Below are 119,608 nucleotides of genomic sequence, written 5' to 3' on the forward strand. Positions count from 1 at the left end.
TATGTGAAGAGCACTCGTTCGTAAGAGGCGGCACTGAAGATAAATTATCGGTGCTGGTGCTGCTTATTATATCGGAGTATTATTTAATAAACTCAAAGTCAAGCAGTTTGTTCCTGTAGAGTTTTCTATTAAATTAATTATGCTACGAAATAAGTGAAGTTATTTACTTTTTGATCAGTCCTCTGAATTTTATTTTTAGGAGCTTTTACGCGAATCAAGCCATGTTTATCTTACATTTGAGCGGCATAACTTCTTTCCAACGCTAGCGCAACGTCTATTAAAGTAAATCACAGCGGTTGCAGCAAAGTTAAGTAAATTTAACAGCAATTAGGTGTAGGTATGTTAACTGTCTGTAGCGCATATTGCCACTCAGCCTCCGTTACGCTCTCAGACCGGATGATATTGCTAATTGGGTTTTCTAGCTGCCGGAAATCGTATAAAGTTTAATACGACAAGCCCTGCCAAGCAACAGAATGTAACATAATTGTTAGTTAGTTACTCGTATGTGACTAACAATGGACTGGACGTGATCTTGTTCGGGCTAATGTGTTTTCAAGACGCTCCTAGGGCTGGACAGAGGTATTTGTAGCATTTTAAGTACAAATGAAATGGTGTTTATTAGATCTTTATTCTTGAGATCCCATTTGTCTTGTAATGGCAAGATCTATTAAATGACTCAAAATGTTCAATAAATTTGGAAGCAAATTCCATTCTAAATGTATGGAAGAGTCACGTAGATGTTGAAAGTTAAACAAAAAGACATTCCAAAATTCTGCGCCAGACAAAATTTTAGATGTGAGCACGTGCGTCACTTAATGTCACTTGACGAAGAATCAAATGTTTTATTGGAGATGTGAATTTTCTGATTTTCAACGTAGGTATATAGGTACCGAATGCAACAACTTTTCTATCTAGTAAGAATACTATAGTATTAATAAATACTTTAGATCTTTGACACTTATAATAACGATCTAATAACGTTCTATTCGAAACGTCTTTGTTTTCCTTTGCAAAAACATTTCTCCGAAGCATCAGAGAAAAAAAGTTTCACAGAAATGTTTATGCTGTGTCAGTCAAAAATGTGTGATTAGACTAATAATTTTATTAAATTCGCTCAACTTTGAAAAATATTTTGTGCAATATTTTTGTTTACCGATAATTGAAAATTAATATAAATAATCGCTATACAAAACCTCGTTGTATGATTTGCCTACGGAACCTTAAAAGTCGAAGAGTGAATTGTTAAAACCCTGATGCGGCGCAGTATTTGAATGTTTAGCTCCACAGTCGGCTGACACTGCAACTGTACAAATTGAATAAATATTGTTCCTTTTATCTCACCAGTCTACTTGTTTTGGTGTAACATCACTTTGTTTTATGCTTATTCGTTAGCAAACAAGAAAATGGCAAAAACCTCTTAACGTCGCGACTCGCTAATATTTACCTAATAAATAACAGTCTTAATGTTAATAACTTTCCAGTTCCACGAGTTGTACTAAAGTTTCATTTCATACATTACATTACATTTTTGGAGGAACTTCCAACTAAAATTCATATAAGTTTCGTCGTATCTACAGCGGTAACACATAAGAACAAGTTTCCCCAGCAAGACATGCAACCTAAATAAGTTACCTACGTAGTCATAAAGTGTAATTTGTTAGGATTTTGATATACGTCAACAGAGCGAAGTCGGTAGCCGCAAATTGCAGACTCATTGTTTGCGCCAAACAAACACTCGCAGGGCTCGTTTCCTTCCTCTCACAAAGGAACTCCATTTACGGCAACGAAATTATTTTCATTTATGTTACTTTGTTACCATTCGTAGGTATAATTCGAACGCTTAAAAAAATATTTTCAAATCGCTTCGTGCGTGGGATTTATTCAAATATACACTTAGTGGTTCAATGTTTAGATACATTTTGTGATAAGATAATTACATGTTAAGCTGACGAAATAATTATTTACTCCGAATTGTTAGGTATTTCAGGGACCAATGACAATACATTATTTTTATATTTTTTATAACATGCTCTATCACCTAAGAGAACCTCTGTTAGTGTTGATAAAGAAAGTGAGAAAGCAGTGCAGTTAGATATTATGGCTTAACATGTATAGCAAACTATAGCTGCATACTATATAATTAATAATTAACAGAAAATCAACAGAGCAGAGCATCCATTTGAACAATGTACGAATACTTATTCAAGATTAAAGGCACAGAAAATAAACATATCATCGTCACTCGAATAAACCCGTGGATTTTTCATGGGCTATCATCTTTCGCTTCAGTTGGTTCGTCAAAAGGGCTACATAGAAGTCGATTGTGCTCACTTGGCGGCTAAATTTGTTCACACAAGCCGAAATGTCAAAGGATTTTTCAAAACCTGACTTTCCAACAAATCTTTTGTATTTGCGAAGTTTATGTGCGAAGCAATAAAGTGTGTATCAAACGGAGTAGACCAAAGCCCGAGAACTGTATCTAGCAACATTAAAGACGATAAATTGCTAAGAAGTTTATAACTTAGAAATATATTTTTTCACATAGCCATAGTTAGTTTTATTAAATCCTAATCAAAGAAGACAAATACCACAATAGCATCATTTACCTATACATACTCATTCAAATATATTACATGAATAAGTAGGTATTCTAAAAGTTACCACCTGCTTATTTTCTGGGAGAAACAAAAGCATAATTTACCTAAGTAACTATTAAGAAATCCCTAAAAGCAATATCACATTCTAAAGTATGCTTAAAACTAATGGATTTTAGTTTCCTTAATGGTCTTCACAATTCAGCCACCTAAAGCTATTAAGCTTTCTATTTAACAACTTAACTGTCCCCATACAATACAAAATAACACTACCCCACGTCCATCAGTTTTTTTTTTATATTAGGGTAAAAAACATTCACATTGTCTTAATAAATTATATTTTATGAAAATAGTTATTGTTTTTATTTATTTTATTCAATTTATATTTATGCCTCATATATGAGCATGAGCGTGGGATAAAAGACTTTTTTTTCCAAGTTCAATGAGTCATATGTGTACACATCAAGTATAGACAATAAAACTTGATTGATGACCCGACGAACCGAATTTGATGAACCCGACGTTATAATACACTATAATGAAGCAAAAGGTATAGATATTTCGTACCAACTAGCATCCTTTCACTCTCCTTTACGCAAAAGCCTAACTTGGTACAAAAAAATCGCTGTTGATATTTTATTTCAAGTTTCTGTAATAAATGCTAGGTGCATTTACAATGATTTGGCATCAGGATGTCCTAAATTGTCTGTTTTGCAAGTACAAGAACATTTAGTTCGACATTTTCTAGGGCCAGCAGCGAGAACTACAGAAAATAACGTGCCTCAAAGACTTTCGCTTTCTCTGACTCCCAGATCTCCAGTTTCTAGTTCATCTCCTGGCCATAGTCTTCAAGAAATTCCGCGTAATACTACAAACAATAAGTTAGTTCGAAAGAGATGTACCGGTTGCTATGAAAAATTAAAAATTCAAGGGTAGTTGGCTCGAAAAGCTAAACAAGTGCACACAGAGTGCAAAACATGTAAAAAAGCATTTTGTTTATATTGCTACAACGAAAAACATAATATTATATGTTGATTGGTTCGCCTAATAATACTTACAAACATATTTTCCATAATAAAACGTTTTCCTTTTCACTGTATTTTTTGTTTTATTTCGAACAAATAGGATACACACACCTACCTACCTTAGTACCTACCACAGATAATGTATAAAACTTTTGCGAAAATTTATTTCAATTTCTTGAAGGTTAGGGTTTTCGCCACACGTTCACGTAATTATATTTAGAATATCACTCCACGTTCATAACAAAAATATACCCCAAAGATTCTTGAAAAAAGAGTCACCTGTGACTCACGAACTTCTTCCAAAAGTTCACTATGAGTCATATGTGACTCATTGGACAGTTAAGTTGTTAAGATCCAGTCGAGCTAGATTGAACTCTTTTTCTGTCAGACTCGCGTTTCTCTATGAAAATCCGACCACGAAACGGAGACCAATATTTATGGGACAGAATAATGAAACCGCAAAAAATTCATTTCATTATCAATTACGGTATTAAAACATACTTTTATTGAAAGATATTGGGTGCTTCAGCAATTTGAATCGAATAACGTTTACAATTAATTGAAAGTGTACTTGCTGGTATTATTATGTAAATTGCTACGAAAATACGCAATAAGCTATGTTAAATACGTTGTGAGACTTTATCAACACGAAGCAGGCATGTACCAACACCGTCTCCGCAAAAGGGTTAAGAACAGACCCTTTGGATGACTGTCGTTTATAACGACACTTGGGGTACACCGCAATTCGCTTGTCTGCTTCTAAAGGGCATTTGTAAGGGTAAAAGGGTGTGGACGAAAATGAATAAAGGTATTGACATAAATATTTTATTTATCGCAGAATGGATATATGTATATTTTATTGAGTAATCTAAATATTCTCAATTATGTAAAATATTCACAAAGCGAAACTAACACACAACAATTAAGGCCGAATCGTGTGTATTGTTTGATTATTGAAATAAATACAATTAAATAAACTTATTATCTTTTTTTTTCTAAAAATTACAAGTATCTACCAGATTAAAAGAATATGAAAATTGTTGTCCGAAATCTATACGTTAATATTTGAAGCACTTACAATACTTAAAAGTACTTGGGTCTGTAGTCCTAAGTAATCAAACTTTATCTATGTAAGGATCGTAATGGAATTCATTAGACTTAAGATCTGTTATTAAACAAAACTCTTAAACCCTGCGTATTAAAAGCTACGTTACAATGTCGTTTACTCTGTAAACGCTTCAAGTGCACTTTAAAAGCCATCGTCAAAATAATTGGATTCTCTAAATTATATTTATTTTCGCTTTGAGGTTGCTTGGTTGGAGACACCTTCATTATTTGTTGCTTTCAAGTGATATTCTGCAAAGTGCTGCTAGTGGCAAGTCTTGTCAATTTTATTAACAGACTATAAGTATGATTCTTCAGCAATGAAAACCGTGACACAATACTGATTTTAAAGTCACCGTAGCGAAAACAACTGACACAGCGAAGCTACCCGCAATTATAAATTTTCTAAAAAAATGGTTTGGTCAGAATTTACAGAAATTATCCTACATAACCATCTTGTAGGTATACTGTTAACAAAACTTTATAATCTAGTAATAATAACTTAAGACTCTTCGTTAAACAACTTTAATGAAGTTCTCGATGAACAAACGAGTTACCAAAACTAGTTAGCCAGTTAACTACGAGTATAATAAAACTAATATAGAAATATTACGAACATATGTGGTGTATTTATTTTTACACAAAGCATAAACAAAATAATATATGGGTAAGTAAGATTAAGCTCTCGAAACTTCTTCATTAATATCACTGACTATTAAAATTTAAACATATCTTATCTCATCATAATACTTTTAAATTTAAATTAGCATTTAAATTTTATATCAGAATACTTTTAAACTTACGAGCTATTTAATATATTTATTTGTTTGTAGCAATGTTAGAGTTAGAAAACCATTGAGCACAGCAAACAGAACGTTATACTTCCTGATTTCCATAGGCTATTTCAGCCTATCTGAGTTATAAAATAGAGATCACTATGGGTATCATAATGGATCCCGAATCACGAACCGTACATCATAATATGGCTAAGTACTCATAACCACATATCATTTGATAACGAATAACACATGCCAATACATTCCGAGCCCCAAGAGACACGTTCGGTTAATAACTCCGACGTTCAAATCACTCGCTACATTTATGTTTGTATTCCAATCAAAATGTTATTCGAAATGTCGAAGTTAATCAAACTATAACCAAACTATGATTCAAATCTTTGAACCTACTATTAGATTTAATATTTAACGATTCAATGGGTGAGTTATAGACACATACGTTTATTCAAAAATTAACGTCATCGGTACCTAAATAATATTATCTTTGAAACCGTGTGGTTGAAATCTACAAAAAGCTGACTAGATCGATATAATTAGTGAGGAATTGGGAATTGAGTAAAGTCTCTAGTGATATATTTTTATAACAAAAGGAATTGTTTTATACCTTTCTATTGTTCCTCTTAATTTGCTAAGACTTCTTCTTCAACGTCAGAAGACACATTACTATAATATTTAGCACTATTATTCTACAAACAAAAGTTGATGGATATATGCGCAGGTGCGTTATACATTTGTCTCGGACATTACACTAGAATTATAAGCAAGTGAATACAATGCCCCGAAACGTTATTGTTACCACCCACAGTAAATTTCAGAAGGGGTAACAACTAACAGCGTACTGAATAAAATATATGACAACGTCCCTTAATGAATTTAGTTCTAACTACTCTCTAACATAGTTGCTCGTTTCAAGATACATAATAGTACGGCGAAAGACGTTACTAATTATTATTATGTTTAACAATTTTGGATTAGTGCTCCTTATTATATGTTAGGTTAAGAAGATAAGCTTTTACACCACAATGAAAGACAATTTGAAGATATAAAACGTTATTTTAATTCCAGCATTACGTTAAATTAATTAAAAATATTGTAATGAAAGTTGAAACAATATGAAAAGACAAATTAATTCCTTATAATTAGCTAATTAATATACATTAATGGCTCGTGCTTTAAAATTAATAATAGGAGGTTGTTAACAATTTTGTTCGAAGTTTTATTCTGAAGGATTACTGAAGCTGCACAAAGTTGAATATTTTAAAATGAGACGTCTGATTATTACGACTTTGTTGTCAAGATTTATCAAGATTTAAAGTAGATAAGAAGATTAACTTAACTGGAAATACTTCTCGTTGCAAGGAAATGCAATTTCACGTATATACACTTGTACTATTTTCATTTCAATGTATTGTAATGTAGCTTAGTCGTAGATTTCAGGGATTATTTATAAAAGCATTCCTATATATTTTAAAGTTTAATTTAAATCGAATCTCACCTCTCACATCTTTCTAATAAACATGCAAATGTACGTGATTCGTCATTAAGCTTCAAATTATCAAAACGTAAGGTGACAAAACCAATTAAGTTAAGTACACATGAGAACCGTAGTCGAGGAATTCTGCATATTAAATCAAGCGAGCGTGGCGCGGGTAAAGCACCCAGGGACTTGTGACAGGCCAGTTTGTCCTACAGTGTTTGCTGTAAAACCACATTTCAGCTCCATTGAAAACTTAATTATGACTGTTCCGTCCCTCGCTAACTCTCGCCTAACTCCGCACGACATTGTAGCTACATCGTTTTCTTAATGTCATTATGGGATATTAAATGGACTTAGCCGTCTATAACTTAAATAATTACTGCAGTAATGCGAGATGTAATGAGGAGCGACTATATCTTGTCGCCTAATGGTTTAATGAACATAATTAAATTTAAAAAGCTATGGTCTCTAGAATGTCAGATTATTTATGATTAATTTAAAAGAAGATAACCTTGCAATCCTCATTCTGTGCGAAATTTATCATGGACGTAAAAGTAAAAAAAAAAAATTGGTTGTCTGTAAAGTCGGTTTACTGACGATAGTTGAACGTGACAACGGCCGATTGTCGCTCGTTCCGCGCTCTCGCTTGCACTTCAAGCTTTACGGAACGCCTCAGAGCGCGAGGTAACGCCGCATGAGTCATGTTTTTTCGTGCGTGCAGCCGGCTATCGAATTATAAGACGTTGTCACGTCAATAGATAAATAACGTCTATTTATTAAAACCATTAAATAATAATCATGCATGCATATTGGGATTTAATGTATTGTATTCAAATAGAGCACCTGTAGATATTTTATTAGAAATAGAAATCGTAACAATATAATATTAAAATGAGTAAACCAAACTAGAACGCCATATGAATTGCGCCACATTTAAAATGATCTAGCGAGTTTGTATTAAATGTTGACTTGTAATAACTCCAGAAATTGTTAACTAGTTTAGCACGTATCACGATTTGAAAATTATTTGGCAGAGTGCAAAGTTAGTGAGTTTGCAAACAAGGAATTGCATGTAACCTTCGTTAATTCAACAATTGCGCTGAACCTCACCGCTCACACCCCACACTTGCAAACGTGCGAAACTGTAAACTTCCTAGTTCTCACTGGCCGGGGCCGCACCGCGCCGAATTAAAACTTTCCTATTTAGAAGGAACACGGCGTGTTGAAGCCGACAGAGAAGAAATAACTGTCCCAGTTGAAATCATACTTTGTTTGTTGAAAGAGTTGCGTTCAAGTTTATCCTATAATAGCTGTACTGGATCGCTGTTTTAAAAGTTTATTTTGTTTACGGGATTTCCAATTTCGTTGGACAAAAAGCAAGCTTTAATTTACGAAAACCAGTATCCGTGCCATGTAAATTCAATGGCCCATGTAGAGTTATACTCGTGTGTCTACACCGTAAATCTTTATGAACTATTGAAAAAGCACTAAAAGATAAAACATCCATACACGCATAACAATAAAACCATTTAACAGATAGTTTAGAACGTAATGGATTTTATACGATGGTAAAATAATAACGACTGAAAATATTTTTTTACTTGCTTGAATAGAGAAAAAAATTTGTTCAATTCTATACAAATAGTACATTCTAACATTAGACTGGTTAACATAATACATGCGACTATTTCTCTATTAGGTACTGTGCTATTATGTTTAGTTTATAAACTATTATTATATTAACAGAAAAATCCTAGTATATAACACAATAAAACGGATAAGATTCCATTGATGAGTTTTAAATTAAGATCGACTTGACGTCTTATACAATTTTTCAAAAATAAGCAATATAAAAACGACAGTTGACTTGATAACAAAACGATACCATTCATGTCTATAAAAGGTGTCCTAAGTCGATACTCCTAGTGTATTTATTTTATATCCAACTAAGGCTGAAGTAAAGCAAGTTGGGGTGCTAAGTGAGATAAATTACAGTTTTAATTAATGCCCGCGACGCCCGCTTGACCGTCGAACGTCGCTTCTGCGGGAAAATTTTCAAAGCCTTCTATGCAAATTGCTGTCTCGATATTGGTTTTACTAATCACTTATTCTTATACGCCGGAGTACGGTTTTTAATTATCATTTCAAATGCATGGAGTGATTTCGTTTTATGATTGGATTAAATTTACATTAAACTTTAATAACGGTAATGTTTTCAGTGGAAAAATTAAGTTTGTAGATGATCGTTTTCTTTCATTGAACTTTTCAGACAATGAATTCATAGACGCAGAAAAGTTTAATGTAGTGATTCAAATCGTAAAACAATAATTATTATTGGAAAATTTCCTTAATGTCTTTAAGACTGTGCTATAATAAATAGCATCAGAAAATCGAATGACAGTGTATTTGATTGATAATAAATCCTTAACCCAATTTTAATTTGTTCGTTAACATATTCGCGATCAATTTTCCAACTTAAAACAACGTTTGCTTTTAAACTAGGTCAGTCTATCCGTAACGAAATTTATTACTCATGTTACATAAGTACAATGGGAAATATAAAAGAGCGTTCTAATTTTGCTTCTAATTTAAGAGGATCGGAAAGTATGAGAAGCTAGTTGCCAAGCCGTAAGATTAAAGTCTTAGCTTGATCCATGAACAAATTGGCCGGCTAATGAGATAGTTGGGGGAGAGCGGTTTGGATTACCCCTAAATGAATCAAATTTACCCAAGACCTCACTTTCGTCTATCAATTACGACCCTACATTATATAAACATGTCTAACGTTAAATACATTTAGGTAGGTACAAACAATTTATATTCCTGTGAGTGGATGAAAAATGACTATGGATATAGGAATTGTTACTGTGTGTATTCAATAAATTGCAGTAGTTCATAAACTCATGCACTCTTGAATCTTGACGATAATTAGATAATTATTATGAAATTTAAAATTATGACGTTTAACATATAGATACAATAGTTTTATATACCTTTTATTGAATTTAAATAAAATGCGGCAACTGAACGAGTTTAAACCTTTTAACTACTGCAAGGGAGAGATAAAACTTTGATAATTCCCTCTTCTTCAGTCTAGTTAAACTTTTGATCGTTCAACAAAATAAAATTACAAGCGATTCTATTTATTATGGCTTTTTATTCATAGAGAGATGGAACAAAAACATATCTTTGCTAAAATTTAACAAAATTGATGTAGAGACACAGATAAAATATGTTACTGTAGAGATTACATTTTTATAAATACTTAATATATTTACGTACTTTTACAAGGAATTGTAGAAATCTATAAATCCTTGACATAAAGTTTTCTCTTCACTTGAAAATAGAACAGCAATTGTATGATATTTCAGGCTCTAGCGACAGCTAAACACAGTACCTCCCAATAGCAGTCTACAAAAATTACGCAATTTTTGAAACTTGTAGTGGCTGTTATTTATGTTTGAATTCCTTCTTTTTGACGTGACAACGTCTTATAATTCGATAACCGGCTGCACGCACGAAAAAACATGACTCATGCGGCGTTACCTCGCGCTCTGAGGCGTTCCGTAAGGCTTGAAGTGCAAGCGAGAGCGCTGAACGAGCGACATAGAAGCACAATCGGCCGTTGTCACGTTCAACTATCGTCAGTAAACCGACTTTACAGACAACCAATTTTTTTCTATATAAAAAAGGTTATAAATAAAATATCACAACGGTACAAAAACGACAAATAATTTTCTTTAAAGTTAGTATATTTTTCTTTCCAATAACTCTATTACATAAATTGCAAAGCAGTAAACCTGAATTTTAACTCAAACAATATTAATGCGGATTTAAATTTAACATTTTCACGTTTAAAACCTAATTGCTGTCGTTGGCCATGACCGTATTTTTAACTCAAAATAAAACGACCGCAAAGTTGTTTCAAAGTTTATAATGCTTGTTTTATAATTATTGTTGGCCAGGTAAGCATTTGGTGAGCCCAGCGCCGGCTGAAATCTGTAACGTGTTGAATTCATAATAGGAAGTGGTTTCTGCTTGAACACACACCAAATAACCTTTTGTTATATAAGCTTGAATATACATTATGCTATAAATACATATATGTTTTGTTTTTGAACATGGTTTCTTACAGATGCGTATGGATTAACTCACCACATCAAATAACATGACATATTAATAATTTGTAGACTTACATAATATATTTTCGGTGAAAAGTTTTATTAATTAAAATGTTGTATTGGTTACATGTGTTTGTTGTGTATATCTTCTTCATAATTTGGCCTTGAATTTTTAAAAACGGACTCAACTTCACAATGAGTTAATTTAGCTCTACCATATTAAAATAATAACACTGAATTAATAATGTGTAATATTTTTTTAATGGACCAAACCAATAAAGAAAAAGCCATCCAAGGCTACGTATTTCTAAGATGACTTTTACGAGCAGCCTTACCGCAAAAGTATAACTTTTTTACAGCCCGCTGATCATCACAGTTATATCCACAAAGATATTGCTTACAACGTCCTAATATTATATTCCTTACTATTATTTAATGTTATTTTTGTCGACATTATATTTTATTATGGCATGCTAATGTGCTTACAAATTAAGGATTTTACACACAAATTCACAACTTTTCTACTTTTTGTTTAAAAAAAATTTCTTTTGAGCGGTAAAAATATAAGAAAGAATATAGGGCAGGCGAAGATCTCCGGATAATTTTCTTCTACTGCTTTAGGTATACAGAAATAATATTTGCATATCTAGAAAACGCTTCAATGCCAGCTCTAATTTATTATTTCTTGTATCCATCGTTAGAAATTCAAATCATTTATATACAATCAAATGCGAAATTGTCAAGAAAGACGCTCTCGGTGACTTGAAAACACTTTACTGAATATTACTATCTATATTAAAGTTTGAAAGTTATAGCTCTAGCGAACAATAAATGAAAGTTTAAATTAATAACATCTCAGATGGTTTGGATTAATGAAAGTTAATTGTAAGTTGAACACGTTCCCCACCTTAACAAACTTCAAACCATTTCAAGTTTATACACTTCCGAAATTGCCAAAGTACAGGCAACAGTAAATTAAATTTAAGCAGACAGGATCAAAGTTAACAGTCACATATCCGAAATGTAGTATGTAACAAAACCGCGTGTAATTATCCAAAGAGAAAGGGGTACTGAGGCAGTGGCTTTTACCATGTTAAAGTATTTGTCAAACAGAGGTTATTTCTCGCACTTTACTTTGACATACTCTTTTCTTTGTCCCCCACATGGTGGGTTGTTGTTGTGATGTAAGTTAAAAGTTAGGATTTAAATGTCGTAGGGGAGAGAAAAAATTAAAGCCTGTATTTTCTCCCCTAGCCAAGTGTGCCTGTGTGTTTAAGCTTAGCAACTCCGTGTTCTTGTTAAAAATAGCAAACGAGACCTATTTGTAAAGGGTTAGTTATGGTAGTTGTATATTATGTTTGAATAAAAACTTCATCAACATTTTATATGGTTTCTTCATATAAGAATGCAGACAATGTGCAGTTTGAGTTGGGAAGGTACTTACCATCAATTGAAATTTATGCAGTTTTTATAAGACTAGGTATATAATATGGCCTACGTTGTTTACTTACCATACATAGAATTCAAACGAATGGCGAAGAGAAATTCTAAATTCCAAAACAGAACATTTATTGTATCTTTCAGCTAGAAATCTTTCTTTAATTTAAAAGATTTTATCGTCATCTTAACTTCCCCTGAAATAATTTATATTAAATTAGGAGCAGTATTAATTTCCTCATCAGTTACGCATCGCTTAAATAAATTATTAAATCTTTTTATATCTAGTGGAGAGCAACACTTAAAATTCTTTACCCGTTTCGAAAGGCTCTGACGTAACTGTATCAAATTAACGTCGGATCTTTCATTTCAGCATTTGCTAAAGTGGTTTTTGCAATGAAAAAGATAATTAAGTTAAGGTCATTTTAGCGGGAAATTCTAATAGATACATAATTCTCATCGTCGATTCATTATTTAAATTAATTGATAATATCTATCTTAATTCAGCTTTTTCTTTACTCGTTTGTGAATGCTTAAACAAGTTTTACACTTTTTCGGATAAAGAGTAAACCAACAACATAAAGCCTGATTCTCGCTTATATTCTATAGAAAGGCGAAAGAGACTAGATGAACACCATCCCTGTGGGATCTGGCTCATTCCAAGTACAGTGTTGCTAGACTATTATCTTTAACATCATGTTTGACACGGTTAATTTATTATTCAATAAACTATATTATAGTTAACAAGCGATATTTGAGAAATTTCTGTATGTTACTTTTAAAACGTAGTCTTTGATCTCTTAAAGATTTTATTACAGTTCTGCTTATTCTCTCATCTTCAATCAACATTTTTCCAAGTATAAACTTATTGATTGCTTTCAGTGTAAAAATATCATTTCTGTGGGTGTATTTCAACTCCTACATATATTTATTTTCGTATTTAATTGAACTGCATTTGTGCAGCTTGCACCGCATCGTTCATGCACGTTTCAATGCGGCAGTTTATCCCACATTATTTCTTAGCCCCCGGTTGGTATTACAGGAAGTTCGCGAACAAGCACACGGGGAATACAAATTGTCTTCAAATTGTATACAACGCCCAACGCCAAACGATTGCCAGATATTTCCAGCTCCTTTAAAATTTATTCGTACCAACTTTCTGTCGAGCAACATTTTTAAATTTTGCTGCATAGACGAAGTGAATAAAACCAAGATAAAAACGAAATACATACATACTTTATTACAGTGTAATAAATCTTACTATCTATACCTATAATAAATTACATAGCTCTAAAATAATTTATTGCATACTTAACTAATTTAAATTACTTACAATTACTTACATCACAATAAATAGAATATTACAATAATAATTGAGCGTCTGGTTATTTCTACAATTTAAGTGCTGATGAAGGTTTAATCATCTAAATGAAAGCAGGCCACGTAAATTATTAAGTCGACCCGCGACCCATTTGCTGTCGCTACAGAATAAAAAATTTTAGCCTTGAATATAGTAGATGAAAATTTTATTTACAGTCAAAGTTGGCAATGGGATGAATTAATACTTTACGATTTTCACGGGATTGGTCGTATTGCGTAGGGGTGTTCTGCGTTCGTTTTGAGGTAGTAAATTCCATCTTTTCTGTAATAAATAAAAAAAAAGTTTAAATTGCAACATGTATAACTAATTAACTAGAGTATTTTTATTCATAACTTTTACTGATGACAAATTATTATCACTGGAAAAAACTAAACTAAACTCACTTTAATTCAGTGCCGTCTTTAGGATCAACGAGGCTATGGGCCAAGGTACTGGCTGGGGCCTATGTAAGGGATGGAAAATCCTTAAATTTTAACTTTATCATTTTTCAGTTTACAATAACGCAATAGGCTAAATCGTAACCCCGTCTCTTAACACCCCACATATGAGAGTTCAATATCAGTTTCTATTTTACCAAGTGTGTGATTTGATATTTTTCTTATTATGTTATAAAATTTGTTGTTGTATATCGAAAATTTTCAGAATTGTGGGGCCCCTGCCTACCTCGGGGCCTCGGGCCAGGGCCCTGCGGGCCCTGCCTTAAAGACGGCACTGCTTTAATTACCAAGTTTTGTTATAAATAATATACAAGATAGGTATCGCTAAGAATGTAGGATTCCACAGTCCTGATATAACATATCCAAACACGAAAATTTGGCCTTCACGACATTACCTAGTATGATTTTCACAATGATGGAAATCTTAAAGTTTAATAGAGATCCAACGTCCTTGGCTTTAAGATTTAAACAGTAGTTGTTAGCACCGTACAAACGGGTGTTCGTTGTATAATTAAACCTTATAGCAACGAAAGTTAACTGTTTATGAATAGTTAAAATTACTTCGACTGTTATTTGTGGCTGTTAAATGGAAATGTTGGGGTGTAAGTTTTGTGATCGCTTAGTATTTGGGCCAGTTTGTCGGTGTTTACTTCAAGTTTCGTGTTTCATATTACATTGGTAGGTCTTTTAATAAGGTAAATTTTGAAATGGTAATTAAAGTTTTTGATTAAAATTAAGATATAAACGACTACGGACGAATCGTTGCAACTGCCTGTGATTTATCACAGGTTCTATTTAACATAAACAAAAAAGATAAATATCTGACCAAATTCACCCCAAAATTAAATTATGCGCCACTGATGTTTAAAACATCTAATCAGTAATTACCATAAATACGCAACGTACCTGGCGACCGTGCACTCCAATCATAAATCACAAGAGGTGATTTTGACGTTACACTCAAACGAACACGTAACGTTAATGTAATTACTTTCACTCACCCGTAATGAATGTCGAAGCCGCCCATTATCAGAGTCTCGCCCGTGCCCTCACAGGAGCCTTGGTAATACAGCTCGTCGTAGTCCCGGCACCGCACCGCGGTAAACGGCACATCCGATATGATCGATTCCGCGAAGAACATATGAGCCCTGTTGTGGGCGCACAGTCCTGGGAATTTAGAGATCTGATAATGTTTTCGTACGGCCACTGAACTGTACCTACTCAATGAAGACTTTTCGGAGCGGTTGGGAATACTGATCAATTACTTTTTAATGTTAAGGTCTGTTTGAATTTTAAAAGAATCGTACACAGATGACGATAGTAGAATATGTTCTAAAAAATTATCAACAGGTTTTAATGCCCCAAAAGAGTTAGGATTTTGATACTTATACTTTATAGCATGGTTAATATTCTATCAACATTAAATAAACTTTGCGTAGATATATTTATCATACTTCATACTAAAATTTTATTCCAAATCCCAACATTTTGCATTGCGACGGCATTTGACAATAATCGTGAAGAATGCTCGCTGCTTATAGTCTACATGCAATAAGAAATTATTTATGACCACAAAGCATATATTATAACATTATCCTGGCAAGCTTTGTATCTGTACACAAAGGACACCCACATAATAGAGGGACATCGAATACTCTTATAAGTTATAACCCTTGCAACAATAATTCACGATTTATCTTAGTTGGATAAAACGATTGCCGATTCTCAATAAACTGGGCAGAGTAAAATACTATGATTTATGAAATAGAATTCAGTCTGGGAATATTTATGTTTATTTAGCTAAGTATATAATTTATTTGCTACTATTGCATGCTACATCTCTCGAATTTTCTTCACAAAGTTGACGCAGTTATTTTGGGTGTAAGTACCTACCTTGTCATATCCTTACATTTCAAAACTACATATTTTTATTTAAATAAATTTTTATTACAAAAAACATACCTATTGTGTAAAAAACACATCTCATAACAGCAATACAGAAAATATTACATTACAAAAGGAACAAACATTTATCTCTGCCACGCTTCGTGTAATTCAGTAAAAATATTTCAAAGGCATAGTTTAAATATCTTAATGTGTAAATAGCAGCCATTTTCGTTTTTATTTCCCGGCTCGTAAGACTTGAAAATGAAAGCAACAAGAATGCTTATAACGGCTATATTAAATGTTGAATACAGAATAACTTCCATTAAAATGTAGGTACATCTTGTTCTTAGTTGTGGAATGTAGTTTCCTATTTTATTTTCAGTAAGATAGACAGTCATAATTACGCAAATATTCGCAACAAATTTTCATCATTATCGATTATGTAAAAGTTTTCGACGAAGAAAATTTTAAAATGTTTTGCTCCCTGTCTTACAAAATATAGTTGGGGATGATTAGGTAATAAAATCCAAGTAATAAAGTACAAGGTAATGTTTATTATTTCCTGGCTTTCATTAAATAAGCAGCAAAGGGTAATAGCGGATAAATAAAAAAGATAAATAAAAATTTTATTAAGCTGTCAAATTAGTTCACTCTTATTTTCGTTCCTCTATTTGCCGTTTGGGAAAGATAAGTAGGATTTAATTTCCGTTCAAAATTCTATTAAAAGATATTCAGTAAATGGGACTTCCGGCACACTCGCTTGCCAAACAAAACACGTTTGTCTGTCTTTTTTTGGGCGCTTTCACTCATCTACATAAGTGATCGATTTCAGATTTCGACAAAAGATAGCTTATCGATAAAAAAGGCAAGACACAAGCGGCAAGATAGCAAAAAGTATACGACTTCTATAAAAAGTCGCAAGTTTTATAATATTTTTTTAAATATCTACCTATACAGCAGAAGTCTATCAATAGATATGTACTCGAATGTGCAATTTGTTGTATTTTAATTATTTTCTTTAAAACTAAATTAAGCTACTAAGTATTTGACTTTTCACAATTATTGTTGACTGTCAAAAATATTATCGACTTTTTATATTTTTTGGACCGTAATCTTTAGGTCTCGTCTGCGGTCTGACTAAATAAAAATTACCTACACATATCATTGGATTAAAAAAGACGGGTTGCACTCCGGGAGTGCCGGCAGAAGTGAAAACTTGATTATTAACGTTGAGCATGTTTGATATTTTGGAATGGTATCCGTCTTACGCTTTTTCGATCAGGTCACGTGTCCTGACGCGAGTTTAAGATTTTATACCCATTACAGAAAAAGTGCTCAACGCCGCTAAAGAAGTTTTCACTTCAAAAATAATTATTCTTTAATCACTCACCGCGGTAATCAATTCCGCAGCCGGGCTGGCGAGTGCCACCATTGGGGTAGAAGTCGATATGTCCGAGGGGGGACGCAAAGCCCAGATACCCGCCGCAAGTATGGATCACCTCCACGTGCCGCGCATCGTGCTTGTCGAGACGGGCGTCTTTATTACCCACCGTGAAGAGCGGTAAAGCTGGATCTAATCCTGAAATAAACATCGGAAAAGGATAGTGCCCACTGCGCTCGACTTTACCATTAGAAATACTACTAATTATTCATGAAATTATAAGCTTTTTTTATAATTCTTATACTTTCAAAATATGTACATTAGCTTTTATTTTGTATAAACTTAACCATAAAAAGCTTAAGATCGGTTATGTATCTATGGTATTGGTAATTATAATAAAAATAATCAATCTTATATTATTATCAAGCAAGCTCTACATTTTCTAGAAGTAGTAAAAATTATCCTGTAATAAAAATTATCAATTACCTGTAATTGTATCTATAGGGCCTTTACTGACATACGCGCCAGCAATTCCAACAACATGAGCACCCAGACTATGTCCTATAAGGTGTACGTCATCCATGGACACACCTTCGGTTATTAAAAAATTTAGGAACTGTGTGAGTACACGCCCGACCATGGCGACATTGTAACTCGCTAATATATAATTCACGTTCGCGGCATTGCCCCAATCCACAACAATTATGTTAATATCACTTACGTTAAGATAGGCTGAAAGCAATAAGAAAACGACTTAAAATAAGTAGCGCTCAAAATGAACTTTCTGCAATGTTATTTAGAGCTGAATGAAATAGTACCTTACTTTATATTTTAAAATGTTACTCTTTAAATTGCATTATCGTGTTTATGAAATTAATAAAGTTAATTAAATATCCACTAATTATTATCATGATCAACACAAACCAATCAATGACAAAAAGGAAAAGCGCCGATTTCCTATTTGTATATTCCGTTCATTGAATGCAAAATGTTACCTTCTTTGATAGATTCAGGCATAGGGCTGTCGCCGTGATTCAACCAACCGTGTGTCAATACTTTCACCTTGTTTTCGAAATTAAAATTCGAATTGCGTAATGAAGCCGAATCATTTGTTTTCAGAAGTTGATAATCAAAAGGATTCCGTCTGTGAACAAAAAGTAATTAATTAATTCCTATACGACTTAAATTTCTTGCTCCTAGCGCTGCCCAGGTTTATATTATACCTAATGTAAGATAAAACATTTTTTATCTTCTATTTTAGTAAAATTATAAATAGTCAAAAAGGATTATTCTCACCTAGTGAAGAGTCTGAACATAACATCCTGCTCATTCACCCACCCCCACCAAGTTCTTGTTTCGTTCACAGAAGGCACAGGAGCAAATGTTTGTAAGCTTGCATACCATACAGGATCGTACGGCACAGGGGCTTCCCATTGAATCGCCGTCGCTGAAAATTATACCATATTTTAAACATTAATAAATATATGAATGAAGACAAATTATAGAGTTAAAATCCTAATTAAAGCATTCAAGATAAATTGCCTACTCCTAAATTTTTATTCATGGATTTACTGTTCAATTTTTGTACGCACATAAATTACATTTTTGAAAGCATCAGTTTCCCGGGGAACGAGAGTACCTAAACAAATTTACAATTCCTAAAAACAAAACATAATTAACAAAACGTAGCAAATGTAGTTATAACTTCTAATTAAATGTTCAAATTATTTAAAGCGTTCACTAAACTTCCGAATTACAACTCATAACAAAGTTAACGGAACAAAGTATTCCAACTCAGTTACTAATAACGTTTTAAATTGCTTTTTGATATGATTATTTAAATGAAATAGCCGTGTAGATTTCTACGATGTGTCTTTTAAGGATTGATGTTTTTCATATAGGTAGGTAAATGCTGGCCGCGCGGTTTCACCCGCGGACGAACCCACGTGCAAAATCAAGTATGTCTATAGCTGATGTAAGTATTGTTCTGATGTAACCTATATTCCTGTAAAGTTTAATCTGAACCCATCCAGTAGTTTTTACGTGAAAGATTAACAAACATCCATCCATCGATACCTACTTACTATCAATAAACTGAAATTCGATTGTGTAATAAAATATTGAAAATTGTTTTCAAAGTTAACCAGATAAGAGACATGTATATTGTCTATAGTATATACAATATAGCTGAGTATACGTTGTGCATTGTTAATTTGAATTTGCTTAATGAAATCAATTTGAAAGTTGAATTCTGTAGGTGTATGTGGATGGAAATCACACTGAGTAACTGCATTTAACCAAACTAAGGTATAATACCTGCGTATAATAATAATTTTATATGAAGTTACCTAAGTACTGATTTATTGAATCTTTTATTATTTGCTCCGTATATTTAACTTGCAGTTTAATTTAACATAAACAGGAAAAAAAAAACATTAATTCAAAAAGTTTATAAAGTTTATTCGAGTGACCTGTACTTATGGAAAGTAAGAAAAACTTGAAAGTTGAACATCAAGTTAGTAACTAGAAGTAGCATGACGAGCAAGATTGTTTGCAGTTTGCACCCAGCAGGCTGCAGGATAAAACATGTTTGTTGATGAATATTAATTGAAGCCGATAATCCAATCGGCTATATGCAATCAGCGAAAGATAGAATTCCACGACTCTACGTGTTATAGAGCCGTATTTATAAGCTTTATAAATCACTATTGTACTGAATATTACTTTGCCTGTTTGTTGAATGTTCAAATATCAAGTAAAAAATTTTTTAATATTTGTATATCTTCTAAAATTTTCGAAGTTAATTTTGAGATTAATCTATACGTGGAAAGTCGAAACCATCCAACAATTCAACAAATATTTCTGTGGTTTTAATTTTTCTGTGTTTTATCAAAAAGTTCATTAATCATAACATATGCATATTTAGAAGTAGGTATGTAAGCAAAATATATTTTTATTGCACTCGTTAAAGAGGCTAGAAGGTCTCACAGCAATTTCCGGAACGGAAATTATTGCTTCAACTTTTAATCGTACGTATAGGTAGTATAACGAGAGCATAAGCGCACAATGCTTTAGAACTAAGGGTACTTATAGGGTACTTTGAAAAAAACTCGATCACACCTATGTCCTATATATGATGGGTACTTGCATTTAAAGATAATAAACGTGTAGAATTTATAGTAACTATTGTAAATAAGGTATTAGCTACATTGTTATCGTTCCTAATATCGAAAAGAATCGCAATAATAAAAAAATGTGTGCGTGTAATAGTGTACCTACGTCCTACACACGTAAGAAGTGAAACTTCTTTATGACCTTATTTTTCAAAAAATAATTTGCTATAAGTATGCAACTTTACAGAAATACGTCGAATCACGCGTGGTGGGGATAAGAAAAAGATGGCGCGTAACGGAAAAATGTCACGCGTAACAAAAAAATGTTACACTAAATTTTTTTCCAACCCCGATGAAGAAGTTTCACTTCAAAAATCGGCGTAAGTCCGAGTCGTAGTACAGCACCTATATGATAAAACTTTTGAAATATAACCATATAGAAATAAATATTGGATTTTCCAAATTCGTGATATCTAAGTACCTATCACCCGCGGATATATTCCGATATGCATACGTTACGTTATACGTAGTTAAGAGCCCCTTGTACTGAAAGTTTAGGCATTTTAGGCACTGAGATGGCTCGCGCCCGCGTTGCGCAGGAGCCGGCGCGGCATGAACTCCGGTGACCTATGAAGGCGGGCGATTATGCCACAGTATAAATAAATCAGTAGTTCGATTTTATTTGCTATCGTAGGAATGTTGTTGATAAATAAATTTACTACTTATCCTATACCATTAAACGAGCAATATTTGCATATTTATATATTTGTTTGTATATATACAGTGTGGAAATTTTCGATGTGCCCTGAATGGAAAGTACTTGAAATACTAGGGATAGCAAATTTTTCTGAAAGGAAACATTCCTTTTTCAAATTTTATTTTATTATTCAAATCGATAGAAACAATATAAAAGATAATTTATTGTTAATTTCTCGTAAAAATTTTTTGGTCTATTTTATACATACATTTAAAGTTTAAAATGAAACTTTCGTTCTGGATACATTAATTTATTTTCTTCTGAAAATATTGGTAATAATAATTAAAAGTAAAACAAATAAAAAAGGCAAAATAATAATTGAATATAAGTATGTAATAAGTAAGTTAGTGTATTCAACCAACTTAAAAAAGTGTGACTATTTTACAACAATTTGAATAATAATCAATTAATGATTTGTATTATTGTATACAATATCGAAGCTTTTTAAGAAATGTATAAAATACTTTTTTATGAATTATTAATTATTATCATACATCATAATATTATGTTACCGGCAATATATTAAACCCTTCTTAGTAAATGTATGTTATTCCGAGAAACGGTCGGAATGAAATAAATTATATTCGTCACATTACCTATGATATCTTTAAATCTGAACTTTTCCTAAGTAGCAAATGTGGGTGGTTTTTGGGCTAGCGATTAACCAATATGAGGTCAAAACTAAAATCCAAGATGGCGCCGACGAAAATTTGAAATGTTTTCGTCATGGGTGTCATTTTCAAAGAGTTGGAGTAGCTATTAATCAATATGAGGTCAAATCTAAAATCCAAAATGGCGCCGACGAAAATTTGACAAAATTTCGTCACGGGTGTCATTTTCAAAGAGTTGGAGTAGCTATTAATCAATATGAGGTCAAATCTAAAATCCAAAATGGCGCCGACGAAAATTTGACAAAATTTCGTCACAGGTGTCATTTTCATGGTTTTTGGGGTAGCTATAATTAACCAATATGAGGTCAAAACTAAAATCCAAGATGGTGTCGACGAAAATTTTACATCTTTACGGCATGAGTTTCATTTTCAAGGTTTTTGAGACAGCTATGTACAAATCCCCAATGTTACCGTCGATAATTTGGTAAGTATATTTTTCTTACAACCGTTTACATATTTTTCGAGCAGAATTCAGAAACCTTGAAAATGACACCCGTGACGAAAAGATGTAAAGTTTTCGTCCGCGCCATCTTGAATTTTAGTTTTGACCTCATATTGGTTAATAGCTACCCCAATAACCATGAAAATGACACCCATGACGAAAAGATGTAAAATTTTCGTCGGCGCCATCTTGGATTATAGTTTTGACTAGGGCATGCAGAACCGAGTCCGGTTCCAAGTTTCTGAAACCCGGTTCCAAATCGAGCTCAGAACCGGGTAGAACCGGGTTACCCGGTTCTTCGGAAAAAAATACGAAATTAAACAAAAGTAACTGTAAAAGTACCTGATGGGCCTTTTATTTTACGCGGCTTGTGTCTTATTTTATTAAATTAGTAAAGAAACAAAATTTCAATACTTCTCTTTATTTATCAGTCTTATAAAAGTACCTTGTTATCATAATATCACATATAAACTTAAACCTTATTTATTAATTGCAAACTGTAAAGCAAAAAACCGGCCAAGTGCGAGTCGGACTCGCGCTCCGAGGTCTCCGAACAAACCTATTTTTTATAATGTTGTAACTTAAAAATTTATGTTTCTAGCAATTTTTCGTTTACCTGTGTTATAAGACGTCACTTTTGCCAAATTTAAAGGCTCTGTGTTCATGAAAAGTACCCAGCTGTAGGTTTTGAGTCCCATGCGAACGTCGAAATTTGCGAAAATTTTCAGCATTTACGGCTGTATCTTTTGATGCGTTGGCTTTTGAGTTTGACTTTTTCACATAAAAGGGACCGAAGACTTGAGTATGTATTCGATATAAATTTCAGCTTGATACCAAAAACAAAAACATGACTGGATCATTAAATGAAACAGTAAAATCAACAGCTTTTCAAATTCACGACAAATATAATAAAAATATTTCTCTAGTCTAATTTTTGTCATTTTCGAAGCCTAATTTTTTTTTTTTTTTGGTAATACAACCGTAGGAAACTTATAGCATCTAAGGTTAGACAACCAATCAGAGCCACGCTTGAGGCATGGCACGAAAATTCGCGATGCACGTGAGTCTGACGTTGCCAGATACAATAAATTTGTTAAAATAATGCAGCAAAATATAAATAATACTTTATATTTTAATATTTTGTTCGGAACCGGGAGAACCGGGTTTCATACTATTCAGACCCGGTTCTCAAGATCATCAAAAAACCCGGGTTTACCCGGGTTTTTCGGAACCGGGTAAACCCGGGAGCATGCCCTAGTTTTGACCTCATATTCGTTAATTGCTACCCCAAGAACCATGAAAATGACACCCATGACGAAAAGATGTAAAATTTTCGTCGGCGCCATCTTGGATTTTAGTTTTGACCTCATATTGGTTAATAGCTACCCCAAAAACCATGAAAATGACACCCATGACGAAAAGATGTAAGATTTTCGTCGGCGCCATCTTGGATTATAGTTTTGACCTCATATTCGTTAATTGCTACCCCAAAAACCATGAAAATGACACCCATCACGAAAAAAGTCAAATTTTCGTCGGCGCCATCTTGGATTGTTGTTTCATAAAAATAATATTTGTCATACTCATTGAATACAGATCAACCAACATCATAATAGTCTTTCTACTAGTACTTCAAAACTTTGCCGCTATTCCTATTCAATAACCCATAAAAAAGAGGATCTCAGGCAAGGTAATTTTTAAAACATAATTTTAAATCACTACATAGTATAAAACAAAGTCGCTTTCACTGTCCCTATGTCCCTTTGTACGCTTAAATCTTTGAAACTACGCAACGGATTTTGATGCGGTTTTAATAGTTCTTTCGATTCCCGGTCGAAGAAAATGAATTTTTGAAAATCTTTGAATGCAGTTCTATTTCTTTTTAAAAATAAAGGATATTTGCTATCTCCAGTATTTCTAGTACTTTCACCCAGGGCCCATCGAAAATTTCCACACTGTATTTACAAACAAATATATTAATATGCAAATATTGTTCGTTTAATAGTATAGAATAAGAAGTTAATTTATATTTACAACAATAATCCTAGGATAACTAACAAAATCAAACTACTGATTTATTTATACCGTGACATGCTCGCCGTTTTACTCGCCGCTCGGTTCTAATACGCGAGCGGCGACTGCAACGTGGTCGGGAGCAAAACTAGCATAGGTCCTCCTTCGATGACGTCCGGCTGGACTCTGGCGGCACTGACGTGGTGCGCGCGAGTCGCATTTTACGTATTATATTTTATATAGAAAAAAATAAGGGCTAAATTAAAAATCTATCCAAAAATTTCCCTGTAAAACCTGATTAGTAAATGAAATGTCAAATTTTCATAAACATAGCGTTCCCCTAATTCTCATAAAACTGATTATGCTTTTAAAATCGATGTTACTTCTGATTTTTTTTTGATCGAGTCAAATGTTTAATATTGTGTTTTTATCCAAAAAAGTCACTAGATCAAACGTTTATCTGTGCTATATATTTTTTTAGGATTTTAAATATGATGATTTCTATCCAAAAACCATGATTTAGAAACATACATTTCGGAGCAGGGCCCCTTAATAAAAGTCCATCTACAGACATATTATTTTTTAACTTTTACTGTCTAAATTAACTCCTCAAAAATTTAAACTTTATTAAAAGGATCTATATGATATTATGATGTTATTATTGCATCAGTAAGACGCAATAATTATCGTTAGATCATACATTACAGAACAAATTAGGAATAAAAACCATTACCTCCTTATTTATAAAATGTAACGGACTTGATCTTCTGTCATAACTGATTAATAGATATCGAGTATAGTTACTTGAAATCATTCGAACGATTCATTATTAATTAAGACAAATATTAGTATCTCTATTTAAACTACTTTTTATGCGTTAACTATATATACATTTCAATAAACATAAAAAAATGACAAACCTGTGCAAATGAAACACATAAACAAAATCATCCCAGCTGTTATTCAACAACATAACATCACAAAATTCTTAGAGCTGACTTTCCACAAATAAATTAAGGTTTTCGAACTGAATAAAACGGTCATTTTGGAGGTAAATCTAATTCGTAGACCGACAGCCAGGCCTCCCACATTTTCACTGACTGGACGAGGTGGAGAATATAAATTTGCTTAGCGGTACATCGTGGATCATTACGATTCATAGAACGCACTGTTAACTTCTCCATCGATCATAATAATAATGCAGACTTGATTAAGTAGACCACGTATTGGAAAAATACGATGTCTGACGCTCAAGAGTGTGTTATACACAGATTAGGGCTTAGTTGGTGACTGGTGTTATACTGTATACATAATATTTCAATCATTTATTATGTAATTAATATGTGAAAGTAATGTAATTATGTAGTATTCAAAATAATGAGTACAAAATAGTTTTTCATATAGGTAATAGAAATCGTATCAATCGTGCAAAAATAAAAGACAATTATTTTGAGAAAATGTAATTTGTACCTACCTACTAGGTACACATATATTGAAATAATGTACTTACCTATCTCATACTCATACTGATTATTAGAAAATCTGCAAATATAAAAAAATTTGCGATAGAATACGTAATGTTTTAATATATACATATGTACCTAGTAGGTAATAATTCTCTTGCTCGGACTTCTTTCACAGATATATAGATTTGTACCTATTTACTGTATACATTTTTTTAAAACTTAAATGTGTTAAATTGAGCTTAAGTCCATAACTTTCGTTGTTGTTTTACTCGTCATCAACGATCGGTTAATAAGGTCCATTATTCTTAGAATTATTAAGTATGTACGCAAATGTCAAATCACCGTCTTTGTTATGATAATTTTTGTAACTTTGTGAACGCTTGTATTATTGTGAATAATTAGTTTATATTACATACCTAGTGGGAAGATATTATCGTCTAAGATACAGGCTCGGCCTAGTTTAGACGATAATGTCCATAGTTTTAAGTATTGTGTTTATATACATTGAGTGGAATACACAGTGTAATTGAAGGTATGGATAAATAAAGATTTTTATTATTTTATTATGTTTCTCATCTCCATAATACTCGGGTACCACCAGAAGGACAGTACCCGGATCTTTGGAAGGCTTACGTGGGAACACGGATCCAACACGCAGAGGCCCTTTCGAGAATTTTAATGTGTTGTGGGACACCAGCCGCAGCCTGCCCATGACTGCACTATAGAGATACAGCCCTAGGCAGTCCGCGGCCAATGTAGGACTATTGCAGGGTATGGAAATCTAATAACTGGGCTATGGATTGGGATGCTAGATGGACTGGTATTGGGGACTATGGGAAACTATGGCACCTGCCTTTCTACTAAAAGAAAGTAAAAATATGTTGGCAGGTGGTGACTCGCCCTCTCACTGTATGGGCCCCCGAAATAAGTCGCTGCAATAGTGCGACAAGGGGGCAACATATTGTGAGCAGCTAAGGGTGGAGAGGCGTCCCTGGACTTTAAACTACGATCACGCGCTCCCTGAGGGTCCAGCATCACGTGCCCACTCGCCACTTACGCTTCGCATCCACCTTTCGAGCTAAAAGCTCTCGCGACTCCACTCTGGCCGGCCGGTTAAGGCAAGCCAGAGGGGGTCCTGTCCTCGTCAGGCTTCACTCTGACCGGCCGGTGAAGGCAAGCCGGAGATGAAGACAGGGGCCTCCCCCGGGAGCACTCGGTTCCCGCGGGGTCGCTACTCCCCGACATTCCGCCACAAGGTGTCCTGCGGGTTGACTGATTGCACGGGTGGAATATCTGTTGTCACGTAGACAACAGACATTCCAACCGTGGGCGATGGGGTCGTCACATCCCTACGCCCTTTTATTTTATTTATTATTATTATTTAGTATTTACACAAAATATATACCTACTTACGCGCCAACACGAAGTTAATTCCAAATTCCAAGCCGAAATTTGAATCCGCAGTCGAACATGCCTATGCAGACTATCAGTAGCCCAGTAGGTGATTGCAAGCAATCGGTGCGTTAGGGAAACAAACATACCAGTTACGTACATGGGGTACCGGGTACGTATTATATAAACTATACCTATTCATGAAATAGCTTATAGGCCTTCTAGTCACTTTAACCAGATGCAAATCTATGATATATAAAAAAGCTAGATACGTTACCCGCTCTCTATTTTGGCAAGAAAAAACTCAGTTAAGTGCCCGAGTTTCACTAGTCACGCACCATTCAGCGTCGTGGCTGGACGTTCTTTTTTATATTTTAATCGGCAGTTGTTATTACGAAGTACATGAGTGAGACATGTATTATGTCTCGTGCGTGAGAGTGAAAGAGAGAACAACTGTATTGGTGATAATGCGTTAGTAAGTAGGTGTCTGTGGTAGGTATGTATTAATTACGCTGTTTTTTAGTGCAATGATGTTGGCGTATGCCGCGTCTACTAGTATAATAGAGTCATTGGATGCAAATTGCAATCCTTTCTCAATGTGTCAATATCCTTTCCTCTTTTTTTTTTTTTTTATTCAAAAACTGTTCAGGCATTTGACCGCGATCTCGCCTGATGTTAAGCGCAGATGCGGTCCATTTGGTTAGCATGCCTGATCAGAGAGGTATAGCCTATTCACTTCTTCTTTCACTTCATCTTAGTTGATGTTTGATATTCTTTCACGCAAATACTACTGAACCAATTAGTTACAATGAAATTTAGCAAATATAGAGGGTAACTTGGATTAATACATAAGATAGGTTTTATCCCGGAAATCCCACGGGAATGGGAACTATACGGGTTTTTCTTTGAAAACGCGGGCGAAGCCGCGGGCGGAAAGCTAGTTAATTGTAATACAAAAAAGCTATTGCATAGCTTCTATCGCGGGCCTTGAGCACGGGGACCGAATCCAGAAATTCCGTAACGAAAAAACCTCACGCTCCCCACTCCGACGGGCACGGAGGTGTGGCTTGAAGGCATGCTATGCAATAGCTTTACCGCGGCAGTCCCCGAGTGCCATACGTCTTTTTTGTTTGTGTTTCTTTCACTTCGAAGCCGGAAAATTAATCATAGGTTTTTTGTGTCTGAAAATAGGCAAGATATAAAGAGTGATTTAAATGCTACTTTTTATGCCACAGCATAAAATCGTATACGCTTCGAAGATCCAGAATTTTCCTAATACAATGATCTATATTACATACACTTAACTTGTGAGAACTGATAATTACTGTTAGTAGGTATGAAGGACAAAGAGAAGTACAATAGAACAGATTACTATAGTAGAGCCTTAGTAGAGCCATTTTAATAGGCAACATTTGACAGTTCAACAAAATTAAAAAACGTAACCTAGCAACGACGACATAGAGAGCTAGCGCGCACGAGCAACTTTGTCTCCGCAACTATTTTGTCTCTCCCACCTATGGGCTAGTATGAAAGTGCGCCCACGTAGCGACGCAACTTCCCATACAAATTGATGGGAGAGACAAGATTATTTTAGTCTGTTAGAGCTAGAAACAGACTAAAATAATCAATCAGTCTTGCCATATAATATACCTAAACCTCAAAAAACAATGCCAAATTATTCAACTGTCAAGTGTCAAGCGACTTCTTTTATATGTCAATGTCATCTAATGTCATCGATGCCCATACGTCATCAGTGATCAGACATCATCTATTGAGAAATGAGAAATCAGAAATGGTTTTTCAGTGGTTGGTTATTATCTAGATTATTTGTTATAAATTGAATGACATCAATAATATACAATACCTATTTTTTTAATTCAGTAGTTCATAATATACAAACTTTCATTAAAGCGAACTTCGATTAGATTAAAGTACATAATTGGGGAGGCCCAATTACGAAGCAATGGCATTAGTTGAACATGGAAAAATTCTTGAATTTCTTGAATTAGTTGGTCGTCTGAAGGTAAATAAAATATAAAATTCTTATTAAACTGCTTAATAGTAATATTATGTAGTACTTAGTTAGATTTTTTGGAAAACAATTTGAATATCCTTTTACAAGTAGAAAGCTATGTGACTATTTTTATATTTAGTTTACTAAATCATTCAGTTAAACTATTATCATTCCAGCATATTAAAAGAACAGGCTGGGTTCTGTGTGATATAAATGATTGCGAAACCATTGCTGGCCACATGTATAGAATGGGCCTTATGACATTCCTACTAACTGAAGAAAATAATCCAACAAAATTAGACAGATTTAAGTGCCTGCAAATAGGTAAGTTTTCACTTTTATTGCTGCCATTTTTCATCATTTTATTTTGTAGTAAGACATAAGTTTTTAAATAACTAAGTATGATAACTTCATTTCAGCTCTTATCCACGATTTAGCAGAATGTATTGTGGGAGACCTTACACCTCACTGTGGAGTTGCACCTGAAGAGAAACACAGAAGGGAGGAAGAAGCTATGAAACAGATTGCTGAACTCACTGGTATAGCTGGTGATAGGATGTATAATCTCTTTATGGTAAGATCAAAAGTACTGCTGTTTTAATAATTAGGATGTGACAGGTCTCATAACGAGAGGCTAGTGATACCAAAACCAATATACTGATGAATGTCCCAAAAGGTATTTAAGAATTGAGTAAGTAATTAAAGAAAATATATAAAGTTCAAAACAAAAAAGATTGAAACAAGCTAAACTGCTTTTAAATGAACAACTTGGAACTGGAAAAATTTGAATGGAACCAACGAGAGTAGAGAGGGCACTTATTCTGGAATAAAAAAAAGAATCATCAAAAACAGTTCAACCAATTGAAAGTCTGTGAATTGAGAACCTGCTCCTTTTTTGAAGTCAGTTGAAAACAAAATTGAATAATTTGTCTCAACTTCCATTACATGTTTAAAGTTTAAACTACCATACCTTGGCATCACATAGTTGCCTAATTGATTATAAAATATAAATGTGATAACTGATTTTTATCAATGTCCTTTAATTTTTTTATCTTGCCCTTGTATGTCTTTGTATATAAATATAAATTATAAATGTAATTTTAACCTTCAAGAGAACATTGATCAGTTTTAAATGTCAAATTACTAATGTTAAGGTGATTGCAACGATCTGTTCCCAGCCAATATCCCGCTAGATGGCGCTGAATTCTACATTTCTAGTTTATTTGAGTTTTTGCGTAATTGGAATAGTCATCAAACCTAGGAATAGTCATGGCGGTTACTGAATATTATATTTTATTGAAATATGTTATATCATTGCCTTAAAATCCACCCAATTCGGTAAAATTATGCGTTTTAACATCTGTCATTGCATACAGGATCGTTTACACACACAGACGTATACAAAAATGATAAAGATTTAACTCTAGATGGCGTGAATGTAAAGCGCGTCACACACGGTGAAGATACTACCTATAATATTTTATCTAATCTAGTAATATTTTATATTACAGTATCTTAAGGTATCCGGTATCAGCGTTCTGACCATCATTTTTCTTTTTTCGCTGTAGAACCGCCATCCTGTTACAAATGACCCACAAAGGAGAATGACCACGGGTGGTATCGGTAAAATTTTAGTTGTGCCACGTATTCGTTATATTGTTAATTCCTATTTGTATTTATAATGATCATATGTATCAATATTAAGTCTTAATTAAACCGGATAAATTGAAATAATAGTAAAAGTAAAAGTTTTTCTTTTGAAACATGTATGAACTTTCGCATTAGTAGGAAGTAGGATTGTTATAAAAATAAAAGTTATATTTGTTGGCGTAAACTATTTTATTGTAATTTTGGGAAATAAATAATGTCAAAATTGATTACCTACAATAAAACGCAGTTTTATTTTATTACCTACATTACACTATTGTTTTTTTTTTAATCAAAACATGTATTTGAAGTAGCAAATATGATATTATGCTGATCCAAGCATTTTCACTCAAAACTAATATCAGTAATGATTTGTAAAAGTAAATTATTTCAAAATACATTTCATAACCAACAAGTAAGAATAATTATTCATACAACAACAAATCAAAAACACTATTTACTATGGAAAAAAAACCAGGAAGGTGAAAAACATATTTACGATTTCGATGCACTCGACTTTTAGTAAAATAATAGGTAAAAATATTATTATGGTTTTGATCACAGACATATCTGTGGTTTTGATTTTAGCTACTAGTATCAGAAAGCTGCGTGTTCAATGCACGTCGGGGTCCCACAACTGTGGAGGAAGGAAGGTAGAATACCTCCATCGAATAAGTGAAGTTTCTCGACATACTCGATTTGCCGGCCGGCCTCAATGAAGATTGTCCGAAAGTTGTATATGTGCTCTGTAACGAAAAAATTTCGCTAGCGCGATTCAGAGTGAGGTGTCGTACAATATACCTAATGAAGTTTTTCATCTTTTTATTTTACTGCAAATACAAAATAAAAATTAAACAATGGTAATGTAAATTCTAAACAAACTACTACCAAAATACAATTAGAACAAAAATCATTTGACTTGTTTATTTCACCCAGAGGCCAGAGGCGGCTCGTGACAAAATTGTATACCTAGGTGTTCACTTGAAATAAAACAACGAAAATACAATAGCGTTCGGGATGATTTATTACAAAAAAATGAGCACCACATTTTATAAATGTCTATAACACTAAAAATTACAAAGTACAGGCTATTTCAAAACGAATTCAATGACTAGGTATCAATAATTAGTAAATCACCGAATTTGCATTCGCGAGCGTAGGTATCCATAGTGTTTGTCACTGACGGTCACTGTGTGTTTGTTGTGTAAACATGTATGTATTTGAGTAGTTAGTAGCATATTATATTCTGAATTTCTGATCCATGCCTATTCACTCAAAACTAATAACACTAATGATTTGTAACAGTAAATTATTTCAATAGGTAGGTATTTGAACATTTCCCAACAAGACGTAAGAATAATTATTCGTAGGTATACAAGATACAATAACAAATCTAATACACTATTTATTATTTTATTATTTACTAGCGGTCCGCCCCGGCTTCGCCCGTGGTACATGTTTACGTTTTCTCTCCATAAGAAGTAATAGCTAGAGAGCTAGCGCAAAGCTACCTGTATGTATTTGACCAGACCTGGATTTTTGTGTGTTGATTCCCCTATACCTACTATACATGAGATGAGGAGTCACTAAGCCCAGAGTGGTGGACGGGGCGCGCGCTTAGGTAAGACAGGTGGAAATTTTTGGCGAACTTTGAAACCATTTGACCACGTCTGCCATTTTGATATTTGAAAATAGATTATTATTACTATCGGAAAATAACAATGGCAGACCATTATCACGCGGATAACATTCTGGCAGACACTTATGAAAGTGCTGAAAAAAATACAATTTTGAAAGTATTTGACCAGATCTGCCATTATATATACATATATTTTATTTATTAGGGTCTTAAAAACTTATTTTCGAAACGGCAGACATTTTCATTGCGTACAGACTTCAGCAGACAACAAAACTTTACAGACTTCAGCAGTCAACAAGACTTAGCTTCTACATGGTCAGATGTATATATGTATTACGTTCCCTGACCTTACATCAATGATTTACTTTATTAATGTTTTTATGGTCATTTACATTTAATTTTGAAAACTATGGAATAAAATTTATAAATTTGATGATACAAAACTAAATATACATTTGTAAAGAATCTCAAATATAAAGTTGTGTTGCAAATAACAAATCATCATTTAAATATTTAGTTTATTTCTTTATTTAAGAAACAATTAACAATTACAAAACAACATAAAAAAACACGCATGCATTTATTGAAATGTTCATTCATCATCACTATCGTATGGCGTTGTGTGACTCGTCTTCATAATCCATTGAATCGGATTCTGTAAAAGTAAAACGTAAATTATATAATAAAAGAAATGAGTCATTCCTAGTAAGGCAATGCCTTTGATGTGGCACGATGCCGCCGCGCCGCCAGTGTAGGTACTTCTGCTGCTACATGAAGATATGCTAGGGTTGCAACAAATGGGAAATAAAACAATTGTAATTATTACTATTATGATGTAATCATTTATTCATATTATGTACATTCAAAACAATTGCTATTATTAAATCTGATGTAATTATTTTTTCATAAATATATAATTATTATTAATTATATAATATATTGCACTGTGAAATATTTACGTATCACTTTATTTTTGATGTTCTTAATTGTCTTTTATAAAATTTAAGTGACGCATTCGCATTGGGATCAACAATCCGATAAGAAAAGAATGGAGACAACATATACATAGCTTTGATTTCAATTCTACAGATACAAAATATACAATCTATCTAAAATGATACAACGGATGTTTCCTGCGTTTTCTCGTCAAAATACCGAAACAACGTAATTATTGTATAGTAGTTGGGCGTGAAAGTAAAAAAACAAATGAAAAGTGTTTTCCATATGATTATTTATTAAATTTACGCGATTAAGAATAATTTCAACGATACAATTTAGTAACCGAGAATTCAGAGGATTAAAGAAAATACCTGCCTGATCATTTTATCAAACTCTAAAAGAATTATGGTTATTTCGCATCACTCGGTTTATTAGTTTGGTAATAATTATTAAAGGTAGTTACAACCCTAGCCATTGAGTCGAACGGTAGGCAACACAATATCGACTTTGTGCGGGTACATATGGTACATTTCTTCTTGCTGTGAAGCGTAATTATTATTATTAAGATTTTTTAGGCTATTTTGAATCAGCTGTTCTAATTTAATTCTAGAAATTTATTAAAACGTGATTTTTTTAAAAGTATATTATGAGTTTATAAATACCTCAACCAATAGTTATTGTGTCCTATCCTCATTTCTTTATATCTTGGTAGTTAACTAAAGTGTTAAATTTACATAACCTCAACAACAACATTTACACTGCCACTGCACTAAAACTAAACTAACTAGCTCTCTAGCTATAAGAACCATCCTCGTACTTCAAGGGATATAATAAAAAAAGAATTATCGAAATCGGTTCAGCCGTTCTCGAGTTATGCGCTTACCAACACATTTTGCGATTCATTTTTATATATAAGAAGACTAGCGGTCCGCCCCGGCTTCGCCCGTGGTACATGTTTACGTTTTCTCTACATAAGAACCATCCTCGTACTTCAAGGAATATAATAAAAAAAGAATTATCGAAATCGGTTCAGCCGTTCTCGAGTTATGCGCTTACCAACACATTTTGCGATTCATTTATATATATATATACTAGCGGTCCGCCCCGGCTTCGCCCGTGGTACATAATATTTACGTTTTCTCTACATAAAAACCATCCTCGTACTTCAAGGAATATAATAAAAAAAGAATGATCGAAATCGGTTCAGCCGTTCTCGAGTTATGCGCTTACCAACACATTTTGCGATTCATTTTTATATATAAGAAGACTAGCGGTCCGCCCCGGCTTCGCCCGTGGTACATAATATTTACGTTTTCTCTACATAAAAACCATCCTCGTACTTCAAGGAATATAATAAAAAAAGAATGATCGAAATCGGTTCAGCCGTTCTCGAGTTATGCGCTTACCAACACATTTTGCGATTCATTTTTATATATAAGATAAGATTATGTGAAAATAACCAGGAAGGTGAAAAACATATTTACGAAAACATAGTAACATAATATGGCTGTCGCTACAATAATTATATTTCAATTTTATCTTTTTATACCTAGTAGAACTGGCCGACGAATAAAAAAAATCGTATTAGAATAAATACAATAAATTACGGAACAAAAAAAGGATTGTAACTGAATTAGGTATGTTTGTTTCTGGGCGCACCGTTTTCGACGACGCGACGCGCGACGTAAGCGTATAGGTTACCTACTTTGCTAAAACAAACTAATAAAATTGTGTGTCTGTCTGAAAATTCGGAAAAGCATATTTTGCAAGTTTGTAATTACTTTGATAGTTTACCGATTTATAATAATTGTAATTGTAATTGTATAATATATAATTTGCAATGTGGTGAAATTTCATAAAAATCACGGGCCAATTTTTTGTTTTGAATCCCACCGAAAATATAATTGCGTTATTAGAATAATTAATTACTATACCTACCCACGATCAATTATTACAATATAGTCTCAAATGCATACTAGAGAAATATTGCAATTTGATTCAATTAAAATGCATAGCATACAAAAATAAATTCACAACACAAGAAATTCCGCGCGCAAATCATAGCGCGTGTCAATGAAATCAAGAATGTTTTATATCAAGCCGACGCGGACGACGACGCGGACGCGACGCCGAACAAAAGTACCTACGACGGACGACCACGCTTCGAGTTGCCAAACAACATGAGTAATAAATTGTTTACAAAAAAAACAAGTTTTCCATTTTTCTGTATGAGTAGACAGAACTTCAAAACGCCACCTGCTACGGTTTATATTATGAACGATTGTTATAAAAATAAAAGTTATATTTGTTGGTGTAAACTATTTTATTGATCAATAATTTTGGAATTTAAAATTGTCAACATTGATTACAATAAAACGCAGTTTTATTTTATTACACTATTGTTTTTTTTATCAAAACATGTATTTGAAGTACCATATAATATTATGCTGATCCAAGCATTTTCACTCAAAACTTATATCACTAATGATTTGTAAAAGTAAATTATTTCAATATACATTTCATAACCAACATGTAAGAATAATTATTATTATTCCTACCTACAACAACAAACCTAAAACACTATTTACTATGGGAAAATAACCAGGAAGGTGAAAAACATATTATTATTTACGATTTCGACGCACTCGACTTTTAGTAAAATATAGTAGGGAAACATAATATTATGGTTTTGATTTTTGCTACTAGTATAAGAAAACTGCGTGTTCAAACTACTTGTTTCGGAAGTACTTTGGTAGTTTACCGATTTATAATAATATTGTATACCTATATCGTTGTTTAAAAAATATTCAAACACAATAAAATATGATATATGTACTGATTTATCACTGGTTTCAGTGATGAACTGATGAGTCAATTATAGCCACTATACTTTCGTCATACGTGTGTATGATTGATGTGATTTGCAACGTGGTGATATTTCAGAAAAATCACGGGTCAAATTGTCCCACCGAAAATATAACTGCGTTATAAGAATAACTATACCTACGATAAATTATACATAATACAATATAGTCTCAAATGCATACTAGTGAAATATTTTATTTGAATCAATAAAATAAAAAAATAAATAAAAAATAATAATAATACAAAAATAAATTCACAACACAAGAAAATCCGCGCGCAAATCATAGCGCGTGACAATGAAATCAAGAACTTTCGAGCCGACGCGGACGACGAAGGAGCCTAACAAAAGTACCTACAATCATAGGCGGCTCGTGACAAAATTGTATGGCCGTGTTCACTTGAAATAAAACAACGAAAATAGGTACCTACAATAGCGTTAGCAGTACAAAAAAAATGAGCACCACATTATAAATGTCTATTTATACACTAAAAATTATAGAGTATTTCAAAACGAATTCAATTATTATTTAGCAATAATTAGAAAATCCCCGAATTTGCATTAGTGATCGTATTCATAGTGTTTGTCTACACTAATATTATAAAGAGGAAAACTTTGTTTGTTTGTTTGATTGTAAATTGTAATGAATAGGCTCATAAACTACTGGACATTTTACCAATGTTTGCAAGTTTGTGATTACTTTGATAGTTTACCGATTTATAATAATTGTATACTTATATCATTGTTTAAAAATATTCAAACACAATATGATATAGGTACTGATTTATCACTGGTTTCAGTGATGAACTGATGAGTCAATGTTAGCCACAATACTAATCACTTTCGTCATACATGTGTATGAACTATGATTGATGTGATTTGCAATGTGGTGAAATTTCATAAAAATCACGGGCCAATTTTTTGTTTTGAATCCCACCGAAAATACATATATTACTAATTGCGTTATTAGAATAATTAATTACTATACCCACGATCAATTATTACAATTTACAATATAGTCTCAAATGCATACTAGAGAAACATTGCAATTTGAATCAATTAAAATGCATAGCATACAAAAATAAATTCACAACACAAGAAATTCCGCGCGCAAATCATAGCGCGTGTCAATGAAATCAAGAATGTAATTTTATATCAAGCCGACGAGCGACGACGCCGAACTAAAGTACCTACAGTACCATTTACCTTCAGTGTACAATACAGTTTACAGACCTACGACGGACGAACAATAATGAGTAATAAATAAAAAAAAACATAGTTTCTAAGGTCATTAGTTTTATTTTATTTTATTGTTATTTTCTTTGAACGATTGGAAATGAAATTACTCAATTTTTACACAGAACTTTGATTTATTAGAATTATGCTCATTATGCATAAGATAACGAACGCGAATGCACGACATCTAGCGCGTCAATGTCTAAACATCGCCTTTCGTTTAGACATTGACGCGCTAGATCTGTAATAAGTTTAAAGTCTATGCGCTAGATGTCGTGCTTTATGTCGTGTTTCGCTTGGCAAAAGTCACGCACACTACTGTAGAAGTGTCAAATTTTTCCGGTATTTTACTGTTGTTTTTCTAAGTAAATATTGTAAATTATTGATTAAAAAGGTCGAACGCGCACACATTTCATTATAGAGAAGTGATAAAATGATTAGTTTTAAAGAAATAGTGTCTGTGTTAAGTGTTTAGAGGTAATCAAAAATGTATGGAGGGACGGTCGGAACATCAACCTTAAACCTTTGGTAATACAATCATTTTTACATTCTATGATTGGTGATATGAAATTGTGTTAAAACTAGATTCTTTGTCTTATATTTCATATAAAACCTTATTTTTACAGGAATATGAAACTCAAAGTTCTCCAGAAGCAAAGTTTGCAAAAGATTTGGACAGATATGATATGATTTTGCAAGCTTTTGAATACGAGAAGAGAGAAAATTCTCCAAAAATATTAGAAGAGTTTTTCACTGCAACATACGGGAAGTTTAACCATCCATTTATTCAAGATTTGGCTAAGGAGCTCTATAAGCAACGTGATGAATTTGCAAAGAATCATTTGGCTAAAGAAACAACATCTTAATTATTTTTATCATCACTGGGTTAAAAAGTTACCTAGGCCTACTTTATTATAAATAATGTAGGTAATGCATTATAATATATTCATTTCATATATTAATCTAAGAAAAGAAATGAAAATGCAGTGATATATTTTCCAAATACATAATATTGTACTTATACATATAAATAGGAATTAAAGTATGAATTTTAAGTAGTACAAAGCTTTGAAAGCTCAATATGGTATTATTTATCTTTGCAATTTAAATAGCAATATTTCTCAGGAACTTTTATGAGGCCTACTTTTTTATTATAACTTATTTCTTGTGGTAGTTTTAAATTTACCTACTTTAAATTTAATTCATACAAATGATCTGTAGCTCTTAATTAATTTAATCTAAATAACTAACATCACAATCTGTTAAGCACAATATATTGTCTATATCTACCATCATAATATGTTTTTTAATTCAAACCTACAGTATGTGGCCAAATTATTGTTAGCAGTATGTTGTACATAATTATTAACTCAATGTTACCAGTTAACTTTTTTATTACATTAATTTTAGATTTTTTACTAAGTTATAGTTACTACTTCTTACTACTATTACTTTTTCCAATAACTAATTTATACTTCACATTTAGTATTGTACAGTACCATCTAATTACTTCCGAAATAGATGGGAAATAATCTAATAAAATAGTGGAAAATATTTGAAAGTGGAGATTGTTTTAAAAAACGGTTAAAAATACGCAGTAGGATATTTCTGTAATTTCTGTAATTATGTAACCTAAATATGTACATATTGAATAATCTGGCCATACTTAATAACATATTTTCAGTAAGTGCAATGTTTTAAATTAGCTATAAGAATATAGATGTATCTTTGCAATTTCGTACCTAACTATTGTTTGACTATAGTGAAAATTGTCAATATTTATGTGCATAATTGAGAAATTTTTTTCAAGAGTTCAGTTTCTCCACTTACTGATATCCTCTTTTTTGGGAAACCAGTCCTTAGGCCAGTAGGCATCTGCCAAGAGGGTGTTAAGAAATTTTTAAATCAACATTATCTCAAGATAAGAGCCTCTACAAAAACATTGATAGATATAATAGTATTTTGCAAGACATCTTAAAATCTCAAGGGTTTCACAACTCAAACGTGCAAGTATGACATAAGTGCTAATAGAACCACAGATAGAACAGTATTGAATAAAACTATTATTTGGTGTTTTATTTTTTATTGTACAAAAATGGATGTTAATTATACATACAAATTTATTTAGTATTCAGTCAACTTAAGACTTTAAATGCTAAAATTTTACACATGCATTCTATATTCACTGTTTTTTTTTTTTTATTATCTATCCTTTTTCTCCCAATACTGTTTCATATTCCCTGCATTAGTGAGATTGAAAATGCGAAAGTTTGGTGTTGTTCATAGCAGGCACAATATCTTAAACATTAATTTGAGATTTATAAGACCTCATTGCTTATTTATCACTTGATTGATTTAAGTTTCAGATAACACTGAAAATCTTTTCAACCATCATTCACATAAATATAGCAGTCAAATATAATTATTATTAGGGAAATAACTTTAATTAACCGGTTGTTTTTGAGAATTTAATTGTTCCTCTTTTCTTCGTTGTTTTTCTCTCATTAGTTCCGCATCTCTGAAATATAAATGCATTTTAATTTTTTCTTAATCTGACCCTCCCTAATGTTGATAATGCAACATTATTATATTTAAATTTAAGTATAAGGGGATGTTTAAAATAAAGGGAAAACTCATGTCCCTTGGTTAGCATAGGGCAGATGTGTTATACATATGTTTCACTGATTCTATATAGACAAAGAGTTTTTGTTCAGTATTGTGTGTCCTACTATGTAAACTGAGACTGAACTGATGTCAAATTACATAGAGTGACAGTCTGAAATGCGTATGCTTCAACCTACTAGGGAGGCATTATGCATATAACATAGTAGTTCAATGTAATTGAATGCATATAATATTATATAAGTATATAATTTAAATGCTATATCTAAATTAACATATTCTATATTTTTTCAAATTTATACTACCTACATGCTTTTGTATTTTAAATACATATTCCAACATGATGGTTTAAAAATTAAGATCATATTGTAATGGTGTGATAGGTTAGTATCTTTATCATTATTACATATTATTACATAATAATGATATGACGAATTTTACAAAATAAATTCTTACACAAAGAAACATTTTTTTTTAAATTATACCTGTGTTTTCTTTCACTTAAAGACATTCCAGTCTTTTCATTAGCATTTTTCTTCTTTTGCATTTCCTGCTGTTTTTTCTGGTTTTTAGCACGAGCCAAATCTCTTTGATTACCTCCTGGAAAGAAAATGTAAAGCATAAATTGTACCTTTGTATAGATACTTGCCTAATAGTACGAGATCCCACTGCGGATTGTGCAATTAGTGCGCTCATAGGCTACTGACCAAAAAACTAATTTGGAGAATAATATATTTAGACCACATTGACAGTGAAAATTTGAACGCAAATATTTTTATTCGATTTTTCGAAAAAAAATCATTCACTTGTTATTTATTATTTAGAATGCAGTCTACATCAGGGCAATTTTTTTTTTCACGATTCTAAAAAATCATGGTTGGTGTATTTCACCTGACTGAAACCTCTGCACAGCCTGTTATATGTCCATTTATACATTCATAACATACATTAATTATGAATCATAATATATCAAACTTAGGCGAATTATTTAAGTGAACCTTCTGTAGGCATGTTGAGAGTAACATTAATTCAAGGTCTCATCATGGCGATACTATCACGTCATGGAGTAAGGCTGCGATTTTGATACTTATATTCTCAAATAAACATACAAATGTGGTTTTTAGTAAATAACCTATGAGCGCACTAATCCTGCAGTGGGTCTGCAGGATCCTAGACTATAAGCTCGACTGAATATAATTTATTGAATTGAATAACTTATCAATAAAGCTATAACGGGTTCTGACATAAAATGATAAACAAAAAACATAAACAACATGCTATTAAATAAAAAAACGCTTTACATAATAATGCGTCGTGGGTAATTTTGTCCGAATCGTGTTGTCATAAACGTGACCGAGTGTCGCCTACTCAGAAAGAACTACATTCTAGAACAATCGATGAAATTTGACCATGACTAACAATATCATAAGAAATAAAAGCTGTATTTAAACACCAAGTATACCTGATACGTAAATTAGAGATAGTTCACTTAATGTATCGGATGTTTTATTTTATACTCACGGGTCATCGTGGCTTTTTGTTCCCTGCCCACTCAATATTATAGTAAAAATATGCAAAATTATAAACTTAATACGGACGATACGCTAGTCCGGCCGAAACCTAGGACAACGCACCGCCCTCCTTTATCCAATATAAAAGGAAATTTCAAAACAACTAAAGAGAATAACGTCGCTATGATAAAGCGCACCCCCTCGGTCAACTACACCAGCTGGCCATATTACTTGGCCATAAACAATTACACAGATAATTATAAAAACCATATAGATAAAAAATTAAACGAATAGTTTATTTTAACATTATTATTTTTATAAACAATATTTTATCAATAAATTCATTTAATAATTGTAATAAGAGTTTAATTTATTTATTATCTAGTGAATTCTTCCTCTTTCTTATTTTCATAGAACATTCGCATATAAATAGCAAGAATCCAACCTTTAAAAAAAACAGCTGTGGTTTACTTTAGATATGTTATTAAATTACAACAATATTTCTTTAGATAGGATCAAAATAATTTTCGGTAGTTATTCCTTGCCATCTATAAGCCGCGTTTCCATCTGCAAGAAAAGTCCGACAGTCTGTCTGACAGCAGCTTGCAAGTCTACTTGCAGGTGGAAACGCGGAATAAATTAGACTTGCAAGCTACTGTCAGACAGACTGTCGGACATTTTTTGCAGAAGTTTTCTTGCAAATGGACAGGCGGCCTTAGTCCTTACCACATCATTACACTTTTTTGAATATTTGGTACCTACTCTAAAGGATAAATATATTAGACAGTTAAGTTTACTTAATGATCTAAGAGCATAATGGATTATGGAGCTGACAACACTTTTAAACTTAGCTTTCAAAAGCGTTAGAGCGTTTTCACATTATCCGATCCGATATCGGATATCGGACGCCGATAGCCGATATCCGATATCGGATACAATTTGCCCTTTCACATTGTCCGATAAAATCGTTCCGATATCATCATGAGTGTTGCCAGAAATTTTAAGAGAAAACTAAACTAAATTGCCAGTTGATAAAAAAAGGTATAATTAAAAAAAAATCAAATGATAGATCATAGTTGTACATACATTAATAATAACTAGTTACGTTAAAAAAAACAACTTCAAAAAAAGAAAAGTAAAATGTAAAAAATATTTGATATCATTAATTACTGCATATTATTTAGATGTGCTATTTTTACTAAATAGTTTTGATATCGATCATTTGTATAGTATAATATGTTAACACATTATAAATTAAATAAGTTTATATCAATACCTACTACAACCTAGTATTAGTTAATAGTTTTAGTAATACACATTAGTAAAATACCTTTCAAAATCTATTAAATCTATTTTTAGCAAGACATACCTAGTCATTTAGTCATTTTTTCACTATATACATTTAGAAAATATTAAAAGTTCATGTAGTACCTATGATAAATTTATTAAGTGATACAATCTTTGTTCACACTTTCTTTTCTTTTTCTTATTACACTGTAATATCCAAAAATAATATTGTCACCCGTTCAAATATATTTGTAATATGATTGTTGTACTTAATTTCCTGTAAGTAATTTATTATTTTATTGTCATAAGCAATTATTTTACAATTAAGAGTTTTCAAACTTTGTATTCTTTGTTGTAAATTCAAAATAAAAATAAAATCGGTGTGAAATATCCTTCTTTTTTTGAAGTCGGTTAAAAACAAAGCACTCATTGACAACAATACAATAAACAGCACAACCAACATCCGAGTAGGAGGAGGAGCGAGGAAGAATGAGTTAAAATAAAGATGATAGGCACGTTTTCGAAGATAGATATTTGAATTTAAGAACGCAATATATTTTTGTTTACTTCAGCCAATTGCCGTATATTTTTATACGGTAATTAAAATAGCTGCCGTATAAATTGTATTTTTAATGCCTATAAATACTTTAATGTGTGTTTTCTTAAATAAAAACGGTTTCTTTTAATAGAAAGGGTTTTAGGTTAAAGCAAAGGATTTTTTAAAGATTTAGCGCCCTATAAATGACTGAAAAACACAAACTAGTGCTTTTTTTTCTGTTGGTATACTGCCTTTTCGAAAATTGAGTTGGTAACACTGAACATTATCGTCCGATAGCTCACGGGCATATCGGTGTCGGCTCCGATATCCGATATCGGACCGGACAATGTGAAAGACAGGTACATATTTCATACATTTTACTTCCCTCCGATATCGGATATCGGCTATCGGCTTCCGATATCCGATATCGGATCGGATAATGTGAAAACGCTCTAAGAGTCTCTGTCTACGTTCAAAAGTCAAATAAAAATGTCTATGCTTGCAGATGCAAATTAAAAAAGCAACAAGAAACATTACAAATCTGTCAAAATGTCGGTCAACCAAATGCATCTCGCTAATATTGATACGAAAAAAAATGATAAAAATTTAAAACCTTTATTTCCTAAACAAGCGGAGTGCTCTTATGTGTCCTGCTATTGGTATGTATTTTTTTTATTCAATACTTCCGATGTTTAAACATAAAAAAAAAATATTTTATTTGTTATTGCGGCATTGCAGTGAAGAAAATGTTTGGAAGCTTTGTCAAGATGTATCAGTAAGAGTCCCTGAAGAATTGGATAGATGCTTTGTTGTTTTTATTTCCAACCCTTGCCGCACCGTCCCCTTGTGGAAACAAAGGGCTGGGCGCGAAGAGGATCGTCTCGTCATATGGGTGTGCACAAAGCTATTTTACTAATTAACAACTCCTTGAATTACATATTCAATTTGCCTTCAAAATAATAGTTAACTTTTTATATTTTATTATTAACAATATTTTATTATTTATGAACGATTTGAAATATTGTTACTAACTCCAAAATTTTAATTACAGGATTATCATGTTATATTCTTATATTCCATTGATTCAAAAACATGCCTTGTGTATGATTTAGATTCAGAGCTTCCATTCCCAACATTCTTCCACAAATATGTCACAGAAACCTTCCGTACTGACCAAGTACTTAAATCTGATTTTCACAGGTAATTATAGTACAAAATTCAATTACATAAATTCTTTGTAATTTTTCACTTATTACTGAGTTAATAATTGTTCCTTTAGCCTGTTTTTTTATATAGTCATATAAGTATGTAACAGGTTTTTTATATTAATTATGTTACAAAAATAATTTAAATATTTGATAAAAGAAGTTTTTTAATGAGCTAAAACAATTCCAATTTACTAGGTTCTTTAGAGTGGTGGGAGCAAAAAGCTTTTTGCAACATTTCTCTTCGGACAGACGTCACATGAAGCGACCGGATGGATCTTGGATTAAACCTCCACCACCATATCCTGCTATAAGTACCTCAGGTAATAAAGTTTTATTTCTTTGTTCATATTGCATACAAGAATAATTTTATTCTTTTATTGTATTTTGTGTAGCTTTAATACTTAAGTACAGTAAAAGTTCCTTATTCGCGGGTAATAGGTTCCGTAAATGTGCCGCGAATAGAGAAACCGTGAATAAGGAATGGTAATTTGTATGGGGTTATAGGGAATACGTTCTTAGGTGACGAAATAAAAAAGCAAATACATAAAGAAACCAGTTTAATTTAAGTTTTTGACCAAACATATTTATTAATTACCATTTAATTAGGTACTATCTTCAGGTTTAGGCAATGGCTTGTCACTTTTTACTCGTTTTTTAGTCGACATTATAAATTCGTAGTTGTAGTTCAAGCGTTTACTAAGGATAACGAATGGTTTTTATTTAGGTAAATACATATATTATGTATATACCGATGTACCGATTCGATCCGCGAATAAAGAATTTTAGGCAGCGAATACAGGATTTAGGTCGCATATTTTCCATCCGCGAATAGTGAAACCGCGAATGAAAGAAGCGCGAATAAGGAACTTTTACTGTACCTGTTATACTGTTAAAATAAAGTTTTTTAAACTTACAAAACAATTTTAAAATTTACGTTTTTTCATTTGATATATTGCAATAACAATAAAGTATTTATCCATAATTCTATATCAGTTATTTTTTTTAAATAGGCATTTATTTAATTTTTCTTTTTTATCAGTTTTTTAATAAGACTTACAGTTATAATATTTCTAGCTGTGCTCTGCGGTTTCACCCGCATTGCTCTGCTCCTGTTGGTCTTAGCGTGATGATATATAGCCTATAGCCTTCCTCAATATATGGGTTATCTAACACCGAAATAATTTTTCAAACCGACCAGTAGTTTTAGACTGAGATTAGCGAGTTCAGCACTAACTCTTCAGCTTTAAAATATTAGTATAGATAGCTTCATCACAATTTCATATACAATTTTTTTGTATTGCACAAATATATCTTCACTTGAATACTATTTTCAGCATCCACACACAATTTAGATGAATACATTAACATGGACGCAGACACTGGCCCAGGACAGGTTTTCAATCTCACAGATTTTGTACAACGATTCTATAAGATAGACAAGTGAATGTCCAAATAATATGTTAGATAGATAAATATTATTTATAAGCAAATATTTTGTTGCTTGTTTCATTGATTATGTTTTAATAATCCTTAATTTTTTATATTTCCTATAATGTTAACATATTTATGTTGAAGTATTAATGGATGTTTGAACTTAGTTGGGCTTAAAGTGCTTTGATAATATTGAATGTTGAATTTGATACTACATAATATATCAAATATAAATCTAATATAATATTTTGGATGTTTTAACATATAAAAATTCAAACATTTATTGATAATTTCAATCTGTTAATTTTTTCTTTACTTTTTATTGTTAGTTTATTCTACGAATATATATTATAGACTAAATTTACAAAACTCCAAAATGTATATTTTGATTTCATTGAATAATTAAGTGATTTTTACAAGTAATAGCACCGATACTTAAATATTTTACTATTCACACCCTCAATATGTGATTTTACGCACAATCACTTATTTTTACAATAAAATATGTACTTGTATAAGGCCAGTCAAATTTATATATGTAGAAGTCTTATTACGACTTAAGTTAGCGTTATTAAAAAATCTTCCAAAAGTTAAAAAAAATATTTGTTATTGCATTTTTCATGCGAGTTATAAGCAAAATATCCTACATAGATATTAAAATGTTATATGTATTAAATCATTTAATATGCTCTGTTGTTAACTTTGAAAACAAATCGCAATTTCTCTTTAATAATAGTACAAGATAAATATGAATCATTCAAAAGCCTGAGCCTTATGTTGGACGGCTCTGGTAGCCCATTTATATACTAACATTAGAAGTACTAATTCGATAAATATGTAAAATATAAGCTACGTTAATATAATTGATGCATTTTCCCGTGCCTGTGGAAAAAAAGTGGATAAGATTAAGAAACAGAGAGACCTCTAATTTGAATCGACATCTGATTTTCTAAGGACACATAGTATGTTAAATGTTTATATATTCACAAACTAAAGAAAGTTTGTGTTCTGTCAAGGAAGAGTCAACTAAAATGCTTATTTAAAATAAAAATACTGTATACATGTGGTATACAATAATCCAAGGTTCATAAACCTTAAAATTTGTGTCGCATTTTACTCGTTAATTTGTTGGTAATTGCTATATTAGTATATAAGATTCAAACTTTATTATAATTCAATATTTATGATACTTTTTAATAATAATAGACTATATTATAATATGTTATCAACCAAATGTATTGCGTTAATTGCTATATTAGAAAAAAAATCCATATATAACTTGCCTATAAAGTACTGGACTATATTCCTGAGCAGAAAATTCGGGATGGATCTGTGGGATGGATGATATAGTTTCTTCTGCTCATAGACAAAAATAAGTTTTTTTTTTTATTATATGTTTGGCATTTTTGCCAAGTTTTTAGTAGGTACCTAACTATTGCTTTTTTTTCTTTAATATGGGCAAGTTGTAAAAATTATTTAAAATAAAATTAAAAACCATTAAACACAATATTCTTGTGCTTTAAATACATAATAAAATTATTCTAAAACAAAATATTACAAATATCGTTAAAAGTTATATCTAGAGTGGTTTGCTTTGCATGCTTTTGCAAGTTTTATATACTTAACGATATATTATATTAAAGCCTTAGTAAGTAAAAATGATAACAAAATATAATTAAATAATTTATAAAATACGGATATTGAGTTTTTTGGTTAAATTGTAATTGTAATACACGTCTAAATTTTTACTCGGTTCATGTTCGTGTCGTTGGTAATTTTCGATACTTATCACTTTGCGTGTGAATAATAGGTAAGCGAGCAATGGCTGTTTAACTCTAATTAAATAATTACGCTTTAAAAGTAAAGATTGGTAGATTTTTATATCGATCGCCCCAATTCTTTTACACCATTGTATTGTTTAATGTTTAATAACACGTTTGTTGCGGTTTACTAAAATAATAATTATATTCTATAACGTTAATTATATTGTGTAACCGTTTTAAACTTATTTGATTTATGTTTTGAGTGATAAAATTAAATGTTAAATAACTTGTAGTGTATAATAATATTATTATGATCGCGTGGTAGCTTTTGTATGTTGTTCAGATTCGAACTGCAAGTATACGATATCTGAAAGGTTCATAGGGATGCAATTATATTTATTGTATTATAATGTTATCACTTCGGGCTTCAGGGGAGTTCTGCATGCAGAAGCTAAAAAAAGTGGCAACATTGACCTAAATAAAATTGCAAATAAAACATGAATAAAACAGGCCTTTTGGAATTCGGATGCTTGTAGCTCGTATTTAAATCTATTTAATAATTTTGTATCGACTTTTATACACTCTTTTTATCCTTCCCTAGCACCCTTAGCGTTATAAATATCTTGAAATTATATTATATACCTACGTTTATCGCCATAAGTTATTAACTTGATACATATAAATTTAATATTATGTAAGAGCTTAATGATCTGATGTATTTCAATTCTAAAGCTTTTGAATTTTAAATAATAGCCAAAATTTAATAACTTTAATGTACAAATTTATTTACATTTTATCCAAATAAACAAGGTTTATTGTAGTTAGTTAAGTATTATTAAATATAGTACGATTTTTTAAAATTCTTAAGCAGTTTTATAATAATGGTTATAAGATATTATTATTCTTACACATTTATAACACATTTTCAATAGTAACGATACAATAATACTGTTAAAAACATAGATTTTCTAATAAAGTACGTATAATAATTTCCTTTTTAAAGCACCAATATTGATAATTTTACGAATAGCATTGAGTCTGCATTTATCTTATTTATTATAAAGTATTTCTACACGTGATTAGCGTTATATTTTCGAATTTATGTACTAGTCATTATACTGAAAGTTAAGTTTAAGCCATACACATGACCATAAACAAGTGTAGTCCTAAGATCTAGTCATCGATTCTTCTATTTCTACTCTTATGACGACTATCGTAGTGGAATTCTTTATTCGGGCGTGGCTGGATTCGAAATGGGACCAAGAATTGAGCATGTATGAACACAGTATCGAGATCGATGATAATAATTGAGGGGCTGTGTCGTCCCACTGGTTACGCCTTTGTATAATCACCTTACTATTAGTATTACACACTCAATCGATACCTTCCTTCTACGCCTTTAAAGTTTTATCTATCGACTGACAAGCCTGAGTGATAATGTGCTTGTGCTTTTAATGTACGAAGTTACATGTTTTGTTTTTTTAAGAATTATAATGCTAAAATAAAAAACGATTATAATGCAACAGGTTTTTTATTTACACCTTTCTACTTAATTATAATTTTTAGGACTAGATATTAAAGTTAAAAGCTTTTTTAACATCCTTGACCTTTTATTAAATTTTGCTACGACACCTATCTGAAGCTGTTGCATATTGCAGGTCTGGTTATCTAGTTAAAATTTCAGCTCCATCTTCAGTGATTAATATTGTGTGTTCGCATTGGGCTGTTCTGGAACCATCTTCAGTTATAATGGTCCAACCGTCGTCCAATATATATGTATTTTCCCGACCGTGCGATAAAACGGGTTCAATCGTGAAGGTCATGCCAGGTTGCATGAGACCGGGATATCTGTTCACTGCAAAGTTCAATAATTAGTAAATTAAAATATAATGTTTTGCTTCCGTTCACCATGACAACAAATGTATTGCTTTAATTTGCTTAGTCATTCTTACAGATATTACATGCCGTTAATGGAAGTAGGTCAACCTTTAACTAGGTAAATACTTTTCAAATTCCTGATGTACGTATTGTGTTCATGGTCATGCAACACTTGGTAAATAGTTCTGTAACTGATTATTACTATTTGTGTGGAATGCCATAATAAAGAAAATTTTAAACTGAAAAGTTCGTTAAAATTATGCCATTAGTTCTGTGCCTCCAGTGAATAAGGGAGTAAGACGAGTTATTCCCTTTGGTTTTTATTGCACCATTGGATTCAGCTCGTCAAAATACACAACATATCAAAAGGTCATATCTCTAGCTGCGTCCTAACCCATTTTTTCGAATGACCCAAACGGTATAAGTAGGGTGTGATTAACGGTATAAGTTACCTTATCCATCATTTTAGGCTATCGCAAAGGAACTATTCGTCTCGAGTCAAAAGTACCCACGAACACAAAGACGTATGTGTAGTTATACTTTTTGAATAAAGACTTAATTCATTTTGTTCCATCAGTCCTAACACTATCTTAGTATAAACGCATTTGTGTCATTTTTCTAACATGAGCATAAAGGAACAACTCTTTAAGTGTCATTGGTTCAAGTGACGACATGAGACAGTTTGGCATTAATGCCGTGTTGCTATTGGTGTATTTGAATACTGCACGGAAACAACACACACTATTCCTTATTATCTTTTTCAATAAATCTGCAACAACAAATCTTTATATTTTTTAAAAAAGGTATTTATCAGTTAACTTGGGATACTAATATATTTCTATGGAAATTAACTATTTTTTGCTAGATCTTAAAGATATTAAAAATACAGTTAACACGTTAACTAAGTGCATTTAATGATATTATACTCTTTGTTTATATAAATACAGAACGATAATTGAATCATCTAAAAAAAGCCAACAAAAATGTTAAACTTATATTTTCTTCTTATAATTGGGTAAGTTTTTAAAAAATAACTCGTTTTTAATATTTAAAAAAAAATTATCTAACTACAATAATCAAGACAATAATACTATAAAACTATAATAGTCGCATAAAAAAAAGTATTTATAACCAGTCTTGACAATTATGAATATTGTTTTCTCCGCATATAGCGTTTTAGCCACTGTGCTTTGGTAATTTGCCTTTTTTATAGGAAAAAAATCCGCAATATCGATACTTCTTTGGTCCTGCATTTTCGTAAACATTTTATGGATACTCTGGTACCTCATATTTTGAAAAAATTGGGCTATTGTCACGTAGAGTCTCTTCAAAGTGCGTGCCACAAGTCGTATTTGCATCCAAGGCACCTTCAAATCTGTGCTTAATTTTTTCATAAAATCTTTGCGGCTCATTGTTTTTTCTTTAGTTATCTACATTATTTTGATATTATATGATATAGAAATTGTTAAAATTCTATATCATACCGTAAAATATCGCCACTGACCACCTATAACTTTTCCTGTATTAACTGAACATACAGGGATATGGTTTTCGGGCTTCTCTTATCTCTTTATAGTGCTTGTATCCTCAATGTATACCAACCATGACATTGTGGCGTTGCCACTTTTATTATCTATATTTTATTATCTGTGGCGTTCCGAAACGGAACGCACTTGATCGAATTTTAAATTGATTCGACGATTAATTTTCACTAGGACAATAGTTAATACGCAAAACGCAATACGCAGTTGATACGTATTTAATACCAATACTCAATGATTGTCTCCTGCTAACCTGTACAGACTAGACTCATTGTGGTGACTGGTGAAACATTGTATAGCATTAACAACATAGTACTGTAGGTATTATTGAAAGATCGATTAAAGGTTTATTTAACAATCTACGACTTTCATTATACATGGGTAACAAAACCCCATAACATATTCGGTTTTACTCCGGACAACATCTTCAGCCACCCAATCCCCTTGCTTGAAGTCCAAATCCAGCGGAGGACAATAATCGTCATTTACTAAAATTGAAGGTTCTTCGTCCTAGTATAAAAGTTGTCTGGATCCCATTTTATACTCAATCTATAGAATAATACTATAGATATCATGTGAAACGTGACTTGGAAAAAAATTATTCCAATAAATCACAAAATAAAAATTTGAAACAATCTTAAAATTTACGAAAAGCCCAATTATACGTCAAAATGACGCACAACATCCTCTTTACAACCAAATGGCAGAATTTACCTGGATGAGCCAACTATGTACTGCTAGGTCTCGACGGCTAATAAGTTGGTTCTGGATTTTGCAGCGATTCGATGGTAAATATAGAAGAGTTCATACGTCAAATTTACGTAGATGGGACTTCTAGGGTTAAAAGCATAAATACCTAAATGTTGTTTTGTTTTTATTATCTAATAACGATAAAAAAAACCGTTGATTTCATTCGTTTTTCAAGCTACGTGCATAGTTTTTCCACTAAAATGGCTCAATTGAGTCATAAAGTACACAAATTTCAAGCATAATAAGTCACATCATTTCTATAAAACCAAAACTGGCAATAATATAAGTCGTGTTGTGCGATTATGAACATAGTGCATAAGGGCATAAGTCGTTATATTGCAAAGAGTAAAAAAAAAAAATATGTGAATACATTGAGTTATTCCATGAAGTACTCGTTCATAAGGCCACAACTACAAAAAAACACGAAAAAAGTATATTTATGGGGTTGTTACAATATGTGTTCATATGTAAAAATATAGTCTAACATCATATCTTACACATACAAGCTTAAAATTTTGAATTAATAAAGATTTAGTATTGATATATAGTTTTTTGTCTCTCCTGAAAAGTGCTGTTTTTGAGTTATTCCCTTATTCACTGGAGGCACAGAGTTATAAAGTTAGGAATAAAAATAAATATTCTACTACTTATTCAACAAAAATCAAACATATATGTACTTACAAATATGAAAGATATCTGGCGGACCGTGGAAGTATTTACCAATCCCATGGCCAGCGAAAGCTGGTAACACTGTCAGGCCCTTTCTTTTTGCATGTCTAAATATCCTTGACCCTATGTCGCAGAACGGCACGTCAGGCCCGCATAACTTTATTGCCTGTAGACATAAGATATTACATATTTAAATTTTTTAGGGTAGTTATACGACTTTAGTCACGATACTTTAAAACATATTATGTTCTATCTGTGCCAATTTTTACAGAAATTTCAATTCATACATCTGCCATCGTCCATCGAAACTTACGTGGTTATGAAAATTTAATAGGATGATGGATGAATTGATAAATTTTTACGTGTGTTTTAATAGCGTGAGGATTTAATCACGCCCGCAGGATTACCCTGTTGCGGAAAACTATTGTTGCTTTTCCTGTTATCCAGGATATCGCCCTACATCCCGCGAGCGTATTTATTTGTTTATTTAACATTTTATTGTGCAAAAAAAACAAAATATACATAAAGGTTACAAAAATAAGATTAAAAAAAAATTATTATATAGTATTCTAGGCATTGATGTACTCGCACGAAAAGAGCACTTGCGGATGCTATGCGTGCGGGGCAATCCCGCGTGTCATTATTTCTGCAAAATATATATAAAATGCCCTAATTCACGATTCAAAATTATGCATTAGCATAATATTATAATAGATTAGTAGTGCCCTGCGGTTTTACCCGCAGTACTCCAATCCTGTTGGCCTTAGTCGTGATGATATATAGCCTATAGCCTTCCTTGATAACTAAATGGGCTATCTAACACTGAAAGAATTTTTCAAATCGGACCAGTAGTTCCAGAGATTAGCGCGTTCAAACAAACAAACTTTCCAGCTTTATAATATTAGTACATATAGATTAAAGTTATTCATTCTTGTGATTGTGATTTATACACAACATTACAAACAATTAAGCATACTCATTGATTGAGAAACTTACTTCAAAAAGACATTCTTCAGTTACTGCAACTAATTCTTGGCCTTTATCATCAACATCACCAACTAAAAATGTTTTAGAGCAATCACCATGGTAGCCTTCAAAGAATACCTGCAATTGTACATTACTACTATAATAATTGAATATGTTTATGAAGTCAGGTAATTGTCTGGCTCACATAGGCAAGGTAATCCGTTTTATGCGAAAGTGAATTCTTGATATGGCTGATTATTCTACTTTGTTGTAATATATAACTTTATAAGGACTCTTTCAAGGAAGGTAATGCAAGGCAACCTTACAAACAATATTATTCTCAAAATTACTTGTCTGCAATTACAGTAGTAGATAAGCCAGTTATTAGTACACAAACATATATGAAGCTTTTATAATATTTAAATATTTTTGTACTTAATGGTTCTGTTTTTCTGCTTTTAACCTTCCGAGGCATGTAAATAGCAATAGGAACTTAGATAAAAATCTCAACAGTACTTTTCAATGATACTCACTGTAATATCAACATTTATAATATCACCATTCTGAAGAGGTCTCAAGTCTGGGATACCATGTACGGCAACATTGTTCACAGATGTACAAACACTTTTGGGGAACCCTTTATAATGTAACGGTGAAGGATATGCCTCTGCGTTTATTATAAAGTTATGAATTAAGTCATCAACATCATCAGTTGTCACTCCTGGCTGAAAATATAAATGTATTTTTATATTTTCTGTTTAAAAAAAATCACCAAATGTTTAGCAACACATTTTGAGATTTTTTAGAACTTAAGAACAGTTTGACCAATTCTTTTTTCAGTTTTTTTTTTAAAGAACAAGGAAGGTACTTATGGAGAAAAAAACACAGAAATGGGACTGTTGGGCAGAATGGAGTTAGTAAATAGTATTTATTTTTAAACAAACATGTTATCAATATACCAACCTGGATAAATGAATGGGCTTTATTTAATATACTTGCTGCTAATTGACAACTCTTCCTCATACCATTTATTTGTTCCTCATCTTTTATTTCCGGTCGTTTAGGTATTGATTTGGGTAGACCGCTCACATAGTCTGGTTTGACAATATGCTGGGGTACAAATCTACTAGGTGTTGTTTCCACAGGTAAAACTTTTTCATATACACCAAATCTCTTTCTAAGTCATGAAAAAAGGAAAACATGAAAGTAAATAACAAATTTTTAATTCAATTTATTATAAGCCAGATGTTAATCTCAGTGAAATACATATATTGAGTGCAATAAACTTACAATAATTTCTTCTGATATAATGGATTTAATACTCTAGGTACTCTCATCTTTGGGTTTTGACTAAAAGGGTCCAAGTCTGGGATATAATAAAGCGAAATATTTATGGAAATCAATACTATGGAATTGATCACACTTCTTCTAAATGTAGGAGCTAAAATTATAAATTTATCTCTAATTATGCATCAATCATCAAAGCAATAATTATTATAATACTGTACTTCAATTTGTTAGTTTATTGATATCGTTATGTATCTTACACATGAGTTCTCCAAAATCGTCCCACTGGTTTAATCATCTCGGCTAAACTGTACATTATAGGGCGTGGAGTTGAGAGTCGTAATTTTTTTTGTGGTTAGCTATTGTCCTATGGAACCTAAATCTGAAATTTCACAGCGCGAAAACTTTTTGTTTTTGAGTCACGAATTTTTGAAAATCGGAAAATTTTACTCCATTTTATCTTTGAAACGCGAACTTACTGTTATGACAGTGTCAAATTGACCTACAGCGATTGTCAAACGCGTTTCATTTCAGGTAAAACATTTCTATCTAACAAAAAAAATATTATGTATAATTTTTTTTTATGTATGAAATTTGTATATTTTTTAACAACAACATTAAAAATAATTATTATTAAGTATAGTTTTTGTAAAATAGATTAAATAAAATAAAATTATTAATATTCGCAATTTATAATTTAACAAAAATATTAATCGAAGTGTCTAGTAGTCCGCTAAACGGATGAATAAAATAAATTAGTCGTCCGATGGTTGGACTAAAGCAAAGGGGGCGCAGGACTTTTGATGGAGTTGGTGTCATTTTAACACCTATTTATTATTGTTTTATCGTAAAGATAACGCTAATATAAGCATGTTTTATAGGAACAACTTTTCTCTAAAATCAAAAATGGCGGAGATATTCACCCTCAATTTGTTAGGTTAGGTTTAGGTTAGGTTAGCCTTTAGGTTAGGTTAGGTTAGGTTAGGTTAGGTTAGGTTTCTTAAAAAAAAACTACACAGAAATAGGAGCCCCGCGAAGCGGGGCTCCGTCGATGCACAAAAAAAAAATCAAGTTAGGTTAGGTTAGCCGTTAGGTTAGGTTAGGTTAGGTTTCTTAAAAAAAAAAAACTACACAGAAATAGGAGCCCCGCTAAGCGGGGCTCCGTCGACGCGCAAAAAAAAAATCTAGTTTAGGTTAGGTTAGCCGTTAGGTTAGGTTAGGTTAGGTTTCTTTAAAAAAAAACTACACAGAAATAGGAGCCCCGCGAAGCGGGGCTCCGTCGACGCGCAAAAAAAAATCAAATACCTACCTATAATACGTGCGTCAGTTCTCTAAAGAAACCCCGATAACCTAACTATATAGATAAATAGATGTTATCGGACGATTAAATTATTTTATTCATCCGGTAATCGGACGACTAATTTATTTTATTCATCCGTTTAGCGGACGACTAGCGCTGTCCAATATTAATTGTACGCTTTGTACCGTGGAACAAAACAATAACGACGTCATTTTCAGTTACCGTTCGTTTGCCACCTTTCAGTCGAGATCGTTTCGTGCGTACTCCTGTTAAGCCCTAAAACTGTACAAAACTATTAAACTTTTACTTTTAGCATACAAATAGGTAGCGAGGAGCGAAGCGACGAGCGTGTTAGGTTAACATTTGAACTGCTGCACGAGCCGAGCGAGCGAAGCGAGCGTGCCGCGGCAGCGGCCGGCGAGTGCCAGAAGCGACTTTAGGGCGATTCCCACTCAAACAAAAAAAAAAACTACAGGTCATACTAATGTCTATTACATTAAATCTGTCATATTTCAAATCAAAGAGCTAATGCAATATTACTAGTATTGAAAACTATTATTGTAAAGTAATAATTAATATTAATTGCTTCAGATCAATGTGGAACTGGAAAAAAATACCTAAAGCAAAGGGGGCGCAGGACTTAGAAAATTTTTGATGGAGTTGGTATCATTATAACACCTATTTATTATTGTTTTATCGTAAAGATTACGCTAATAAAAGCATGTTTTGTTGGGGCAACTTTTCTCTAAACTTGATAATTACCAAGATACATGACGGATTGTAAAATGTAAATTTTTTCAATGATGGAATATTATGTATTCAATATTAAGCTGCGAAAGTCCGAATCTAGCTAAAAAACGTTACGCTAAAATAAGCATTGCATTATCATAAGACTTGCCACAGAACCGAAGCTGTCAACCCCGAATTCCACGTGGTCTTGTTTGCCCTACCCCTAGAGTGTATGTAAAAAGCCGGAGGCGCGGAGGGAGAGCAGCCCTCGCCCGCCGTGACAAAGCTCGGGAGCCGTGCGGAGCGGAGCGGCTGAGGCTGGTCGCCGAAGGCGACCAATAAGCTGAAGCTGCGAAGTGGAGTACGGGCGACCGTGCTTTGTCACGCAAGGGCGGAAGGGCTGCACTTCCCGTAGCGCCGGAGCTAAGGCAGTGTCTGAGACAATATAAAAAAGACATGAGGAGATAGGGAAAGGGTTAGGTTAGGTTTTATCATCAATCTTTGAGGGCGAATATCTCGGCCATTTTTTATTTTAGAGAAAAAGTTTTTTTTATAAAACATGCTTATTTTAGCGTTTTGAATAAAAATTATGTATTTTATGATTCCTATACAATTTTCACTTTAGATCAAAAATTTTCTAAGTCCTTACTTTGCGCCCCCTTTGCTTTAGGCGGACCAAAACTTAATTTGTAAATATCTCGAAAACTATAAATTTTCGCGCCCCCCCCTTTACAGGGGAAGTTCCTAGTACCCACCCCCCTCTCTCCACCCCCCACTACCCCCAAATTCCACGCCCTATAATGTACAGTTTTACCATCATCTCCGAAAGTGGCATTATTATGAATTGAAATATATTATTTCGTAGTATGTAATTTTTTATTCAGCATTGTTTATCTGCAATTTTAATAGTATTGAAAATAAAAGCTTTCCACGCGGAATATTTAATACATAGTAGTTAATACTTTGCATATTAGTGTATACCCAATAAAATTGTGCAGGGTCTGCAGAATATGTAGTTTTATAAGTACGTAAGTCAGAATTTTATTTTAAATTTGTATATTTTATTAAAATTAAAATTTTTGATATTTTTCATTCCGTTCTGTGATCTGTCAATTTATGAAGTGTCAGAAGTCATTTGTCAAATGTCAAATAAAATATTGTATTCGTTTTCTTGATATGGCAATGAGCGAAGTCTTTTTGCCTATAATATTATCATAAACTAGCTGTGCCCCGCAGTTTTACCCGTATTGCTCCGCTTCTATTGGTTTTAGCGTCATGACATATATCTAGACTATATGTTGACCTGTTACTAATATTTATGCCAAATTTGCAGTAAAGCCACGCACCGTGTACATTTTGAGTTTAGTCTGGACATATTAATAGGTACGTATTATCAAAGCCCAAGATAACAATAATTGTAGATAGCCTCGAGTATTCTGTTAAAACCCCAGATAAAATAACATTGAATGCAGTTTTTACTTTCCTTACTATGTTATTCGGATAATATACATAATGTATTCTCCATATTTAGAAGAAATAAGTACTATAACTACTAGTACAGTGGTTTTCATACTAAATAAGACATTAAAGCGCCTATAGTTGTTTTTATTGTTCTGATCAAGGTTCTGATATGTATTCTAATTTTTTAGGAAATGTTCCGTAAAAAATTTATTTGGTTCATTATTTATGGTCATATTTTGAAGTTGTTATTGTTAAGCTGTGGTTAAACTCTAGAATCTTTGACTTTCGCGTTTGTTTACAAGTTTGAAGTTTCTTGGTTTCTTCATTCTTGTTGTCAAGTGTTGGTCCTATTTGGTCCTATACCATAAACCGTACGACAAAAAATAAGTTTACATATTATTCACTACAATAAAACCATATAAATTAAATCTTGTACACCTACCTGGTGTATTGTTTCATATCAAAATGTCTCAAAGTAAGTTCATCAATTTTACACACATTTTTAATTCGATACTAGATTGCTCCTTATTTACTCAAAATTTATTACAGACTCAGAAAAGCCCGTTGTAACTCAAGATGTGTCGGATCCGACGGGTCCTGCAGCTCGAAAAGGAGTTCTGATATCATTTAGAACCGGCAAGACAATGGAAATACCAGAAAAAGATATAGTAAGTTGAGAAACTTAACCTCTATATTTTGTATACACGAGTTGGAAGGAGTTTTAATTCATCTTTTAATTTCGTTAGTTGGGAAGATGCCGGTTTGTTGGTGAATTTGAAAAACTTAATCGAATTGGAGAGGGAACTTATGGAATTGTATGTGAGTAGTTCTTTGAATACCTATTCTACTTTTTCTTGGAATATCTTCATGAATGTATGTGTTATAACATCTGTATATATGTGTAAAATGTAAATGTATTGAATCAGTCTAAATATTAATGTGTGAGAAGTGCAATAGAACATATTATAATCAGTATACTGAATAAAGTATGTTGGTTTTAATTATTCATTTCGGATGTACAATACAGATAGAGCCAAAGACAAAATGAATGGAAATATTGTGGCACTAAAGAAAGTACGCATGGACGTTGAAAAGGATGGCTTGCCCTTGAGTGGTCTCAGGGAAATACAAGTATTGATGGCATGCCGCCATGAGAATATTGTTCAATTGAAAGAGGTTCTTGTTGGAAGGTCCCTAGAAAGGTATATAATATATGGTTTCTACATACATGATTTCATATCCATGATAATGCACAAGGCATTACATCAAATATACAAGGCTTATCAATACATAAAATTGGCATTAAGCTGATTCTGTGATTGTTTCAAGCAAGCAAGCAAATTTTACCTATTTACATGTAAGTATATGTACATGTAAATTGGCAAAATTTTAAATAGATATAATATATCTGACATTAGTTTATAAGTAACAATAGTTTGTTTATCTCATGCTCGCCATGAAAATACATAATATATACTTTTGATTATTTTTCATTTATAATCACACAAATAGTTTATGGAAACTAATACTTTATTATGTTTTTAGCATATTCCTCTCAATGGAGTACTGTGAGCAGGATCTAGCGTCCCTCCTTGATAACATGTCATCACCATTTACTGAATCTCAAGTGAAATGTTTAATGTTACAAGTACTGAAGGGTCTGAAATACTTGCATTCAAACTTTATTGTGCACAGAGACTTGAAAGTGTCCAACCTTCTTCTTACCGATAAGGGATGTGTGAAAATTGGTGAGTCTTACAAATATATTAATTACTACTACTAATTAATTTTGGTTCATACCAACTGCTATTGAGGGGCCAAAATATTATATTTTGCAGTCATAACCTTTTGGTGTCAATCTTTTAAAAACTTATGCCACAATTTGTAAATGTACTTTAAATTTTCATGGTCTTATTTTTCTGTTTTTTTTTTGCCAAGCAGCATTTATTAAAATTTAAATATATTATATAAATTAATAGCTGATATTCCAAAATATGTAAAAGGTGAAGAAGTCACCAATTATCAAAATATTTTTATTTAATAAATCATAAAAAAATACAAACAAAAGTTTTTCTGTGCACCAAGCCAATAACTACATACTATGCATCATATTTGAAATAAAAAATGTTTATGCTTAAAAATACAACAGTAAAAAAAATAAGTTATGAATTTTACCTTTAACTTTTAACAAGGGTAGGTAGATAAACTTTTGTGACGAGCCAAATTACTGTCCTCGCTGGGTGTGAGTATTATAGCAATATTTTGAATGTTATGAAATGCAAATAGTCTAGTAAACATAACAAGTAATAATAGAACTGAAATAATTTTTCACGCAAACAAATAAACAAACTCTTCATCTTTATAATATTAGTATAGATATATTATAGTACCTATATTTTAAAATGGTGTTATGGTAAAAATTATACTATCTCATTAAGTTCTATTTTTTTTTATAGCCGATTTCGGTCTAGCCCGTTGGCTAGGTGCTCCCGCTCGTTGCGCGACGCCACGCGTAGTGACCCTATGGTACAGAGCTCCAGAACTCTTGCTGCAATCGCCGAAACAAACACCAGCTCTCGACATGTGGGCTGCTGGGTGTATATTGGGAGAACTGTTGGCTAACAAGCCCCTGTTACCTGGTAGAACGGAAATCGAACAGCTGGAACTAATTGTTGATTTGCTTGGTAAGTAGTGTTAAATTACTTATTTTGTAATAAGTCAGTCTCTTATAGCCTAGAGCAGGTTAAAAGTTGTAAAGTAAAAGTTACTGTCTACGCCTGTTAATTTATTAAAGCAATCACGCGCTTCACTTGCATTGTTTGTCATTTTTTATTTATTGGCCGGGTAGAATGTATTTTTTTCACTTATCTAAAAAAGCTTTGTACAAATGGTGTGTTGGTCTCGAAAATAAATTGCTTTAAACGGAATATTGAGTTTCCCTAAAGAAATTCCAGTTCCCAAGCCTAAAACGGGAACAGTTACTTCAGTATTATTTTATTAAATCAAAGTTTTATTCTTAATACTAGTGGAAGTAGGTCTTACAAAATGCCTTTTATTTTATCAATTAGTTAAGGTTTAAAGTTTCGAATTGGTACTATTTGATTTGATAATTAATTTTGAAAAACGGATTTTACAGAGAAGAACTAAAATTTTCAACTCCTTTTTCTTGTCTGTTATAAATTTTGTTAACCAATTCTTTCCATTAACAGGTACACCGTCCGATGCAATTTGGCCCGAATTCAGTGCACTGCCAGCCCTACAGAACTTTACACTAAAGCAGCAGCCCTACAATAATCTGAAGCAGCGGTTCCCATGGCTGTCAGCTGCGGGCTTAAGGCTCCTTAACTTCCTGTTCATGTACGACCCTAATAAGCGCGCTACCGCTGAAGAATGCTTACAGAGCTCATACTTTAAGGAACAACCTTTACGTAAGTTTATTTTTACCGTATATTATATTTCATATGAATAGATTACAATGAAAATTAGAATAGATAATTCTGTAAGTAAATCATGTCCACATAAATTGGTTATATATGATAATATGGGAAGACATTTATTTATTTATTTATTTATGACACTTTATTGTACATTTATTTAGGTATTGAAAAACGATGTATTCCATAAACATTTTCTCCCTTTTTAGCTTGCGATCCGAAGTTGATGCCGAGTTTTCCTCAGCACAGAAATATGAAAGGACAACAAAAGGGTTCGTCTAACCAACTCAATATTCCTTTATCGAACTTGAACACGGGCGCGAACGACCAAACAAACAACTTGCCCGCTATTTCTGACTTATTGGGCTCTCTAGTCAAGAAACGAAGATTAGATTAAGTTATATTTAGTCGTACAAAACCTAGTTTATAATTTACAATTTTAAAATAAATGCAATGCCAGTGTACAATTATTGTTTTATTTTCACATGAACTTATCATTGGTAGAAATATAAAAATGTTACAATTTTTATTTTAATCAGACGATGCTTCCTCATCAGCTGACAGTCCCATAGCTTGCCGAAATTTTTGATACTTCTGCACTGTTATAGCGTCAATACTTTTCGCTTTAACTTTTTCTTTCTAAAACAAGTTATAAATTAAAACACTAAAGCGTAAATTGTTTATTACATTATTCAATAGCAATTTTATAAGATTACACGCTTAGCAATTATCTGCATATTTTAACAATAAATAAGTTCAATTTTAGCGACAAGTCCTTTCACGGCAACATTATATTGAATGAACTGCCGTATTATTATAGTACTCTTTGGAATGAACAATAAAATACTTACAATATCTCTTTCTTGTTTTTCAATATTTTTTAGGGTGCGTACACACTGAGAACATAAAATTATGTCTTCCATATGATTGACTGACTTCTTTCGGTGATGATGTTTTAATCTGTGGAAAATAATAGAATATTCTTAATATTTATTATTTCTTCCCGTCATCTTATACCGGAATAGCTGTTATTTTAAACCGATTTCAAAAAAAAAATCATCTTCAATCTTATGGCTCTGATATAAATATAAATCCTAAACACAATTACATCGAGACAATTTCTCGTCATCGTCGACTCGCTTATATATTGTCATTTATTTTAAAGTACCTATACTACTTATCTTACGATTTATTCAAGCTAGATGCGCTGATAGAAGAAAATGTCTTACGCTGCGATTTCAAGGAAAAAAGTGCCTAATCAGTAAAATTTTCCAAAAATACTGAGTATATTATAAACGTACAGTTTTCCACAATAATCGCATTGCAGTTTGTCGGTACGGTGTGTTATTAGATGCGCCCCCAGTTCCCGGTAAGTGGGATAGCGTTCTGAACACCGTGGACAAAGAATCTTCCCTTCGGATCTTCCGCCATTACTCTGGTGTTCCGTTAAGTCTTGGGAAGTTTGAAAGTTCTGATGGCAACTCGGACACCTTAAACAAATTATTCCTCTTATCAAAATTTAAAATATCAACGCCTTATTGCTTCTACAATTTGTGAAATCCTTATAAATAGATCATTAGAGATAGAGATCTTAAAGCTTCTTGATATTACTTACATAAATATATTGGGCTGAAGATGAAAAGCCATATGCTCTATAATTTTTTTAGGGTAGAAATAGTGGAATTTCTTGTCACAACACGTTACGTAGCCAGGGACGCCATGTCTGTCTTTGTAGTGTTTCATTAAAGACCTAAAATTGAATCCTGTTTCATGGCAAATGCAACATTCCATCTTATAAAAGAGCGTTATTTGCCTATCTAATGCAGCGCCTTGCTTCGCAGGTCGCCCGTCTATAATCACTATTGCATCCAAAACATCATTGATTATTTCCTCCTCTTTTTTAGATTTTTCGCTTTTGTTCACTTGGATTGTATTATTTGCTGATGTTGTGCTATTTAGTAAAGATTTGTCAACTTTTTCTGTTTTAGCAAATTCTTCTAGAGGCATAGCTTCTAAGTATTTCATTTCTGACGGTGATTTTTTCTTTACGTGCTTTGTTTTTACTGGTTTTGTATCACCTTGTTGTAACTCTGTGGAAGGTGCTTTAGGTTTAGGCGGCTCCGCTGGAGTCACATTAGTATTTGTTGTGTCTAAATTACGAGGCGATAATTCACTTATTAGTGGAAAGTTTTTGGGTTCAGTGGTTACCTGAGCCCTTTCTTCATTAGTTTTATTTTTGTGAAATTCTAAGAACTTTTGTGTTTTTTCTACTTTTACTGCGTACAGATGTAAATTACTTATTTGCTGTAAGCAATCATGACAAATGGCTTTTGGAAGACTATCATCAGTGTGAATCTGAAAAAATAAGGTTAATTATTTCCTTCTTCGTATTTAAAATTGAATATTTGTTGGTGATACGTACAACAATATCAAAGAGTTTCTTAATTTTTCGTTTTAGTTCTGCACTGAGTGGCTTCAGTTTGATGACGTCAGTACAAAGACACATTCGACAGGACAATTCACGAACAATAGTTCTTTCTAAAGTTGCAAAGTCGTTCATAGTAAAACTTTAAAAACAGATTTTGTATATTGTAAATAAATATATAAATATGTACGGTAAATATGTATTTATTTATATTTTGTTATGCGTCCATGACTTTTTGACATAATAATTTTGATAAATTGTGACAATGAATTGCTATGACATAATATTTTCAGGTTTCTTTTTATTTAATTAAATCTTGCAAACCAGTTACAGTAGTAGAGACACAGTAGAGAAATTAGCTAGGTTAATTTTTCATAAATGATCTTCCCCCACATCTTCCCCTTTTTAGACGGTTTCCTTATTTGATAAAACATAAGCACATCCGACAATTATTGTTATTCGAAAACAACTGGCCTTTACCTAATTTGAAACTTGGTCAAAGTTAGACGAAGGGTCAATACTCCGCTGTCTGAATGTCTCAAGCCTCAACTCTTAAGTATCTACAAAACTTTAGTTTTAACCATTGAAACTTTGACAGTTGTGACCTAAAATGAGTTAAACACAACGTTATCAGGTTTTATCTCATTTTCAATCAAAACTTGTAGTTATTGACGTCAAATTTGGTTGGATAGATTGGCTGTATACCTACGTTCATAATAACTTTGCAGTTTTGCATAGTAGGTAGGCTGGAGGGTTAATGCTGAGCCTTAAGTTTTGCTATACTATTTGATTTTTGTTCTTAGCAATATATGCTACGAATTGCGAACCTCCGTTGTTTTTTGGATCGTCTGTTAAAATTTCATATTTTGTCAGAGTGGTGCCACAGTAGTGATGACTCTTATCACGTAGCTGCGTCAACAAGCTTTATATTGGAATTAAGATTGGAATCCTCAAGGAAGCGTGTACGAAGTACGAACCACACAAAATTCCCGATATAAAATGATAATTTTCGTATTTAAATTATTAAATATCAATCCCATGACCCATCCTCTGTACAACGATGAAAATGTTTGTAAGCTACAAACTATTTTTTTCTAAATTAAGAAATAGGTAAATACCTATTGTAATTTGTCTTATCTATAGTTGTGCAGCTAAAACAAGTACATAATATGTACATACTTCCAAAATAGGAGATAAATGAGAAATAAGATGAGAAGTATGTTTTCGTAGAATAACCAAGGATTTATCATTGAAAATTTTAAAATTGTAATCTTTTACTCTGAAATGTTTATTCAGGTACGTTCAATATAAGCTTGTTCGCATTAAGCAATTGCTCGATCGGCCGTAATTAAGTCTTTTAGTAAGAACGAAATCCATTCGATGGAAAATTAAAAAGGAAAAGGTTTGTAAACAGGGATTCATTATCAGTTTTTTTTAATTATTTTTAGCAGAAATGTTTCAAGATCATTGCTTTATAGGTATCTTCATTATTACACCCGAAATATTGAAACCGAGTAGGTATAATATTATTGAAACTCATTATTGAAACCGAGTAGGTATAATATTAATTATTTATCTTTGATGGTTGCCTAAATTTAAAACAGGTAAGGTTAAATGATCAATTAGAGACATGAATGGAAATGTTTTTACTTTAAATGCGTACCTAGATATTGTGGATACAAATCAAATGCAACGAAGTACGCCAATATCAGAAGCCTCTGTATCTGAACCTTAAATAGAACCTTAATGTAATATGTTTGTAATGGGAAAAGTCTATGTAGAAAGGAGATTTTAAATTTCCATAATATTTCAAAAAGCCGCTTCCAACGGATAAACTCAGTACGGGTTGTGTTGTAATGAGGTTTACGGGATTCCGCGATTCGTGACTATCTTACTTTTGCTCGGATCTCTTACAGCGATTATGCTGGACCGCAGCCGCATGACGGATTTCAAACTTTGTCTTTACATATTACTAGTAAGTATACACGATCCTACAGTTCCATCAAAACTAGTTTGTGATAGTCTAAAAGCGTGTCTAAAACAATTGGTTAGGGAGCCAGGTGCAAATTTGGTTAACTATTTCCTCTCAAGAGATAATTCGTCAGACGAATGAGAGTATAGTATTATAAAGCCTCGTGAACGTCAGCTGGCGCTCTGTTGGGGGGGTGAGCGGTTGTAGCCTCCCACGCACATAGGAAAAAAAATACATTCATTCATTCATTTCCTCTCAGCTAAAAATTTGTCAAATTGTAGCTAACCCAATATCTCAACGAAAAAAAATAGTTAGCTGGTTACAACATGGTGTATTATACGTCAGCTGGTGTCTTGAACATGAAAGTTAAATTTAAAGAAAAATTTATTTTCCGTTATTTCCTCTCAAACAAAAATTTACCTGATGATAGCTTATATGTAACTGTGGATAAATATATATGTCAGCTGGCTGTATCTTGGTGGAAAAACCGTCAGCTGATACGGGAGGCTACAACCGCTCTTCCCCCCAACCGAGCTCCAGCTGACGTTCACGAGGCTTCATAATACTATACTTTGATGCATTTTACTAATTACCGCTTGAGAGGAACTTGGTCATAAAATCTGCTGCTGGCTCCCGGACCAAATATTCAACTTTACCAGACTTTGATCAAAATTCGATTTTACAAATATAATTCATTTTATTTATAACTACTTAGTCTTGCCCCGCGGTTTTACCCGCAGTGCTCCCCACCTTTTTATATGCGTTATTTATTTCGGTGGCTACAAGGTGATAACATAATTAAACAACATAACTTGGACATTATAAAAAAAATCCCCGCTTAACCGTGACATCAAGAGATTCGTGAAAGACATAAAATCGTCCTATTAACTTGTTAAGTACCTCAGCTACTTAGAAAAAGTACCATACGTGCTTAATAGACGCAGCTTTATGCCTACTTTATAGCTTTTGTGCGAGATTAGCATCCCAATTGAGATCGTGCCAATTTTGATGTAAACATGATTAGTTAATCTTTAGCTTATATATTTTACTTGGAAAATACTAAACGGTTTATTATGATTTACTTTATTAAATTAATAAATATGTCAAGGCGAATTTACGTAGATACAATAAATCAATTAGCTTTCATTAATTTTATATCGTGTTACTTTATTCAAATTAAATTAAATTTATAAATAATATTAGGTAGGTACTTAGCTTTCATGAATTGTTAAGCATTCATAAGATATCATTAATTTGATTTTCGACTACTTATTGGATAATAAATCTGCTTATCTACTTAGATTATTTTAGTGTGTTTAAAGTGCGCCCTTCTTATTCTAATTTGAATGTTAGGTAGTACAAAGAAATTTAAAATTTCGCCGTAGATATGTAGTTAGATCAGAGCAAATTAAAAAGGCAACCAGTAATTTTCTTGCTGTGTTTACGAGATTGTGTTTGTTATTTGTTCTATGCTGTAGGTTTATAAGTATATCTAACCTTGCCTTTGATGACTCTTCATGCTGTCACCTGAAATAAAAACCCTTACGATTTTGTGTATTCTCTTTCGACATGTGTACTTTATTACAACTGTCGACGTTGGTACGAGCTTGGGGTGGAATTTTTTTTTTATATTTTCCGTCCATTCTTTTATAGTCGTGCAAGAGTCTAAGATATGTTTGGTAGCTATAAGTCGATTCGTAGTTTTTAATACATTTAAAACAAGGGCTTTATAATATTGAATTAGGTATTTATTTCACAATCCACATGGATATTAACGAATTGCGTGGAAAAACAAACATCATGAATAACAGAAAAGCAATGTACTTATGTACTTTAATACGTAACTAACTATGTAACATATAAAATTTTCAGCAACAACTTTTTATTTCTAAAAGCTCTTCCATTATCTAAAACAAAATTCTGTAATCTGTATAGCAGTTGGTATAACCCAACATGAGTATAACAAAAATGACAAAGCAGCGACTAACGACTTTGAATCACTATTAAGAGCTAGCTCGATTCGTAGCATATTTCTTCTACATTAAAATGCCGGCACAAATGAAAGTGAATTATTGAAAGTATGCAAATTACGAATGCAACAGCTGGAAGAACCAATAAAACGACTGATACTGAGGAACCAGCCACACCTGTCGTTTTCAGCGAACGTATTTCGTTTAAAAATATACTTAGTACTTTTTTTGTTTTTGATCCTGAACATGACCTGTAGATCTCTCTAAAACTCTGACTGCTTTGAACGTTCCTTGGTGTGATGTATTTTTTTGGTTTCTTTTAATAAGAATGCTTTGTAATAATAATTAATTATTTCATCATGAAGGATGGCCAAAGCCTAAAAGTATGATTCTTTATTTACGTTCTTATCTATTATTAATATTTATACACGTGTTGTTACATGATTGTCAGAAGTGAAGTGGAAATAAAAACTTGTATAATAAGAACCAATTTTCCGCCCGTGATTTCGTCCGAGTAGGTAAAAATCCAAACACACGTGCCGAAAGGATATTGCATTATGAATATTGCATTCCATTTAGTTTTGCGTAATAAATGTTTCAGTCTGACGAAATGAATCGCATAACCTAAATTTATGAGTACCTACCGATATCTCTATCAAGCAACATATAGGTTTACATTTTATAAACATTTAGGTACTATGTAACATTATAATGTTATCCAAATAATATTAATTGCGATGAAATTACGAACATACAATGATCGTAATTAGCTGCTTTGAGTTAGATGAGCTATCCGTCTCAGTCGCCAATGTGAGCGGCTTGTGGAATTTCATTTAAGACGATACACAAAAAAAAATCCACTGCTTGGCGGGCGGAGTCTAATAGCTCGCTATCGTGAACGCGGGTGTGCGCGAAGTCATTCTTGCAAACTCGCCGCGCTGCCGCTGGCCGACTCGGGACAAACATGTATGGAGTCGTCATACAGTTATAATATTGTTATACATTTATTCAATTGTTGATTTATTGGTTTTATTTTCTTGCTTATAAACAAATAATCTTCTTTCCAACAACTACATAGACATTATTAATAATTATTATTATTTCGTAATGTTTACTTTATTACAAAATAATACAGGTTATAAATAATCTTTAAAATAACAAAAAATATTGTTACTCTGAAAAAATGAAATGGTACTCAATAACGCGGACTACTGAATTGATTTAGATAGAATTTGATGCTGACGTAGATATTACATCATGCCCAGAAATGAAAGTTACTATTTCTGAAAGAAGTTATAAACCCTAATTCTTCTCAGTCAAAGTCAAGAGTGGAAGATATCACTAATACAGTAAAACTGATGCGAAACTTTGGATGTTAATTTGTATATTTTTTTGTTAGTTGTTACTTAATCACGTCAAGACTACATTACCAATTTTGATAAAAAATAGCTAATTGCCTGGATTTACACATAGGATACTTTTTATCCGAACTGAACACTTCTGTGGGATAAAACAGGATTCACGATATAACCTAATTCCACGCGGGCAAAGCCGCGGTCGGAATGATATTTTTTTAAATAAAAAAATTGTTTAAAAAAAAACACAAAATATATTGACGCATGTATTTATTTTTTGCACTCTATTATAATTGTAATATTATTCATTACAAATAATCAAAATAAAATAGCCAGAACAAAGTTAGGCCCTGGTAGGGTAGGTAGGCAGGTACAGCAATGTGAGACGAACACTGGCTTATTTATACCAATAATAATGTATTATAAACATTAAATTAAGTTTACAACAAAAATACATAATATTAGCTAATGTGAAAACGAATCAACCAATCATCCCACAACAATGAAATGTGCACACAAATATTCATCCAAATCGGTTCATGTGATTAGGAGGAGTGACTGCAGCGCCATCTTCCGGGCCCAATTGTATTTCCAGATCACCCAGGAACTCAATTTAATATACTTACACAAAATTTTTCGAAATTAAAACTCACATTACTATGTAAATATGAATATAAACCTGTTTTAGTACTAAGCAATTTCCCGCACAGATGTAGTAAGTATAAATGAAATAAATATCAACATCAAATTCTTTATACAACATACTTATCTACCACCTACTAAGAAATGTAATTCTTGAAATTTTTTCGTATTTTTTTAAAATATAATACTACTCCAATGAGCTCCTGTTCCATATTACGGCCACCATACTTCCACTAAGTTCACCATGATTTTTTATTTCTTTGCACTTTGTTGCTTTTTGCTAAAAATGGAATCATGCGATAAAACCAGTAGAACGTTGATAACATACATTTTTGACTGAATAAAGGTACTTACGAAGGAGTGGGTTCACATAACAAAACAATCAGTAACAATCAGTGGGTTTATTTTCCTTCTGGATTCCGGATTTCTGAAAAGATTATCTATGCTATAAATGAAAAAATCTTACACATTCGTTATGTACTTAAAACAGGGATACATATCAAACATCGTCTATAATACAATTATCATCAAATTTAAAATAAAACCAACTTACTTCATTAATTTGTTCCAATTGTAAGCATTCTTTTTCCTCCAACCTTTATGTTTCTTCTTCTTATTTTCTTTATTGTCCCCATTTGTCTCATTTTGTCTTATCGTGTTGTCACCCTTTTTTACGATTGCGCGAGCGACACAAGTTCCCCGTGTGACGGCCGTAGCGGGAATGACTCGTGCAGCGATCGGGGTAGGAAGGTACAGGGCGGCTCTCGCTATATTGGCTGGTCGCGCGCTAATTTCAAGTATTTCTTGTTTATTTCAAAACCATCGCATATTTCAAAATTCTAAATCGGTAGACGTATAGGTTGTATATTTTATAGTTAATATCCAAAAAGTCGTAACTTTACGTTTGTTATTTTGAAGATGCCAGAGATTATAAAAAAATAACAATGAGAACTTTGTATTTTTTTTCTATCGAGAAAATATCATGGAATCATGTTTCTAAAACGGTAGACGTATTGTGTTACTATTGAACTTTCTTGTCAAGAATTTTCATCACGACAACTTTAATAATATAAAAATTACGAAGGTTTAAAAAGGGCCGTAAATGTTAGAAAAATTAATTCATCACCTTAATAGTGTGGTAACCACGCAATAGTGTTCACATTAACTAACATTAAGTTCACTATCCTATATAATTTTTTAGAATAGATATAAATTGATCAAGGTTTACTTTTAAGTTTTATTATTCCACTAACATTATTTCAAATTTGTTAAGGATTTTTTCCTGCAACGTACGTAATCGAATTAAAATTTAAATAGGTTGAATTAGCACTTGATTGAAATGCTCGCACGTATATATAATATTTGTAATTATATAAGTTTTTGAGTTAGTATTCATGTCATGCATATACATAAGCATACGCATGTTGCTCTACAAGTATTGTATTAATTGTAAATTAAATTTCAAAAAGTTGATTGGATTTTGAGACACATTTTGTAAGTGGTTCCACTTGTTCATTAGGTACTAAGTTGTTATTGTAATATACTGTAAACACTAAACATCTTACTAGATCGATCTTAATTCTAACATAAGTGTCTCGTTATAATGTCGCGACGATTAGTCCTTGGTACTATGTATTATACAATTTAATTATTTAGGTATTCCGTGGTACAGATTCCAAGGAGCGATATCCAAGTCCTATTTCGTCCCAAGAAGGTTTATTAATTTGAAATCTACAGATAGGCACGTTTCATATTTAAAGTAGGTACTTCTAAACAATTATTTATAAAACCATCCGTACATACATTACAAACAATAGAATATTTTTTCCTTCATTACTATGATAATTATAAATTTTCCAATATTCTTACAGGTTACTGTTATAAAATGAAAAATGCTGCTGGTTAATGTGGCAGTATTTACGATATATGACACTGGAAAATGTAACAAGCCAGCCTACAGGTATCTGATATCTAGGTATCTTTAATTGTCTGTGTTCTTCACACTCAGGTGAATGTTCCACAAGACAGCATTCGCTATTCGGGACACCGTTTTTTTCAGAATATTTCCTTCCTTTAGCGGAATATCTTCACTATCATCACTACATAGTATAAAACAAAGTCTTTTTCTCTGTCCCTATTTCCCTATGTCCCTTTGTATGCTTAAATCTTTAAAACTACGCAACGGATTTTTATGCGGTTTTTTTTAATGGATAGAGTGATTCAAGAGGAAGGTTTTAGTATATAATTTATTAGGTTTTAGACCAAGCGGGCGAAGCCGCGGGCGGTAAGCTAGTATACCTAGTATAAAATGTCAAACGTTTCAAATTATGCATTAAAGTTTTATTTTATTTAATTAAAATCGATGGATAGGTACAATGAATGATTTCAGTCAATATTTCAATCATATTTTTCAACAAGAAATTCTTTCTTGTACTCTGTATCGAGTTGCAGGGATAAGTTTCCATATTGACAGACTTTTAAACTCGATAGTCAAAGCAACACTTTCTTTGTACTCTCGGTAACTCTTAATAAAAAAGTATCAACGTCCAAGCTTGAAGCCGTATACAATTTAACAATACGGGAATATTTAATTAATATCTATAGGTTGTTGAAATTCCACTGCCTTATTTTTATTACTGTGCAAAAAAATATACTGTATATTAAATGAAAGAGAGAGAGTGGGAAAAAAGTATTAAAATAAGTTACGCACGCATGTAACAATTCCCATTATGTATTTAAATGTCGCAGGCAGTCTTTCTATTTCTTTCCACTTCAGCATAGATCGCTTAACTGCAGCAAATGCAGGTAACGATAAATCGGAAAGTGGCTTGTTTCTGTACTTTGTCAACTGCTAAAATCCTGGTAAGCTGCTATCTTCCAGAAAGTGAAACCAAACTAAAATCAGTTTCTACAAGTGTTGAAATTCGTTCAATGTAGTTTACGAATCAACCACTTCCTTAGGCGCGGGTCAAACACAAGCGGCGCGGGCGCGGGCGTGCCATAAGCGCACCTCTTGAATCTGTTTTGCACCACGTCCTTCTTATACATTTTGTATGAAAGAATTTTGGACAGGCGTCGAGACGGCACGCCACGGTTGTGCCAAGGTTGCGCCAAGGTTGCGCCTTTCCAAAATTATTTCATACAAAATGCCAATAGCGCACCCGATGCACGCCGGCAGCGCGCCCGCGGCGCGCCGCGCCGCTTGTATATGTCCCGCGCCTTAAATTTAATCATGTCACTTTAAACCCGGTTAAGTGACACTTTAAACGTAAAAGATTTATTCGACCATCAAGAGTTTCGCTAGAATAGGTTTTCATAGGTGTACAATGTTTACACTACCCATCAAATGACACTTGAAAGCTATTTCCGACGTTACATCAAAATATCCTTCTTTTTAGTAAGGTAAGAAGTGTTTACTATTGGTCCACATAAGGATAGTTACTCCAAAGTTACTTCATATTCTTGCTCAAAGCTCATATAATATTTTCAATAATGATTCTTTTTTATTTTCTTTAAGATTTTTAGAGCAATTTGTAAAAAAAAAAGTCTAGAACGGATCGGACCAATTGGCATTAGGTTTTGTTTTGACTTTACGAGTAAAATATTGTACGTTGCAATAGAAAATATGAAGAAATATTGGTTTTAAATAAACGATGCTAACATCAATTAAAAAACGTACCTAAAATTAGCAAATTAAAGTTTTTATACCAACTTGGGACTTTAAAATAAAGCTTACATGTATTTCGTAGCACACAACTCGTAGAGCCCAACTGGCTAAGCTCCGCGCTCAGTGCTTCGAAAGCCGCGGCAGATAGCACGCGCGCCATTCACGCAAACATCAACTTTTATCCGCACCGTTAATCACATTTTACGAACGTCATAAACAATTTATTACATAAAAATGTTTTGAGGCTACACCGAATTTATTGCCTATTGTATAATCACTAGTACAAAGGAAGTGTTGTGTTTAAAATTTGCGATAGTAATGAATTTATGCGTTTATTGCATAAACTTTACATTATTGAGTGATTACATTTAATATGTTTTTTGGGATTTGCTTTACATTTATATTTCGTATAATATACCGAGTTTATACAAGGCAGTTATTATGAATATGTGGCTAAAAACATTGAAGTTTATTTGGATCCTTTCACCATTAATTTTAAAAGGTATGATTTCCTTTCAATATTTTTTAGTTTTGGCAAAAAATACACAAATCGATAATTAGGTATTTTAAGCGTCATGTAGTACAAAAACAGGCTGACCGACCTGAATTGTCTTAAAAATAAATATCTAATATTGAAGTAAGTATTACGAATCTTTATTTTTATTAACGTTAAGACGTAAGACGCTGTATTTCATATTTGTTGTAGACTGTAGTATCGTACAGTTATTAAATGTTGCACATTTACAGAAATAATTATAATTTAAACACTGCTTCTTGAGTAATTTTGTTCGCAAATCACGTAGAAAAATACAATTTGTATGCGACAAAGTTAAGGAAATAGATGTGTGTAGAAAGACCAAATGAAAATAGTTTTCGCGCTTAGGAACATTAATCAATTTGACAATTCTTTACACACGCAATACTATTACAACTTCTGTACAAGTTTCTTTTTATGAGTAAAATGTAATATTTTTAACAATACAACAATTAGGTACTGTAAACGTTACTAGATGTATGTAAATCTGCTATAGCTATCTAATTAATTTTGTACGAAATTTTTGTATACTTTTCTCTCATTACTTACCGTATGTTTTACTTATAAGTAGATGTGTTTTTGTTTTAAAGTGAAACTTCTTTAGGCGGGTTGAGAGTAAACAAAGGCGACGATTTTGGTATCTTTGAATCTTGCCAAAGAAGTTTCACTTCTGACACGTGAGGTCGAGACACACTCTCTTCGGTTCTGTACCCAAAGGGTAAAACGGGACCCTATTACTGAGACTTCGTTGTCTATCTGAAATACTAAAAATTAAAAAAAGTAAAATATTATGGGGGTCCCCATGGTAGATACGGAACCCTTCGTGCGCGAATCCGATTCGCACTTGGCCGGTTTTTTTACATTACCTTAATTATCACATAGTCCAACCAGTCCACTGTTATAGTGAATTTCGCGCGTCCAACCTAACTTGGGTAGGTAATAAAGTACATATATTATAAAGTACATAGAAAGATTTTATTTTTAGAAAATTACTCTACCTTTTTTTCTCTTTTATACTCTTTTACACTTTGACTTGTAAATTTTAACCATAAAATGGTGATTATTCTTGACACAAGACCACATGCCCTAGACACGAGCAAAAAAGAAAAAGTACAAGAGTCACATTAGTAAATGCTCAAAGAATGCTTTTCCACACATATAAAGAGTCTTTGTACATTTAAAGTTGTTTGTAAGTTCTGCTTTTAAGATTTCCTTTGTAGAAATTAAAATTCACGTTTAGAATATTGGACTGCCCCTTTTTTCAGTAACATGAGACATGTAGGTATAATCGAAGTACCTACAGGAATTTTAGAGTCAAAAAATACTTTTGATAAATTAAAATGAATTGCTTCATTACTAATTAAGAAAAAAAAAGATTATCTGACTGATGGTGATCAAAATATTAAAATAATGTAATTTATAACGATGAGGCTCACAGATTTGATAAATTAGATATATTAATCAGGCTCCTTCCTTAACTCTATTAAATAGGATATTTTATTAAAATTTGCAGTAATATTTCATCATGATCTGTTTCATTTTATTTATGTATTGCATTAATTGACTGAAAATATGTTAGTTGTCGACACAATTAGATGAACCTAACCTAAAAAAAATATTTTTAATAAACCAAATGCATTTCCATGAAAATATATGAAATATTCTGAAGCTCATTTATTAGAAAAATGAAGGTATAATCTCATTGGAACTGAAACTGAGCTTTCCGCCTGCGGCTTTGCCCTCGTTGCCAAAGGATAAACATACACTTTCGCATTTATAATAAATAAATAATAAATAAATAAATATTATAGGACATTATTACACAAATCGACCTAGTCCCACAGTAAGCTCAATTAAGGCTTGTGTTGTGGGTACTAGGCGACGATAAATATAATATTTAATAAATACATATATAGATAATAACACCCAGACCCAATATAATATTGGAGAGGATTCTATTTATTGGATAGGTTTACAATATATTATGTGAAGAGAAAATAGTAGAAAGAGACAGACGTATTAGGTTTCTTTATTTTTTGTACTAATGTTATTTGTATTATCATGGTAATCTTAGACTATCTTGGAAACATTTTCATAAGGGTTAATTTTGTTTTTATTGACCCTTGTCACATCAGTCAAATTGGATCACGGGGACTCAGCTGTTTATCGTATAAATGAAAATGATAGAGAGGAAATGCTCGAATAAAAACTTTAAGCATTAAAACAGTTTTTATCAATTTACCTATAGTAACAGAAGTAACTAGGTAGGTAGGTTTTTCACTCACTCAATTTTATTATCAAATCTACTACTTTCATCAATATTAAGAAATCTATAAACACACTAACAAACAAGTTCGAAAGTCGTGTAATAACGTCTGGATAAAGTCCGACTAAGATCTGCAAAAAAAATAAAGTTTTAATTAAAACAGTTATTATACAATTCAGTTTCCAAATAAAGGGTGTAGATGATTTTAAGCCTGCCCGATTTAATATTTTATTCAAATAAAAAGTTAATTTGCTCAACCCTTTTCGCTTAGAAATGTTAAAGTAATGCTTGTAATAAAATTGACGTTAAAATTATACTTTCCTTTTTTAAACGCTGAATGTCACTTCCTTTCGGCAAAATCATTAGTATGGATTCTGGATCAATAATAATTTTAATTAAAAAAATCCACTTTCCCAGAATATTCTACAAAATGAATCAATGAACAAAGAAAATTTAAAGGCACTTACACTGGGAAGAGGTAATTTCTGAGTCTATAGAATCTTTACTTTGAGATTGTTGGGAAACGGCTTGGGTTTCAATTAGTTACTTTAAAAATACCAACTGGCTTAGCCGAGTTTTACGTGTCCAATTCGTCTAGATTAGAAAATACAAGCCCATCTACAAATGCTGAATCGAGATTTATTTTTCTGAGGACTGTTATAAGAAGACTTATTTCTTTGACATAATGTTGCTAAGTTATCCATACTATAATATTATAAATGCGAAAGTAACTCTGTCTGTCTATCTGTTACTCAATCACGCCTAAACTACTGAACCAATTTTCATGAAATTTGGTATGGAGATATTTTGATACCCGAGAAAGGACATAGGCTACTTTTTATCCCGGGAAAATGATGTGATCCCGGAAATCCCACGGGAACGAAAACTATGCGGGTTTTTCTTTGACTGCGCGGGCGAAGCCGCGGGCGGGAACCTAGTGTTGTTATAAAATTTGGTATTTAGGGCGAGCTTTTTCTCTGAGTATTCAGGTGCAACATCAAACACTTATGTTTTAGAAATTGATTAAAAATCATCTAAAGCTTTAATTAAATTTCTTTGTTAAAGTAATATTATTAACATGCTGGTGTAAGCTTTGCAAACATTTATATTTCTATCTAAGATAATTCTTATTTATACCTCATAAACGGTACGTAAGTGATAAGTTACTTTAGTTTTATAGTTAGTCAGCAGAGATGAGAGATCCCTGCATAAAATGCCACTTGAAGGAATAACTATAAAAATTTTAGCCGTGCTAGTACAGAATACTAACACGTATCAACTATGAAATTTTTATTTATATTGTCTATTGCTAAAATGGATGTTGTTAATATAAGTATGTATTTAAATTAACTGAAAGTAATTGAGTAAGTTGGAAAATCAACTTACTCACTGATCGTTCTTGCGTCAGAATTGAACTAAGATATGAAAAAAAATCTATACATATACCTATCTATTGTCTAATATAAACCACATTAAATATATAGAATTTTTATTAACTAATGTATTGTATTGCACTCGACAATTTCTCTCTCTATGTTTATTGAAAACATGAATCTGAAAAGACCAATTAGATGTGATATTTCTGTTTGCATTTTACGGATATTCTGAATCAAATATTTGTATCAAAACAAATATGTACAGCAAGATTATAAAATACGTATTATGTATATGACAAATGGGATCAAAGTTTTCTAGTGTGGCACTGTGGACAATAATTAATTAAACCTTTGATGTGGTGCTCATTGGTACCTTTACGTTGCTTTATTACCAGATGTCATGAACAGACCACCGTAACGTTGTTGATAATATTTTATAATGAGTATACATATTATAGTTATACTTATACATGTTATGTGTCCTCTAAATGAAGACAGCTGAAGTTTTGTTGATATGAACCCGATTATAATAATATCAGTTTTATTTTATAAAGATTCTCAGTGCGAATTATAATTATTTTATTTGTCTCTATAAGTACGTAGTAATGTAACAATGAAATAAAAGAATGGTATTAACAAATCACAATTTAAAAAAAAACATTAATAATTTTAATATCCATCAAGTCTTGGCTTGGCTAGTTGCAGCTAGCTTACAGGGCCAGTTATTTTAATAAAAGCTAAGGTCGGCAATATAATGGAGAATATTAAACACGAAGCATTAGTGATATTGCAAATACTTTATATTGAAATATTTAACAAAGCAAATCCCTGTTTTATATAAATAACAACATTTGTCGAAGGTGCTCTAAAGCAATATTGTGTGTCCCGTATTTTCAAAGGATAAACATAATTTTAAAGGGCTTGTTGACGACAGCGATAAATGACGCGTCATGAGAAGTCTATTGTAAAATATGACGTGTCATAAGTTGCGGTTATCATGAAAATATTGTGGAGGTTAAAATAATATATATATGCTAAAAGCGACACTCAGTACAGAGATCTCGCTTTTGCTACAATAGAGGTGTTTCAAGCTTATGTATTTTCGCGAAGCATTTGCTACTTTTTATTTCTATAACCCGTACCTACAGCTATATCTTTCTAGATATAGCTGTAGGTACGGGTGACATGTGTGATCACAGAACAGTGTGAGATGAAAGATATAGTTTCCAGTGATAAGACCGCCTTTTTTGCCGTTTTTCCGTGTTTATTGTATGTATATTCTTTACGTTCGAGTTTCGTGTTCCTTTTTTAGTGGCCAATTAAGTATTTATTATAATAAACATGTACGATATAATCTAAATTATTCGTTGTGTATCCTGAAAGTCTTTGAGTTGATGGTGAATTTGTTACCAAACATATGTTCTTGCAGGTGCATTTTCTTGTGATGAAGAATACCAGCTGGTTCGGCATCTAATGGACAAGTATGACCCTTCAGTGAGACCTGTTGAAAACTCATCACACCCTTTACTTGTGACTTTTGGAGTGTCCTTACACCACATTATTGATGTTGTAAGTATTATTGAAGAATACATTATGATAGTATCGTAGTGGAATTGTGATGCATGAATTATTATATGTAGACTGTCTTTAAACAAGCAATTCACTGGTGCGTGATTTAATAATTGTGTTTTGTATAACAAGCCATAAATACGAAATTTTCCTTTCTTATAAAATAGTTGGTCCAGCGATTTTGCCGTCCATAAATAATGTTTAAGAAATATTTAAATTAAAGGTAAGTAAGCTTTCACAAAAGTACGCAAGGGAAAGTTTTAATATTCTATTTGGGTAACAAGGAACTCATTTATCATGCTAAAAATTCGTTTTTAAATAAAAAGGTTTACGGATCTCAATGGTTGTAAATTTTGCAGATTATGTAAAATATGTGGAAAATTTTATGACACAGAATTTACTGAAAATATAAATTGTAAAAAACACAATATGTGATGAACTATTCCTTGGTTGGTTTCCTCAAGCTGTGTTCCTTTGCTAAGTGGAGCATAACGTGGTTAGAGGAGACAAATTTAAAATAAATTTAAATTTTGCACGCTCGCTTAGTCTCGAACCCTCGACCGCTTGAACAAAGTCTTCCCTTCCCTCGTCGATCGTAAAGACGTACGGACGTGTGTATTACTTTTCAATCCTGCATTTAATTAAAACAATTGCATAGTAAATATTAGGGAAATATAAGTTCGATCAACTAACAATACAATCTCCTCGCTACGTGTTCCCATGGTACCGCAGTTATCCAGTGAGTACTATCATCATTACATCACGCTAATTACACTCGAAGCATTTACTCATCACTCAATTTGCAAACAACACGTGAGCGGTGTGACACTGAAGCTTTGACAACTGCCCGTACGCAACGCGAGCGAAAGAGAAGCACTGATCGAAGAATTTTTTTTTCCTACCTTCTGATTTATTTGTTTTTTTTTTTCTCTCTCACGTTCTACATTGAATCAGCTATAACGATAAAACAATTTTATCATAACATGTATCATTCACCTCCGCATGCAAATAAAACGCTTTCGGCGCCACAATTAAATTTGAATCCTGAGGAAAGCGCCTTCGACTCGAATATCACGCTAAGGTGCGAAAAAAGGAGACGATTATCAGGCGATGAAAAGAACGAGTTTGTAATATTCAAGACAGAAATGCATGATATGCTCCTTGAAATGTTCAACAAATTGTCAAATAATCAAAATTGTCGCCTGGATAAGCTGGAAAAAACTATTGCCGAATTAGATAAAAATATAATATCGGTTAAAAACACTAATAAAGACATCGAGGTGTCCATAAACTTTCTATCTGATAAAATAGAAGACTTACATGATCAATTAAAGGTGATAAAAAATGAATCAAAGAATATAGATATTAGACTAAATACCATAGAAGATAGGATGAACAATTTGGAAAGAGGTAACCGAAAAACTAGCATAGAAATAAGGAAGTTGCCTAAAAAGGTAAATGAAAAAAAGAACGACTTATTTGTAAACGCAGAAAACTTTCTCAACAGCCTTTCATTACAATCTCTGTATTCAAACATACGCGATGTCTTTCGCCTTCCAAGCCGGAGAGAAGCCCATGACTCACCTGTAATTATGGAGTTTACTGATACCCAATCCAAGGACAAAGTATTGGATGCTATCAAGAAATTCAATAAGAAGACGGGAAGTCCTAAAATTAATACCAATCATTTCGGCTTCGAGGGGCAGCCTTCTCCAGCCTTTGTATCGGACTATCTGACCCCAGTAGACAGACGCATGTTCTACTGTGCAAGGGAATTCGCAAAATCTGAATCATACGCTTTTTGTTGGATGTCAAATGGAAGAATCTATTTACGTCAAAAGGAAGGATCACCGCATATACTAATAAGAAATGAAGACCAACTCAGACAAATCAAAAAAGATATATGACTAGTGTTTATTCTCATTGTTGCTAACGTTTCTTTCATATTTCCATTGTATAAGTTATATCTTGTCAATAAAATAGTTATTAGTTTAATAAAAGCCAACTCCTATCACCCCAACTCACACACAACACAAATTAAACACAACCAGAATTTATACAAAACCATTACTACACACCACAACTTTATAAGTTATACACAATTTCAATTTAAAGTGTTTAATAAAGGCTACAATTTAAATTTCTTGCGCCTACAAATTCTCACTTATCAAATACGCACAAACATATATATTTCTTCAAGAACGTGCCAGGCGTTTAAAATTGTAATATTATCATTCTTCCACGAATTATATCAAACGCACGAATTATATCTTATTAAAACGTACGTGTTTTCATTTACTTTAGTGACATTTATCATATATTACTTTTAACATTCAATGTCTTAGTTAACAATATAAATTCGGATCTGGATAATTATATAAAACCAACATGTGTAAATGTCGATACATATTCAGAATGCCGCTATGTGCTCAAATGGCATACAAAGCGAGGCTTCACTATACTAACAGCTAATATACGAAGTATAAACTGTAACTTCGACCAATTAATAGCTCACATCAGTGCTATGGATATGCAACTAGACGTCATCGTGCTCACCGAGTGCTGGACGAATGCTGACAGTACGCCACCGACAATGGACCAGTACGATATGTTCTACTCACAACACAGCTTAAACCAAAACGACGGCATTGTGGCCTATGTTAGGAGAGGTTTAAATACTTTGTGCCATGAACCGCTCATAGTAGAAGGCAACTGCCTCGTATTGACTATTAATGGTACCTGCAGCATCGTTTGTTCCTATAGACCGCCCAGTTTCTCCAACGCCTCACCTTATCTTAATTCATTAGACACAATACTACAAAATATTAAATCTAAAGAAATCATACTCACCGGGGATATGAACCTTGACACAATTAACGAACTAAAAAGTAACCACACAAACGAATATCTGAATATGATTGCAATGCACGGTTTAATTGAAGGAATCAACATACCAACTCGTAAAAATGCCTGTCTAGACCACTTTATGATAAAAACCTCAAAACCTTTTCAAACTGTTGTATTGCCTGAATTGACTGATCACAAGCCCATAGTTCTCTTTATTGAAGAAACAAAAATATCCAACCAAATCCAGCCTAACAAAAAGTGCAACATCGACATGAAATTACTCGGTGACAAACTAAATGAAAAGCCTTGGCTGAAATTTAACTTTTATGATATGACGGACGTAAACCTAGCAACAGATACCCTTTTAAATTGTATTAAAGATTCTATAGTGGCGAGCTCTATAATTAAAACAATACCTAAAAATAAACAAATTTTGAAACCCTGGATTACACCTGCAATATTGAGATCTATAAGAAAACGAGATGCAATGCACAAAAAACTTAAAAAACAACCGAAGAATGAAATTATGCATTTCAATTACTTACGCTATAGGAATATGTGCAACAGAATCATTAAGACACAAAAAAATCAATATTATAGAAATCAGTTACTCTGTAATAATCGGAATATTAAAAACACCTGGAATACAATAAAGGAAATTTGCAATATGAACAAAAAAACGGCAACTTCTAATAATTTAATAACTAACAATACAAATGCGGTTGAGTCTCTTGATATTGTTAACAAGTTCTTCACTGGGGTAGGGCAGGATTTAGCAAACAAAATTTTAAACTCTATTGATAAAACTGAGGATGAACTTACCAGAAATGCGACAAGTAAGGACGGGCCGCTCCACTCCATGGCTTTAACACCAACAGACTCCTATGAAGTAAATAAGATCATTCACTCAATGAAAAAGAGCAGTTCGCCGGGGTGGGACGGTTTGACTTCGCATATACTACAAAAGTTCTCTCAAATTTTAGTGGACCCAATAACCTTTTTATGTAACCTTAGTATTGGCTCTGGTATCTTTCCTTCGTCTTTAAAAAAATCTGTAATAGTACCAATTTTCAAGTCAGGTGCTGCTACAGAACCTTCCAATTACCGACCGATCTCCTTACTACCCAGTATCTCTAAAATCTTAGAAAAGGTTGTTACCAAAAGACTGATTGACTTCCTAAATGTAAATAATATAATTTCACGACACCAGTTTGGGTTCCGTTCTGGAGTCTCAACTGAGGATGCGACGCTAAGACTTACCGAACTTATAACTACATATCTGGATCGTGGTGAGAAGTGCCTTGGAATATTTTTAGATCTCCAAAAGGCGTTTGATACCGTGTCGTCTAGAATCCTCATTGCTAAATTGCAAAATATTGGAATCAGAGGAGTGGCCTTGAACTGGTTCCAGGACTATCTTACTGACAGATCACAGCGTGTGAAAGTAGATGGCCAGGTAAGCAATGAGGCATCTAGCTCTCGGTACGGTATCCCTCAAGGAAGTACGATCGCGCCAATCTTATTTTTGATCTACATTAACCCACTGTGCATGATGCAGATACCCAACGCTGACATTACTATGTTCGCCGATGACACTGTCATCCTATTCCACCACAAAAACTGGCGTGACATCAAAATAGTTGCAGAGGCAGGATTGGCGGCGACATCTAGATGGCTTGAGGACAACCTTCTATCACTCAACATAAAAAAATCAAATCTTATCTGTTTCGCAAAAACAAAAACTGGATTGCCTACCAGTGATTTTAATATTAAATTGCATACCTATCCGTGTAACAGACATCATCATTATATCAGTAGTTGTGCTTGTATAAACTTAACGCGTGTAGAGCATTGTAAATATTTAGGCATTCAAATAGACCATAACCTAAGATGGATACCGCAAGCGAATTATCTAGCTACAAAAATGCGGCGCCTGGTGTACATTTTTAAGTCACTCAATGCTGCTGCCAACAAGAACATCTTGATTCTGGCCTACAAAGCGTTGTGCGAAAGTCTGCTTCGCTACTGCATATGCACTTGGGGTGGTATGGCAAAAACGCATTTAATTCAAGTTGAACGAGCGCAACGTTGTCTCATTAAAGTTGCCTTGAAACTACCATTTAGATATCCTACCACTGCAGTTCTCAAAGAAGCACAGGTGCTTAGTGTCCGCAAATTATATTTCTTAAATATTCTACAGAGATACCATATTAATACTGTACCCACGCTTCATGTAGCGAATAAACGGATAGATCGATGCCCTGTACCTGCTATTAAAAGTAAATTTGCTAACAAATCATACAGAGTACTAGCTCCTCGTATATACAACAAGTTGAACAATATTAATGTTAAAAAGCTAAATAGGAACGCCTTCAAGAAAACGGTTTTATCATGGCTAGACGAATATGATTATGATGGCATAGAAAATCTCCTTATCTCACAAGTTAAATAAATTATTAATGTAACTTAACTCACCGTAATAACACCGATTACACAACATGTTCACTCGTTACCTATACCTAAATAATTTAAACACACACTCCCACAAAATCTCACACACACATTTACCCACACTCAGTCACATACACACACACAAACACACACACACACACACGCACACACACACACACACACACACACACCACACATTCATTGGGTTGGCTATTCCCCTTTTACTTTTAATTTTTGCATTTGTATAAATTTATTTTATTTTTACCTTTATCAAGACCACAATGTATTAAGGGAAGGGACTGGCTTTCTTAACACAGGCTATGCCTAGCAAGAGAGCCAGAGCCTCATAACCAATATTGTATATATCCAAAAGGTGAAATAAAGATTTATTTTATTTTTATTTATTTTATTAAAGATCCTGTATTCTACATTCTATTGAATATCAATTTAAGATAGGAAAAGGAAAGAAAAAAATTTATATATTTAATAATTTAAATATATTATAAAATATTTCTTAACCATGTACGATATAAACCTACATGTAAAATGACCCCTTTGGATTCTTGGCCTGAGTAAATATTTTTTAGGATAGTGTTACTTCGAATTCAATTACACCTATTAACACGCATTCACCTTGTGTCAAATAACTCAAAACCCGTTTAATAAACGGCGAAATGGAGTAATTTCTGTCAACGAATAAATTAATTACTCCCCAAATTCACCTACTGTTCATTTGAATTTGCGCTTACTCCATTAGTTCGTATGAAGTGTGTTTATTACTGCTAATAATTTAATATAAAATAAAGATATCCGTCTCATAAACGTTGAATACTTTCATGGTACAACATCACAAATCACAATCAAAATCAGATTCATTTTAATGCCTTTTCTCTCGAGTCCACGTGTGCTAGCGGTATTTCTGTACTCAGGTAGGAATTTTGAGGGCATACTTTTGTACGAAAATAAGAGAAAGAATTAACTTGATGGAATGCGGAGTTACAAAATAAATCATGAATAACGTGGCTTTATTCAGACAAAACAATGAACGTTTAGTCCAAATTTGTATTCATTATTTGTACCTACTGAAATGTAAATTAGCAACAGTCTTTGTACGTGTATACGATAGTAAAACGAACGCAAATTTATTTATTTTAGTTATTTGTGTTAAATTTAACTTATTATCTTTGCTTCACTTATAATATAAACCAGTAATATTGTAATTTAGGTATAGACTAATATAACTTTATACGTTAAAAAAACTAATGGCTTGTTTATGAAAAGTAATTCACCAATAGGTTATTACCGTCTGATCTTCTTGCCGAACTTTATAAAAAAACATAACGTTTCAAGATGATATTTATCTTTTTTATATTAAAATAACGTACACGTATAATATTGTACTTATAAATATTTGACAAGCGATTGCCGTTGAGGAATATATTCATATAATTTTTTGCTATAAAAACAGTTTAGGCAATTTATCTTCATCAAATCCGCCGGCAGTGCTGTAGGCATCCTAATTTTCCGTTGAAGGGGGAGACTACATCAAATTTAATTTATTACGAAACATATTTATTTCACTTAGCTATTTTTAACCTTTTATCTGTGACTGATATCTATTCCCAAGAAATGCAAACCGGTTGCAAATATGGGCAAATAATGTTTACGTAATTTTATATTGTTTTAATCACAGGATTTCTTTGGCAGAATTCATAATTTTATAACATAATATACCTAGTAAGCAACCGTGTCGCGACGCATCGACAATGATTTAATTACGTATTGGTAATCAAAGGTAAATTAAAATGTTAATTTAATTATCTTTGGACCACTATCAATTAGTAAATTATGGCTTTCACTTGCCATTTTCCAACACAGAGATATATTTAGAGGCGTTTAGTGCAAACAGGTGTGTTTAACGAGAACACTTTTCAGGCTATTTGAGTTTTACAGTTAATTTAATTATTAGTTTTACCGTTTATGAGCTGAAAATTAGTCCGCAGTGTTTCGCGCAGTTTCGCTGACGACTTTTAATATAATTGTCACTTATGTTTGTTTTCATTGCGGATATTCCAAACGTAGTATAGAATAATACTATAGGTATTAACTATTAAGTACTTATTTAAGGTATTTCGAAAACAATAAACACAAGGATTTCATAATGCAATGACAGTTGCAGTCTCTTTAAACCAACTAATGCTCTAAGGTTGCAGTAGGTACTTATTTATGCTATTGTAGTAGAAAAACAAAACAAATAAACTAAAACACTCACTACATAATATATTTTTGTCATTCATTCGCTAACATAACGTATTTCTGGGGGATATTACGAATTTCCGCATCAGCCGGTTTACTTAACTTCATACGTACCTGTCGTCGAAAATTACATTCTCTATACGCAACTCAATAAACTCGGAATCACTACGACAATTCGCACACAAATTCTGTATTTCGGTTTATACATTATTTTGTTCAATTTCAAAAACGATTCAGAATAAACGTGACTAGATTTCATTGTTATTCAATTCTGTCTGATGTAAGGTCGGATAATCGCCCTTCCAAATTCCATTGAACCCGTAAAAACTATAAAGACTGAATAAAATCCGTTTTATATTATAATTTGTACTGTGGTAAAATATTTTTACATAAAAGAGATAAGGGACTTATTCATAATTATTATATTTTCATTTCGCGTTTAAAAAAAATTTATTGTGTAAATATTTTAATTTCGAGACATGTTTCGGTTAACAAAATTAATAAGCCGCGTCGTCTTCATTATCGTAAAAAGTTGTATAGAAATCATATCAATCATTATAGTTAATAACAGGCAATGAAAGGCAAAATACAATCATTTACATTTTTCTACATAGTCCTATATAATATTATCTATTGTATGGACTACGCAAGCTTTTTCGATGATGTATAAATTATACCGATGTATTATAAGAGCCCTAAAGTTCTTTCAAGATTTGATATAATGGAATTTTAATGAAGTTTATCGTTCCTGCCACTTCGATATAAGTGCGAGGGAAATTAAGAAAAGTTGACGTGTAAAATTTCATAATTTAACTTGTAGGTAACGTAGAGTTTCGTTTACAAAGTCGTAACATACAAACTTAATATTCCATAACGTTTAATGTATACGAGCCTCAAAAACTTCGTTCAGGCTCATTGATCATATGGAAATAAAAAATACAATTAAAATATATATGTACCGACTGTGACGTGAGGAATGAACAATTAGTATTCTACTGAATTAAAATTCTCATTTACGACTTCAGTTCTGTAACATAATAATTTGCTAAACCAAGTAACTAAAATATTATGTAATTGAAATAACTACGCATATCAATTACAACGTATTATTAATCTCAAAAAGATTACCATCTACAAAGAGAAATATTATCAAGAGATCCGAGACATCTGATTCCTTTATCCATCGCGCGACACAAAAGCATGAATGCGTTATTACGATCATGTATCACATATATCAATGCAGTAAATCTCTTTATTGAAAATAATTTGCGTTGTACCGATTCCTACAAGTCTCTCGAACTTGGTCGCGATGTGGGCGTAACCTCTCTGTACTTCGATACAAAATGCATCCTTCAATTCCACTTTGAAATATCGCATATATCGCATATATTAATATATTTTAAAATTTCAGTAAATTGTTGGAATAAACGTTTCCACATTCGGTGCGGTATGAAATTCAATGGGTATTAAAGTGAAGTAATTCATGTACTTATTTTTTAAATTGCGTACATTGTATAACGTGAATTAATGCTTTTATCTTGTTGCTACATATTTTTCAAGGAAAATCAATTCGCACACAAATTCTGTTCTTCGGTTTGTACATTTAATGAATTTTAAAAACGAAGAATATTCATGTGCATAATATTTTGTGGCAATGAATTAAAATATTTTAATTAAGTTATGATTATAAAATTTCTTAAATGGTTCAATGGAAATTTCACGTTATTTATTGCAATAAGGTTTATGTCATTATGCAAAAATAATATATCGCACATCTTCTATAATATAAAAATGAATCCCAAAATGTGTTGGTAAGCGCATAACTTGAGAACGGCTGAACCGATTTCGTTAATTCTTTTTTTATTATATTCCTTGAAGTACGAGGATGGTTCTTGCATAGAGAAAACGTAAATATGTACCACGGGCGAAGCCGGGGCGGACTGCTAGTATTCTATAATTGTTGTTTCAGTTTTAATATAAAAGCTCTGTTTCAAAGAGGAAATGTGAAAAAGCTTACAAATACCTACAAGTGAATCTGTCATAAACGAAACGCATTATTTGCGGATGTTTATTTTAATTGTATGTCGGTCGCTATTCCACAAAGATTTTAATGTGAGCATTCCCAGGATTGTTTAAAATTAAATGAAGCCCGCATGAAGAGGTTGAAGTATTTGTTTAAAATAAAAGCAGTTTAATAATAATTATTATTTTATTTCATCATAATTTTATGTACAAATCAAAGTATTGATTGGTGCTATTAGTTTATAAAAAAAATATTTTTCCTGAAGTCTTTTAATTATTTCGCTATAAAAAGATTTAGATTTAGGTATGTACCTATGACATACCAACTATAAAGTTGTTGATAAGAAGTCGTATATTATGCCATGTCACAACGGTGACAAATTGTATTGAAGAATGATTGAAGATTTGTGATATTTTCACATCCTTTCCTATATTTTATCTTTATTGTGTTTTATTTTATTCTCATTTTATAAGCAACAAATAATATATTAATCTTTATAAAATGATATGTATTAAAAATACTCCTCACATTGATATTGATTAAGCTTTAGGTTGTACATTAACTATTTTTTTACAAACTCAAACGATCTAAATCACAAGTGAATAACATTTTTGACTTTTCAATATAGAAGTCAAGGGGCAATTTCTTTAAATTGTTGTTTCATAATAATTCATAGTTTATTATATTCAGTTTCTTTTTTATTTGTAATCAAGACTTTAATGCAGGAAATTGTAGCGCTGAGGACTGAGCGTGAATTAAAAGAAAACTGCGAAGGTTTTATTTAAATGAGTATTAAAAAAATAATTTAATCTTTTAATATAGGTACCTACCTCTACTATTATGATGCCATGGACGGTGTGTCCCGCGTTGGTGTATATTCTCAATGAAACTAATAGTTTTTCACATTACATCTAGGTAATAGAGAAAGAAATGAGTCGGGGATTTTATGAGTTTTATATACATTTTCCATAATCAGCGTATGAAAACTATAACGTAAACCGACAATGGGGAGAACTTGTAAAGTTATCATATAGGTATAATATTTCGTAGCAAAATACTTATAGCCATTTTTACAGGAAGAAAAAGACCAACTGCTAACTACAAATTGCTGGATAACGCAAATATGGACTGACCACCATTTGAGGTGGAACATCAGCGATTTCGACGGAATCAGTGTTATAAGAATACCGTACGAGAGGGTTTGGAAGCCAGACATAATATTGTATAACAAGTAAGTATATTCGTGATATAAATCATAATACAGTCGCTATTAAATACGTAATTTACACGTGGTCTTGTTACACAATTATTGTGTAACTCAATGCTCTTAGAGATTTAATTTATAAACATGGTTATTATGTTTTCATTTAATAGTATTGTTCAATTATCAATATATGTATAAATTTGTTTTATAAATAACACCTTCAGTAGGCGACGTCGTTTACCTATATAAATGTCACGAAGGATGAGACCCCTAATTAAATCATCTTAGTTGGTTTAAGGTTTCGTACGAAGTGGATCTCAAATTTATTAACATAAATATTCTACCTGTCAAAACTCATTGCCGGTAAGAAACACTTTTTCAAAAAAGTCTTGAGTTTCTTGTCATGTTTAGTATTTTTTTTTCTTTAGTATATAAGATCATCTATGTGCACGGGAAGAAAAACGATCAGTAGGAAGAATCTACCTTAATCAAATTAGAAATGCATTCTCAGGAGATCTTTGATTCCACTTAGAAGTGGAACGATCATTTTGTACTTTAAATAAAATGGACGCAGTGATTTATTAAAATTTCAGTAACTTGAAATTTCACCCGACTCGAGCAAACAGCTGCACAAACATATCTCTGCGTAGATATTTCTTCGTAGCCAATAACTAATATTAACCAAGCGTATTATGCATTCAATAAATTCAAAGTATATTAGGTGTAATCAGAATTGTACTTTTAATTAATTGTAAACTTTACTTTACGTTAATTTTTATATAAAATATGTATTATAGACTGTACCAGGTACCTACTTCTAAATACTAGACTTAAAACAGTTAAACACCAAAATCGTGATATAATTTGCTACATATTCTTAGATAAGTAGAAGTCACAAGCACACCGTGACCATTTGTCACCCAATAAAAAGCGTCTCTTACAAAACCTTTTGCTTTTTGTTCGTAGCGCTGATCCGAACTATCGATCAGCAGTTATCAACACCAATGTGATTGTGAAGAATACAGGCGAAGTCACGTGGCTCAGCCATGGCATCTACGTCTCAGTGTGCGATATAAATGTGGAACAATTCCCCTTTGACGTTCAACTGTGCACCATGAAGTGGGCGTCGTGGACTTACGATGGATTTCAGGTAAGCATCATTATTTCTTAGCTTCGTGCCGTATTATTCAGAAATTGTAAGGCAAATGCCGAACTGCTTTGTGTTTAAGTGTTTCGATTGCATCGGAAAGCGCTGTGAGCTTTAAGAAAATAATAGGCGATATTGTACGTCAGTTTCCTGATATTTATTGTACACCTTTTGTAAAACTGAACACTTTCGCAGTAACATACAAAATACCTACTACACTTTTAACGACCCATTAAATTTCTTAAATGTACATTTTATTTTCTAGAAATATAACTTATGTCTTTGACAGGCTTTTATATAAATCTCAGAAAAAACCCTGTGTCATAAAGTGGAATGAAAATAAATAACAATATGTTTGCGAGAATATTAAACATGTTGGTTTTGTATTTGTGCACAGTTTGTTGATTCTAACGCTCCACTGATGCAGAAGCTTAGTATGCAATTCTACTGACATTTCCAATGTAATCATTCACATAGGCTTGAACCCACAGCTTGAACCTCTATCTGCACTTGTTTTATATATACAATAGGCCATTGAGAAAACTAACGAATGAATATAAAAAGATTATTTTGACAGTTTTATCTAACAACTTATCAACGATACCTACTATAAAGTAGAAAGGCACATTTTTTCATTGTAAAATAAGTGATTTAAATTTGTATGAAATCCGTAGCACATAATAATTACGAAATTCAATACTTTCAAGACTATTAAGTACGACTAGCGGTCCGCCCCGGCTTTGGCCCGTGGTACATATTTGAGTTTTCTCTACATAAGAACCATCCTCCTACTTCAAGGAATATATTAAAAAATGAATTATCGAAATCGGTTCAGCCGTTCACACGTGATGCCGTGACACCGCGAAACCCGCCGCCTTTTTATAGCTCCCGCCGCACAAAAATAATCCTTAATAACCTGCCCAGGAGTATGAAGAATAATTGTGCCAAATTTCGTTAAAATCCGTCGTGTAGTTTTTGTTTCTATAACGAATATACAGACAGACAGACAGACAGACAAAAATTTTACTGATTGCATTTTTGGCATCAGTAGCGATCCCTTATCACCCCTTCATAGTTATTTCATAATATATTTCATGTTGGCCTCTCTACAGATTTATTATAAGTATAGATGTCTAGACAATATAACAATTTTATCTAAATTTATTTGAAAATAAATATTTGGCTCGATAAATTAAATAATATCATAATAATTCTCTCTATAGGTATCCAAAATACGGGCATGAAATGTATTTATTATTTTCTAATAAAAAGCCGATCTTGAAATCTTATTGTATTCCCGAACTGTTACTCACGAAATTATATTTACATTCCACTCAAAATTGATTGTCGTCGAGCGACCCAAATATTAACATTTTATTTGATTTATAGCGTTTGTCGTTGATATAATAATTGTTGAATACTATCTATATGTCGTAAAAAATTGTGTTCTATGAATAAAATTAGTACTAAAATTTAACAGTGATAACTGATGATAATGAAAGCGGACCATTCAAATAAACTACGATCTACTATGATTGTGCGTGTGTTCATAGGTTCAATGAAAATATAATTTAAAAATTGTATTTTGAAATTCCAAATTGAAAATGTAGTTTGAGTTTTGAGTTTGAAAATGTACAATTTTAATACTCTCTACCATCATCAATGAAGTATTGTTTCAACCAACATCAATTAACCTCCATATGTTTCAATATTTGAAATTGTAGGCGCTTCAAGTGTCCAGGATGGAAATTTTTGTTAATTTAATAATTTTTGTATGAAGTTAGTTCAAGGAAATGTTTGTTTGGAAATAAGTAGAAATTTAACCTCTCGAAGAAAATAGGTCAGGACTGAGCATTTGTCGAATTTCGTTGAAAAGCTTTTTAATCCAATTCGCAGCCGCAGTGACATTTTTTGGGAAAGTTGGCGAGCTTTTTTTGATATCTTAAAGCATGTGAAACTATACACGACAAAATAGAGCATAAATAATTTTTTAACGATCTAGTTAATAAACTATTTTATAATTTATTTTTTGTTTATAAAGTTTTGTACATTATTAGAATCTGTTACCTAAATAAAAAATCAATGTGTCAACTCTACCAGTTTACTGATAATCATTTATTGTTTTTGATCAAAATTAAAGTATAAACAATTATTATCTATCAAATACAAAAATAATGAAGAAATACACAGTAATTAATGTACAAACGCTTAAAAATACGTAACGACTTAAGAATCTCCTTCCTTTTTTAGAACATCGGCTAAAAATAGGTGCAATACTTTTATGAAGTTCTTTAGTAATGACAAAAGAAGCTTTAGAGGGAAAGTCCTTAAAACCGGCGATTACACTCTTAGTCTCCAATTACTTGAAACATGATAAAGTTTCCTGTTATTTATGTTAATAAGGATTTCATTATTTCAGTGCATATTTAAGTTAGTAGCTCGCTTCACAATAAATTAATCTGAACATAGTGTGAAGTAGTATATTTTAAAAGCATAAGTATTGATAATATAAAAAATTATATTATTATATTATAGTGCTTATCTAAAAATAACCTTTAAGTATCAAAATAAAAAATAAAGACCATACAAGCATGACTGCGTCGAAACGAACTAAAAAAACTAAAAAGCTTACCTAATTACTGTGATTCGTAGTTTAGTAAATTGTTAAGCTTCAGTCGTAAAGAGCTCATTTATGACGATTCAGGTTTACACTTGGCTTTCTTTGGAATTACTGCGTTTTACCTTTGACAAATAAAAGTGTGCATTTGCATCAATACGAGTTAGTAATGAAAAGGGCACCGTCATAATAATTACGCTCTTTGTGTAGAATCTGCAATTCACAATTGAAATATACATAATACAAGTAATGTGAAATGATGCTGTTTTTGTTAATATGTACCTACCTAATGATAATTACGTAATAATATTGTGTAAGTTCAGTGAGATGTAACAAAACAATTAATTGTATAAAGTTCAAAAGATTTTTTAAATTGTAGTGACTCCGTTTAAATGAAAGCTATATGGATAGCAGTTTTAGTTAAGCAAATTTATCCACAGAGCTCTTTCTAGTGAATCCATTAACTGCTGCTTTTTAAATTAAACTGTTTAATAAACGTGAAGAGATTTTTCTCAATTTTATGCATATTTTTAAAATTCTTTTCTATTCTTGTCGAGTTAATAAATTATTCAAGACCATTTAAAAATACTGTTTTTGTTTGATGGCGTATTTATTAAACTTCAAATATCAAAATGATCACTAGACTATAATATCAAATTGGCATGAGAAAACCGACGTATGGTACGAAATAGGTATTTCTGTAAGAATTCACTAGGTTATTGGAGCTTTAGGCGATGTTCAAAATAATGAAATAACCAGTGCTCACTCAGCACTAACTTCTAATTAATTCTAGGCTGACGTAAATTGCCAAGCTATTTATAATAATGTTATGAGGTCTGTCGTTAGAGCAAAAACAGTAGATATTCATTTAAATGGAAAACCAATAGCAGATAATGATCAATCAATCTTTTAAAAATAAATCGTTTTAAAAATAAAACTAGCTTTCCGCCCGCGGCTTCGCCCGCATTTTCAAAGATAAACCCGCATAGTTCCCGTTCCCGTGGGATTTCCGGGATAAAACCTATCCTATGTGTTAATCCAAGTTACCCTCTATATGTGTGCTAAAATTCATTGTAATCGATTCAGTAGTTTTTGCGTGAAAGAGTAACAAACATCCATACATCCATACAAACTTTCACATGTATAATATTAATAATAGGATCATTCAAGACTCTACACTCTACAGTGATGTTTGTTCTTTATTATTTATTAAACTTTTATGCAAACCTTGTATCTAGGGAATACTGTATAAGGATAAGGACATTTCAATTGCCGTGGCTTGAATATTCTTCAAAGACCATCTGCAAACGTAGTTATCGTTTGTGTACCTATCATGCATGATGCAGTTGCCCCAAGGGCTTATATTCTTAGTAGGAAAACTAAGAATAAATTCAAAGATGTTATTAATAAATTCCTTCAGCAATACCGCTGTTTTTATACGTCTAGCATATCTTTGATTTAGTTTTTAAATAGCAAGTTTATAAATATCTTTTTAGATTTGAGATTCCCTTTTTAGAAGCAATATGTTGAATCTAAATATGTCTTGTATTTCTGAATAATGAATAATTCTCAGGGTGAATAGAATTCTGAGAAATCCAGTCGGTATTTAATGTATTATTGGATACACAACAATATGTTTTATAGTTGCTAGAGCATAATAATGAGATTCTTCCTAGCACAAATAGAATTAAAAAGATTAGCGTCAGCATATCTCAGAATTCGAAAAATTAATTATAAAGTTATAGGTACTTACGATGATCATGTTGTATTTTTTTTGTTAAGTCTCCACAATTCAGATTATTACGAAGGTAGGTATAGGAAATAATAAAATGCGGCCAATATACAAATAAAAAAAAAAACATTTTAAGCTCGCCAGTTTTTTCTGAAAACATGTACATCTACTTTTTAATTTAACATACCTAGTACCTACCTATATTTATTTCGATTTTTCATCGTGTGAAAAGGGTACATTTCGTCGACAGGGATTTATGATGTAACAAATAATATCACTATGGTTGAATAATTGGAAGCATTTTCAGATAACCACTTCATTATCAAGATGAGAGCAGGGTAAATGTTTATCCAATGTGTGTACTTAATACCTATCGATTTCAGCTCACTATTACTGAAACGTTATAATATTTATTTTCCTCATAGCGCGATAAATTGTTCATAAAACCATACTATGATAACAAATGGTTAATAGACTGGATTTGTATCATCGATTATTCATTTTAAAACGAGCTTTTGGGCGAGAAATTCCAATAAGATTATTTAAAAAATTCTACGCTAATATGTCGAATATAAAAGTGTTTGGTTTCTTTTTCTAATTAATATTAGTTATCAGAGTAGATAGAATGTTTATTTATTATCGACATCACAATTTATTCAGAAAACTCTACATCTATATAATATCAATATAAACATGAATAAAAACATAAATATGTATTATAATTTATAAAATAATAATCGATGTAGCTCATAAAGCTGCTGAGCTGAAATGGAACTGGGCTGGCCATGTTTGCCGAATGTCGGAGGAGTTGTGGGCGAAAATTACCACTTTGTGGATCCCCAAAATTGCTCAAAATAGGGAGAAATGGATTGAGGGAAGAGAGGCCTTTGCTCAGCAGTGGGACAGCCATGGCTCATTATAAATAAATAAATATATAAGAAATTCTACAGAACAGCATGTTATTTTAAAGAGTCTCATAGTATAAAAATGTTAACTTTTTCAAACTCCGCCGAAATCGGAACGGTTCACTCGTATATTTATCAAATTAAATTTTAAGTCGTTCTACGCGAGTTTGTCTGACAGTACTTATTTCAACTTATGCCGAGTACAGTGAGTAAACAAAGTAAATTAATTTAATGGACGGATTTCCACGATACACCCTTTGTGCACTTTTGAAATCTTTGACTGTAATTAAAACAACAGTCGAAATCATATTGTTGATTCGTAGCTTCTAGTTTGTTTCTAATTATTATTATAGGTAATTTAAGTATATTCATATTATATAGGTAAGTAAATTAAATATCTATTAATGAATGTTTACTACTACTAATAATTATTCATTTTTATTCAAGAGCTCTATCCATTCATTCAGTGTCTATATTTTGCATTAGTTGATAGTAATTATTTATAATTTTCAACTAGCTTCTCAACATTTAAATAAATTTCCCTTATGTAAATTTCACCCAGAAGGAAATGGCTTTTAATAATTTTAAGATTTTAATTATCTCAATGCAATCTGTGGGGAAAGTTTTAACATTTATCCGTTCACAGTTTACTTACTTTCTGTTCCGATTAAACTCAAGAATCTAGTGGGCAATGAAAGTGTTTATATTAATTTTCTTATGATCGTTGATTACCGTATTTTATAACACAACATTTTTGTATTTCCATGCATACTATAAAGTAATTTTAATAAGAACTATACGAACAAGTTAAGACATATTTGATGATAGAAATGTATATTACAACGCGTATCGAATACATTAACGCATACATGTATGTACATAATCAAACTTCAACGCTTCGAATATTGCAGCTGGACATTCAAAAGCAATTCGACGAAGGTGACACAACTAACTACCAGACGAACGGTGAATTCGACCTAGTGAGCTTCGAGGCGATCAAACACAATCAGTACTACTCGTGCTGCGTGGAGCCATACCCCGATATCACTTATGTAATAAAGCTCCGGAGACGACCGATGTTCTACGTATTCAATCTGATTCTGCCATGCCTTCTTATTAACGGGATAGGTGAGTGACCACAGCTAATGGATTGAGGGTTTCTTGTTGGTTTGCGTTTGAATGAAATGGGAAGTTGTTTTTATTCTCGTTTAACTTTTAGGTCTCTAAAGACTTTTTCGTTTTTCATTTATATGCATTGAAAATTGCTTGCTGTATTTTTTGTTCCTTCATACTTTTTCTTCTTCCATAATCACAGGAAAATATATTTATTTAGATTTCCTTAAAATATATTCAAACAATGTCTCTTAACAGCACTTTTGGTGTTCTACGTGCCGTCGGAATCTGGTGAAAAGGTAACGCTTGGTATCAGCGCTCTGCTCTCAATGACAGTCTTTCTTATGACCATCCGAGATACTCTACCACCCACAGAGAAAACCCCTTTAATCAGTAAGTATGGTAATTATTTTATCTGCATGTACCTACCTACTTTTATTTATTTACTAACTACTCCAATTTAAAGATAATTGCTTATTAATATTAATAAAATAATTTGGAAAATCCAAAAGTGCACGCCTCATAATTTTTTTTTAATAAATATTGTTTGTTTAATAACAATTAAACCACATCGAATCAGACCCTGAAAAATGAAAGGGTTCTATTCCTGAGCATACTCAAGCGTAAGAGAAAAAAAAAGACTCGATTAGTAAAGTATTTCGGTCGCTATCGTGTTAACAAGAAAAAGGATCCGCACATACAGACACACGGACGTCCAAGACAGAACTTTTTTAAACTGTTTTTTAACTAGTTTAAATAACAAAAATGACATCAAAAATATCATGAACGTTAAAAATAGTGTTTTTTCTTAATATGTGTGTGTATGTATTATCTTACAAGTGCAATGTATGATACATAAAGACATTTTAAGTTTGAAAAATCAGATGTTTTGCGCGAAGTGACAGTAGTACCCACCTCAACGCTTCGCTTATGAGGCGTGCAATATAAATAATAATGAGCGTTCATATTGGAGTTAAATATACAATTTTACATTAAACATTTTTTATTCAATAAGAACACAAAAAACCTATTATGAAGTATTTTGTACAGAAAGTTTTCCTATATAAATAATCTTTTATTCTTATAATATTGTACGCAATAAGTTATCATAGTCGATATTATCGAAAAACTTTCTGAACGAACAATATTTCCTCGTAATTATTCTGTCCACTTCAATAGCTATTCACATGTTGGTCTCTTGTCATCAGGTCTGTACTATGGAGTGAGCACGTGTCTGGTTTCCTTTTCAGCTTCCCTATCCGTTGTTACACTGAATATATCATACAGGCAAGATTTTGTTACGTAGATTCGATGTTAGTTTAACGGCCGTTTATGTAGATTTCGCTTCGACGCTATTGTCCTTATTAAACTATATGCTTTTTCACGTGCGTAAAACATTATTTTTAATGTAAATAAATTTTCTAAAATTAAAGAAAGTTTACAAGATAACTATTTCAATAAAATTAGGTAGGAAGTTGTTGAAGTACACTTTAATACTTTAGTCGCTGCAAGGGGTCTTAAACCCTGTCATTTTGCACATTCGCAGTAAAACGAGTATCGTGTAGCAAAATTGAGGTTGTTTTTCTCTGACATAGAACCATTTATAGCTCAACTGGAATCCGACAAAGCCGGTTGAATTTTTTTTAATTGTCAGAAATTGTTCCCGAATTGCTAGTATAACAATTATCTGCATTCCGATTTAATTGAGTTTTTCGATTAAACGCTTCATTGTAAAATGTAAGTAAACAGTAATTCTTGTTTCATAATTCAAATATTACACTTAGATAAAAGTATTACGCTGTATAAGAAAATTTAACATCAAAGCGACACGGGAAAATACTCATACGTTATATTGCCAAGATTGATATGTGATTCCCATAATAGAATATATTGTAATATTGCCAAGATTCCATTACAGGAAATCAATACAACAGAAGCACTTTGCGTACCTATTCCTATAGACAAATCGAATTTATACTTACTTATTTTGTGATACCCAAAATGATTAACATAAAGATGATTTAAATATTCACTTTTACAATAAAATACCAATGTAAAGTTTCACTATTATTTTTCTATAATTTGATTTCATTGTGATGATTAAGAAGCATAATATTATCATGTAATAACGTTTCACCATAGCTATAGTTCATTAATGGACTCCCAAAAGGGGATGTTTCATTTCAGTCTGTATATATTTTTGTAGTGAAACATTTTTAGGCGCGTTTAAAAAAAATTCAAGGTCCCTCAGGGCAATACCGTCACGTCCTGGAGTTAGGCGACGAATTTGGTATCTTTGAACCTTGACAAAGAAGTTTTACTTCTGACACGTGTGCTTGGCATATACGCATTTTTCGTATTTTCATCGTTATTGTCAAAGACATGTTACATAATAGTGTGTGTACATAGTAATGTTGTTCGTAGAGGAGTGAGAGGGCAGCCGGTGCCGGCGTTGGTCCGGGAGTTGGTGCTCCAGAGGCTAGCTCGTATGCTCTGCATCAATTTCGACACTGACGCTACGAAGGTATGTCAAAAAGTAAAATTTTTTGGGACTCCAGATATTTTTTGTAAGTTTTTTTTTGTTGTATTTATTGTTACTGTTAATAGTAATTTGCCGCTAATTTTTTAATTTGTTTTCTAAAAGTCAGTGTGATAAAGTTTTACAATTAAAGAAATAATTTTTCCAACCATTTCAGTATAATATATAGTTATTTACATCTAACATTTTACATACATATTACGTTGTACATATGTTAATTTTATTTTAGGTGTAATCACAACTCACAAGTTCTTATATAGAATCTTCCGTTTATTAGATTAGTTATTATAAGGAGGGTCTTATCGCTCAGAAAAGTAAAACATTATGCAAATTGCCTTCGAAAGTTTGAAATTGAAAAATTTATCCAAATTACCTGCGAACTTTTGGTATCGATGTAAAATATACCAAGACGCCTCAATTTTGTCACAACAATTTCTCCGTTCATTAAAGTTTGATTTCGATTCAAACTTTAACCCCGCTTGTATAAATTACAATTACATTTTCACTCAAAATTACGTATAGGCTGTAAATCTTGCCTTTAACTTTTCTGAAGTTCATGTCATATCTGACTAATCTTTGTACTTGTTTTACTGTAATTCAGCTAAATCACATTATTGTACCTGAGGGGTTTTCACAAAAAGCGCCAATTCATGTATTTGCCAAAATAAATCCTCCAGAGCCCAGTACTTGTGAGCAGAAGGTAGCACGATTGTATTTCATGTTCAAACAATAGCTTTCCCATCTTCAACTCGATCATTTGGGTCAAGGATGAATATACTATATTGTATGCTTTCATAGTTAAGCCATTTCATCGTTATCTTATCTAGAAAATATGCCTTTATAAAATACTATTTGATAATGTACTAATCTTCAAAACTGATAAATAGTTTTCATTAATTATATAGCTTCTCATTCCATGCATTTCTGTATAATTGTAAATCATAAAAGTAAATTTCATTTGCTGTTATTAGTTATTTAATAAATAAGAAAGACCCAAGTACATAACTTGTTGTTGGGTCCAATGAGCGAAATGCTGTTTTTAAAGTTCAACTTCCAACTCTTCATTCCATTTCCGAACTTGGCAGTTCTTTGCAAGAGTCCGATTTTCCATTAATTTGTAATATGAATCTTTTAACGGAGTTTAAATCTTTTATCGAAATGTTTATGGAAAAATTATAAACAAACGTATTATAAAATATATAATAATAATATTACTTTATATGGTTTTTGTTTGTTCTCAGTCGGACAGTGCCTTGGTGACGACCGCTGGGGTCCAGGTCAACCCGCGGACCGGGTCTCGGCTGAAAGCGGAGATCAACTGCGATGGTACCGCTCCACCTTCCTCGCCGCGATTTTCCCGCCACAATCACAATCACTTGAGTAACTATCTCTTATCAGGTTGAGAACTACGCGAACTATGTATGTACGAGGCTTTGAGAGTTGCTTTTGTTTCGTTCTTGAGAAGCTCCGGTATGTTTAACGATGATTGTTCCCCATATAACGTGTATAGCACATACAATATGTAAATTAGTATTGTGACAGTGTGACACCGCGCATATAATATAGGCTCAGCGCACAGGCTCAGCGGCTTTTCAACGCTGATGTTATGGTTGCCATTACCCCGAACCTCTCATTCTTCATGTTTTTGTATTCCAAAATGAAAACAGATTTGTGCTTTCTATTATTCTTCGATGACATTTAAAATTCATTGCTAAAATATTACATGTTCACTGAAAATCGTAACTTTATAAACTGGTAATTTCTGCCATTTTGTTTTTTCAACAATTTTCTTGTTTACGCCGCATATTTATAGCGCTAATTAGGGAATACAGAGTTATTTGTTACGATACAATCTCAAGTTCGTTTGTTTTCAAGCATTGTTTTGAAATTGTCTTAAGCGGGAAAGTTGCGTTAATTAACGTTGTGTTCCAATAGCTTCTCATTTATAAACAAATCATTTTCCACCCGTTTGGTATTGAAGACTAAATTGAAAGTGGAAACAAAGGCTCTTAGAAAATGCGCGCGTGAATAAAATTATCACACGTGTGAGCGCTTAAACTTCTCATTCAGTGAGAACTAATTTCTATCTTCCTGAATACATTCCTAGTTACATTGGAGATATTTTTGTATTTGAATGAGCACTCTATTTTAGACACATTCTTTATTCAACATAACAGTATTCGGGAACTAATTAGAAAGCGAATTGAACAGTATATTTGGATATTTACGATTACTGGTTTGATTCTTACTTATTGTTAGAATTCTAAGAGTTTATTACATTCAACAGTAATAGTTTTAAACAGCACGTCGAAAGAAATACTGAATAATTATGATAAATAAAATAAGTATAATAAGTAGTAATAAGTAATAGGTATAATAATTATGAGAAATACTGAATAATTAATTTCTATATTAATTAGAAATTAAAACATTTTTGTGTTATCAATGTTATGGAGACTGGACATTTTAATGGCAATGTTCCAAAGCCTCAAATCGTAGGCATATTAGTTGAATCACTTTGTTGAAGATTTTCTTTATCAAATCATCAACATGGCCATACATTTGTTCGTTTCAACGTAAACATATTATGAATGTTCTATAGTAGACAATATTTTTGTTGTCAAGTCTTTCAAAGCATGCAAACATGTTCATTTAATTGATTATGGGAAAGTAGATTGTGAGAACCCCATCTCATGTCCCGGGAATCGCGAACTTTATTATAAGTAGAAATAATTTTCGTTTACATTCGAAAGACGATGACAAAATCTAGATATCAAACTTATTGCGTAGATTGTGGCAACCCGATCTCCGGGTCAGTGTCAAGTGGTCCAGGGGAAGCTATGGGGTGTATCGGCGCGTGTCCCCGGTGCGTGTGCTGTGGATGCACGCTGCGTGAAGCAGCTAGTCGCCATGAGCAGCGCGTGGCGGCTAGTGAGCGGATGGAGAGAGCCAATCTTGAGTGGAAACAGGTTAGTCTCTTCAGAGTATGGAAGGTGGATACTTACTTATGAAGTTGTATGAAATTCTAGTATATTCGGTTTAACAATACTTACTGAAATTCAATTTCACTTACATGAGAACGAATGTAATTAAAAGTGCATACAAATAAACGAACCGGTTGATACCTAATAAAGATTTTAATAAAGAAACCAGATTTTTTTTTGTTTTGACTAGAATATTATAATATGTTCTAGATTAAAATAATACCGATGAGTATTGTATGTACTATAAAATTTTCCAAACATTCTTTTTCTACACTATGATAATATCTCAAGAATACTTTATGATTAATGTTATCATTATCTATTTCTACATGACCACCTGCTGTTATTTCAGCGACCGTTTGATCAAAAGACCGAACAAAGTTGAAATAAAATTACAACGAAGGTTTTCCGTGAAGGCCTTAATTAGGGTTAACGACATTTACGGATAATCCAATTTAACTTTCCTGTTACACTTCATTTTTCATTGTATCTTGTATTTAAATGATAATGCTATACTTATGTGAGTTCAACAAACTTTTCTATAATAAGACAGTAGTTTTAAATAGAAAAGCAACAACAAATATCAAATTCTAAAGCAAAAATATTTTCTTATTGTTAGAATGGAAACCGTTCTTACGTCTACAGATGAAAAATCTATTTTTAGTTCTATAATTAGGAAGAATGCGGAAGGAAAAATATATCTGCAGGCCTGTAAATGAAGCGAGCGAAAATAAAGAAAATTTTTAATTTCTCAGGTGGCCGTAGTTGCGGACCGCGCACTCCTCGCGGTATTCGTTTTGGTCACTACACTCGCTACCGGGGCCATTCTTCTACCCCAACTCAAGAACCTCCACGTTGGAAATACACCCTTAAAACCTCCGGCTTAAAGACCACAATCGTTTATACGTTATTAGGTACACTCTTAATGAAGATAATATCGAAATAATATCAACAGATGTTTCAGTTTCCATTTTAAAAGTAAATTAAATTTTGTGCCAAAGATGTGCCAACAGTTTACAGTTATTTAATTAGGTTATATGTGTAGATAGATCATAATTTTAATGTAGTGTCTGATAGGTAAGTAACAAGTCAATTTGGAAGATATATTTGTATATAAAAATAATAACGTATTTTTCTTTTAGTTAAATTGCTTATTTAATCGTAATAGCGGATCTATTAATTGATTCTATGAATTTTGTGTTTCAATATTGTACTACAAATTTACAGGCTTACAACAGGCTTAGCTTCGATCCAAAAATCAAAATGTTATTTAAAGAAATTGTTAACTTATTGCACGCCTCATAAGCGAAGCGTTGAGGTGGGTACTACTGTCACTTCGCGCAAAACATCTGATTTTTCAAACTTATAATGTCTTTATGTATCATACATTGCACTTGTAAGATAATATACAGGGTGTAATCGTTAAGTGTGCACAAGCGATTATTCCGTAACTATTGCAGATATCAAAAAACTTTAAACTGATATCGAAAGTACTTAACCTAATGAGTAAAATGGCATTAATAAATTTTTAAAAATAAAACGAGAAATAACCAAAAATGTTACATTAAACGCTCCCATACAATTTATTTCCCATACATTTTGTATTCATAGTAGATTTTCGAAGTGACGTCCTTATTGTGCAATACAATGAGGAGGTCTATTTACAGTTTCTAAATGAACTTCCCTCCAAATTTGCGAAGTAATTAAAGCAGAAAACCAAAAAAAACAAAAAAAAAAAGCTAAAATCTTTCATATTAAATGTGTAGGTTGATCCAAAAGTAATGATAATTGGGTATTTCCTGTGCACATAAAAATATAAAATAAATGTTTTATGCTTGCTCATGTAATCACTAAGTTATCACAAAAAAATTATATCTACAGGCCACGTTTCCAAGTATTAACATTAATTTTAATGTGAACAGTGCGAGCCAGAATGTTTCCCGACGAAAAGAAGAAACAACGATTCGACATTTAGAGGGTGAATTTCTAAATTTTTAATGAGATCAGGATAATTTTTTGTCACGATTTGTGACCATGGGCGTTACCTGGGTTCACCATGTTTATGCTGAAACCAAGAAACAATCAATGGCCTGGATGCGAGCTTCCAAAGTGACGGTGAAGATTTTCAAAGTGAAAATTAGTGGGATAGATTAAAGCCGTAGTTTTTTGGGACGCTGAAGAAATGTGGAATATTTTAAGAAGGTAGCCACTACTACACAGGGCTCTTACTACACAGACCAAATTAAAAGATTGCGGGTAGGTTAGTAAGAAAAAGAGACATGGCAAACTTCGGTCTTGAATGTTGGTTCACCAAGACAACGCACCAGATCACAAAGCGTCAGTTGCGATGGCTGCCAATCAAAAATCGGCATTGAAAATGCTTGAACACCCACCCTGTTTGTAAGATCTAGCTCCTAGTTAATTATATCTCTTACCTCGGCACAAGAAACACCGTCGATACAAGAAATTTTAAGACGACAGCGAAGTGAGGGCCGATTTTGAGGGGTTTTTGTAGATGAAGTCAAAGTTTTTTTTTCTAAGTTAAGGAAAAAAAATATCGAAGTATATTATCTAGTTAGAAGACTATCTAGAGAAATACATAATTATTTTAACTGTAATGACCTTGTTTAATACTGATTATCATTACTTTTGGATCAACCCATGTACATGGGATATTCATATCTCATACTAAATGTATGGGAGGGTTTAAAGTTAATTTTTTAGATATTTCTCGTATTATTTTTAAAAATTTATTATGGCCATTTTACTCATTAGGTTAAGTACTTTCGATATCAGTTTAAAGTTTTTTGATATCTGTAATAGTTACGGAATAATCGCCTGTGCACACTTAACGATTACACCCTGTATACACACACATATTAAGAAAAAACACTATTTTTAACATTCATGATATTTTTGATGTCATTTTTGTTATTTAAACTAGTTAAAAAACAGTTTAAAAAAGTTCTGTCTTGGACGTCCGTGTGTATGTGCGGAGGATTTTCTTGTTAACACGATAGCGACCGAAATACTTTAGGTACTAATCGAGTCTTTTTTTCTCTCTTACGCTTGATTATGCTCAGGAATAGAACCCTTTCATTTTTCAGGGTCTGATTCGATGTGGTTTAATTGTTATTAAATAAACAAAAATAATAATTAGTAAATAATTATTAAAAAAAAATTATGAGGCGTGCACTTTTGGATTTTCCAAACTATTTTCAAATATAGATTTTATTTGTGTTTCTTCTATACTTAAAATTTCGACCAAAATTCATTTTTACCGACAGAGATAAAATAAATCAAATAGATAGGTAAGGTTATTAAACATAAATATAGTATATTAAATTAAATGAAAGTTTCGTTACAAAGCTCAAGCTCAAGCAAATTTAGATGTAAATATTTGTTGTTATTACCTACGAGTATTCAATGTGCAATTCAATAAAACATGTTAATAAATGGAATACAAGTAATTTTGGGTTTTTATTAATGTCCTATTTACCTTTTTGTACTCATAATATTACGGAATCATGTAAGTATAATAAATGTATATAAGAGAGGTTTCTCAATCTCAATCCCCAATGATTCTCAAACTCAAACATTTATTTATACACCTATTAAAAGTGTTTGAATCGTCAAAATACAGAAAAATAATAATTTGCTCTTAATAGGGAAGATGCCTTTCACATCTATTTTTCTGATTGATTTTTATTATAATACAGTAATCAAACCCATCAAGTCTTCTCTTCACTTTATTTTTATTAAAAAGTCAACAGAATTACTATTATTAATTAAAAAAAAATACAATGGAAAATACCTATAAGCGTAAAATAACACTTACCTATAGTCGGTCTTCCCGTATCAAATTTTATATTATCTATACTAATATTATTAAGCTGAAGAGTTTGTTTGTTTGTTTGTTTGAACGCATTAATCTCAGGAACTGATGGTCCGATTTGAAAAATGATTTCGGTGTTAGATAGCCCATTTAGGGTGCACTCACACACATCAGTCACCGTCACGGCACGTCACCGGACAGGATTAAAAAAAAATATGTATTAATAGTTCTAGTATGACTCTGTTCCCACACGACAGTCGCCGGCACGAAATCTATCAGTGACGTCCCCGGTCAGGCACGTCAAATAATCTTTCCATACATGTATCATACTTTTATCCCCACTCACCCGTCAAAAGACAACGTCTCAGTTCAGTCAGCGTCGTGCTACCGTCAATTGCTACATGTTCTCTAGCGTGACACATGTCTAATCACTCACTAACCTGATGTATGTGTTCAATGATTCAGTCAAACCGGCGACGTGACTGACGGACAACATGACGGTGACTGGTGTTTGTGGATACGTACACAAACCGTCACCGATCAGTCATCGGTGACTTGACGGTGACTGATGTGTGTGAGTGCACCCTTATAGAGGAAGGCTATAGGCTATACAGGGTGTAATCGTTAAGTGTGCACAGGCGATTATTCCGTAACTATTTCAGATATCAAAAAACTTTATACTGATATCGAAAGCCCTTAACCTAATGAGTAAAATGACAATAATAACTTTTAAAAAATAAAACGGGAAATATCCATAAAAGTTACATTAAACAACAGGAGGGGAGCCACGCGGGTGAAACCGCGCGGCGCAGCTAGTACTTGTAATAATCTTGAATAGCTTCTAATTAATAATCAGCTGAAATTAGCGTATCTCCAATTAAATATTATAATAGGTACTCACTTTATTTAAGAAATCCACTTTCTAATAAGGCTATAATTTGTTGGTATAATTACATTAATTAATACCTACTCATGAGGGTATAATAATAATTAATTAGTATAAATATTTGCAAAAACCTAATGAATAAAGTCGTATTTTAAGCGGAGAAAAAACTATGATTGTATATAAAGTACACGATGAGCGACATTTTTCGCTAACAGAAAGAGATCAGAATTATTTCAGTATGTACATTGTGCACACGTGTACATATATGAAAATCCAAGCAGGATAATTTTTTCATATTCAGAAAAACACCGGGTTACTCGTGACATTTCCTGTCGCGTAATCTGTACCCACTTCATAACGTTATCGAAAACATTAGTTACTTCCTTTTGTTCGCTTCAATAGATTCGTCTTCTGACAATGTGAATCATTCTCATTACGTTTCAGTGAAAAGCGCAGGAACGATTGATATGTCAATGTGAGGAACGGTAACTGATACGAAGCTTCCCGCTTCTTTTGTTCAGGAAAAACTATTAGGAGACGAATGTCAAATAATAGAGGGCAAGAATTAAAATAAAAGATTTATGGCTGGGTTTCACAGCTCCCGATTTTTTCTGTTTAACTTATCTGCCATTTAAAATGATAAATAATGTATGATGTGTAACATCAAAAAGTATCAGATAGGCTATCAGAGGCATATTTTATTATAGCTACACTTAGGTACCTATATATTGTGATGTCAACGTTTGCCTCATGATATAAATATTTTATTTATCACATATATATTTCTGTTTAAATCAAATTCCCTATACATATAATATTCTGTGTTGTATATTGTCGCTTAAAATATGTGATGAATGTGTTATTATATTCTATCAGCAGTCTTTTGTCTATAAGGGTTTTATACTAAATACGCTTTCAAACATGGGCCGTGTTGAGGATTATCAATATATTACAGACACCAGCACATCTAATTAATTTACCGTGCTGTTATTAATTAGACATGCCTTCTGCCCGTGCCTTTGTTCGCATTTATAGTACTTTTTTTAGATTTTAATACCTATCTACGAATAAAAGTTTTTATCAGAAACAAAGTTTTAAGGAAGTTAATCTTACCTCAATTAAAAATATAATTAAAATGTTTTATTAATAGGTTTTTTAATATAGAGTTTGTCTAAGTGCTCACTTACCTACTCTACAAAAGGTACAAAATTACATTTGGACTATGTGTAGAACTGTACATATAAGGCAGTACCTACTTAAAATTTTCGTACATTTGTATGTTTTAAAAACGTTCACATGTATTTTGTACGTACTTAGGTATTTATCCCACGTTTACAACTTTCCTGAACCATTCCTGATTACATAAGATCGAATTAATGTATCCTGTTGACCTACACTTTAGATGGATTAATCCAATGAGCCCAGAGCGTACCTTAGGGAATTTAGTTACAATGAGATAAGATGTAACTATTGACTGTTTATTTGACTATACCTAATGCAGTGACTATGACCCTTAATTTGTTCACTCTATTTAAATTTATCTTTGGGGCTAATATATCAAAAATCGAAATGTTGCGGGTTAACATAAGTAAATTTGTCGTTGCTAGAGCGAATAACACAACCTAACATAAGGACAAAGGTCTTGTGTGCCTCATGTAGCTTTTGAATTTTTATGTCATGTTTTCTGTCTTTGGAGCTTAAAAGCTTTCTTAATTCTAGTATTGAATTTCTTAATAAAAACACCCACAAACACTAGGTATTAAACCAAAAAATTATTATTTTTGTGATAGAAAATTTTTGTGTCCGATTATATTTCGTGAGAGTGAAATGAACAGAACTTTTAAAAGTACATAAATCCAAGGCTTATAAATATTTATAGATATTTTACAATTGTATACATTTCAATTATAATACCTTACACAGACTTCCAGTATTAAACAAATACACCATTGTGAAGAAATATTATTCATATGCAAGACCTCTTCAACTATGAAGTGCGTGCAATATTTGAAAGAAAGCTGTACTGTGTGTTTCACGAAGATTAAACCCTTTTATTGCCGTGCGAGGGGAGACATTCAACTGACTCCTGAGATACTTTCACGAGAAATAATAGTGTATGTTTGCACAGTAACGTGCAGAGTACCTCTGTATAGAGGTTATAGTCAATGTATTATAAATATTTCCACTATATACTTAATCTGAAAGGTTATAAATACTTAATTGTATTAAATATAATAACTCAGGCCAAGCGTATAGTGCGGAATATGCGACTGAAGGAATAATAGACCAAAATAAATATTTATTTTAAAATTTAGTATTAAGTTAGAGAGAGTTTTTAAATGAATGACTATTTCAATAGCTATAGCATAAATAAGGATAATTTCAGCAGACAAAACTTTCGATTTAAAACCGCGCCTTCTTCATTTCATTCAGGAGCTATGTCACAGACAGACGTAATCAGTCTAGATTCCAAAATATTCCTTTCTACAGTCAACAGCTAAAAAGGTGGCAATGATACCACTCACTCAGGGTTTACTTTGATGAAAATTCAATTAGCAAAGTCGTCGTAAATACCTAAGTCAGACGCAATGCGAATCAGATTGCGTTGTTATTAGTTGTTCTGTTAAGATCTGGTATTTGTGAATTTTTATATAAATAGATAATAGACAAAATGTTATAAACATTTATATACACATAGATCAAGATTATTCAACTAGGCTTTTGTGCCCTGTACCCTGATGTTGACCAACTGTCAGAACAGTCACTCACAAGGGAAATCCAACTTGTTATATTAGCGAGTTAATTATTCCTACCTTTAAAGTAAAATGAAAAGTCTATCATAATTAACTTCATTATAAATTAATTCAGTAATATTCTGGGAACATTCGTAGACATGCATTGTCTATAAAGCTTGCTAAGAGATTAATTTATGCCGTTATAAAAAGTTCTTGGAATATCTCCGGCCGCGGCGATTAGAATCATTACCGTAATTAAGATGTCTTGTCATTTCTATAGTTATTTTCTTTTCTGATTATATACTTTACGATTGAAAGCACCTTTTTTCTTATTATTTGATAAATTATACCCAAATTTCACACAACATAACGTTTATTATAATAAATGCTACGTAGCGACGAAAAGAAAACATATTTCTAAACATAAGATATGATGTTTCATAAAGGATATATGTTCTTTATAGTAAAAAATATTTGCGTTGTCAGCAAATATTTCACTAGAAGACGACAGCAACAGATTGTAACATTTTTCAAGTGGAAGTAAGTACATTAACCGCTCTACTAAATATAAGCGCGGATATTAAGTACATAGTTGCAGTACTTTTATTACGCTGGGAATTCTTTAGCCGAGACCGACTCAAATATTTGTGCGAGTTGAAAAATTAAACACCATGTGTATTGATATAGCTGTTTGCTTTCCTGTTCTTGTAAAATATTTATTAATTTGAAATACACTTTCCTTTTGGTTTCAGATAATTGGATATTGTCGTATATCTAGTTTGTTTTTAATCCAGTACGAATTGTAGCATGAAATTGTGTCAAATATATTCTAATAATAGACAAAACCTCACATATAATTTTACATTTATATAATGTTGGTTTTAAGTATTTTAAATACTTAAACAGACCAATATTTAACGACGAAACGAAGTCTTTATTCAGTTATTAGGTTCCTTTTGTTTGCCAATATATTTTGTACATGAAAAACTGAAAAAGTAACAAAGTGATAGAAAGCCAACAATAGCCTTAATTAAAATGATTTTGTGTAACAAATCAAAGTGCTGACCCAAATTTTGTATCTTCTTTCAAGTAACCTTACACTTTCCCTGTCGAATTTTCCTCGTACCCTATTGTTTCACGTGGCCATCTTCGCGAAATACTGTTGAGATTGAAAGTCACAAAAATATAATTTTACAATGTATTGACAACTATTGATGATAGATTTTATATTAATATCGCACACAACGTAATGAGAAGGTATTACCTATTACGTTGAAATATGTAGAGTAGGAACGAGGAAACTTTGCTAAACACAAGTCAATTTTTAAAAGCTATATTTATAAATATTTATTTGAACTTAAATTATGTAATTGTATCTGGGCATTTATACATACATAAGTAATGAAGCAGTTTAATAATGCAATCGAAAATGTCTTAAATTTTATAATTTTTGTTAAATTTAATTCAAAACGGCCGTAATAATTATAAGTACATATTTTGTTTGACGCAAATAACTGCTAAACAATATAATTGCAAATAAATCACCCACAAATTATTGCTATCGACATTTTAAATCTCAACACTATAAAACTTGTCAATAAACATTTTAAAAGCAAGTACCTACTTTATTATTTAATAAAATGTTTAAAATAGTTTCACTCTTTCATCGTTTGAGGGGATATAACAGTAAACCCGACAAAATAGACGTAAGACGTTGCTTCAACTCGTTTCAAACCATCTTTTCACAACAGACGCGTTGGCATTAATATTTTGAAATATAAACCGTTAAACATTTTTCTCTCGCGCGAATTGTTCTTTTCACGAAAAGGCTTTTGATGAATTACGAGTACATAATATTTTGATCTGGTAATATATCAATCAGTTTTAAAGTGCCAGATTTGACTCTACTTTACTTTTTACTTTATTTTTTTTTAGAGTCCAGCTGTATTTTAGGAAACAATTAGTTGAAATTGAAACACTTGCTGTTTTATTTTGTAAAAACATACATTCCAAATTCTTTTACTGAAGGATACTTACTGTAGGTACTGGATATTTTTGAAGATATAATTAATTGAATACATTGTCACAAAAGTCAGCCACAAATAATAAAATTAACATTATAAAAAAAGTATCATAATTTTGTACGACCTTTGTAAAAAATTACCTATTTTCACGATATTCTGTTTAAATATTATCTCTTTCGGACACTATTTATCCCGCAAATATAACAAGCAAAAGGAAGTGGTTTATTCAGTTCCTCGTTCTAAATTCTCGGTCTAGCGAGGCACAATAGGACTACATTTACTAAAAATAATAACACGTATGACCCATTACCTACATGCCCAGAGGGCTTCACTGTTACAATTTTTAGAACGTGCTTTTGTACATTTTTGTGGCATAGATAAAAAAATGTACAAAATAAAAATACATGCATATGGATTTAAAGCATAGTATGTGGCATAGTTTAACCCACACCACATAAGTTTTATTAGATTTACGTCAAAGTTCTAACGTAAACTATCGGTTGAGAAACCAATTCGTTTTAGCCGACGGGTTGTTATTTAAATTGTTGAGAATATATAAAACGTATCATAAACAAAATACTTAAATAGGGAGTCCGGAGTTCAATATTGCAGTTCACGTATATAGTATAGTATTATAAAGCACATAATAAGTACAAACAAAGGTTCAGAAATATCGACGTTAAAGTTGATGTTATCATAGAGTGGAATATTCCAAAATTATGGAACTGTCACAACAAGAAAGTTCTCATTACTAATGGGATGTGCTCACATTAATGAAAGTAATCTATTCGATCGTTTAACCACAATAATGCGGCCTTTTATCTGCTCCTGACGAATCACACCCCATTACCCTCATATTAATAAACAAAACCCCAAATAAACGATGTTATTACAAGAATCAAGGAGAAATATTGTATGGTATGGCAGTGTTGCTTCTGTATATCAACATTGCTTGTATAAATACAGTTCCCTATTTTCTTTTATACTGTGATTGTGCATGAAAAAAGCTGGGCTATAACCACTTTTTCATGTATCCGATTTTAATTAAATATTAAAAAAGTACGCTACACATTGAGACTACTTTCGTTGTGTTATTTAACGTCAGTGAAAAAACGAAAATTTCGTTATTTATCTGTTTCCAAGATATGCATATGTAGTTATTCATATTAGATTAATAGTCTAATGATACATATGGACTTTATATTGATAAAGAAACAAAGCTATATATTATCTTATCTAATGGATATAGGCTGCTGATACATTTATTAGGAGCTAGAGCAAACAGGGATTTGAGCTCAAAATATATTTTCCAAAGGCGCTGTAATGTATTCAGAAACTCAGTCGATTCAATGTTTATGTTGCAGGTAAATCGTATAATTTAAAACTTCAGATATTGCAGCAGAATATGGGGAAATTGTTATCTTTGCACTATTAACCAACTAAGCTAAGCTCTACAAAATTAGGAATCAAGCGAGTTTGTAAAGGTTTTTGAACGAGTAATAGAACTAAAAATCTGCACAAATCAAATCAGGAAATCACAATATCTATTGTTCAACGAAGAAGAAGTGATTTTAATCTCTGTCTCTTGACCCTTTTTTATCTCTATAATATTATGTAATGCATTTGTTTACCAGAGTTCAAGAAAGTAGACAAATTATGCCATTTACCTGCAACACCGGCGCAAACTCTTATAAAGTCGACGACTACCATTGAATTGTTCAATAGAGACAGGTGCTGTGTAAAATATTACAATAATACGTCTCGTATGCCTCATTTAAATACTTGGAAAGCTTAAAGAGGATTAAACTTCATTTGGTTTGATAATTTAATGTTAATAATCATTTAAAACAATATTGAGTATATATTTTATAGACAGCATTAAACATTGAGCTTTAACTAAAAAACGCAGTGCTTATCTACACTTCGCGCCTATGCTCTTGTGTTTTACACAGGCTCCAAAATTTATTTAAATAATAAAAAAATATAATTGTTACAGCATATGCACATAACAATTTTCATATTATATAAATTCTTGACATACATACAAAATTCACAGTGATTTATAATTTACTTCTTATATTATTTACTCCGGTATTATTCATTCATTCGTTATACGATAATATTATAAAGAGGAAATCTTTGTTTGTTTGTTTGATTGTAATGAATAGGCTCATAAACTACTGGACCGATTTTAAAAATTCTTTAACCATTCGAAAGCTACATTATCCACGAGTAATATAGGCTATAATATATCATCATGCTAAGACCAACAGGAGCGGAGTAATGCGGGTGAAACCGCGCGGCACAGCTAGTTCGTTATAAAATTGGAGTGGAAAACCTAAATGTCAGATAAGTAGAAGTCAGTAATCTACACTAATATTATAAAGAGGAAAACTTTGTTTGTTTGATTGTAATGAATAGGCTCATAAATTACTGGACCGATTTTAAAAATTCTTTCACCATTCGAAAGCTACTTATCCACGAGTAATATAGGCTATATTATATCATCAAGCTAAGATCAACAGGAGCGGAGTAATGCGGGTGAAACCGCGCGGCACAGCTAGTTCGTTATAAAATTGGAGTGGAAAACCTAAATGTCAGATAAGTAGAAGTCAGTAATCTACACTAATATTATAAAGAGGAAAACTTTGTTTGTTTGATTGTAATGAATAGGCTCATAAATTACTGGACCGATTTTAAAAATTCTTTCACCATTCGAAAGCTACTTATCCACGAGTAATATAGGCTATATTATGTATATCATCAAGCTAAGATCAACAGGAGCGGAGTAATGCGGGTGAAACCGCGCGGCACAGCTAGTCACTTATACAGCGGAATCTAGGATATTATGACTTACGATTTCAAAACCATTTGTAACAATAGGTAAGCTTGGATAGATTGTCAGAGATATTAAATGAATTACTTCTTGTTATTACCAAAATTAATCTACAGCGCTATGAAAAATATGAGGAGAAAATTTGATTTTAGCGACTTTAATTGAATCCAGAGACAGGTTGTTAAAAACTTTTGATATTGGAATTAATCATCAAGTAAATTGTCGAACATTGAGGTCACGGTCTTTTACTATGAGACTACACACTATGAGAGTACAAGGAATTAAAAATACTTTGCTTGATATTTAGCCTATGGGTATAACGATGTTCAGAGTATGTTAGAAATCTTATAATATATTTGTATGAAACAATGTTGTATGTGTCGTGGCCATATCTTAGATTTGCTCATTTCATGAAATGATTGATTTCGCCGGCCGCTGTCGCACAGTGGATCCAAATTCAAGTTTCATGGACCTAGGATTCAATATCGGTCTATCGCGCTGATTTTTTTTTTTCAAGGCAGATAATTGAACACCGATCAACTTTTTCTAATGGTAAAAATCCCCTAGGCGTATAGTTTTTGAGAAAAAAAATTGTTGAGTTTTTTTTGTATGGAGAAAAATCTTTATTATTTTTTTTCTCGCGTTGCTTTAAATTACGAATGCTTAGATTCATATATTAAGTAAGTCCGGATGATATAGTATCCAGAAAAAAATAAAATATCTGCATCGACTTGCAGCCCCGCGCAGGAATGATCGATAAAAATTTCAATTTTCCTATGCTCTTTTCTCTTGTATTACCTGCGTTTTGTTGCTCAATACTTGCTTATTCGTACTCCTTACATGACATTAATGAATATTGAGAACATTTCAGCCCACTAAATACGTTAAGTTATATTTTTATATCTTAAAAATTTTCAAAAACAGGCAATTATAAAATAAGTCACAGTACAACGTAACCCGTGCCTAGAAACCAATTATGTAACGACAACAACCTATCTGGAATGCGGTGTTAGTCCCAGTTAGTTCCGAGTATATAAACAACCTCGTTAGTGCCCAATCGTTAACGATGTCCAAGTACATAAACAACCTCGTTAGCTTTAACGAGGTTGTTTATATACTTGGAAAGATTAAGAGATGTTAAAACAGCCAAGGATTTGTCTTCAGGAATGTCTTGCTTCTTTTTAATTAACAAAAATTCTGATACACTTGGTAGTATCAGGGTATTTTTCCAAATGCTCTAAAATTTTCGCAAAAGCTGCTTTGCCGTTAGCTTTTAACTTTTCAGTAAAGCAATAAAAAAGTTCCTCTTCATTTTTTTCACTCATAGTAGAGTCGGATCATCGTTTTTTTTGTTTATTGCTCAAATCTTGGAATGGAACTCTAGATATCTTTTCAGTGGATGTACTTGCTTCAGCAGTGGACGTTGATGGAACTGATTCAACTATAAAAGAAGAAAAGTTGGTCTGAGTTTCTTCATCTACATCCGCACAATCACCAAACAAAACATTTAAGTCCACCGAATCACAAGTAGGCCACTGGATGTCAGATTCCAACCACCTTTTATTGTTTTCCCGAGTCAGAAACGTCTTCAGAGATCGGCTTGACTCAGACCATTTTTTCGTTATAATGTGTATAACTACGAGAAAAATCTTTGTGTTTACTGCGATCTTCTTCAGACAGTTCATATGGGATTTTTGAGATGATAACTTCAAACAAATGGTTGAAATTCTTCGAATCACCAAATTTCCTCATAATCAGGAACATATCCAAATTAGTACTCAAGCCAGCCATTGTATAGTATTCGTAAATGTCGGAAATATAATGGAGCTCAGTTTAATGTGCGGCTTATTTATATAAATTAAGAGTACTCAGGTACTAAGGGCATGCAGGATTAAATGCGACCGAGTATATAAACAACCTCGTTAAAGCTAACGAGGTTGTTTATGTACTTGTACATCGTTAACGATTGGGCACTAACGAGGTTGTTTATATACTCGGAACTAACTGGGACTAACACCGCATTCCAGATAGGTTGTTATCGTTACCTAATTGGTTTCTAGGCACGGGTTACATTGTACTGTGACTTATTTTATAATTGCCTGTTTTTGAAAATTTTTAAGATATAAAAATATAACTTAACGTATTTAGTGGGCTGAAATGTTCTCAATATTCATTAATGTCATGTAAGGAGTACGAATAAGCAAGTATTGAGCAACAAAACGCAGGTAATACAAGAGAAAAGAGCATAGGAAAATTGAAATTTTTATCGATTATTCCTGCGCGGGGCTGCAAGTCGATGCAGATATTTTATTTTTTTCTGGATACTATATCATCCGGACTTACTTAATATATGAATCTAAGCATTTGTAATTTAAAGCAACGCGAGAAAAAAAATAATAAAGATTTTTCTCCATACAAAAAAAACTCAACAATTTTTTTTCTCAAAAACTATACGCCTAGGGGATTTTTACCATTAGAAAAAGTTGATCGGTGTTCAATTATCTGTCTTGAAAAAAAAAATCAGCGCGATAGACCGATATTGAATCCTAGGTCCATGAAACTTGAATTTGGAACCACTGTGTGTCGCGGCACTAACTTAATGACAATAAACAAGTTCTTAAAATATTCTGAATTTTTAATATTCTATGGACGGATATTTTATACGATCCGGCAAAATGTGGATGACCAAATCGTGAAACATTGCCGATTTAACGATCTGATCAAACCATGTTGGCCACGATATATTATGTACTACAACTGAAGTTAACTATGAAAACAAAATTCTTGAATGAGATGACCCACTTAATAAGTTAATAGTTATTTATCTACCTATCGTTAATATGTTGGCCTAATGTGCATTTTTAGGTAACGTACAGTTTTGTCGATGTAAAAATCCAAAATTTCATTGTACTGATCGTGGTAATAATAATTATTAAATTTTTCATATACAAAAAGATTAAAGAAATCAAATTCTGCATGAGATATTTAACCCAGCAGCATCTCTACAGGGGTGGTGGTATAATTAAAATGCAAATGTATTCGTTTCGAGCCAAAAAAATGGTTTCGTAAAATTTGAGTTAAATCTCTACAGACTCTTTAACGTGCGTAATTTTTGTGACCTGGTTATTTTATATTTCTTCGTTTCTTTGATTAAAGACTAATAGGTTTTTTAAACGAACTTTCCATGACGTAAATGTAAGGGGATTGCAGCATCAAGAAAAGAAGGTAGGAACCTTGTAAGTTATATATGTGTACGCAGTTATTTTAGATGGATTTGCCCTGGTTATATATTGAATCTAAAGACTGAGAGATAATACAACCATCATAAGATCTGAAAAGATAATACCTAATTAAACTCATGAATATGTACATGATATTAAGCAATAGTAGGTAATGTCTGTACAACAGGTTTCTATTAGGTATCGCAAAAGCAATTAAACGCACTTGTGTCAATCAATATGCGTGTTCTAATAGAAATGTATTTGAATA

At 32.2% G+C, this 119,608-nt stretch overlaps 9 protein-coding genes across 13 annotated transcripts; 5 read left to right on the forward strand and 4 right to left on the reverse strand.

Moving 5' to 3' along the window:
• Positions 1-13,808: 13,808 nt before the first annotated feature.
• On the reverse strand, positions 13,809-25,908 carry LOC149487899 (pancreatic lipase-related protein 2-like). Its single transcript, XM_089696605.1, has 7 exons — positions 25,558-25,908; positions 18,938-19,088; positions 18,637-18,785; positions 18,128-18,373; positions 17,651-17,839; positions 15,375-15,540; positions 13,809-14,197 (listed from the first exon to the last, which is right to left on the reverse strand). Exons 1-7 carry the CDS (start codon positions 25,586-25,588, stop codon positions 14,131-14,133), a joined length of 999 nt encoding a protein of 332 aa, XP_089552731.1. The 5' UTR covers positions 25,589-25,908; the 3' UTR covers positions 13,809-14,130.
• A 3,358-nt stretch (positions 25,909-29,266) lies between these two features.
• LOC149487900 (5'-deoxynucleotidase HDDC2) lies at positions 29,267-39,754 on the forward strand. Of its 2 annotated transcripts, none has more exons than XM_089696608.1 (5): positions 29,267-29,305; positions 29,421-29,518; positions 29,686-29,833; positions 29,929-30,083; positions 38,460-39,754. In XM_089696608.1, the coding sequence occupies exons 2-5, from the start codon at positions 29,459-29,461 to the stop codon at positions 38,697-38,699; spliced, it is 603 nt and encodes a 200-aa protein (XP_089552734.1). In that variant the 5' UTR covers positions 29,267-29,305; positions 29,421-29,458; the 3' UTR covers positions 38,700-39,754. The 2 variants fall into 2 exon arrangements, with proteins under 2 accessions (XP_089552734.1, XP_089552733.1); XM_089696607.1 differs by having other exon boundaries at positions 29,280-29,301; positions 29,407-29,518.
• Positions 39,755-39,896: 142 nt separating this feature from the next.
• On the reverse strand, positions 39,897-42,197 carry LOC149487901 (putative SERF-like protein). Its single transcript, XM_089696609.1, has 3 exons — positions 41,977-42,197; positions 40,941-41,055; positions 39,897-40,351 (listed from the first exon to the last, which is right to left on the reverse strand). The coding sequence occupies exons 1-3, from the start codon at positions 41,981-41,983 to the stop codon at positions 40,276-40,278; spliced, it is 198 nt and encodes a 65-aa protein (XP_089552735.1). The 5' UTR covers positions 41,984-42,197; the 3' UTR covers positions 39,897-40,275.
• Positions 42,198-44,252: 2,055 nt separating this feature from the next.
• On the forward strand, positions 44,253-49,716 carry tun (N-terminal glutamine amidase tungus). The gene is made up of 5 exons (XM_089696614.1): positions 44,253-44,450; positions 44,530-44,683; positions 44,843-44,991; positions 45,195-45,319; positions 46,334-49,716. The coding sequence occupies exons 1-5, from the start codon at positions 44,341-44,343 to the stop codon at positions 46,441-46,443; spliced, it is 648 nt and encodes a 215-aa protein (XP_089552740.1). The 5' UTR covers positions 44,253-44,340; the 3' UTR covers positions 46,444-49,716.
• LOC149487903 (methionine aminopeptidase 1D, mitochondrial) lies at positions 49,710-58,428 on the reverse strand. 3 transcript variants are annotated; one of them, XM_089696611.1, is made up of 9 exons: positions 58,295-58,414; positions 58,129-58,207; positions 55,545-55,577; positions 55,288-55,438; positions 54,961-55,174; positions 54,531-54,722; positions 54,028-54,135; positions 53,044-53,197; positions 49,710-50,048 (listed from the first exon to the last, which is right to left on the reverse strand). In XM_089696611.1, the coding sequence occupies exons 3-9, from the start codon at positions 55,546-55,548 to the stop codon at positions 49,858-49,860; spliced, it is 1,014 nt and encodes a 337-aa protein (XP_089552737.1). In that variant the 5' UTR covers positions 55,549-55,577; positions 58,129-58,207; positions 58,295-58,414; the 3' UTR covers positions 49,710-49,857. The 3 variants fall into 3 exon arrangements, with proteins under 3 accessions (XP_089552737.1, XP_089552739.1, XP_089552738.1); XM_089696613.1 differs by lacking the exon at positions 55,288-55,438 and having other exon boundaries at positions 58,295-58,428; XM_089696612.1 differs by lacking the exons at positions 55,288-55,438; positions 58,129-58,207; positions 58,295-58,414 and having other exon boundaries at positions 55,545-55,839.
• Positions 58,429-59,088: 660 nt separating this feature from the next.
• Positions 59,089-62,675, forward strand: Cdc2rk (cyclin-dependent kinase 10). Its single transcript, XM_089696610.1, has 8 exons — positions 59,089-59,249; positions 59,324-59,442; positions 59,521-59,593; positions 59,802-59,976; positions 60,320-60,522; positions 61,231-61,458; positions 61,984-62,202; positions 62,418-62,675. Exons 1-8 carry the CDS (start codon positions 59,240-59,242, stop codon positions 62,603-62,605), a joined length of 1,215 nt encoding a protein of 404 aa, XP_089552736.1. The 5' UTR covers positions 59,089-59,239; the 3' UTR covers positions 62,606-62,675.
• Positions 62,676-62,729: 54 nt separating this feature from the next.
• LOC149487905 (uncharacterized) lies at positions 62,730-64,768 on the reverse strand. Its single transcript, XM_089695907.1, has 5 exons — positions 64,631-64,768; positions 63,824-64,563; positions 63,510-63,698; positions 63,060-63,168; positions 62,730-62,847 (listed from the first exon to the last, which is right to left on the reverse strand). The coding sequence occupies exons 1-5, from the start codon at positions 64,766-64,768 to the stop codon at positions 62,740-62,742; spliced, it is 1,284 nt and encodes a 427-aa protein (XP_089552033.1). The 3' UTR covers positions 62,730-62,739.
• Positions 64,769-74,389: 9,621 nt separating this feature from the next.
• LOC149487906 (neuronal acetylcholine receptor subunit alpha-10-like) lies at positions 74,390-105,204 on the forward strand. 2 transcript variants are annotated; one of them, XM_089696624.1, is made up of 11 exons: positions 74,390-74,741; positions 79,846-79,985; positions 90,639-90,793; positions 91,733-91,916; positions 98,079-98,295; positions 98,539-98,673; positions 99,489-99,567; positions 100,705-100,804; positions 102,061-102,199; positions 103,610-103,788; positions 104,559-105,204. In XM_089696624.1, the coding sequence occupies exons 1-11, from the start codon at positions 74,681-74,683 to the stop codon at positions 104,688-104,690; spliced, it is 1,521 nt and encodes a 506-aa protein (XP_089552750.1). In that variant the 5' UTR covers positions 74,390-74,680; the 3' UTR covers positions 104,691-105,204. The 2 variants fall into 2 exon arrangements, with proteins under 2 accessions (XP_089552750.1, XP_089552749.1); XM_089696623.1 differs by lacking the exon at positions 99,489-99,567 and having other exon boundaries at positions 100,707-100,804.
• On the forward strand, positions 80,969-81,892 carry LOC149487907 (uncharacterized). The gene has a single exon (XM_089696631.1). It carries the CDS (start codon positions 80,969-80,971, stop codon positions 81,890-81,892), a length of 924 nt encoding a protein of 307 aa, XP_089552757.1.
• Positions 105,205-119,608: the final 14,404 nt, after the last annotated feature.

Source organism: Colias philodice, chromosome 6, assembly GCF_061535455.1.
Source record: "Colias philodice isolate Cphi_HAF_F1 chromosome 6, ilColPhil1 Martin Lab GWU primary, whole genome shotgun sequence".
NCBI lineage: Eukaryota > Metazoa > Arthropoda > Insecta > Lepidoptera > Pieridae > Colias > Colias philodice.

Bases quoted from the DNA above. Each gene is read 5' to 3' on its own strand.
- LOC149487899 (XM_089696605.1), bottom strand. From the start codon at position 25,588: ATGATTTTGTTTATGTGTTTCATTTGCACAG. The intron at 19,089-25,557 runs GTTTGTCATTTT...TATAATTTTCAG, and splicing joins TATGTGTTTCATTTGCACAG to CGACGGCGATTCAATGGGAA. The intron at 18,786-18,937 runs GTGAGAATAATC...TTTTGTTCACAG, and splicing joins ATGTTCAGACTCTTCACTAG to ACGGAATCCTTTTGATTATC.
- LOC149487900 (XM_089696608.1), top strand. From the start codon at position 29,459: ATGGCATTAGTTGAACATGGAAAAATTCTTGAATTTCTTGAATTAGTT. The intron at 29,834-29,928 runs GTAAGTTTTCAC...ACTTCATTTCAG, and splicing joins ATTTAAGTGCCTGCAAATAG to CTCTTATCCACGATTTAGCA. The intron at 30,084-38,459 runs GTAAGATCAAAA...TTATTTTTACAG, and splicing joins GGATGTATAATCTCTTTATG to GAATATGAAACTCAAAGTTC.
- LOC149487901 (XM_089696609.1), bottom strand. The intron at 40,352-40,940 runs GTATAATTTAAA...TTTATATTTCAG, and splicing joins TTAAGTGAAAGAAAACACAG to AGATGCGGAACTAATGAGAG.
- tun (XM_089696614.1), top strand. From the start codon at position 44,341: ATGTCGGTCAACCAAATGCATCTCGCTAATATTGATACGAAAAAAAAT. The intron at 44,451-44,529 runs GTATGTATTTTT...GCGGCATTGCAG, and splicing joins TCTTATGTGTCCTGCTATTG to TGAAGAAAATGTTTGGAAGC. The intron at 44,684-44,842 runs GTGTGCACAAAG...TTTTAATTACAG, and splicing joins AGGATCGTCTCGTCATATGG to GATTATCATGTTATATTCTT.
- LOC149487903 (XM_089696611.1), bottom strand. The intron at 53,198-54,027 runs GTAAGTTTCTCA...TTATGTCTACAG, and splicing joins CTGAAGAATGTCTTTTTGAA to GCAATAAAGTTATGCGGGCC. The intron at 50,049-53,043 runs GTAAGTACATAT...TGAACTTTGCAG, and splicing joins GCCAGATATCTTTCATATTT to TGAACAGATATCCCGGTCTC.
- Cdc2rk (XM_089696610.1), top strand. The intron at 60,523-61,230 runs GTGAGTCTTACA...TTTTTTTTATAG, and splicing joins TAAGGGATGTGTGAAAATTG to CCGATTTCGGTCTAGCCCGT. The intron at 62,203-62,417 runs GTAAGTTTATTT...CTCCCTTTTTAG, and splicing joins CTTTAAGGAACAACCTTTAC to CTTGCGATCCGAAGTTGATG.
- LOC149487905 (XM_089695907.1), bottom strand. From the start codon at position 64,768: ATGAACGACTTTGCAACTTTAGAAAGAACTATTGTTCGTGAATTGTCC. The intron at 63,169-63,509 runs GTACGTTTATAA...TATTTTCCACAG, and splicing joins TGCGATTATTGTGGAAAACT to ATTAAAACATCATCACCGAA. The intron at 62,848-63,059 runs GTAAGTATTTTA...AACTTGTTTTAG, and splicing joins AAAAACAAGAAAGAGATATT to AAAGAAAAAGTTAAAGCGAA.
- LOC149487906 (XM_089696624.1), top strand. From the start codon at position 74,681: ATGAATATGTGGCTAAAAACATTGAAGTTTATTTGGATCCTTTCACCA. The intron at 98,674-99,488 runs GTAAGTATGGTA...TCTTGTCATCAG, and splicing joins AGAGAAAACCCCTTTAATCA to GTCTGTACTATGGAGTGAGC. The intron at 99,568-100,704 runs GCAAGATTTTGT...TGTTGTTCGTAG, and splicing joins ACACTGAATATATCATACAG to AGGAGTGAGAGGGCAGCCGG.
- LOC149487907 (XM_089696631.1), top strand. From the start codon at position 80,969: ATGTATCATTCACCTCCGCATGCAAATAAAACGCTTTCGGCGCCACAA.